The 144,179-nt window shown below is 36.0% G+C and overlaps 6 protein-coding genes across 8 annotated transcripts in view; 3 read left to right on the top strand and 3 right to left on the bottom strand.

The window, feature by feature from the left end:
• The first annotated feature begins 21,288 nt into the window (after positions 1–21,288).
• LOC145616891 (transcription factor BHLH42-like) lies at positions 21,289–33,765 on the top strand. Its single transcript, XM_081671607.1, has 9 exons — positions 21,289–21,401; positions 21,665–21,925; positions 27,106–27,202; positions 29,793–29,807; positions 30,304–30,360; positions 30,717–31,047; positions 31,207–31,497; positions 32,304–33,118; positions 33,679–33,765. Exons 1-9 carry the CDS (start codon positions 21,289–21,291, stop codon positions 33,763–33,765), a joined length of 2,067 nt encoding a protein of 688 aa, XP_081527733.1.
• Positions 33,766–33,854: 89 nt separating this feature from the next.
• On the bottom strand, positions 33,855–45,341 carry LOC145618556 (uncharacterized). Of its 2 annotated transcripts, none has more exons than XM_081673330.1 (7): positions 45,158–45,341; positions 35,760–35,817; positions 35,382–35,687; positions 35,259–35,307; positions 35,088–35,182; positions 34,785–34,909; positions 33,855–34,193 (listed from the first exon to the last, which is right to left on the bottom strand). In XM_081673330.1, exons 1-7 carry the CDS (start codon positions 45,307–45,309, stop codon positions 34,163–34,165), a joined length of 816 nt encoding a protein of 271 aa, XP_081529456.1. In that variant the 5' UTR covers positions 45,310–45,341; the 3' UTR covers positions 33,855–34,162. The 2 variants fall into 2 exon arrangements, with proteins under 2 accessions (XP_081529456.1, XP_081529455.1); XM_081673329.1 differs by having other exon boundaries at positions 33,860–34,182.
• Positions 45,342–53,728: 8,387 nt separating this feature from the next.
• On the top strand, positions 53,729–61,471 carry LOC145618081 (uncharacterized). Its single transcript, XM_081672864.1, has 3 exons — positions 53,729–53,905; positions 54,329–54,554; positions 60,863–61,471. Exons 1-3 carry the CDS (start codon positions 53,859–53,861, stop codon positions 61,154–61,156), a joined length of 567 nt encoding a protein of 188 aa, XP_081528990.1. The 5' UTR covers positions 53,729–53,858; the 3' UTR covers positions 61,157–61,471.
• Positions 61,472–63,773: 2,302 nt separating this feature from the next.
• LOC145616892 (uncharacterized) lies at positions 63,774–66,761 on the bottom strand. Its single transcript, XM_081671608.1, has 4 exons — positions 66,369–66,761; positions 66,042–66,273; positions 65,566–65,952; positions 63,774–63,829 (listed from the first exon to the last, which is right to left on the bottom strand). The coding sequence occupies exons 1-4, from the start codon at positions 66,759–66,761 to the stop codon at positions 63,774–63,776; spliced, it is 1,068 nt and encodes a 355-aa protein (XP_081527734.1).
• Positions 66,762–69,196: 2,435 nt separating this feature from the next.
• LOC145616893 (uncharacterized) lies at positions 69,197–69,694 on the bottom strand. The gene is made up of 2 exons (XM_081671609.1): positions 69,395–69,694; positions 69,197–69,298 (listed from the first exon to the last, which is right to left on the bottom strand). The coding sequence occupies exons 1-2, from the start codon at positions 69,692–69,694 to the stop codon at positions 69,197–69,199; spliced, it is 402 nt and encodes a 133-aa protein (XP_081527735.1).
• A 53,690-nt stretch (positions 69,695–123,384) lies between these two features.
• The window catches only part of LOC145618608 (putative transmembrane GTPase FZO-like, chloroplastic), a 21,579-nt gene continuing 784 nt past the window's right edge, over positions 123,385–144,179 (top strand). The window contains exons 1-10 of one of the 2 annotated variants that reach the window (XM_081673383.1): positions 123,385–124,004; positions 125,109–125,674; positions 125,787–125,855; positions 128,980–129,177; positions 131,387–131,521; positions 137,453–137,539; positions 137,964–138,395; positions 138,774–138,938; positions 141,525–141,755; positions 141,937–142,052. In XM_081673383.1, the coding sequence (XP_081529509.1) occupies positions 123,485–124,004; positions 125,109–125,674; positions 125,787–125,855; positions 128,980–129,177; positions 131,387–131,521; positions 137,453–137,539; positions 137,964–138,395; positions 138,774–138,938; positions 141,525–141,755; positions 141,937–142,052 (2,519 nt within the window). In that variant the 5' untranslated portion in view covers positions 123,385–123,484. The remainder of the gene's footprint in view (positions 124,005–125,108; positions 125,675–125,786; positions 125,856–128,979; positions 129,178–131,386; positions 131,522–137,452; positions 137,540–137,963; positions 138,396–138,773; positions 138,939–141,524; positions 141,756–141,936; positions 142,053–144,179) is intronic. The other variant, XM_081673384.1, reaches the window with a different exon arrangement.

The following is a 144,179-nucleotide window of genomic DNA, read 5'->3' on the forward strand; positions in this document are numbered from 1 at the left end:
AGAGGTTAAAGCTTATTAATCCTCCCGACGATATACACACATATGTTCCAAATTGCATAGTCCGGCGAAAGAAACGATTTTTGAAAATAGGTCGCCGTGAGTGGAGCAAGGTGTTTGCTGCCGGTGATTTTACCATAAACTGGATTGTTCCTTGGTGGAAGATTGAGGCGATGGTTGGTTGTAGTAACCAAGCATATTGTCGTCTCCCGAGCTTGTTGAGATTAACTTTTTATTTTCCTTGTAGAGTTATGAGACAATATGGTCTCGCACAAACCATTCCTACCGAAGATCTCCGTCGTCCTTATGAATTTCCTGTGTCACAAGAGATCGAGCGTTTTGACAGATATTGGAGTGGTAGGCCCTTATGGGAAGTGATTACCCACAAGGAGCCACCTTGTTTGTCAAATAAAGTGAAACAATGGCTTGATGGAAGATTCCAAAAATCTCAAGTCAAAATTGAGAAGACCAATGTGAAGGATCGTCTAGGTGACAAAAAGGTCCCTGCTAAAGAACGTCTAGGGGAAAGGATGGAATTCAAAACTCCTATTATGCCAGGAAAGAAAAGTTCTAAGAAAAATCAAGGAAAAAGAAAAGTTGACTCTACAAAGAAGGAAGCTTGGGTAGAAAAGAAACATGGAATTCTAGCGGAGGGAGAAACCATCTATACTAAGATAGAGTGTAGATCTTCTAATGGTTGTCTCCTAGCAAAGGTTATGGATCAAGAGGAAGAAAATGAAGACACAAATTGGAAGAGAATCAAGAAAGAGAAAAAAGACTAGAGCATTGCTTTTCCTTTGATTTATTAGACAAAGTTATTTTGTTTTAGTTAATTTTTCAGCTTTTATTTTATCAATAATGTACTTTCTTTATTAATTAATAAAATTCCAACTTTTATCTTAATTAACTTTCAATCAAAGCAATGAAAACAATTACAAAATTTATTTTTCGGAGAATTAATTCGAGTACGGAAGTCGAATAAATTTCCAGAATATGTGAAACTGGTCTAGACACTCGCAGAAAGTTGGCGCTGCTATCTGATTTACTGTCGCTGACGATTTGGCTCTGTCGCCTGGCGACAGAGGCTATCGTCTGGCGCCAGTTTTGAAATTTTGCAGACATGCGTTTTTTACTTCGGGGATACAGAATTTGAAGAGATTAAAGTGGCCGCACCCTGTCTGGGTTGCCTACGTATCCGTTAGGAATCAGGCCAAACGTAGCTCTAGCCGAACCTCGCACAAGTGTATGTATACCTCAAAAAGGTCTTTTTAGGGGTTGTAATGTGGTTAGGCTAAAGGTTAAAGAAAGAAAGGGATAAAGGCTCAAGACCCTGAATAAGCCCCCAAGGTGTGCAACCATGCTTTTGAATCTTTTTTATTTTTATGCTTGAGGTTTCTCATTTTTGAGCTCTCTCTTTTTTTTTTGCTCTCTATTTATTTTGCTTTTTTTTATAAGTGTGGGCAATCTCGATCATGCGGTCTATCACTCACCTGGCATTCATGTTTCTCAGGCACGGTACCGAGCACTCGATAAGAGACGCAATCTGAGACATGTTCTTATCAAAGATATTTTTATATCCAAGACATTGGAACACTTGCCCTTTTGTACACTTTTATTCATTTTTGCTTATTTTTATTTTACTCTTTTGAAATCACTCAAGCTTTCATATTTGGAACTTGCATAAGTTACACACCATCCCATCCCAAGGTTAGTAGATGTGGGTTGAAAAAAGAAAGGTCTATCGTTAGACGAGGCTCAAAGTGGTTTATCAAGAAAAGGATTATATATTTAAAGGGTGAAAGATATGATATGGCTACAAGGGGTGCCTTAAATCATTGGTATACCTTGTGCTTAATTCGGCGAATTTTTTTTTTTTTTTTTTTTTTTTTTTTTTTTTTTTTTTTTTTTTTTTTACAGTCGGCGTTGTTTGGTTGTTGGTGCGTTGTTGGAGTCTAATTTTCAAGTGTTTCCATTGCTTTAATTATTTCTTTATCATTTTCCTCGTTAGTTAAGCAATGCTCGTCATCTTTAGATAAAGAATAACAAGAAGAATACGGGGAAAAAGACATATTATTAAATTCAGAAATCATTACATCAAATAAAGAAATGTCCGTCGGGACTTGATTGCTAACTATCCTAGGAGTAGAAATGGAAGATGAGGGTGCTACAACTAAAGACTTAGAAGACTCGATAGGGGAAGACTCTAACTCAGACTCTGACTCAGACGATTCTTCGAACATTGGTCCTTGTCCTGTAGTCATTGAAATCTTCTTTCCATTTGTGGTGGTTACCTTCACCGTCTTGCGCCATCCACGCTCTTGATCTTTTATTGGAGTATAAATTCGGAGGGGTCAAAACTTTCACTTTGGAGAGCCGCTTGGATAAGGTCCATAGGGTTATCAATGTCTTTAAGGTAAACATCCTCATCGTCACTGTCCCATACTCCATTAATCGTGGCGTCTCGTGGAAGTTGAACTAATTTCTTCTCATCAATCAAACGTTGAACCAAGTCCTTAAACTTGAAGCATTGCTCTATTGTATGTCCCCCTGATTGATGATATGAACAATAATATTTGTCTATTCTTTTCAGTGATTCAAATGGTCTTGGTTCGAGAGGTTGAACTTTTCCATTCTCGAAGAGCATTTTGAACATGTTTGTGTATGACGTCCCAATTGGAGTATATTTTCTATTATTCTTTTTGGGAGTGTCAATTAAAAAGGGTTTCTTTTGTTTAGGTGGGGGTCTACTTTTAAGTAACTCATTTTTCTCTTTTATAGCCTCAAAGGTTTGTGAGATCAACTTTTTCAATTCTGTCAATATTAATGTCAACGCCACTACTTCTTGCTTGGTTGCAGGTTCCTGGCCATGGAATTCGAGAGCGTCTTCGAAGATTTCTTCTTCAATGGTCTCGATAGGCTCTATGAGTCTAGATGGATCCTCTTGGTTTTCTTCGTCAGAAATGGCCAAAGAATCTGATAGCGGTGCGGTATTGATACTTGGTTTCTTACTTGCAGGAGGCAATGGGAGCTTGTTACTATCGATCAAGTCTTGAATGGCTTCCTTTAGTCTCCAACAATTTTCTGTAGGATGACCCCTACCTTGGTGATATTTGCAATGTGCATTTGGGTTCCAGCTAGCCGTTCTCCTTTCGACAGGTGGGTCCCCAAATGGTCCAATAGGAGTTATAAGACCTTTTGCATGTAAGCGATCAAATGCGGTGTCATAACTCATACCAATAGGAGTATAATTCTTCCTAAATGGTTTCTTTTGTCCCTGATTATTATTCATTGCCAAAACTTCATTTAGAGGAAAAGTGCTAACATTATTTGAGTGGGTAGATTTGGATGAAGAAGGATTGTCGTTCTTCTTATTTTTCCAGCCACTACTTGAGTTGTTATTAGCAACTTTTTGTTTAGCAAGGTCATCTTCAATACTAATTCCAATATCATATACAGCTTTGAAAGTGTTTAAGTTGCTTTGGTACTTAAGGTGCTTAGAGTATTTTTCTTGGAGGTTCTTAATGAACATCCTAACGGATTCTTTTTCACTAGGCACTTCAATCATTTTTGCAGTAGTTTCCCTCCATTTATTAAAGAAGGAGGTGGAACCTTCATTTTCTTTTTGTTTTAGCATTTCTAATTCTCTATGATCGGTTTCAACTTGTATATTGCATTTATACCTTTCAATGAAAGCGCTCACAATGGATTCTCAACTAGAGGTCTTTTCTTTATCAAGTGAAAAGTACCACTGTTGACATACAGCTTCTAAGGATAATGAAAATACAGAATGAAATGCTTTTCTATCTATCCCTTTAATACTCATTACAGTTTCAAAAGCTCTTAAATGAAAATAAGGATTGTCCATAGCCTTGAACTTAGGGATGTCATTGGGATTGAACTTTTGTGGGAGAAGGTCCTTATCCACCGAGACCCCTTGGGAGCTAATCTCTTGAAATCTAAAGTCGTTGGACAATTTACCCAAGCTTTCCTGGATTAGGTCCATTTGTTTTTGTTTTTCAGGATTACTTATTTGCAGCGATAGGTTTTGCAACATTTCAGCCAAGTTGGCTACCTGTCCCTTGACTTCATTAAGTTCTTCTTGACTAGCCATTGCCTTCTTAGCTTTCCTTTTCTTACCGATTGTTTGTCAAAAAGTAAGACTTGAACAAAAGTGTTGTCCTTGATTAAACGCCCTTCCTTTCTTGACCACGCGCTGTAATTTAAACCATATTTGTTTTAATACTTGACTCTAATTGACTTGACTTTATGTTCAAAAGAGTGAAAAAATGGGGTATATATGTTAAGGGAATTTAAAAAAATGGAGGATTAATATCCGACTTACCCCCCCTAAAAAAAATGACGGAAAACACGCATTCAAAGACTCTCTAGACATGGTCATAATGTGACAAACATGTTATGTGTGTGCTTTATGTGTACGTGAGTGACATGCTTTGACTACTAGTGTATGACCATGGGACTTTAAGTGCCTAAACTCAATTTAAGACTTAAACATGGTTTGAACCATTAATAAATCGATTGATCTGATTAGTAGACTGTTAATTAGACTCGTCGTGATGACTCGAGCAAGAAAACTGGACTGTCGCTAAAACGACAGAACTGTCGCCACTGTTTAGAGCCTGTCACCAGACGACAAAATTGTCGCCAGGCGACAGACACTAAACTGCAGCGCCACAGTCCAAATTCCTGCGCCATTGCTGGAACATTAATCTGGACTGTTTCCAGTAATTTTACTCTAAATGGACATACCTAAAGTGTATTAAGTCGAATTGATTAATTTATTAACCTTTAATTAATTCAAAATTAATTAATTAATTAGACAAAGTCCTTTTAGTCATTAGTCAATTTATTTAGTCTTTAACACAAGTCAAACAAACGGTTAACACATATATAATGAATACAAGCAAGGGTGCACAAGTAGTTCACATAGTCACAAGATGAGTTTGCAACCTAACCATGGCTCTAGTTCTCTAAAGTTCGAGGATATGGGTTAAGTCAAAAAGGTCCATGGTTAAGAATCCATATGCATTGCACACAAGCCTACCGGGAGGGTTGGAGCGAATGGACAGGATTCCGCGAGTTCGTGATGAAATCGAACTCGACGCCATGGTTTGGTGGATTCACAAACATTACACGTACCCAAATCTGAACTTTGCACATGATAGTGGAATATTCCATTGGGCAGGTGAAGCAGGAACCCCCAGAGGGTTATTTCCATATGTAGAACACATATGGGTTCAGAAAAGTGAGAAAATGACTCAATCAATAAGCAAAATTGAGCCAACAACACTAGAAATGGTCAAAGCAAGAAGGCAGACCCCTGGCTCGGTATTGGAAGAACTTGGCGCCAGACTACAGGGACTGTCGCCGCAAAAAAGCTTCTGTCGCCAAGCGACAGAAACTTTTTACGGGCGACAAGCCCTGTTTTCTAGACGCTAGTTCCTACATGCCTTGGCAAGTTTCTGTGTTCTTCGAATTTTCCAGATTTCGCATCATCTTTTCGATTCTAGTCATGAAAGATATTTCTCAAATTTCCTACGTGTAAAATTCCTATGGATTGACTCATGGGGTGCTCCCATGAGGACCTTTTAATGCATATGACAATAATGTTAATCAAATCACGCACATGAAATACTTAGAATTTTTCAAGTCTCATCCGCTCATTCTAAATAATTGCCAAAATTAAATAAATTTCAGGAATATAAATAGAAATCCTCCCCAGTGGAGTCGCCAAAAACTGTAGGGAATATTTCAAGCATTATGATAACCCCAAACTTGAACCCCACTGTGATCATACACTAAAGTACGGTGGCGTTCCAAAGGGAAAGATAAAGAGCAAAAAGAGTCGCCAACAAGTTTTAGGAACTTGTAAACCCAAAAGACAATCCAAAGGACCATCAACTACTCCATAAGGTTTTGAACCAAACAGGGTCCGGGGATGAAGGTACGAATCCAATCTACAAAAGAAAGGACCCGCCCTATAAAATAGGCCTCTACTTTGTTCTACTCGTATTCATGTGCGCTTTTCGAATAACATACAAACATTATATTAAACCTACCCTGTTTATCTATGTTGGTTGAATATTAATGCACAAACAAAACTATTATTGGCGTTCTCTTGAGTTAAAATCACATTAGCCTAAACCAAATTATTAATTATCTTATTAAGCGTGATTTCAAGTACAAATTCCCTTTAACATGCATAAAAGGTGTGATCAAGCAATAACAATATAATAAATCAAGCAACATAAGCATAAAGAATAATATATAACAACGACGATAATAACATGATGTAATAAAGCTTAAATATAATAGCAAGATCCTAGGCATGATACTAACAAGATTAATAACAAATCCTAGCATGTCACTAAGCAATAAAGATCAAAGCTTTAAACCTAACATGGTACTAACATGATAACATGATATTAGAATAAATAAGAGGCAACCTAAACATGATACTAGAAAGTATAAAATAACAATAAACAAATCTAAACATGCTTTCTACATTGAAAGAGAGTAATAAGATTACATACTTTGAAGCCTCGTACCTCTTTCTAATAACAAAATACACAAGTTAGTAACTTCAATGAAAATAATAAAGAACAATTAAAGAATTAAATTGAAATCAAATTAAATAAAGTTTTGACTAGATTTGGACCAAACCCTCAGAAATTATCAACCTTTCACGTCTAGGGCGAAGGCAACTTCGAACTTGGCTAAGAGACTCTAAGTCTTGTGAATGCGGAATATTGTGTGTAAAAAGGTAGTTTAGAAAGAGAGAGAGAGAAAAAAAAGAATTAAGCTATATTGAATGTGAATTGATGATTGTGAATGATCTTTCAAAACAGGGATTCGGACGCTATTTATAATGAAAATAATCCGGAAAAAATCATAGAATTTGATAAGGAATAAAATTCCACGCTGTCGCCAGGAATCGACTCTGTCGCGACGCGACAGGGTCTGTCGCGCGGCGACAGACTTGTCGTTTGGCGACAACCTGTATTAGCGCGTTTTTCTTCACGCGGAATCCGATCTTTAATCAACTTGATCTACATAATCCGTACAGAAGATAAAATATATATTTTTAAGATAACAAAACGATATTTTATTCCAAATAAAAATCTATTAAAGATAATTAATTATTAAATCTAATAATATTAGAATTAAAAGGAACCTTCTAGAAACTTCTAGAAAACTATAATTAATCCTAATAATTTTAGGAATAATAATTAACATTGGGCCCTCCTCTAGATCATTGGGCCGTATTTAAAATAATTAACCAGGCCCAGCTTAGTATTTTGGCCATAACTTCCTCAATATTCATCGGAATTGGTCTTATAATATATCGTTGGAAAGGTCTTTTCGAGCCCCATCCATCTACACTATTATTGGACCTTAATTATGGACCAAACTAAACTGGTTCGGCTACTTTCAAATAAACAAAGTCATTTTCAAAAACAAAGAGAAAAGAATTTAATTAAAACTAAACCGCAACACTCGACTTTCAAACCACTTTCACCTAATTCGATAATAACACAACGTGAAAGGCATTCATCACTGGGTTTGGTTTTGGGGAGACACAATTTGGTGTCTATAAGGGGCAACCCCTTAATTAATATCCAAGAATATAAGATAAGGTATTTGACTTGTTGGTTAAGAACAACATAAAGAAATTACCTGAAAACATGCTGAGAATTTGGTCTTGATCTTCCATTAATACCTCTTTAATCATTCCATAGCTTCCTTCTCTTGTCACCAAAGTGCTTGTTTTAGGTAAAATTACCCCGCCATGTGGCCCAATGAAATCAGGACACATGTCCACCCAGTATTGGTCCAAATTGGGCCACTAGCAAGATGACACGTGGAATCCACTGTCAGGAGAAGGAATGGCAGCCTTAGTAGGCCCAATTTCCCAAAAAGTCGCCAAAACGGGGGCAACCCACCGAATCTAGGTCATATGACCTATGTAAGGGCACAATTCCCAATGACCCTATATAAGGAGATATTCCCCATTTTGGGGCAAATTCATTTATTACCTCACACCTACTGTTTAGGGTAAAAATACCCTAGACATGTGGACCAATGAGAGAGACCCACGTGTCTAGCATTGGCAGGTTATCATAGGCCACTCACTAGTTGACACGTGGCAACCTCAGATATCAATCAGAATTGCGGCCTTCAAAGGCCCAATTTCCGAGAAATTTGCGCTTTACGGCGCAGCCCACCAAACCTAGGTTAGAGTGACCTGGGGAGGGGCACATTTCCCAAAGACCCTATAATTAGGGAGATATTCCCCCATTTTGGGGACACATTCAATCATTTATTACACCCATTTTCTCCCTCATAAGAGAACACTTGATCTCGGAATCCGAGAAGATTCCCACCTAAATTTCTGCACCTTTTTCCCTTATTCAAGTTCTAACTAGATCTTTGGAGGCGGAGCTCCAACCACCTGGGGTCTTCGTTGTTTTTGCAGGTACAATTCGAGCCGGACCAGACTTTCTGTTGTAACTCTCCTAAGGGACAAAAACACCCAAAACATTTGGCACCGTCTGTGGGGAGAGTACCTCAAAGATGGTTCAAAATGCTGTACTACTTCCTGATCCCAACAATCAGCAACTGGCTCCTCAGCCGGGTAACTCAAGTATTCCTCTGCCGAAGGTCTTTACTGACCATGAGGATGATGATGACCAAGTGCAAACGCAAGTGGCCGAGGATGACTCATTCAATTCTAGATACATTCGTTCCAGAGAATAGCTGGAACGACATGCAAGCTAGGCGGGTCCAAGCATGCCCCTAGGGAGGCCAGAAGTGGAAACCCAGACAAATAGAGGATCAGCTCCAATCACCCGGGACGAACTCATGAAATTCATGAACTCTTCAAGGGTCAAATCAAGGATATGATCAACAAAAATAAGGCTGGCTCTAGCAAGGGTCAGTCAGCTTAAAAGACTCCTCAAGCTGAAAGGAAGAAGCCAGTCAAGGAAAGGCTGCCAACTCCACATTCCAAGGAGAAGGCAGCCACAACACTTGACTGGACAAAGATCCTTCTACCGAAGGGTCCACAGAGGCACACCAGGTAGGATCTGCCAAGTGCCAGCATAAAATCAGCCTCCAACGCTCGGCACATCATTGAGCGAAGGAGAAATCAGCAGCTGTCTGAGTTAGCCTCCGCCTCAATGAATATCTTTGCGAAGCCGAATCCCATGAAGCTAAGTTGGTGTCGATGTTTCTCGGCTACATTGATCAGCTGTCTCTTGAGAAGCCGAATCCCATGAAGAGTTCCATTCAATCAAGGAACAAAAATAAATTCTGCCAATACCATGAGGAAGTTGGTCATGACACCAACGACTACTTCGCCTTCAATAGGCGTTGGACCATCTGGCTGACAAGGGGATGCTGAAGTCATTTATTTCCAATTCCAAAAAGACTAATAAGAAGAATCCAGGGCAATCGTCTAAGACTCCCCAGCCTACTAGTAGCTCGAAAACTGACAAGGATCCGGTCTACACCATAGCAAGCGGGTTCTCATGTGGTGGCCCTACCATCCGGGGCACCAAGAGCCATCTTCGAAAGATGGACAAAGATGATGATGAGTAGGCGTCTTTTAGCTCCACCTTCCAAGACGTTCTGATCACTAAGAAAGACAGGGGTAGCGTCCGACGTCCGCATGATGACCCGGTCGTTATTGAATGTAAGGTCGCCAATCAGCAGGTTGGGCAAATCCTTATTGACACCGGCAGCTCGTCGGACATCATCAGCCTCAAATGCTTGCAGAAGCTGAAGTATAAGCTCAACAGCATGCATCTGGTAACCTATCCCCTAGTTGGCTTTGGAGGGGGGGATGTTGTACCCAGTCGGTCGGATTGATCTTCCCATCCCGGTGAGAGAAAAAGGAGAAGGACGACACCTGGTCGTCAAGTTCTTGGTAGTTGAGGAGCTGACCGCCTATAAAATCATTTTAGGACTTCCAACTCTCAACGAGGCCAAGGCAGTAATCATTCCTTCCCTCATGCTGATCAAGTATGAGAAGGATGACGGCTCTGTTAGCTCCTTGAATGAGGATTAGAAGACAGCACGGGAATGTTATCTCTCAGCTGTCAAGTCCACTATGGCCTCAGACGGCCAAGGACAGGAGCCAATACACCTTGATAATGTTAAGGACGTCAATCTAGCCCCCACCAGCAGCCAGAAAGAAAAGAAAAGATGATCAGCTGGTGGAGGTGAAAAAAGAGAAAAAATAGCAATCACCGACCGGTGAACGGTGAGATGAGCTCCGTCCCCAGCCAGCTGATGAACATATTGATATACCTCTGGATGACAGCAGTCTCGAGTGTACTGTTATGGTGGGGACGGCTGCTTATGCTAAGTTGGGTGCAGACTTGCACCTTCTGCTGAAAGAATTCAAAGACATTTTTGCCTTTGAAGTGGAAGAGATGCCAGGCGTCAGCCCGGATCTCGCTGTCCATAAACTCGTCGTGGATCCAAAAACGAAGCCCATCCGGCAAAAGAAAAGAAATTACGGCGAGGAAAGAAGTCAAGCGGCAACTGTCAAAGTCAAAAAGCTGCTAGACTAGGTGGCGAATGTTATGCTTGTAAAGAAGCCGAATGGTACCTGGCGTATGTGTGTTGATTACACAGACCTCAACAAGGCATGTCCGAAAGACAGTTATCCGCTTCCAAGGTCAACAGTCTGGTCGATTCTACTGCCGATCATGTAACTTCTGAGCTTAATGGACGCCTATTCTGGCTTCCATCAGATACCCCTGTGGAAAAAAGATCAAGAGAAGACGGCCTTCGTCACTGATCAGGGGCTATTCTGTTATATGGTGATGCCTTTTGGCTTGAAAAATGCGCCTGCTACTTTCCAACGGATGATTAATAAAGTCTTCATTAATCAAATTGGGAGGAATGTAGAAGCGTAAATTGATGATAGGATAGTCAAATCCAAGCAGCAAACGGATCTCCTTGCTGCTCTCCGAGAAACCTTCACCACACTCAGGCGGCATAAGGTCATGTTGAATCCTAAGAAATGCATCTTTGGTGTTGAGTCTGGGAAGTTTCTCGGAATCCTGATTGATCAAAGGGGGATAGAGGCTAACCCCGAGAAGATAAAGGCGGTGATTGACATGAAGTCACCCTACACTGTCAAGGAAGTTCAGAGACTAACCGGTTTCCTGACGGCATAAGGAATATTCCTTAGCCGCTCAGGTGACAAATGCCTTTACTTATTCCAAGTAATCAGGAAGAAGACTAGATTTGATTGGGGGGATGATGTTGAGGCGGCCTTTCAGAAATTAAAGAACACTTGCACTCTTTGCCAAGGCTTGTTAGCTCTCTCTGCCTAAAGAGACTTTGTACATGTATCTAGTCGTCTCAGACCATGCCCTCAGTGCTGTTCTCCTCGCTGAGAGAGACGGAATCCAGCTCTCGGCCTATTTCATTAGCCATGTATTTAGAAATGCCGAACTCCAGTACCCAATTGTTGAAAAATTTTGGCCTTGCTCTATATATGGCATTCAAGAAGCCGAAGCTTTATTTCTTGGCACATCAGGTGGTAATTTACACCGATCAGCCCCTCAAGCAGCCAATGTCCACCTTGGAGTCATCCGACATAATGTTGAAATGGGCTATTGAAATGCAAAGCCTTGAAATCACTTACGAACCAAGAAAGGCAGTGAATGGTTAGGCGTTAGCCGACTTCATTGTTGAAATGAATCGTCCGGTTCCTCCGGATAATCTTGATCAGGTTTGGAAAGTGTATGTAGACGGGAGCTCTACATAGAACGAATGTGGTGCAGGAATTATCTATTAGTCTCCTGAGGGGGACAAATTTGAATATGCACTACGGTTCAAGTTTCAGGCTCAAATAATGAGGCAGAATATGAAGACCTGCTAGCCTGTATCCGCATGTGTAAGGCGGCAAGGGCAACAAAAATTGACGCCTATTCTGATTCGCAATTGGTTGTTAGCTAGTACTAGGGTCAGTATGAAGCTACCCATCCGGCAATGATGTAATATCTTCAGGCGGTCAAAGAAGAGGCTGGGACACTTGAAGAGTTCCATCTAAGTCAAGTGCCCATATCCGGCAACAGTCAGGCGGATGCCTTGTCCAAATTGGCATCTGACGGTAATCCATCCCGTTTGCTAAATGGGGCATGGACATCTTAGGTCCTTACACACCTGCTCCAAGTGGAAAGCGCTATATTCTTGTAGCTGTGGACTACTTCACCAAGTAAGTGGAGGCAGAGGCGGTAAAAAGCATCAAGACAAAGGATGTCATCTCTTTCATATGGAAGAACATCATCACCCGGTTTGGGGTACCTATGTCTATGATTTTTGACAATGGCTTTCAGTTTGAGACGCCTCAGCTCAAGACTTGGTTGGGAGATCAAGGGATCTCAAACTGTTTTGCATTTGTCGGTCGACCCCAAGCAAACCGCCAAGTTGAAGCCTTTAACAAACTCATCTCAGAAGGCATCAAAAAGAAAATTGAAAGAGCCGGTGGTTTATAAGGAGAAGAATTAATTCATGTCCTATGGGCCATCCGAACAACTGCAAAAGGGGAAACCGGTGAAACCACATTTATCATGGTATACGGTGCTGAAGCCGTCTTGCCCATCAAGCATTATCACCCGACTCTCCGAGTCATGCTTTACTATAAAGAGCCAAATTGGGAGGCCATGCGGCTGGCATTGGACTCACTCTCGGAACGCAGGGGAAATTCTGCCTTGCATCATGAGATATACCGTCTGAGAATGACGAGAGCCTACAACAAGAAAGTACACGAGCGCCCTTTAAAAGTTGGCGACTTTGTATTACGAAAAATGGAGGCAACCGGTAGGGCCAATGAGCTTGGAAACCTAACTCCTAATTGGAAAGGCCCCTACCGGATCTATGATGAAGTTAGGGATGGCACCTACCGCCTGGAAATTCCAGACGGCAGATGCCTGCGTAGAACTTGGATTGTACATAACTTAAAAAAAAACTGCTTCTGAGAATTGTAAAATTTTTGTAAATAAGAAGTCTATCAATGAAAAGTTACTTTTTGTTTTTAATTCTATTACATTTTTTGTTGTCTGTTTTTATGCCGTCTGGGCAATGCACAGACAGACCATTCACATTTGTTAAAAAGCTAAGTTTGAAACTTAGCAGCAAATAAGCTAAGCACAAAAGGGCTTAGTGGCTACACAACCGGTCTTGACTAAGACATGAGGCCTATAGCCGGATGGTTGCTTATTTTATAAAAACCGCCTGTTCTAGTATGAAACTTGGCGTCCAGCGACACCTCTCCGGGTGCAATCGTCACAGAGAGCACTTTATTGTTTGCTCTATGTACGTATGTAGACGGAAAATATTGAACGATCTAATTGGTCAACTCATAGCCGTCTGACCAGAATAATCTAGGGAACGACCATGTATGCGAGAAACTGGATGTCCTAGAACATCAACCGGCTATCGACCGAAGTTCCTACTTAAATTATTTATTCCAAAATTCCACAGGTTTCCCTAATGGGGCAAATGAGCTTTGTGTAATGGCTATGCAACCACCCCAGACGATTAATTACCGCCTGGGTAAGAGGCTGGAACACCTGTTTCAATGGCCGACTGTGCACTTGGTTTGGGGCAATCACCATTGTGATTGATTGGCTTACAAACATTTCATACTCCTCAAAGTATCAAATGTTTCCAAGCCAATCAATCAATCTAAGATGAAACCAACCACACAGCCGTCCAGGGGTAAGAACAGCCGGTTTACTATTTGCCGTATGCTTTTCATAAGTTAGGCAAAATATCAAGTACATATACGCAAAATTCAAATGCAATATGTGCAAAAAACTAAGTAAGTCGAAATATTTCATTAACTAAAATCGGCACAAAGGCCGAATAATATTGTTAACCAGATACACATCCGGTGAAATGAAAGAAAAGAAAAATTGTTACCCGACTCCATAGTCAGTAAGGTACAAAGATACACAACACACAGGCCGGAAAAGAAAACAAATGGCATATTGCCACAAAGAAACGAGTGGCCGACTCAAGGCTGTTGAGGTGGCTGCTCCGGCTGGTCCTGACCGGCGGAGAGGGATCCTGATTGATTCTCAACCGTCTGGGGCTGGATGTCTTGATTCTCTTGGCGTTCCGCCTGCTCCCCTTCTTTATCCGAGACTTTATATCCCAGCTCAGCAAACTAGACCTTGCATCGAGGGGGAGCTACCTCTCCTAGTACTTGGGCATCATACACCGCAGTGGCGTAATCATACCTAAGTTTGTAGACTTTGAAGTCTACGTCTGGGTAGAGGAGACCCCAAGCTATCTTCAAGCGGGCCTCATTGTCCCGCTCATTCTCCTCGACCAGCCGGACCTGCTCCTTGGAAATCTCACCCCGATGCTGGTTTTCAGATTGACCAGATCTATCCCCAACCAGAGGACGTCTGCCTAGAGCTTTGTGTTCTCCTGATCAGCTCCCTTTAATGCCTTGAGATCAGATCGAGCATTTTTTCAGTTGCAGCTCAAGGTCATTGGCAGCATCGTTAGCAGCCGTCAGATCCGGATCAGCTCCCCTGTTTCAACTCTACTACTTTAATCTTTATTTCGGACATATAGTTAGCATATTCAGCAGAGTTGAGATTTTGAGTGGCCCTCTTTTTGGCATCATTTAGCTCTTCTTGCTTCTGCCTGAAGGGGCCCCATAACCCGTCCACTCTCAGCATTACCTAAAAGGGGGGTCAGCCGGAAAGTTTAGTACTTAACAAAATGAAAGAAGAAAACATCAAAGTATTAAGTTGAGATCAACTTACCTCCGCCAGCTAGCCCATTATCTGGTCAAAATCCACCACCTGCAGATCAAGCACGGAATTCTTCTCTGATCGGGTAAGGGTCCTCACCATCCTTTTGGCGAACGCCGGCAGGTCAGGTGGCCCGGAGGTAACATCTGCACCATAAGAAGTACTTGATGAGAGGGTTGCAGCATAGTTGGCATTCATTCGTTGTCGGCTGCTTTCTGAACCTCCAGAAGGGTCGACCATAGTCTTGACTCGCATGAAGTCAAGCGGCCAAGGAAGTTCAATACTGATCTTACCTTGAGTCTGGGGCTGCGGAGTTTCCCCCTCCTCAGAGGCATCCGTCGCTTTCTTCGCAGAGCGCTCCGAGCTTTCACTTAGAGCCCTCAGAACTGAAGGTGATTTGCCCCCAGTCGTAGGACGATCCGGGTTGGTAGAAGAAGTTGACTGGGAAGGGTTCTTTCTTAGGGTCTTAGCAGCCGGAGTTTTGTTCAACTCATCACCCGGCCTTTTGATAAGCTTGGAGATGGAACGAGGAATGGTTTTACAGGCACCTTGCAAAGGAAAAAGCAAAAAGTTACAGCCGGCAAACACTTGGGAAAATCAGAAAATAAAGAAAACTAGTCAGGCGGTCTTACCCCGCCCTTCTTGGCATCTTTAGCCTCGACGGCTACCTTCTTGGCTAGCAGTTGCTCTTTGCGCAGTTGCACAGCAGACTTAGCCGGTGTCTTCTCCGGATCCACCATGTTCAACGCTCGGCTATAAGGGACAAAAAAAAAGTTAGTCAAAACAATTGAAAGAACTGAAGTATATAAAAAGAGACAGCAAATTTGCCGGATGTATAGCAGGTCTACCCTTTGGGAACATGGTGCTTAACCTGCAGGCGGACAGGAACGCCTCGTCCTTAAAAAAGGCCGCATGGGGGATCCAGTTCTTTGGCACAATTATCTGAGTCGCATCCCCCAAGGGCTCAGTTGTGGTCTCGAAAAATCCCGGCTTCATTATTTGCTCCTGGGCTCTAGAAGAGATTCGAGGAAGGGCATATTTCCTGCCCAGGAGAGCCGGCTCCTAATTGTACCGGTGCAGAGTCCGGTTGTGTCTTAGCGAGGGGGAGGAGATCAAGTAAAACTTTTCCTTCCACCCAGTCCATTTGGACACCTTGTCCAAAGTCATCAGGTATTGGGGCAGGGTGGTAAGAGTATGCCATGCCCCATGGCCGCTTGGGGCCTTGCTCATGTAATGCATATGAGCAAAGGCTGTAAAGCTAGGCTCTATGTTCTGAAACTCGCAGGCGGCGATATTGCTCAGAATATTAACCCATAAGTTTGGGGTAAGCTGCTAGACGCCCAGGTCATACCCCTTAAGAATTTTTCTAATCCCCCTATGAAGAGGGAAGCGGAGGCCGACTTCTATTACCGCCTCGTAGCAGACGAAGTAGTTTTCTGCATTCACAATGTTGTCCCCCTAAGCCATCATTGCATCCCCAGGCGGAACTACAATGTCCCACCCCTCTCCAAAGGGGTGTTTTTCCTTAAAAGCTACATAGCCGCTCCTCGGCAAGGCTATGTCACCCGGAAGCATCCTTGTCTTTGTGGGGTCTGGAAAACTCGATGTTTTAGCCGGCTGCTGGTAGTTAGCCGCAAAATTGTCTTGATTAGAGCCAGGCGCCTCTTATCTTTATCTCTCGGCGGCCTCTCCACCGCTTGACTCATCTACCAACTTCAGAGAAGAGACGACATCCTCTCCGTCTGCCTCCCTTACACTTGTGCTACTCGGGGAAGAGGGGGTACCATCCGAGTAACCGTCTTGCTCATCCGGACCCTCATAGTCCTCATCTCGAATAACCTCGTCTGCGGGCACTTCCCTAGCGCGCCTCCGTTTGGGCTTAACAGCCGTCTGTTTTACTCTTGTCATTGTGTCCTGCACAGACACGGAGAGGGAGAAATTTAGAGATGAGCAAAGCAATTCCGACTGTCCTAAAAAGGCACCCCCGGTTTTAGATTCAGCCGTACCAGAACCGGCTGAATGTCCTAGGCAGTCCGTGTGTGTGGATGGAGAGTCCATTTTTATTTTCAAAGAATATGTATACAAACAGACAAAAGAATGTATACAGACAGAAATAAAGAGAAAAGCTGAAACAGGGTACAGGTTGTTACCTTACTTAAGTTCTGAAAACTGCTACAGACGGTGACCGAGTGTTGTCAAGGACGCACACCGAAATCTTGAAGTTCTGATGCAGGCGGGATCAGAGTATCTCTCTAAGAATCTCTCTTTCTCTCTCTAAAAATTCCAAGCTGTGAAAATAGTGAGAGAAGGGAGGGGGGGTAAAACTCTATTTATAGAGCGGTGAAACGGGAGCCTCCCCGTCACACCTCAGAATTTACTAGTCATTTTAACTATTCACCTCTCACGAGGAACACGTGTCACAGGCGCCACGTCACCCCTGTGAGGGGCAAATGTTTAGGGTAAAAATACCCTAGACATGTGGACCAATGAGAGAGGCCCATGTGTCTAGCCTTGGCAAGTTATCATAGGTCACTCACCAGTTGACACGTGGCAACCTCAGATATCAATCAGAATTGCGGCCTTTAAAGGCCCGATCCCCGAGAAATTCGCGTTTTACGGCGCAGCCCACCAAACCTAGGTCAGAGTGACCTAGGGAGGGGCACATTTCCCGAAGACTCTATAAATACGAAGATATTCCCCCATTATGAGGACACATTCAATCATTTATTACACCCATTTTCTCAGTCATCAGAGAACACCTGATCTCGGAATCCGAGAAGATCCACACCTAAATTTCCACACCTTTTTCTCTTATTCAAGTTCTAACTTGATCTTCGGAGGCGGAGCTCCAACCACCTGGGGTCTTCGTTGTTTAAGCAGGTACAACTCGAGTCGGACCAGACTTTGTGTTGTAACTCTCTCGAGAGACAAAAACACCCAAAACACCTACTTTTTCTCACATCATAGAATTCACCTAATCTCGGAATCCGAGAAGATCTCACTTTTACCTTTTTCCGCACTTTTTACTCACTCCAACACTAAATAACTTGATCATCGGAGGCGGAGCTCCTACCAACCGGAGTCTCCATTATTTTGCAAGTACAGACCGCACCGGACTAATCTTCGAGCTATAACTCTCCCGAGGGACTAAAAATACCCAAAAACAGTGCTGATTTCGAAATAATTCCAACTAGATAAAGGCCATGTTTCTTCTAATATATGGGCCTTGTAACTGGGCTATAGATTACGTCGGTTGGTCTCTTATGATCTATACAATTATGGCGCTGGATATTCTAAGTTTCTAACACTAGTTAATCGGGGTTCCCTTAATTAAGTCAAACTTCGGTCAAACTTTCTTTAAAAAGCTCAAAGTCAACTAGAGTAAAAAAATAATAATTTGAGTGTAACAAGTAGATAGCCCGTAGCAATTACGTAAGTTTTCTTTTATACTCTATACTATTCCGAAAATGTACATTATTTTTAAGCGAATTATAAAATATTAATATTAATATTAATTTAACAATATTTTAAGTTTATAATTTGAAATATAATGACAAAACTAGAACTTCTTCCGGTTTTTTCTTGAATTGCGTGCAACACTTCTCATTTTACAACCGATAGCGAACTATATCAAGCCCAAATATGTTTATAATAGCCAATTTAATAAATTAAATTTAGAAGTATTTGATATTACAAAAGTATAAATTAAGACAAATCTAAAAACAAAATATTTCCTTCATTCATTTTGTATGTGCAATATTTCAGTAGTATACAATATTCACATACTCCTTTTTAATCACAGTTCACAAAGCGTGGTTCGTGCAAGCGGATACACGATTTGCATGGTGCATCCGCTCCAAAACTACAAAAAGGCGGAATGTACACACAGGTATATTCTAATGTACATAGGCATATAAAGGAACATAGTGTTCAATATATATATATATATATATATATATATATATATATATATATATATATATATATATATATATATATATATATATATATATATATATATAAGAACATTGTTCATTTATAATGTACGCGAGATTTTTGTGCAACAGTTATGTATATTTTTGTTTTGAAATAAATTTTTTATATAAGGAAATAGATAAATTGTACTATAAATGTTTTTTTTTTACCATACATTAATTAATTACACATCATTTCAGTTTTTTTTTACCAAAAGTTCACTTTCTCTCTCCAAACAAAATTTCAAACTCATTTAAATTCCTCAAACCTCAAGCAAAATTTCAAGAAATTCGAAATTTTGAGTCCAAAAATGTTCAAGATAACAGATAAAAATGAAAGGTAATTCGACATTATACTTGTTTATTTTCAGTTTGAGTGTTTTTTTTTTTTTTTTTTTTTTTGTAAATTTGGTTGAAAATTGTGATTTTTGATTTTATTGGGAATTAATTTGCGATTTATGTGGTTTTGTTGTTGCAATGAGAAATAAAATGAAGTTCTTGAAGATTGACCAATTAACACATTTTGGAAGAAGAAAGCAAGCAAATAGACAAATTCAGAATAAGTTTTAGGATCCAAATAATACAATGTATATTAAAAATACAATAAAATGTTCTTTTACATATACTTTTATGATCCAAATAATACATTCTACATTAAACCTGTAAGCAACATTATAGCATATATGTTCATTACAGTATAATACGATGTATCTATTCAAAAAAATATATATATAATACGATGTACATTATTATTTTTGACGGGTACGATGTACGTTAAAATTAATATATACAATAAAATGTTCTTTTTCATATACTTACATGATCAATTATACCAAATGTACATTTACTATATGAATAATGTTCTTTATTAATATTATCCTGTTCTTTATTTACATTACAGATGTTCTTTTGATTTACAAAAAAATATAAAATTGTATGTTCTTTATTAAATAGCTATATGTACTTTACAAAACATTTATATGTTCATTACTAACAACTTAATAATGTTCAAATCCGCCTTCTTTTTTTAAAAAAAAAAAAAACATATGCACGATGCTCCATGCATCCGCCTGTACGGAAAAAAATTCACACATTTTATGGTTATAGTTAAAGTAAAACATAGTCATATGAGATTTTGTTAGATTCATATATACTTTATTATTATTATTTTTTTGTGCATAACTTATGATTTAAATGGTTGAATTTAATTGAATAGATAAACGTAAAAACATATATGTTGCCAAAAAAAATTGGATATACACTATACACTAACCATCAAATCTAGTCATTTCTTATTTAAAAATAAATTTTTTTTTTTTTTTTTTTGAATTGCAAAAATATTTCATTAATTAAAAGTCATACGACATCTACAATAAAGATTTGACGTTAACAAATACATAAGATATTAAATCAAATAAAATTTTCCTTCACAAAAACTACGATCGCCGAGTAGATCTTGCACTGTGGAACATCTCTCGCTTATATCGCTGAAATACAACCTTGTTGGAGAGACAATCTAACAATTCTTTGTAGCCGTGAGGATGTTTTCCTTTTGATTCATCTGTTTGTATTCGAAAACTTGATAACTTTTTCACCAGCGAAATAATTTCACGACAATCCATTAGATATAATATCATGGATTCAAAACTAAGAAATTTCTCCCCTGAAAAGAGGAGATAAACCTTGTCTCTCGAAGGAGGGCGAAAAACCCTTGTTTTCGAGGGAGATTGGAAACCCTTACTTTTGAGGGAGAAAAATTCCTCTCAAAAAGAGGAAGCATTATTATAAACCTAAAAAAACTTTAAAGAAACAAGGATTGAGGCTTTCCACTTGTTAAAACCGATGGAAGCTACTTCAAAATTCAACAATGGAGACTAGGGTTTTGGAGAGAGGAAGGAGGAGAGAGGATGTAATTCTCGAGTTTTAAATCTCAAGGTATTTTAATTATGATTGGTTGGGACTATTTAAAGCGGAGGAGGTATAAAGGTCGGATTATTAAAATAATAATCGAAATGTGGGATTATTTTAGGCGGATGAGCTAAAGGTCGGATTACTTTGGGCAATTATTCCATATTTAAAAATGAACTTAGGAATGTAATAAATCATACTTATTAGTTACGCGTTTGCCCTATTAAAAATAACCAATTACTTTTTCTGTTGAACTAAATTTCAGGTATATCTGCCAGTCAACTCATAAGTCACTTCTCAAATTTCATCTCTTTCTTCTTCACAACACAAGAATGTATTACTACTCAACGTAACTCAAACCCTAACCACCTGCTTCTACTTTCTTCTTTTCTCTTCTCCATCTTAAACTCAAAACTTTTACGCGAAAATTGATTATTGTTCGTAAGTCATTCATCCCTTCGATCTCTCGGTTTCTTCTCCGTCCATCATCCAATTAATTCGTATGTACATCTTTGTCCATAAAACAGAAAGAATCATATAAATTAGAAGATCGAAACACGATTTTCGAAACAACAAACGGAAAACGAAGAAGATCAGATAAAATGAGTGTGCTAGAATCAAGTAATAATAAGCAGCTTCAGCATATGTTACAATCAGCTGTGCAAGCAGTTCAATGGACTTACAGCCTCTTCTGGCAATATTGTCCTCAGCAAGGGTAAAAATTCATTTAACCATTTTTTAATGAAAAAAATAGAGTAGTTGTATTTAATTAATTGGAAAATATCATCAACTACAAAACTTAGTTATTGTTATTTACCAATCTTACACAAAATTTGTTAAGATGGCAAAACCTACCTAGAAATTTATTTTTGTTAAAAATAATTAGGTCGTTTTAAATAATTTTCTGGATCCGTCCCTGTACATATAATTACGTGGCTTTATTTATTTTTCTGGTTCCGCCCCTGTACATATGAATAGGATATTAGTGTGGCTAGATGGGTATTACAATGGAGCTATAAAGACAAGAAAGATAATGCAACCAATGGATGATTCAAGAACTGCGGAGGAAGCATGTCTACAGAGAAGCCAACAGCTTAAAGAGCTCTACGAGTCGTTATCAGCCGGAGAGTCGAATCAACCAGCAAGACGGCCGTGTGCAGCGTTGTCGCCGGAGGACTTGACGGAGTCTGAGTGGTTTTATCTCATGTGTGTCTCTTTCTCATTCCCTCCTGGTGTAGGGTACGTTTACTAAACCATCTCAGCTCTTTATTTTAATTTCTTACCATTTTCATTTGCTTTTATCTGTGTTTTTTGTTAAGTCATACTCCCCTTTGGCCTTCAAAAATGTTTCATTTAATATGATTATTTACGTTCTCTTAAGCCGTAAATATTCCTTTTCAAAAAAAAAAAAAAAAAAAAAAAAAAAAACGCTGTAAATATTCTTATTTGATAAGCATAAGATTATAAATTATAAACAATAATTAAAAATAAATATTAAATAAGGTAACATATAAACATAATACTACATCCATTTCTGAAAATCTAATTCAACTCATTAATTTCCATATAGCCTTAATGAAATAGATTTGTGAAGCCAAGCTTGTTAGATTCGTTTAATATAAATTTTTAAAATTTTAACTTTCTAATAACTTTCACTCATACAAAATTGAACATATTCATAGTTAAATTAAAGTTGTGGATTACCATTCAAAAACAAATTAAATGGTTACATTTAAACGAATACAATAATATCTCTCGTGATTATCTTAAATGTATATGTTAATGAGAATGTATTACACGTAGGGTGTAAGTATTGACTTTAACTCAAGAAAATACAACATGATTTGGCTATCTTTTGTGGTGGAAAGAGTATAAATGTATAATTAAGAGAAATGAATTAGTATGTGCTCCACTACATATATCCTCTACATAAAAGTAAAGTACTCTAGATTGATTCCAGTTATTTAATAACTATATGCTTTAGACTTAATACATTAACAATAATATTTCGTTGAATTAGTTAATTATATCCCTTTTTAGAAGTTGGGTGTAAATAACAAAGTGAAATAATGGATGTTCCAGCTGCAAAGGCTTTAAATGCCTTCTTCCATCTCAATCTAAAAAAGGAAAAAAGAAATAAAGATTCTCTAGCATTACTGTTTTACCACTTTGTCAAGTGGTAAATAAAGTTGTCAAGTGGTAAATAAAGTTACATGTCAATTACTATTTACTATTTTAATATGTTGAAAATGATTTCTTCTACAATTAAATTTTGACTCTATACCCCTAATAATATGTGGACTGATAGATGATTATAAGATGATGAAAATACTACATCCTATTTAAGACATTAGAGGCACTTTTGTGAAATCATATTAAGCCTTTATTTGCATGAATTATTAATATTTTTGTGGGAGTTGTTAGTACTTGTGATGAAATTAAAATAATATAAACCCTAAAAAAATTAACTAGGTAATTGTGGTAGTGTAATGAATACTTTTGCTAGGCAATTTACAATGTATATTCAAATATGGGTCGATAAGTAACTAATATAAGAGGTTTTAAACATGTCATTTGTATTAACTGCAACGACAATCAAATTGTATATAGTTTTTGGCTGAATTAATTACTTTTAGTTTCAATCAATAGCAAAGTAATTAATTGACCCCTAAAATTTGTTTAATTAGGAATAATAATGACTCATGAGGATTTGTCAATCTCTCAACCTACGAGACCAAAAGATTAAGTCTCAATAATCTACTCCCAATTTCCCCACACGTCGATTAATAAAACAACCATATGGTACAAAACTTGTCCGAATATATATATAAATGATTGATTTTGTTTTTACATTAGGTCACGTATTTCATTAGGATATCTAGCAAAAATTCAAGGTTACTCTTACAAGACACTAGAATAACAACTAAAAGGTGCACACATTTCAATCTTTTTCCTATAATTGTAAAAGACTACTATACCCACATGCCACAATTACCCCCTCTTTCTTTGTGTCTCTCTCAAGGAAATAGTTGTAATGCATGAAATTCAAGGTGGAAATAAAGATTAACTAAACACATAGAAGAAATTAAAGGGAGTAATAACTATATGACTATTTATAGAAAGACTGTTTAAAAGCTACTATTTATGGAAAATAGGGTGAGTTAATAGTAGAGTAAATTCAAGTAATTGCAACAATATAGCTGCAACAATTTAGGGTTATATTTGGTGACCACTACAATATTGTAGGAAACCAAAACTATGAACACTTATTCAATTACTTTCCATGTTAAGCAGCTGATTTGGATGGATCAGCACGCTTGAATTCAGCTGCTTTTTAAGCTAACCACTAAATTACGTTTTACTATTAATTGCTTCTTTGTCTTCTTTTTGTTTCTTTGAACATTTAGACCATAAACAAGGTAAGTTTGTAGCATATTTTACTTACTTTGTTCCTTTAATTCGGTAAGGCAAACGAACTAGGTTGATATTTGTTTTTGTTTCTTAATTAGTGTCACATTTTTATCTCAGTATAAATTTTTTAATGTGGAACATTGATCAATAATAAGTGTAACTATCAATATGTATAAATTATAAAAAGCTGATGCTCAGAAATTATAACTAAAGACAATTCTAACAAGTACCTATACTATTGTTAATAATTTTTATAAAAAATCAACAACGTTAGTTATTATAGTGGTTTATGTAAATAATTGTAAACGTAAAATCAAGCTACTTATAAAGAAATGATGGGAATTATTTTTATTTTTTATTTTATTTTTTTTTAAGTTGGTTAAACTTCATCTCAGCATGTGAATACCCACCTTTTTGTTTCTTTTTCATATATTTTAATTACATATAATAAACGTTTCTCAAAAAAATACATATAATAAACTTACACAAAATATTAACTTGGTTGTATTTCGGATTCTTTTCATCTCAAAATGTTATTTACACTTTCCTTTTTTATTCATCAAACCCCACAATTTTTTAAATATCGTATGCTTTTGTAAACTTATTATTAAATGGGATAATGTTATTCTAAAAGCATTTAAGTAATCCTTATACATTATAAAAGTCATCATTATTTTAACATAACTATCGCCCTTAAAAACACTCATAATGCACGGAGTATTAGATTTTTCATATTCGCCTTTATAACATGTATTCAGTAAAAAAAATAAATATATAAATAAATAATTACACATTTAAATACATTCAAACTCATTAGAGCATCTCCAGTGGTAAGCTACAAAGGCTTGTAGCTTGCTTTGCCATGTCAACTTTTAGAGCTACAACTTTTTTAAGCTACAAAGTATTCCAATGGTAGTTGTAACTTGATTTGCCACATCAATATTATTTTTAATTTAAAAATTGTAAAAATAAAAATAATAAATAAATCTATATGTCACTTGATAATGATGAAAATAATATCTTAATATTTATTTTTTTTGTAGAAAAAAGATAAAAAATGATATTTTAAATTTAATATAAATGTTTAATATTTCTAAGCAGTGTAGCTTAACTCAGCAGTAATGCTCATAAGAGCAGGTATTTCAATAGTGCTCCAATGGTTAAGTAACACTTTTATTATTTTTCATATTTGCAAGCAAGTCATTAAAAAACACCATTGGAGATGCTCTTATAAATTAATATTTACATTCAAATGAATTAATGTTACTCTCATATTGTCCATCTTTCAATAAAATTAACAAAAGTCCACCTTAAACAAAAATACAAGACTTATTGATCAAATCCATGTAATTGGCTTTACACTTTTATTTTTGGAATGACATAAATTTATCACTACTAAAAAGTTTGATCCTCAATGTGAGTACATTGCATGACTTTCTCATCATATCAATTCTTTCCTACTTCCACACTCCACCAGTTCACAATGGATGAGTCTTCTGATCTGTTCATTATTTTACTTAATACAAAAATCTAAATTTATTTTTTTAAAAAAAAAGAAACTAAATATTGTATGGTAGTCATCTTTAAATTGAATACCATTATACTAATTTTTTATCAGCTATTTTTTATTTAATTTTTATGTCAAATTAATTACAAATGTTTTTTCTTACTTTTAAAATTTATAATTTTTATTTCTATTACATTTTTATAGTTAATTTATGAATTATTTATTAATTTTAGTTATAATAAAAACTGAATTTTGTAAATTAATTATAAAAATTATAAAAATAATTCAAAAATTATTTCAAAATTAATAGATGAATTTCAAAAATTAGATAGGTGATTTACAATTTATTTTGACATTAAAAATGAATCAAAATCAGCTAATAAAGAATTCGTATAATGATAGTAATTTTAAGGATGACTACCATAGAATCATCAAAAACACGTTATTTTCACTTAAACTCATGTTAGTCCCATCAATGTTTATTCAGAGTACTAAATACAACTATATTACTTTAAATCCAACTATCTATAGAGGGATACCCAGTCAATTCCCCAGATAAACAAATTTATTTGGGGGTATCATTGTCTTTTCAAGTAACAGTGGAGGGGTATATGCGTCTTTTCATATACTAGTTGAAGGGTACATGTGTAATTTCCTAACCAGACAGTAAAAGCAAAAAGCAAACAGTAATTGAACAGCTCACCAAAAGTACTGAATAAATGACCCTACTTTTTCAATATATTTACAAAAATGCCATCAGATTAACAAAAATTCGTTTATCTGGCAGATTAACTTGTATTTTCCCCTATCTATAATTGGGACATATTTTCACAATAAGATTCAATTAAGTTGTAGGTTAATTTTAATAAAAAAAATAACTACACAAATCACATTGAATTAAAAATAAATTAATAAATTAATAAAAATAATAAAATAAGGAGATTGTTAAATAGTGTCCTTATTTTACCAAGTAACGTCCGCATTTAAATGTGAATGGACAAACATACCCTCGCGTGTATTCCATGTTTTTCTTCATTGGCCTCTAACTCAATCTAATAACAATCACTCCTCCAATAACAAACCACCACCATCGGGCACATCGCCAGAATAAAAATCGTTTTTTTTTTGGAGGTGGAAAACGTCTAACTTTTTCAAAACTCTAGAGGAGAAACACCTAGAATTTTCAAAAGTCCCTAGGAGATTCGAAAATTTCTAAACCATTATATGATATGTACGTGTATATAGAGGGAGCCACAGTTTACCATGTTGATAAACAAAATTCTTTATCAAGTGACAAAATTGTAAATAAATCAGCAAAAAGTCCAATTTGCATGACATTTTCGTCATTATATCAGTGTTGACAATACATTTTATAAACAAAATCTATTTATCAAGGTGATAATATAAACTTGTATTTTCTTGTATTTTAATTGGTAAAATTAACATTGAATAGGTATGTTAAAGGTGGTATGTCACGAATATTTATGTTAATGTTAATTAGGTTACCAGGAAAGGCGTATGCAAAAGGTCAACATATGTGGCTAACAGGAGCAAATGAGGTTGATAGCAAAGTATTTTCTAGAGCAATTCTTGCCAAGGTAATCATACTTCTTACCTAAAATCATTGTTTTATACATCTAACAAAATGAAATTTAATTTAAATTGAAGATATTGTATTTTCAAATGCTAAATGCCTATTTTCTTAATTATAATCAGATGTCTCCGAAGAGACTTTTCTTAATTATAATAATAATGATTTAATTTACAGAAATTAAATTATTGTTATGCACATATATATACTACCTCTGTTAACTTTTAGTTGCAACTTTGGAATATTTTATGTCTCAAAAATAATACCCCAAAGTTGCAACTAAAAATTAACGGATGGAGTATTTTTTTTTTTTAACTCATCTCGATCTACACATGCAAGGAGGGTTAAGTTATATTATTCCATGCACATAGACAATAATTGAGATTTTTTAGAGCAAATATGATAAAATTGATTAATATCTTAACTAATTTAATTTAGAAAGAAAGATAATTGGATTTCTAGCCTTTAGAAGTGTAATTGTGATGACTTGAGACAAAGACAATGAACGACTTAGGCCTTGTTCACTTCACCTGTGAAAAAAAATTTAGTAAAATAAGTTTAGTTTAGTAAAAATAAGTTCAATTTAGTAAACATAATTTCAGTTCAGTAAATAAGTTCAAATCTGTAAAAATCAATATTTTCAAAGAAGAATTATAATAGGGTATCAACATAAATAATTTCATTTCCGTAAAATTAATTTAAGTTCAGTAAAAATAATTTCAGTTTAGTAAAAATAATTTCAGTTCAACAACATTAATTTCAATTTAGTAAAAATAATTTCATTTCCACAAAAATAAGGTGACGTGAACAAGACCTTAGCTACTCTATGGCTAGCTTAATATACCGGCTTGGGTTTTGGATGAGAAAAATTTTACATTAAATTATTGCACCTAGTTGTTCGCTAGACGATGCTTTGAAGATGTTTCCATGCTAAGGGCAAATATTATGCAGAGGAGATTCGATCTCATGTATTGAATACCTCATTCAAAACTTTAACCAATTAAACTCACAATATTTTGTGAATGATACTTTATCGTTAACTATTAATTTAACACCCAAAATTTAAATTTCACTAATTGCTGACGAATTGAAATCCATCTTATTTGGTAAAGTATAAGTACCAAGCTAATTACAAATTCACTTCTTTATTACTATAAAGTTAAAACATAAGCTTTGTTGGTAGTCTTGGTACCAAACTAATTACCAATACATTTTGGTATAAATCAATTAAATAAAACTTTTTATAAAAGGCAAATAATGACAAAATGGTCTTATGTTAAGTTTATCAACACTTCAACAGATAAAAATTTACCAAAGCATAAGACCTAACAATCTAATCTAATACATATAAATAAAGTAAGCATTTTTCGGGAGCATTCGGCGTGCCACATAAGAAAAGGTATTATTTTGATCAATGAAAATTTAGATTAATAATCTATTTTAGAATTAAAAAATCCACTCGCCACCTAAGCAAAAGTGACGAATAAGATTTAAAAATTTTGAAAACAACGAATAGTGAATAATTAAAATTTGAATTATTTAAAAACCTAATAATTATCTTCTTTTACATGTATGGATGCAAATCTTTGATTGCAAATATCTTTAATTTCTTCCTAGCAAAAATTACAAAAATAAGATATTGATAATGTACCCATCGAAAAGAATAAAACTAAATCTCGTATGACTATATTTGTGGTTATATATAGAGAGAAATTTAGAAAATTTCCCCTATTTTTTTGGTGTTTAGAAGATTGGACTAATATATTGAAACAAAACGAGTTTATAAAAAAAAATGGATGTAAAGGACTTGTTGTAATCAATAAAAAAAAGGTTTGTCATTTATTTATGAATTAAAAATTTAAATTGTCACCTATGCAAAAATTAATAGGGTTTGGGATTTTAAATTCAAGCGCCACGTAAAATAATTAAAACAACGAAAGATAACTTTAGTGTTAAAATGGAAAAAAAAAATATCTAATGATATTAAAAATTTTATACAAATATCCAATTAATGAATGATCTTCATAAAATAAAATAATTTACTAAAACCGTGCATCACACGGGCTTACATCTAGTGCAAAATATAACAAATAAAATCAGGTATTCAAAAGAGAAAGTTTCAATATCTAATGGTTTGAGTCTTCAACAATTCTAATAATGTCTTACTTAAGTTTTGTTAATATCATTAGACTTCTTTGTTGATATTAAGATGATAGCATCTAGATACATCTTAAGATTCTTAACTATAGCGACTATTATTAAAATAATTGATGACTCGGGTTAATAGAGGCGAAGAATTCAATAATTTAATAGTAGACTTCCTCCGTTCTTTTTTACTTGACTCACTTTGACTTTTACCTTATTCACCACTCCTCCTTTGACCGTCTTTTGTGAATAATATGTAAGAAAAAACATATCCATATAAGATTTTTTTGAATTTGTCTTAATAAGTACTATCATAATATATAACTTTTATAATTTTCTTATGGAGAATTAAAGTTATTAATTATTAGTATTACCCTCTTAGTGGTGAAAACACAAACGTTCTAATCTCCATATTTTCCTTTTTTTTCATGATCTGATTGGAACTCTTCCAGAGTGCTCGAATACAGGTACATTGTTCCATTTCCAACTTAATCAATTCAAGAAAATGCTATAAATATTACTTGTCTACTTTAATCTATAATACTACGTATTTCCTTTGTCCCATACTTCCATATTAGTATCGCAATAATTAAATCTTGGCATTACTTACATACTATCATTTAACTATTGACTGTGAATTTGTGATTTTTACTTGAATAAATATATAATGTGAATACTTGTAGGTAAAAATAATTGGTTTGTAAAAAAAAAAGAAAAAAAAAAAGTTTTTGACATTAAACATAATCAACTTTTAATGTTTTACTTACTAGTTATATATTTAATATATTAATAGTAAAGTAATACATTGAAAATTTGAAATGCATAAAACTTTTATTACTGTAAAAATAAAAGAATGGAAATGAATGTATTGATTCTGGATTTTTTAATACCAACAAAAACTTTTTTTTGAAACAAAAATGGAGCAGTTAACCAAAGTTTATTCTTTGACAACATGACTTGCAGACTGTAGTGTGCATACCTGTAATGGATGGTGTGGTGGAGTTAGGATACACCGAAAGAGTAAGTCAACATTTCTCCCTTATAACTTGCTACTTATAGCCTATGTAGGTATGAATGCCAGATTCCATAGTTAATATATTCTCATTCATATATGTTACAAACAAACTTACTATAGAGTACTTTCTCATTTCTATAATGATGCAACAACCGTGCAAATTAAGTTGTCACATTAATTAATTAAGATCACTAATATATATGCAAATTACTTTCCTACGGAGAGAGTAAACCATTATAACCTTTTTATCCTCCTAAATTGTTGTACTTTGTACTAAGTGTTTATTTATTTGGTTTTCCTCTACTTGACTTCAACAATGTACTTTGCTTTCATACAAACACTGATTTTTTTTCGGAAGCAGGTTCAAGAAGACCCATCTTTTATTCAACAAGTCAAATATTTTTTCGACGACCACTACCACCACCACCAACTCCATAATGAACTACCATTACAACCAAAACCTGCACTCTCGGAGCACTCTACCTCCAATCCAACTGCATCCTCCAGCCATTCCCACTTCCAATCTCCTGTTGCCCTTGCCACATACACCACTGTCGACCCACTACCTATACCTAGTGATGGAGCCAACAACAATGATGAGAATGATGAGACAGAGGGCGAAGCTGACTCAGATCCTGAGGCCCAGACAATCCTAGGCTTGCCAGTAAAGTTAGAACTACGATACCAAAAAGGTAGTCCATTGTCCTCTTGAGCCATATTTACATGGCCTTTGTGCTCCTGATAGAGAGTACAAAGAAGTCATAATATTGGGACTTTGGGAGATAATATTTCATGTATGACCTTAATTCCTTATGTAAGAACTATTAATACTCAGCAATATTTGTTTCCAGGTATTACTGTCGTTCCTGACTCATCTGATGAGCCAAGTGAATTAATGCAGATAGAAATTCCTGAGGACATACAACTCAGCTCCCCTGATGTCATATCCAATAACCTTGACTCGAACTTTTCCCTAGTGGCTGCTGGTCCAACACCTCCAACAGGACCAACACCAAGTCACCAGCATTACCCCGTTGACTCATTCATAACAACGAAGTCAACTCGAAGATGGCCTGTTACGCAACAGCAACAACTACAGGATCCAATGATTATTAGCAACAACTTCCAGACACCATCTCTAGGTAACATTAGTTTCTTACCTAAGGCTTGTCTTTACAATTCTAAACTGTTACACTATCACTTCAAAGCCAAAAAAAAGAGAATTTTCACTTCCTCAAAACCTTCATGAGGAATCAACTCTCACAATTATGATTTATGAATCATTGCACTATTGTTCCCACATGTTAATTTAACCTAGGTAGTATAACATCCTGAACAACTTGCTAAGTTGCTAGACCTTCAATTGTGACTGCCCGCCATAAGGGTAAACCTCCATAGTCCATACAATATCACAACCTATTCACAGGTCTATCATGAGAAAAAGAAAGAACAAATTCATAAACATCAACCAATGATGAACACTAAACCTAAAAAAGAAAAAGAAAATAAAATGTTAAACTAAAATTGAATGCTATTCTACTGATAAACCTCAAACTAAAAGTGTATAGGACATTAAACAAAAGTCAAAACAAACTACTAAAAACCACTCATCTTAATTCTTAACTAAAGTATTATGAATATGATCTTTAGATTTTCATAGTATATTGTACAAGCTTATTTTTGTTCTGCACTTGTTGGTGTTCTAAGACTATTGCTGTATGTGTAAGTGTGTAACAGTTCAGAGTTGCAGCTGGTATATTGTTAACATGTGTCCTGGCAACATATTTTTTTAGCGTTTATTGTGGTGCTTGATAGCTTAATGTTACGGATATTCCCAACCCTTCTACTTCTCAGCTATTATACTAACTTTAGCCTAAATTCTTGACCCACGCTTAATCATAGTAATGCATGCAGCCAAGGCTTATTTTTAGACTGTCAAATTTTCCAGGCATCGCTCCAATGGAAAACCTCTCCCAAGAAGACGCATACTACTCCCAAACCGTCTCTATCATCCTTCAACTCCAATCTAGCCGATGGGCAGAACCCTCACCTACCACCTCCGTTGCAACCTCCTCTTACCTCTCCTACTCTTCAAACTCTGCCTTCTCAAGCTGGACACCAGGGTCCAACCACCACCACTCACCAGTGGAAGGCACCTCGCAATGCCTTCTTAAAAATATCCTATTCACAGTTCCTCTCCTTCATTCCAAGTACCGAGAAGAGAACGTTAGCTCCCCCAAGTCAGACTTGCACTACATGGCCCTTGGTCGCGGGAAGAGCACTAGTGGACCTCCTCATGATGAGCTCTCGGCCAGTCATGTATTAGCTGAGCGTAGGAGAAGGGAGAAGTTGAACGAGAGGTTTGTCATTTTGAGGTCATTGGTGCCATTTGTGACAAAAATGGATAAGGCTTCTATTTTAGGAGACACCATTGAGTATGTGAAGCAGCTACGCAAAAAGGTACAGGAACTTGAGGGACGTACAAAGTCTGGAGAGGAGAGAGATAAGAGGAAATTCCAGGTGATAGAAGAAAGCAGCAGTGGAAGTGAAATGAGGGGAAAGAAGACTGCAGCACAGTCACAACAAAGTAACATGCTAGAGGTGTCGATAATTGAGAGTGATGCTTTGGTGGAGTTGCAGTGCCCATATAAGGAGGGGTTGTTGCTGGATGTCATGATCAAACTGAGAGACATGCGCCTAGAAGTTACTACAGTGTTGTCCTCCCTTAACAATGGCCTTCTTGCAGCAGAGTTAAGAGCCAAGGTATTATTTCTCAATCCCTAGTTATAACCACTTCACCAGACATTCTTAATTGAAGAAAGAATGCCCACATTATCTATCACATGCATTACTTTCCTCATTTCTCAACCCAGCATTTCTATTTTTGTAGAAGTTAAAATTCTGTTCATTTTCATTTCTTCAAACAATACACATCCTACAAGGCACAACATTTCATCCCCATAAAATTAGTGAACTCCTATATACTGTGTTTTACTCTCTATTAAACAGGCCTTTTGTAATTTATACTGAGGTTCCACAAAGATAGATCCCGGGTTCAAATCTTCACTCCCCCTAATTACCTAAATGCCTCAAAATCTTCCCTCCCTCTAAAATTATTCTGGTGTGGACCAAAAATTTTCAGTATGCAGCTGACTAGTCGTGCCCAATATTTTAGCATCAGTGTTGCTGTGTATATACTAGTGCACAAGCATTTCTTCGTGCTCAATCAAAATATCAGGTGTCCACAACCATTTTGCACTCAAGTAGAATCAAAGTTTGCAATATTCACATTTAAATTAAAATTATTGTAATTTTATGAGCAGGTCAAAGAAAATGCCAATGGAAAGAAACCCAGTATAATTGAAGTGAAGAGGGCTGTGAATCAAAAAATACCTCAAAGTGACTCATAAGTTTTGATGTGCATCGGAACAATGCATGTGCACTCAGCTCTCTCCATGTATCTTATCTTTATCCACATAGTAGATTATTCAATAATTTAAAGTGTAACATACAGGAAGTAATGTAGAGAATAGAACTGCCTAGCCTAATAGCCTCACATGTTGCAGCCAATAAATACGGGAAGGGACCATATGGTCAACCCTGTCATTGCTTTTATTCAAGTAGAACACAGAACATTGGAGATGTAACCATGATAAATTCAAACATTAGAAAAAGAACTATAACAACTACTGCTAAATATTACAGTAAAAAGGCATACAAATGGAAAGTCCTTACTATATACTCGTTTTAAAGTTGCCATCGACCTTTAATCTTCAGGTGAAGGATTCCCTAAAACAATGCCCTTGATTACATGCCGGCACTGAAACCTGCAAAATGACTATAATAAAGACATAGTTTTCATATACACTATACAGAAAACCCTACATATAAATAAAGGTTCTGCTTGAATTAAACTATTAGTATGATGAACAAGGAAAAGCAAGTAGCCATGACATTTTTGGCCATAAAGCATTTCAGCAAACAGAAGTAAGCATGAAATTATCTGCTGTTAACAAATTATCAGTGTTTTTAATAAAAAACTTGTGCAATAATATCAAAGACAAACCATTTACGGGCATTACGGCCAACTTCAATAAAATAAATAAATAAATAAAAGCTGCTATAAAAATGAAGGTTCTACATTTGATCTCAACTATCAACACTTGTGAAGGAGACTCCCCAAGTCCCCAAAAATGGGGAATCTAGCGCACCAACTGTAAGTCATTCTACCATTCCGATACAGATAAAAGAAACTGCATGTTGTATAGCTCTCAGTGCAAACACATCTATGTAATGACTAATGAGCAAATAAAAGCCAATACTCTCATTTGAGTTCAAAGTCAGAAATATTTGAAAAAAAAAAATGAAACATAAAGCTATATTTCCAAACTACTGTAAGAAGTCAAGAGAAAAAGTTTAGAGCATATACCATGTTAAATCACTGCATATATAATTTTTCTCTTTGAAGTCAGTGATTGAGCCTGGGGCAAAAGAAGATGGTAATGATTCATGATGAGAGGTCTTGCATCTAAGCTGTAGCCTGAATGGTAAAATCTGAAGAAATAAAGCACGTTATATAATTTGCAGAAGTCAAGATGATAGTGCTACGATTTAAATTAAGCGCTCAAAAATACAACAGATTAATATATATATATATATTGGACCATATTATTTGACTGATATAGCCAGGTTACAGAATTTGCTGGATGGCGTTTCAATAAAGGGGCACAACCTTCTTTGAGAATTGGAAGTCACGCTTTGGTAGAAAATGCAGAGGCATATTGAAGGAGGTTGGAGCCTTCACCAGGAGAAACAACTTAGTAGGACCTAAAAACATTAAAGTAGAAGTAATGTTAGAACCATGTACACACTCAAGCAGATTGTTTTAAATCAGACAATGTACCTGTATAAGAGACGGATCCGACACCTTTAGAGATAAGTGCCCTTATGACCTGTCCAAAAGGAGTTAAGCTCGCTTAGTAGTCTCAAAGTTCAATGCAATTAATATGGCATAGGCTAAACAAACCTTTTTCGAAAGCATCTCTATTGTTCGATTTCTGGCCTTGTCTTCAGAAGCTACGGGATCTGTTCTTCTGTGAGGGAATACAATCTGATAAACATGTTGTGGTCGACGTGGGCTTGCTCCAAAAACAAAGAGTAAATCTTCAACACTGGGAAACTCACGGATCAAGAACCAAAGAGCAGTCTGGAGACCAGATATTTTACTCATCAATTTCTCAGTTCTTCTAATCTCTAATTTGACATCTCTTTTCCTCCCAATGGCTTTTCTTCTAGATGAAGCATTGAGCTCACTTTGTGTAAGAAGTATCTCCTAAAATAAAAGATCTTCAGATGATATCATTCAAGCTGATAAATAAATTCCACTGCATCCCATAAAACATACCGACTCCTGGTATTCAGTTCGTAGAGCATCAAATTGAAGAGTCATATCCTGCAACATGCTGCAAAAGGAAATCCAGATTATGGAAAGCATCATCATAAAATGAGGAGAAGTAGTTAGCTTCAGTCATCTAGAAGATATGTTGCACTATATGACAGAAACTATGAAATTTCCATTAAAATCAACCAAAATCCTCATTGCAATTCATAACATCTCATGGAAAACATAACATTAAGGCTATATTTGGATGGAAAGAAAGTCATCATCCTAAAGTAGGGGGGAAAATAAATTTCTGTGCTCCATTTTTCTTCACTCCATTTTCATTTTTACTTTCGCCTCCAACTTTTTTAGCAAGATTTTTGCCAAGGATAATGAAGTTTAAATTTGATGTCTATTGACTACTATTTTACTGAACCTTGCTAAACAAACTCTAAATATTATTTTAAAAATTTAACAATTAAAGCCTATTATACTACTAATGGCAGAATAAATCCATTAACTCCTAATCACTTGGACTAAAACAGTAAGGTCGGACATGAAGTTTAATCACATCTAATAGAGCATCTTAGGTGTCTTCAACTTTTGCAACTCAATTTATTTACGCCATTCCTTCCAATTACTTGTAAAGTACTCGATTCTACTAAACAAAAAAAAATACGTCCACTCAAATACCAAGATTAATTGTTCCTAACAACTACCTCTAAATTCCATTAGAAAAGTGTATGTGATTTTTTTTCTTTTTAAACAGAAAAGTGTATGTGTTTATTCATGCTAGTTTATTGATTCTATTTCATTGGATGTTTGCAATGTTGGGCCCGGGTCCGTGGGTCGCACGCACACTCCACTTCACTTTACTGTCTGCTTTAGGCTTAGCCCGCACCGATTTGTTTTTGTGCACCTTCCCAAAAGGCCTCATACTATTGGAGTGTGCTTCCACTTATAAGGAGTTCTTCAATTCCTTAATCTTTCCATGTGGGACTGGGGATGAACACCCCAACAAACCTCCCCTTAGACCAAGGACCACATAACTCATGGCCTCCCCACTGCCGCTATCACCACGGGACACGCCGCCAGAGCCACAACATCAGGTAGACTTTCGACGCAAGGCACCACAATCACGAGGTCACACACTTGAGGGAGTTGTCCCACACATAAAGCTTGTGTTTTCCCAGCCGAACCATGGGCTTTGATACCACTTGTTGGGCCCGGGTCACCCACATTGACAGGTCGCGCACACACTCCAGTCCACTTTAGCATGATATTGTCAGCTTTAAGCTTAGTCCGCACGATTTTTTTTTATTATTTATCTATTTTAACCAGGTTCATAATACTCATAGCAAACATAAAAATTATAAAATAATAATAATAATTTAAAAAAAAAAAAAAAAAAAAAAAAAAAAAAAAAAAAACCTTATATTTTAATAGCTTTGCTTATTATTATTTTTTTTTTTTTTTTAAAGAAGGTTTGTCTTCAAACTCTAAGAGGAGAGTTTGCACACCTTGAGATGCGTGATAAAGAATCCATCTCAGATTATTTTGGAAGAGTTTTATACGTTGTGAATCAAATGAAGAGGCTTGGTGAGTCAATGGCAGATTCTCGTGCAATTGAAAAAATACTACGTTCTCTTGATTCGGATTTCAACCATGTAGTGGTTGCTATCGAAGAGGCCAATAAGGACTTGGATTCCATGACGATTTATGAATTAAATGGGTCTCTTAGAGCCTATGAACAAAGAATAGTTATAAAAGGTAAAAAGGAAGATGAGCAACAAGTGTTGCAAGCTAAAATTTCTTTTAATAATAAAGGAGATACATGTGATAAAAAAATATTTCAATCACGTAGTAGAGGCGGTTCACGAGGACGTGGACGTGGCCAAGGAAGAGGGAGAGAAGATCAAAACACCAATTATTTGTAGAGGTGAAACTTCTACCAGAGGTCAAGGCCGAGAAAGAGGTAGAGGAACGAAACAATAACAAAGCAATTATTCAATGTTACAATTGTGATAATTATGGTCGTTTTGCATGGTAATGTTATTAAAAAAAGGTGTAGTAAGAAATAAATCTTATTGAAGATAAAGAAGATGTAAAAGATCCAACCATGTTATTAGCTCTCAAAATAGAAGACAAGAGAGATGAAAATTGCACATGGTATCTTGACAATGGAGCGAGTAATCATATGACAGGAGACAAAAACAAATTTGTTGATCTGGATACAACCGTGACAGGGAATGTTACTATTGGCGATGGCCCAAAAGTAAAGATTGAAGGGAAAGGTACAATTATGATTGAATTAAAGGATTCTAGTCTATTATTTTCCTAACTTAAGAATTTATATCTTAAGTGTGGGTCTGGAGATCAATGGATGTAAAATAATAATGGAGGGACAAAAGTTGTGGCTACGTGATAGATACTCTAAGCTTATAGCCATAGTCTCTATGACAAAGAACAAAATGTTCTTGATAAACTTACAAACAATTGGACCCATATGTTTGAAGACGTGTGTTGAAGATCCATCTTGGAAGTGGCATATGAGATTTGGTCACCTTAATTTTGAAGGACTAAAGGATTTTGGTCGCAAGAAAATGGTACAAGGATTACCCTATAATGATCATCGGAATCAACTTTGTGAAGCATGTATGCTGGGCAAACATTCAAGGAAGCCTTTTCCAAATCAAACTAATTCAAGAGCTCAAAAGCCACTTGAGTTAGTGCATTCAGATTTATGTGGACCTATCAAACCCCCATCACTCGGTAACAGTTCATGCTTTATGCTTTTCATTGATGATTATAGCTAGAAGACATCGGCTTATTTCTTAAAAAATAAATCTGAAGCTTTTGAATCTTTCAAGAAGTTCAAAGCATTAGTAGAGAAAGAAATTGATTATGAAATAAAAGCGTTAAGGACTGATAGAGGTGGTGAAGTCACATTTAATGAATTCAACAAATATTGTGAAGACCAAGAAATTCGCGGACCGCTTAAGGAAGAATAGAACCATCCTCAAAATAAGATGCCAAAAGAATTTTGGGCAAAAGTAGTTGCATGTGCAGTTTATTTGTCAAATCGTTCACCAACAAAGAGTATTTGGTTCAGTTGCTTATGCACAAGTTCCTAAGCAACTAAGGTCTAAACTTGATGATCGAAGTGAAAATTTACTTTTTATAGGATATGACGAAAAATCTAAGGGTTACAAATTGTGGAATCCAAGTGCCAACAAGACAATGATTAGTAGAGATGTAGAATTTGAAGAAGAAGCAACATGGGATTATAGTATAGAAGAAGAAGAATCTTACAACTTTCTTCCTTATTTTGATGAAGAAAATTCAATACGTCATGCTCTGGAGGTCTACTCCACCACCATCTCCTCATATGTCATCACCTTCATTACATTCAAGTGGAGATTCATTTGGTTCAAATAAAACACCAACAAAATATGGAAGCCTTTCTAATCTTTATGAAGTTACGGAAAGGATAGAAGATAATGCTTCGTTATTTTGCTTATTCACTAATCCGGAACCAATGAGTTTCAATGAAGCAAAAGATCAAAGGGAATGGATTAAAGCAATTAATGGAGAGATGCATGCCATTGAGAAAAACAACACTTGGGAATTAACAACACTTCCAAAAGGAAAGAAGTCAATAGAGGAGTCAAATGGGTTTTTAAAATCAAGAAGAATGTCAAAGGTGTTGTAGAAAGGTACAAAGCAAGGCTTGTTGCTAAAGACTACAGGCAAAAACAAGGAATTGATTATGAGGAGGTATTTGCCCCAGTTGCTCGACTAGAGACAGGCACAATTTCAATGGAAAATTCATCAAATGGATGTAAAATTTGCTTTTCTAAACGGATTTCTAAGAAAGAGGTCTACAGCACGATTGATGACACCGTTGGCGATTTCTAGTCGAGCAAGATTTGTACAAAGCAAGGCTTGATGACTGTATACAGGCAAGATTTACGAACCTCAATTCAATTTGTTTTCTAAACGGATTTCTAGAGGAAGAAGTCAATTGATGATTGATAACAAGTAAGCTCTTGCTTTGGCGAAAAATCTTCTCTTTCATGACCGAAGCAAACATATTGACACAAGATTCCATTTTATACGGCAGTGCATTGAACAGAATGAAATTGAATTAAGGTTCGTAAAGTCTTTAGATCAAATTGCAGATATCTTTACGAAGCCGTTGAAGTTTGAAGATTTTAATAGGATGCAGAAGCTAACTGGTATTGTGAGAAAGTCAAGTTTAAGGGGGAGTGTTAAAAATAGATAAATAAACTTGACATCAATATCATGAAAATGAGAAAACAAGCAATGTTAATAAAATGTGAGAATAAGACAAGTATTAGGAGTAACATTTATTTATTAGCATACAACAATACTACCTCCGTTTCTTTTTAGTTGACACGTATTCCTTTTTAGGAAGTTTCTTTTTAGTTGACACGTTTCCTTTTTGGGTAAATTTTTTACCTTGCATTTACAAGTTACCCCACTTGCTTTTTCATTCTCTATCACTTTCTCTCCTCTCCTTAATATATGTGCCTAAATCAAACGTGTCAACTAAATAGAAACGGAGGAAGTATTATGTAAACGCATTCAGTTTGTACTAAGAAGAAAGAAGTTGAAAAGTAAGACACACAATTTATAAGAGATATAAGAGTTATTATTTAGTGCATTTGTTTTTCCTCTTTATATTACTGTCTGAAATATATTTTTGTCCACCATGCTTCCAACACCATCTTTACTCTACTTCTCTTTCAAACGAATTTTGAGAGTGTTCCATGCTTGTTTGGAGTTGGTTGCATTAGCAACTATCTCAAACATATCATCATCCAATCCTTGATGGATGACCGTAAGTGCATTTTGCTCCTTTTTCCTCTCGGTTTCCAAAGCATGTTTCTAAAGCTTTTTTATATGCCTCATTTAATTTTGAGTCATCTTCTGGTTATATAAAACCATCTAAAAAATCTCCCAAAGTCCTTGTGCGCTAAGAATAGTTTTCATTCGTAGAGACCACTTATCACAATTTTTTTTTGTGAGTTTTGGGTATTGAAAAGCTACAACATTATTTTTTGTTGCCATGTCTTATATATAGCGTGGCTCTGGTACCACTTTGTTGGAAGCGTGGTGGACACACAAATATATTTCAGACAGTAATATAAAGAAGATAAACAAATGCACTAAATAATAACTCTTATATCTCTTATAAATTGTGTGTCTTACTTTTCAACTTCTTTCTTCTTAGTACAAAATGAATTACATATTGCGTTTACATAATATTGGTGTATGCTAATAAATGAATGTTAATAGCTTTGCTTGTTTTTCTCATTTCAATGAATATATTGATGTTAAGTTTATTTATCTTTTTTTAACATATATTTTAATAGCTTTACTTGCTCTAATAGGTTTATATTATTTTCTTAATTTATATTTTTAGAAAAATGTGGTAAAATATGATTATTATTGACCACGAAAATAGTTTTTTCTTATTTCAACAAAATAGGATGGAAGGAAGGGAGATTTTTAAGGAGATGGAGAAAATTTAGGATGGAAGATAATGAATGTAAAGAGCAAAAAGAAAAGTGCATTGTTCATTCCTTTTGTAGCCATTCTATATTTAGTGCCTTAGGAGTTATAAATGGCTTCAGATGCATGTATTATAATTCAATCATTTTATTCACGTCAAAAAGTTTATTAACATTAAGAAAGTTTATTTTCTTATATTTATTATTTCCTTCTAGTGGTTATTTGTCTATCCCAAAATACTATCTTTGTGAGATATCGGTTTCATATTATCTAGTAGAAGCCACATTTCTGCTGCGAGAGCTCTAACAATTGGTATCAGAGCCGACGTCAAAATCTTAAATGGTAAAATTTTTTATTTTTGAAATTAATTATAATGACATCTACTAGTGGAACAGTTAAAGTTGGGAAATCGAAAAATTCAATGGCAAAAACGATATTTTCCTATTAGAGGATGCAAATGAAAAATATGCTTGTATCACAAAAGTTGCATAAGGCATTGGCGCCAGGGAATATGAAGGAAGGATTGGGAAGATTTAGATCTTGAAGCACGGGCGACCATAAACTCATTCTTTGAGAGGGACGTTGCATTCTTGGTAAATAAGAACCAACAACCATTGATGTGTGGACAAAGTTAGAGACTAACATGACAAAAACTCTAACAAATATGATCTACTTAAATCCAAATTGTATACATGCAAGATGAAAGAAGGCACCTCTATCCGAGAGTATATTAATAAGTTTTATAGGATTAAATCATAATATTGATGTGAAAGTAGATGAAGAAGACTAAGCACTCATGTTATTGCGGAAAGGCCAAGCACTCATGTCATTACTGAAACCCTATGAAAATCTGGTTCAAACATTGATGCTTAAACATGGATGTGACTAGAACATCGCTTTTAGCGGATGACCTTCGAAAGGTTGCTACAAGCGGAATGATGTCTAATAATGGAAGAGAACATAACGAACAAGCTCAAGGACTGTTTGCAAACAAAGGAAGGACTAATGAAAGAGGGAGAGGCAAGGGAGGAAAGTTTAGATCAAAATCTAGACCTCTTACGGAAAGGGCATGTTTCAAATGTGGTGAACTTGGTCATCTTAAAGCTAATTACCCGTATAAGAGGGTAATATTCAAGAAGAACAAGCACGACAACTCATGAGGAAAACAACATGAAAAACAAGAAGCTAATTTTGTCTCAAATGACGAGAATGATTATTGTTACTCAGTTTTAGAACAATGCAATGAGATATCCGGTAAATAGATGCTTGATTCAGTTCCATCACACCATATGTGCCCAAGCTGGAAGTGGTTTATAACTTACCAGAGTTGGATGATGGTACTGTTTTGATGGGAAACAATCATGCTTGTAAGACTGTTGAGTTAGGTACTATCATGCATGATGGAACAATAATAACCTTGAAGGGTGTAAGACATATCCCAAATTTGTGGCAGAATCTTATTGAGTTCAGTCACAATCCAATTGAGTTCAGTCAAAATTGATTTTGAGGATGAAGTTCGAGCATTAATACTTTTGTCTTCATTACTAAGTAGTTGGAATGCTACAATCACAGTTATGAGTAGCTCCTCATGAAGCAATAAGTTGAAATTTGACGATGTTCGTGACCTTGTTCTTAGTGAAGAGATCCGACGGAGAGAGTCGGGTGAATCATCAACCTCTTCAGTTTTACTTACAGAGTCAAGAGGAAGAAATTCAACCAAAAGAAACGAACGTGGAAGATCAAGCTATCGAGGTAAATCCAAAGATATGAGATCAAAATCAAGGACTTCCAATAATTCCTAGAACTCGAAGTCTATTGGGTGTTGGAATTGTAGACAGGGCATTATAAAAATCAATGCAGGAGTGCACCGAAAAACCAATAAGTAAAGGCAGAGGCAAATGTTACTTCTACCGTAGAAGGAGATGACGCATTGATATGCTCTTTCGAGAGCAAGGAAGAATCTTGGGTGTTAGATTCTCGAGCATCATTCCACGCTACTTCAAAGAAAGAATTATTGGAGAAGTAAGTCCCTGGAAACCTTGGAAAAGTATACCTTGGAGATGACCAACCTTGTGACATTGTTGGTAAATGGGTCAGTTTGGGAGCTAAAAAATGTTAGGCACATTCCCGACCTAAGAAAAGACTTGATTTCAGTTAGGCAGTTGGTCACTGAAGGCTACACTAAAAATTTTCCAAGATGATAATTGAAAGATTTCAAAGGGAGAAATGACAATTGCTCATGGTAAAAAGAGTGGTACTCTTTACATGACATCAGGGGCGTGTTGTTCGATTTCAGTTGCGGTAGGAAATGAAAATTCCAAATTGTGGCACCAAAGACTTGGCCACATGAGTGAGAAAGGGATGAAGCTAATGCATTCTAAAGGGAAATTCCCTGGTCTTGAATCAGTTGATATGGATATGTGTAAAGAATGCATACTTGGAAAGCAGAAGAGGGTAAGCTTTCAAACTAGTGGTAGAACCCCAAAGAAGGAAAAGTTAGAGCTTGTTCACTTCGATGTTTGGGGACCAACAACTACTTCATCTATCGGTGGAAAACACTACTTTGTCACTTTCAATGATGATCACTCCCGAAAGTATGGGTTTACTCAGTGTTCGAAAAAGCACACCTAGGCTCTGAGGCACAAGGCAATAGGGGGTAAGTGATTTTTTTGGCCTAGGCGAGGCGTTTTCAATAAGGCACACTAGAGGCGCCCGAGGCACGAGTAACATACGAGAAAATTTTCTTGCATGGAGTAAGGTGTGAAGACAAATTATAATTAGTCCTCAAGTGGGAGATTGTTAAGCCCACCACAATTTAAAAAAGGAAAATAAATTCTCCCTCTGTCCCAAATTACTTGCAAGTGGTTTGACTTTTTGCACTATTCACACATCTCCCTTTGACCATCTTTTTTAATTATTATATGAAAGTCAATGTAATCATGTAAGATGTTGGGTCTATTTTAATGTATAGTTTCTTAATATAAACTTTTTATAACTTATATAAATATATAATAAAAGATATCAACGTCAAACATGTGCATCGGCAAGCGAGTATAAGCCTTAGAATGTCTTAGCAATACGTGAATGATTTCCTAAGAAATGTGGAGGAGAAAATAGCTTTCTAAATTTAAGAAGTCATATTTAGAAATATAGGATCTATGTAAACTTAAGTTATCATTTGTTATATTCATCCCAAAAACAATAGAAAACATAAAGTAGAGAGAGAAGCTTTAAGAGAATTTTTAGAGAAAATTCTCGGGTGTAATTGGGGTGCATATGGTTGTGAGTTATAAGTGTTGTGAACACTTGTGTATTATTTATCTTTTTCAAAAAAAAGTTTTGTAGCATAATTAGAGATACAAATATTTTGTTTATTTATTCGTATTATTCATATATTATTATTATTCCCACTAATCTGATCCTAAAGGATTTCCCATTTCATTAGTGATAAATAAGTAATACTAGCAAATCTGCTTAGAAAATTTTGAAAATTGAATGAATTTTAAGAAGCATATAAACTGTGCTTTATATTGCAACTAGCAATAATCTTCTTCATCACATTTACCAATGATTTTTGCAATAAAAGGATAATCGCAACAAGACAAACAGTAAAAGATCAACAATACCAATACAAAGAGCTGATTTTATCTCAATTTTATAAATTCAACATGAACAATGTAAAATTTAATCCCTAATTAATTACTTTTTGAAATTATCCACAAAATCGACTAAATTGATTGACAAAAGTTCAAATTTTCCGAAATTAAGTAGATAATTGATGCTAATTTTAACAAAATACACACTAAAGAGCTTGAAATTGGAATTTTGAAATGATCAATTGGCATAATGAAAAATATACGAGAAATTGAAGAGAAAGAGCATACGAGGGGATTTGCTGGTGCATATAGAGCAAGAAGCCTAAGACATCATAAACGACATGGAAGATGAGAGCGCCATTAATGGAGGTGGAAGGGACCTCGATTTCTGTGCCCTCCGCCATTGTTGTTGCCTCTGGTTTTCTCTCTCTTCGGCTCATTATTCCGAGAAGGAGAACTCGCTTCTAATCCTCAGAACACTAGATAGTTAAAGGAGTTTTTAAAAGATGATGAGCGGGAAGATAAAAGGAGGAAGAATTTGGGTATTTCGAATCGGGTTTGGATTGAGTCATTTTCATGTAAGCCTCGTTTTGGGTTGATTTTGGGTTTAGGTCGGATTAACTTAAGTTAAATTGTTCTAGCTATATTGTTGATTATGTTATGGAGTATCTTTTCTCAACCTCTTTTAAGAGCACCAGCAGCAATAATATAAGTGATACACATTGACTAAACACACATACTGAGACATGACTTTGACGTCCATTAAAATATCTAATTACATGTTACTAAATTAATCAACTCAAAACCATAATGTGAAAAAAGTCAAACTGTAACACATTTTGACAAAAAAAAAAAAAAAAGGTCAAACTGTAACACTTATGAAACAAGAAGGGAGTAGACTATTTTGGGCCTTTTTTCTTTAATTTAATTTAGAGCTTGTTTGGCATTATTTTTTGTTTTCAAACTGCAACACTTATTAAAACAAGGAGAGAGTAGACTATTTTGGGCTTTTTTTCTTTAATTTAATTTAGAGCTTGTGTGGCATTATTTTTCGTTTTCAGTAATCTGTATTTTTGAAAACAAAAAACCTTAAATAAAAAATAAGAAAAAAGAGTTTCCACTTCATTCTTTATTGTCCATTTTTAAAAATATCATGACTTTTAACAAGTTTAACTAATTTTTGATTCATTATATGACATAAATCATATTATTTTCAAAAACAAAAAAAAAAACCAAAAAATAGAAAACCACAGCGATGACAAACGAACCCTAAATTTTTTATTTGTTTTAATTTGTTGTTTTTGCTCTGTTCTCTCCATTTGTAAGAGTCTTTCCCAATGGTTTTTCAAAATTTTGTGGGATTTTGATTCTAATTTATGGATAAGAATTTATTCAGGATTTTAATAATAATTGGGAAGATGATTTGGATTCATATGTTTTTTTTTTTTTTTGACAATAGCAGAAAGAAAGGACAACTAAGAAACCGGAAAACTAAAAAACATCAAAAATAGCAGAAGTAGAGAAATCATCTAAAGTAACCCGACATTGGTTAGCTATACGGTGTGAGAGATGAACTAGTGTTCTGTCAACCTTTAAAACGATACAATGTTGAAAGGTACTTCCGAGATTGACAATCTCCTTCTAGGTCCAGAAAAAGGTGAATACCCGATGGTCCCTTGTTCCTAAGAGACGTGACAAGTAGTGTTGAATCAGTTAAGATTTTAATTGACCTATAACCATTCTCACGGGCCCAACGTAAAGCATAAAGGCAAGCCCAAAATTCAGTTTGCAGTGCTGAGGCCACAATCCCAAAAAGCCACCAGCCTCCCGTTCTCCATGGTCGCGTTGTCATCAACTCTACGATCACACCATCAACACAAGTTGTGAAGGACTGATGTGAAGACAACGAAAATTACTGCTTACGTCAAGCTTGAAGCAGTGGAGTGTGTGAGTTATGCCAATTGACAAATATGTAAATTAGTTATGATTTTGATTGTAAAAGGTATGTTATTTTCTACAAATCTGTGGTTTACAAATTTATATTATTATTGTAGATGTCATATGACAATTCATTAATGATACTGCCTCTGTTTTGCAATTATTGCAACACTTTCTTTTACGTCCGTTCCATAATAATCACAACACTTCGTTATTGGAAAATGATCCATTATTATTAATTTTTTTTCTCCTCCATGTCCCTATCCTGTAAGGTTGTAATCTTTCTAAAACTTTGTGCATAACTTAGTGTTGTGATTACGAGAGAAGTATTACGTTTCTTCCCGTCAAATTTTACAAAAAAAAAAAAAAAAAAAAAATACTTATCGAATTCAAATTAAATTTCTAAAAAAATATAAAATTTGTCTAAATAAATGAGTGTAGCAGATTGGCAATTACCATGAAATGGTGAAATTACAAACTATTCCATTTCCTATTTCTCAATACAAGATGCTATTTTCCTGTCTCTCTTTTCATTTCAATATTCATAATTTCATTTTGTTAGGATCCAAAGTCTAACATGGAAGAAAAAAGGAAGAGATGACTTCGTTACAAGTAGAAGCACACTTTATTAGTTGGAGGGTTTTTTGGGCAAGAGCCTAAAAACATATCCATGCAGACTAGGTCTAAAGCAGACAATATTATACTTATAATGTGTGAACATCCCAACAAGGTGGATGACCTGGGCCCAACACTTTCTACCTCTTCCATGGCTTCTATTTTTTTTTTTTTATATGAAATTAATTCAGCTACTTTGTATTGCTTACCCATCTTGTTTTGGAGAGTATAAACACGTGGTTTATTCAAAAAAAAAAAAAAGCACTAACTTGGGTTTTTTTTTTTTTTTTTTTTTTTTTGGTGTTTAAAGAGCTACAAGGGTAGATGATGAGAATCAATCCTAAGATCTTCTAAAATCGGGAGGGGAACTCTAAGCCTCTAACTACTTTAGCTATCCCTAACTCTCACATGCTATTTTGTTAAGTCTTAAAAATTATAATATTGGTGGATAAAATATGAAATCTTCATGGCTACTTTTGCTTTGAAATTTAGCTTTAGAATTACACATTAATAAGTAGGCCCGGGCATTACTAAATCGCGACCGAACCTATGGTTCAATCTCGACACTGTTGGGCTCAGGTTTGGCTCGAAGCTTGTCGAAATTGAATAATCGAGCTATGGTCTTCCCTTCCTCGCCCTCAAATAGATAAAACACCACCAACTAACAAACTCAAATTCTTGTACGTTTTATATGACATCTTAAAGTACCAAATTTGATTGTCATGTTTCAATTTTTTATTTTGGAAAACTTAAAATTTTCATATTTTTTAATTATTTCGTTTTTAAAAAAACCCTATAGTAGGTTAAAACCCGGCCCGTAACTTTTTCATAAAATTACATGCATAATTACAAATCCTTACAATTATTCAATTTTTTAAAATGTTATGATCAAACAAATGTTTAAAATAGGCCAGCATGTCATTATCATTTTCAATTTCAATCATCAGTACGGTAGTCTTGACAAATTTAAATCATTTTCTAAATTGGTCATCCTTTTCTTCTATGAGCTTATACAATCTATACATCGAAGTTCGTCACATTTGGGATTCTTTCAGGTATTTATCTAGGATTTCAAACACTTTTTTTTTTCTTCACTCTAATTTGAATTTTACACTAATTATAGATTTTACGCTACAATAATATGTGTTTTATACATAAAGTTATACATAGTCATGTGTGTACTTGTTATAATTGTTTGTTCCATAATTTTAAATACTCAAAGTATTGGGTACGGCAAGCCGCACCCAACATTTCGTCAGTCGAAGGAGATGACGGTGACGATAAAGATGATGATGATGATGATGACAACATTGATGGATCTCCTTCTCTCCTTGTAGGCGACGATGACGATGACAATGACGACATTAATGGCGAAGGAGAGAAGTGAGGTCATTCATGGTGGAAGAGAGAGTTTCATTTTCGATTTTTTTCGAAAAATGACCAAAAATTGAATTGGGGCTTTCTTATGTGATGTATAATTGTTGAAATTGATGTTCCATATGATTGTATATTGAATTGTGAGCATTTTGATGACATATGCATGTATTTTGGTTGAGAAATGAGCTAGTTATGTTATACTCATGACCTTAGAACGAGCACTTCAATGGAGGTTTCACCATTGTTATGCATATTATCAAACAAATGATACATATCATCAAACAAGTTATACATATCCTCTATCAAATAATTTATATCCTCTACTGGTTGTATGATGTCCTCTATTGGCTATATGATATCATCTAGCAAATAGAGGATATCATCCAACCAACAGAGTATATCTAGGCAGTAGAAATTAAGCCTGTACAAAACTATCCGAGAATCCGAAAATCCGATCTGCAACCGATCCGAATTTTAGGATATCCGATCCGATTTTTCATTTCGGATCGGATATCCGATCCGAAAAATCGGATATCGGATACAATTTCGGATATTGATTTTTAAATTTTCGGATATCCGATATCCGGAAAAAAATCGGTTTTCGGATATCGGATATCGGATATTCGATAATTTAAAGGGTAAGTATTGAAATTAGATATTTTTTTTAAAAAAAACTGAATATTTCTAAAACAATATTAATTAGACAAACACCCTCACTTTCAATCTCTCACTAAAGTAAAACCCTAAATTCCTCCCTTCTCTCTCTACGTTCACTGGAGGCCGCCACCCCACCTTAGCACCTTTCATAGCCACCGAGAGTTGCGCCCAGCCACCGATATCTCTTCTCCTTCCGAGATTTGCGCCGATATCTCTTCTCCATCTACTCGCCTTTGCTTGACAAATCTCCGCCCTCTCTATTATGTATTTCGAGTTTATTGTTTTGATGTTTTTGGTGGTTTGATTGTTTTACATCTTAATATTTGTTGTGAATTTCATTATGTTATCTGAATTTCGTTCTTTTTGTTGGGAATTTCGATTTTTTGTTAGATTTTCGATCTACTAGTATTTGTATGGAATTTTCGATTTGTTATCTGATTTTTTTCTATCTCTTTGTGTTAAATTTTTTTTATCAAATTATTGTTTTTATTTTTCCACTAGTTTAATTGTCAGCTCAGATTTGCTAGTTTGATAGTTTCCCTTCCTGATCATGATTTTAATTGCTTATTTTCTGAATATCATGCTTATTTTTTGTTTCTTATTTTCTGGAATTAGTTATTGCTTTGTGAAATGTTAGATTCTACTTTCTAGGGATAGGATGGGTGGTAAGCTGCTGATTTTGCGGATGTTTGAGTTTAAGTTTTCTGTTGGAGAATTCAAATTCTTATTTTGTAATTGTATGTGAATAATTGCAGGTCAATGGTGAAATTGTTGATATGACGAGTTAGAGTGTCACTCCTTTAAATGAGGAAGGTGCACATATTCCAGAAGCTTACCACCCATTCTGAACCAGAAGCTCCTAATCTAAATAAATGACCAAACGAAGAAGTTGCTAATTTAATTTGCAAAAAAAAAAAAAAAATACTACAATGCTCAAATATATTGTACAAGACTACGGGGCTAAACGATAATAAATCGATAAAATTAATGAGATAGTTTATAAGATAGACATAAGCAATTTTGAGTTTTCAATACTTTCGGATAATGGATATCCGAAATATCCGATCCGAATGATTTCGGATATCGGATATTGGATATCCGAAATTTTCGGATCGGATTCGGATATCAAATTTAGACATCCGATGGATCGGATATCCGATCCGTGAACAGGCCTAGTAGAAATACCATCTAGCCAATAAAGGATATCATATAGGTAAAATGGATATAATCCAGTTTGTAGATGATATAATCTAACCAATAGAGGGTATCATACAGGTAGTAGAAATATCATTCAGTCAATAAAGGATATAATCCAGTTAGTAGAGGATATTATCCAGCCAATAGAGGATATCATCCCGGTAGTAGAAATATCATCCATCCAATAAAGGATATCATATTCAATTCAATTAAGTAGCTAATAAAGGATATCATCCAGTTAGTGGAATATATCATCCAGCCAATAGATGATATCATCCAGCTAATAGGAGATATCATCCCGCCAATTGAGAATATCAAATTTTCGCATTTTGCCAATCCGGACTGACGACTGACACAATACCTTCTCTTTTAAATATCAACATTTGTGAAATTTATACCTCTTGATAGTTAAACATATTACATATATTACGGAGTAATCCTTTGTTCCATAATAATAATTGACAGTGTGAAACACTTTGACTTTTTTCACTCTTCATATATTAACTTTGACTCTATTTCTTGAGCATTATATGAAAATCAATTATTATAATGTTAAATTATTTTAAAATAAATAAGGAAATATTGTGAGAATAGACCTTTTATGCATAATTCCCCTTTCAAACTTCCATAAACTTCACCAATTGAAATTCAAGTCAAAACTAAGGGTGTCCGTTCAGTTTTCGGTTTGGATTTAATCCAATTCCGATCCAATCCGAATGTAATTTGGTTTTCAATTTTCCGATACGATCCGGATTTCTCTCCTGATCCAATCCAATCCAAATTAAATTTGGTTATTTGGATCCGATTCGAAAATCCGAATTATAATTGTAATACCCGTATATTTTATGATTTTACAAATTATAAAATTAGAGTTATTTGTTTCCTTTTATTTGCCCATATTCTTCCAAACACTTATTTTCCTAATACTGTTAATTTATTTCACGAAGTTTGGTTGTGCGATCTACAAGGTAATCACACTTTATCAATTTGGAGATGTTTGATTGTATTATTTATTAGGTGTAATTACACGGATTTATTTTGGAATTATTTGTATAATTATTGCTTTATACTATTGTATCTTTATACTATTGTATGATTTGATATTTATATGCTTGAGTTTATAGCTATGATTGATGTATATAATTTTTATGATATGATATGATCTGATTTAATTGTCTTGTTATTATTGTTGTATTGATTGATTGTTCTATTTTTTCTAGGGTTTTAATGTTGTTGTTATAGGGAGTATTGTTTTATCGAGGTTTTAGGGTTGTTAATGCAGAGTATTATTTTTGGGTTGAGATTTAATTATATTTAGGTTATTAGTGTTTTTTTTTTAATGTTAAGATATTATGAATCGAATTGTCATGTATTTGGGAACTCGTGCCATTATTGTGATATTATGTATTAATTTGTGAATGGTTATTTGATCAATGTATGCATGAGATCAATAGGTTAAGAGTAATTATTTTGTTATTGGTTTGAGGCTCTGCGTTATAGACCTTAGTCCTTGGCATGTTGATAATGAGATAATGATCATGAGTTAAGAATAAGGTACAATCTTTATTATTTATTTTTCTATGGTCCCCTACAGTGGGAATTGGCCCGTATGTGGTCTGGTTTAAGGTGTTTTTCTGGTTATTGAGAGTATTCAAGTTTTTATACTTGTTGGTTTGTTATTCATATTACTCATGTGCAAGACTAGGTATAGAACAAAGAGCATGGCACACTATTGGTTATGAGTTGAGTAAAGTTCGTATTGATATTCGAGGTTGAGTTGACAAAGGTTATTTTTCAGAGTACAATGTGTAATGTAGTTTCGAACTACATTGTTTAATTGAGCTAGTATTATCTATTATTTTATTATACTCTGTATTTTGATATGTGGTGATTACTCAGCTTTTTGCTGACGTGTGTGTGTTATTTTGTTGTGCTACTTGTGTTTGCAGCCATGTCTTTTTCTTATGGTGGCCTTGCGACGATCTATTTTGGAATTTGTCCTTAATGGTGAGCAGTCAAGATTGTAACAGGTTGATCAAGTGATCGTAGACTAAAGGAGCTCAGGTGTTTCGATTAGTTTGTTATAACAAGTTTGTAAAGTTGTATAAATAGCTCACCTAGATGTATTGGGTTATAAATATTGGGATTTTGTAAGCCTTAACACTTGACATGTTGTTGAGTGTGGCCGTAATACCTCCGATTTAAGTTTATGCTTCCGCAATTGTATTTAAGGGTTGTTTATTTTCCTTTAATTCTTGTTTATTATTAGCTACTAAATCGGGGGCGTTACAATAATACATTATTTTTTAGCGCCTAATACAATTATAAAAATAAAGCTTTAATATAAATAAAAGTCTTCAAAATCATGATTAAAATAAATAGTTCAACGTCAAGTCATTTATTAATTAATACAAAGTCTCCCTAATTTATTTTATGTAGTATTAAGTATTTGAGCTTGACTTCATAAAACAAAGAAATTCATAACTATACAAGCTTAATTTTACAATTCGGTTTTTGGTTTGGATTGGATCCAATTAGGGTCAATTCGAAAATCCGAATTTTCAAAAAATCTCAATCCGATCCGATCCGATTTAAATTCGAATGGGATCCAAATTGATAATTTGGTTTGGATTGGATTTCGGTTTTTATCCGAATTTTAGACACCCCCTAGTCAAAACCCTAATTTATATAATCCAGAAATTGCAAACGAATAAGACAAATCGTATGAAATAACTTAACACATCAGTATACTTTTCCTTGCATATATTTAATTCACCAAAATGGGTCAAAGTAGAGGTGATGAATGGTTTAAAACTCAAAGAAAGTCAAGTAAAAAAAAAAGGAACGGAGGAAGTATATGATGAAGTTGTATGTTAACAAATGCGCTGGTATGAAGCATTAAACCAAGGAAGTATTTAATCATGTGGAATGACATTCCTACCCTCGGTATTGGGCAAGTCATCGGACTCACCACCACCAGGTTAGTGGTCTATCACTCCTCCTAAACTCACCACGTTTTGCAAATATAAGCTATATATTCTGACACCATAAGTTGAAGCTGTGACGTGTTACTCAGAAAACTCATTCTGCTATTTTCAATTTTTTTTTCGCCTTCATTTTTACATTGCTCCTCTCTCTCTCTCTCCTCCATTGAAGCATTTTCCGAGTTCTCCATTGAAGCAGCTTCTAAGTTCTCTTTCTTCCAATGAAACGGCTTCTGAGCTTTCCCCCCTCCAATGCAGCAGCTTCTAAGTTAAGATTATTTTTTAATTTCTTTAATCACAGAATATTAATTTCTCAATACAATTGTGTTAATTTAATTGTTAAAATTAGGGTTTTTCTAATGTGGATTATTGAATTATTGGTTATAATTACTGAAGTTATGAATGATTGTAATGAGTGATTTTGTTGCAAGATTATTGCTATGTGGAATTGACTTTGATATTCTCGAGCGAAAATAATTTTATGTGATTTGTGGAGTTTAATTTGTTGATTAAGGGAAATGTGGATTATTGAACTATGGGTTATATAATTGCTGAAGTTTTGAAGTATCAAAAGTTTCTAACGAGCAATTCTGTTGCTAAATTTGATAATTGGGTCATAGAATTTATTCATTTATGTATTTTTTTGTGATTTTTCGAGTCGAATTTAATAATTGAGACAAATGTGTTGTAGGTTTTTGTTAGGACGGAACTATAAAAATGGACCTTTTCTCCCTGGGCCAAGGGCGGCCACTCCTCTTGCCCTGGCTCAGGGACGGGCCTGGTATAGTGTAGACGATGACAATTCTAAGAGAAATGATGAAGTGTTGGAAGATAGAGATCCAAGCTACGAATCAATGCTCAATAAAATGGTTGGAAAAATCAGTTCTAAGCCTGGTGGAAAGCTTGAAATGGGCGAGGTTAGGCTTTGATACATTATTCTTTTATCTTTCTACATGTTTAGTTGCTTATATGCTGGACTTGTGATCTTTGTGTTCTATAGTTGTTATTTACAAAGGTAATGATTAAAGGAATTATCTGTGAACTATCCTTGTTGAACGATTGAATTGTTATTTCCTTGAACTTTTATAAATATGGTCAGGAGGGTTATATAGGCATTGCCATGCCCATCTGGATGATATAGTGGAATTAGTGGATTTACTCAATAAATGAAACTTGTTTGATAGCCCAAAGGTATTTGATCTTTGAGGGTAAAACTGTAAAATTGTAGAGCATGGATGCATGTTGTGAATTTCGTATTGATTGTCTTGTCAGGCCATTTCATTTTTTTCAATCAAGCTGTCAGTTTGATTAATTATAGTGAATAAAATGGGGATGAAATTGTGCTTATTTAGATTTGGTGTCCCATATTGACGATTTATGGTTTGAAACAGCCAAATATGGAGACCCATCAATTAGGTAAATTGTATGTAACTAAAGCAAGCTTTGAGCCTAACCAAGAAGAATAATCTGTACAGCCATTATCTCCATTAATAAGCACGTAGGATGACAAAGGGCAGTGGCTAGTTTGGTTAACAAGGTTGTAATCAGAAGTACGAGAACATAAACTGTCATGGTCTTGGTCATCATAGGTATCTAGAAGCAGTGATCCATGTATGTGAGATCTTTGTTTATTAATGAATCACATTTGTCTTTAGTTATAAGGATTTAAGAGTAGATATTAAAAGAGATGAATTTTGGAGATCAAAATTACTCTGCGTGGAATTCTTGGACCCATGGCATATTAAAGCTTTTTCTGAAGAATATAGGACTCATGCATTCATTTTCTAATCTCCATCTGATTGGTGCATGCCTAGCTGGGCATAAAAGCGCTCTTTTAGTATTTTTTGTGTTTGTACATCTCAAGCTGTAAATTGAGTCCTTTATGCGAGCTGATCTTGAGTTAATAACCAAGAAAGGCTATGATTAAGTCAGATTAACCCATTTATTACTCTGGAAGCACTAGGTAGTAGTTACAGAATTTTACATCCCTATTTCCTGTTAAGTGTTTCTCCTGCCTTAGCAAACTCAATGAGGGAGATCTATTGAGTTAAGAGTTTGAGTCTTACAAATCCTAGTGACTTAGTGAGAAGTCTTTTTGATTGTTGGAGAGTTCAGCTATTCTGGCTTGGAAAGTTTATAGGCTTCTAATATAGGAAAGTCCTTCATAAAAAAGCCCAATTAAAGTCATCTTTTGTTTTTGTTTTGATAATAAAATCACATTCTTTTCACCTTATTGTCCATGAACAGTGATTGCTATTGTTAATACCTTTCATTTGTCACGTATTATTTTTTCAAAATTGACCTTGCATGTGGGAGTACAAAAAGGCCAAAAACAGAGTAAGAAAAAACAAAAAAAATTCATACACCAAAGAGGAGATAAGAACTTGGAAGAGGCTTTGTGCAGGTCTAATTATTTTAATGTGGGTATGGGCCTATGGGGCATTCATATTGTTTCACATTTATTTAAACTATTGGATAGGACTTTCTTGGTGATTTTGTATGCAAAATGTTATATGTGAGTTTTAGATTGAATTGTAAAATTAGATGTGATTGTAGATAGTGGGTTCTTTTTGATCAAAGGGAAAGAAGAATGAGGAGATACTACAATTACATGGTACATAGGGAAAATAATGTGGTTCCATACCTAACATAAAATAGGGAAATTCCCAATGGTATACCTATACTTTTGTGAATTTCCAATAGTATACCTTAATTTTTATGTTTCTTGATGGTAATCTTGAACAAATGTTGACTTCCCAAATATAACATTATTGTTCAAGAACAGTTAATTTTTTACCCCAACACCCACTCTTCTCTCTCTCTCACTCCTCACCAGTCACCACCACTCCTCTTCTTGTTCCCCACTACTCCTCACCTCTCCTTCTGCCACCTCCACAAACCCCTTCCATCGTAGCCACCTCAGCACCCCCACGGCCCCACCCCCTTTTCCAAAGTGGGTTTTTAGGTTTGATGGTGCTTTTCGAGGGTTGTAGGGTGGTTCATTGGGTGGAGTTTGTGAATGGGACGAGGATTTTGGGTGGTTTTTAGTGCCTTGTGAGCCGGGTTTAATGGTTTTGAGGGTGGTTCCATTAGTGGGTAGTTCTAGGGTTTATGGGGTGGTTGGACGGTGGTTTAATGGGTTGTTTGATTTCCCGTGGTGGTTAGGAGGGGAGTGAGAAAGGGATGCATTTTCTAGGAGAGAAATTGGGATGGTTGAGTTGGCTAGGTGGTGGTTGACTAGGGTGGATTTGCCAATTTGGGGTGGTGGGATTTTTTTTATTTTTTATTCTTTTGTATAATTTGTAGGAATATTCTGTTATTTAATGGAATATTCCACCCATAATATAACAATTGGGAAGTTAACAATTATCAAGATTACCATTAAGAAACAAAAAAAGTTAAGGTGTACCATTGGGAATTCCCAAAAGTTAAGGTATACCATTGGGAATTTCCCAATAGAATTTAGTCTATACTGGACAAAGAAAGAAAGAAAGGTGGGTAATCTTATTGTAGGAAAAAGGGAGTGATACTCTACTAGTTAATCAAAGTGTTTATTTGAACATAGAGCTAAAGTAAATTACTTCCTCTAATCTTTTTTAGTTGGCACATTTCTTTAATCATGTTTGCCGAAGCACAAGTTAAACGGTTAGTATCTCTAACTATTCCTTTAGTAAAAAATGTGAAAAGTTAATGTTATAAAATGATATGTTGAGATGTTTTAACAAGATCTCACATGAATATGTTTTATCATAACTATAAATCACAAAAGTTAGTCAAACGTAAATTGTTAAACATCAAATATGTCATTTAAAAAAAAAATGGAGGAAGTATTTATTTAAATAGTCATAATATGGTAAGTGTGGTCATATTATGTCAGAAGTAGTGAAGTACAGCTCTTAAAATAATGTAAAATCAAGGTTAAAATCCAACAGTGTGAATGTATGAATTTGTTTTGTAAAGTGTTAGATCCATCCCATTACTTGTTTTGCAATACAGCCTGACCTGTGTGATTGCATCCCATTATTAATCGTCTGTGCATCATTGCTTTTCCATTATTTATCTTCTGTGCATCATTGCTTTAATCATGCGTGCTATTGTACTAAAGCCTAACAAATTATTAAAAATGAGGTAATGTTTCTTAGTCTTTCAAAGGAAACCCTCCTTTTAAGAAGAGGACTGTATCAGGATGAATGAAAGCATGAAGTCTAAAGGATAAAGAGAAGGAATGAATATTGTTACATACATTTGCATCTACATCCCATATACAAAAGATATTTTAAGCAAGGGGAGTGTTTTGAGGAAGTTATAGTTAAGAAGAAACATTGAGGATGTTTTCCTAGGGGTTTTCCAGTTTTGTGAAGGGGCCAATAAGAGGTATCAAAATTAACATTATACAACCATGTCAGGTATCATTAAAACTACGACTAATAAGCCACTTACATGTTGATAAACATTATAATAGACTGGATTTCTAGCTTAACATTTCTGTTTAAGAAGGAGAACAAATAAAAATGGAAGCTTGAAGTGTGATTGATAATGGCAAAAGAGGTCACAAAAATGATAAGTTAATAGCTTTAGGCTATTACTCTCCTTGATAACTGTAGGTTATTACTCTTGTAGTAACTTGAGGTTACCATTCTCTCTCATTTTCTAAATACGAATCTCATGCCTTCTACTGCTATACTACTCCTCCTTATATAATCAAGCAAGCTACACTAGACAGCAGAGAAACCTAATATTATTTAACTTTGTCACTATTCCACAGAGTATCAAAACAGCAGGCTTTTGTTACTCCTCCCCTAAGTGTTTCATTGATGAGTTTTGTCCAATAGTGCCTTGCTGTCCTATGCTTCCTGTTATACTTAGGTGGCAGCCCATTGAGTCTATCACAAACTTGGTGATCAAAAAATCGGGCCGGGCCTTAACATGATACGTCGTGCCCAAACCCATTAAAAAGCGGCGGCCTTGTCGGGCCAAAGCAGACTTTTCGGGCTTTTCTGGCCGGGTTTGGGCTTTTTAACTAAAAATGTGTTTTTAGGCTTGCCCAAACCCGCCCCATTTTCAGGCCGGATTGGGCTAGGCTAGCGGGCCGGGCCGATGTTGATCACCTCTACTGGCGCTAATTAAAGCAAGTTCAACTTCAATTTTCCCTTTATAGTCTCACTATAGTTGGTTCCGTAAGTAAGTGTATATAAAATGCCATAAGCTAGACTAATAGCATTAGTTATATTCGAGATTTGGGGACTTGCTAAATGAGTTATTTTGTGTAGAATTACTTTTCAAGATTGCTCAGGAGTGGCTACTATTTTAGTAAAATCAGAATAATAGATATATGGAGAATTCCTTTTAAAACAAATGATAATTCATAATACTTGTTGATTATGCCTTTAGGGGCTTTTGGTTGGACAAATTGGATTGGGGTGGAATGGATTTTTGAAGTTAAAATCCATTCCATTCTTTGGTACAGCATTTTTTCCATGGAACCTCATAGTAGGGAGATTTTAACTCCACTCCGCGTCACTACATAAAATTTACATTCCTTTTTTTTTTAATATAGATACAAACCCAAACCCCCACAAAGTGGAGAGAGAAGTTGCAAAAGAACGACTACCACCTATATACGGTGGGCTAGCAACCCATCACAGGTTAAAGATTCCTTCTTCTCCAGCGTAGTAGTCAGCTAGAGATTAATTGCCTAGTAAAAGTTTGGCATTCGCAAAGATGTGTTTGTAAATGAGGTTATGGATTGAATATTCTGTAGGTTTCATAGTTTTAGTTGAACAACTATGGTATACAAATTTGACATTGTAAAAGTAATTTTGCTTTTGTTAAATGTTCTTCTGGAATTGTTTTTGGTTTAGGTTTGATAATGTTTTGTTTAGTTTGTTTTGGCTTTTATTTTTTATTCTTATTCTTCTTTTTTTGTTTCATTTTTGAGCTTCCATTTTGTAGACTAAAAAAACGTGAAAAGTATATAATAAAGAATGAATAAAATTGGGGTTACATTTTTTTGCTAAAAATCAATCAATAAATAAATAGGATGGCATTAAATTTCACATTGTTATGGGGTTTCAAATCCATACCCTGCTGGTAGCCTGGTATGGATTTCCATTCTGTTTTTTAGTTTGTTTAACCAAATGACCCCTTGGTTTAACATTTTTTTTTTCCTAGAATCATTGTCAAATTTATTTCAGCCTTTTATACATTTAACGTTTCCCTACGCTTAAAAGTTGTCACATTGGTTATACAAGCTTGATAATAGAAGAAAAGAGTAATGTAATCTATACTTCCACCTGTTTAAAATATCATTCTTTTTAAAAAAGAAATCTAATTTCTCCCTTTACGCTTTTAATACCCAATTACCCTTTCTAACATTTTGTAACTTTATTTAAGTTTTGTTTGTAATTCACATGGTTTTTTTTTGGTCCCATCACACTCTTTCCTGCTTTCTTAATACTTGTGCATCCTTGAGGAATTACGCAATTCGCTATAACAGTCAAGTGCTTTTATGGTATGCTGCGAATGACATGCTCTCCACATTGCCCGACTTAGCATAGTGATAATGGCTCTTAAGTGTACTAATTTAGTTCCAATACGTAAGGCTAACATGGTAGAATTTCGTAATACGTTGTTTACATTTGGTTTACAGTGACTCTAGCCTGTAGTGTATCAAGTATTTGACTGAAGCAAAAGTAGCTAACTGTGCCAGCAACAAGCTAGAATAGATAGAAGTTGCAATGTGTGAATTTTCTGCATACCTTTTTTCATTTTAGTGTGTAGATGTTTTGGGCACATGACTAGGTTGGAGGAAAAATGGAAATGGCAAAAAAAGTTATACATACCTTCTCAGAGTTGTTTTTCGTGAATTGCAAAACTAGTTCTGGACTTTGGGTGATTGATGACAAAATTATATGTGAATTACTGAATATTGTAGAACACCCAAGTGAACTGGACAAAATTCTTTATTTTCTCTTGATAATGTTTTTTGTTGGCTTTTCTTTCTTCTTTGTGCTTGTTTGGGAGGGAGAGGGTTTACTTTGCTTGCGTTAGCCTTGTAAGTTTTAGAGTGATTGGGATGGTCCTGATGACTTAAGACTACCAGAGGGCGGTCTCTCTTTAAAGTGACCTTAGTGAATCTTGATCAACCCACTTGGTGTTGCTTCCTTAAAGAACTGCTTTTAGTTAATGTTACTTTTTGTAAAGCTTGTCTGCTCATATGATGCAGGCTAATGTGGTACAGAAGCCTAAAAGGCCCTTGCCAAAAGTAAGAAATACTACTCCTGAGACCGGACGTTATGAGGAAAGGCCTGTTGCTGCAGGGACATTAAATGTAGCTCAGTTTCGCCACATAATGCGTCTTTATCAAGGCAAAGCTGATGAGCATGATGGGCCTCTTGGTCTAAAAGAGGTTGCTGAGAGATTTAAGGTGGATGCTGTACAGCTTGAAAAGATATTCCAGTATGTATCCCTGCCACCTGAGGATGATACTAACAGGAAAAAACATGAGCTTGGAGACTGATTTCCCTTTCCTAGCGGTAATAGTAGTTCAGAATGACTGATTGCTTTTTGATACAATCAGTTCAAAAGTGTATTTGCGAAATATATATCTATATGAATGATGAATCAGAATAGAGATGAAAAGTTGAGTTAATAACATTATAACACTACAAGGTACTGAAATTCGGTGATAGTAGCAATTAAGGTATTGAAGTTTTATTTGTTGCAAACAAGGTATTTGGCTGGTGACCGGAGGTAATATTTCCGGCCATTACATGTTGTAACCGGTTTTATGTAATTTTCTAGAAAAAAATTTTATTTATTATTTTTATTTTGATTCTTTTTTTTTTTTGAATTAATTTTTATTTTGATTCTCTTTTCCCCTTATTCCCTTAAAACTTTCACTTTCCTAAGTCTTAATCACTTGTTGGGTAATTGTAATTAGATCTCTCTTTTAACCTAGTCTCCATAGTAAGACATAGGGACTGCCAAATCGATGGTAAGCTTCAAATTCTTCTTCACATTAATGTTTTTAGTCAATAAAGATCACCAACACTATGGTGATTATATTCAGTCACTTCTTGTAGGGTTTAGTCGGTTCCCTAATGGTGGGATTTTTAGTATTGTTTGTTTGTTTTTCGTGTATCTAAGGATACAAATTTGGAAGATTCGTCTTAAATTTGTGGAATTGCGGGCTGTTGGTATAGAGATATAGATTTAAAAGATTCGTCTTGTAAATTTGCCGGTCTTGATGACCTTGAAGCTCCGTAAAAAATGATGCAAAAATATCTAAAATTATCAGGAGTAGTTCAGAAGCGATGTCATTAGTTTAGGAGTGTTAAGTTGTATTGAGAATTAAGATTTTTTAGGGATGATTGTAAATGTCAAATAACTATAATTATTTAATGAAATACACCCCACCTTATTCCATTTTTTTCTTTTTCCTTTTTTTTTTTTTTTTTTTTTTTTTTTGTTTTAAAAAAACAAAACCCTTCCACTTTCCATCTTTCTATGGTGGCCTGGTGGGCTAGCCCTTCCCAACATTATAGCCATAGTCTCACAATTCAACACAATGAAAATTTTTGCCTACACCCCAATATAGGTAGCACTGCCTGCACCCCTTCTTCATCATAATGACATTATCTTGTAATTTTGAGTTAAGACAACAATTAGATACTCAATTCTTAATTTTTTCACCTTTTAGATACTCAATTCTTTTTTTTCACCCTTCCTTTAGGTACTCAAACAAATTTTCAGGCCAACTAACTCACCCCTAACTCACCTTTAACCACACATAATTAAAAACTAATTAAATTTAAAAAACATTAATTAATTTAACTATTTCTCCCAGATGGTTGTGACTCTGCAACCTCCTCAATGAAGAAACCCTTCTTTGAAACGTCCTAGTTTCCATCTCCTGGATCTTTCAACTGGTGGCGCAAAGCTTCTGCAACGAAGAGCAAGTCAAACTCGTCTGAAAAAGTTAAGAAAACCCCATTTGTAATAAGAAAAATTAGTGATGAAGATTAAAGGAAATGTGTATGATGGAAAGAAACCTAGATGTAATCTGCTTTCTAATGAGAAATCAAAGAATGCCCACTTTCCAAAAATGGAAACTAAAACTAGAAATTTAAAGGTGAAGGAAAATGTTGATGATTATGATCTTAACCCAAATGTGATGACAAATCGAAGAAATCGCCATTGTTAGGGAAGGAAGATGAAGGAGAGAGAACGAGGGTTTTAGCAACTCTTAGTATGTTTAGAGAAAAATGCAAGGAAATTTCAAAATCAAAAGATGCAATTTCGAAAAAAAAAACATGATTGATTTTAAGGCTAATGAAGAGTTATGAAAAGAAGGGAAAATTCGAATTTGTTCTAGCGAAATTATGAGTTCTGTACCTAGTGTTAAGGTAGGAGATCGATTCGAGTATCGAGTTGAACTCAATATATTGGACTTCATGGTAGAGTTCAACATGGAATTTGTTCTAGCAAAATTCTGGATTCCGTACCCGGTCTTTTTCCCCAAATTTGGCCACAAACAATCAAGCTCGTGTTCATCACCAACCTCCGTGACAAATTTTCCAGAAAAAGAAAGAACAAAGGAATGTGAAAAGGGGAATAAGAGTAAGCAACCAGCGGTTTTTGGGTGGGACCCACATGACTTAACCCAAGGTACTCAATTTTTAACCAAGAGTACTCAATTGTTTGGGTTAATTTTTTTTTGGCCGAAAAATGAGTCAGAGTACCCAAACGGTGAAAAAAAAGAATTGAGTACCTAAAAGGTGAAAAAATGAAGAATTGAGTACCTAATTGTTGTCTTAACTCTATAATTTTTCAATTTTGAATCATATACAAAATGTTCATTCTGGTATATATAAATGTTCATTTTTGTAAATGTAAATGTTCAGTTTTGTATCATTAAATGTTCAATATTGTTAATTGGGCGATGCTATATATTTATTGTTTCTTAAGCAAAACTTTTATTATCTTTTCAAATTTATATATATACACGAGCTCAATTTATTAATTAAAAGTAAAATATTATTTTTAAAAAAAAAAATCAAAAGTGAAAATCTTAAACTTCAAAAATGTATATATCATATACTTAGGCCCCGTTCTTTAGAGCTTCTCTGCTCAAATTAAATCTGCTCTGCTCTGCTCTCCTCAAAAGGAATCTGCTCTGCACTGCTCTGCTCTATATTCAAATAATAATTAATAATAACAACAATAATAATTAATATTTAATAATAATAATTAATATTGTGTTGATGATAATTTTATTATTTTAAATAATTATAATAATTATTAATATAAAAAATAATTATAATAATTATTAATATTAATAATAATTAATATTTATTAATCATTATAATAATTAATAATAATAATTATCAATAATAATATTTAATAATTCAAAATATTAAGAATTAATATTTAATAATATTATTAATTAATAATTTCTAATAATTATAACAATTCTTTCAAAAAAATTAAATAATAAATAATAAAAATAATAATAACAATTAATAACAATTTCTTTTATAAACATTTGATATTAGAATCACAATGTGTAGAAACATTTGATGTGGATATTGATTGTAAGTTCATTGACTTGAATTATTTTTCAAATCTTTCCATACATTTTAAGAATTAAAAAAACGAGGTTGTTTTCAAGTAATATTTTGTATATTATCATTATTTTTAGGGTTAAAAATATATGATTAAGACATATTTGTAAGTAAAATCATTATTACTCATTAAATCATTTTATTTTAAATTTTTTGTGAAATAAATATAAGTAAACCATTGTCTTTTATCTTTCTACTATTAACATATGTTAAATATGATACACATATATTTATATTTTCACTCACCTAAATCGTATATGTACTTAATAATAATAATAATAATAATAATAATAATAATAATAATTGTAATTGTAATAATAATAATAATAATAATTGTAATAATAATAATAATAATAATTGTAATAATAATAAGAATAACAATAATAATAATAACAACAACAACAACAACAACAACAACAACAACAACAACAACAACAACAACAACAACAACAACAACAACAACAACAACATTAGTAATAATAATAATAACAATAATAATAATAATTATAATAATAATAATAACAGCAACAACAACAACATTAGTAGTAGTAGTAGTAGTAGTAGTAATAATAATAATAATAATAATAATAATAATAATAATAATAATAATAATAATAATAACAATGACTTTTGTTTTTGAGAAATAATAATAATAATAATAATAATAATAATAATAATAATAATAATAATAACAATAATAATAGTATTAATAATAATGTGGAAATCTATTCGGCTCTGCTCTGCTCTCCAGAAATCTGCTCAGCTATGCTCTGCTAAAATTTAATCTACTCAGCTATGCTCTGCTAAAATTTAATCTGCTCTGCTCTGCTCTGCCCAGAAGCTCAAAAGAACAGGGCCTTAGGGTGTGTTCTATTCACCTGATTTTTACTTATCAGAACTTATCTGAACTTATCAGTCCTTATCTAAACTTATCTGAACTTATTACACCTTATTAACACTTATTTGACCTTATTAAACCTTATTAACACTTATAAGAATTTATTAGACATTATTTGTCATTCTTGAAACATATTGTGTAACATATTGGTAATATGAGTATATATATAACAATATATTAAAATAAAAGCAATAAAATATGAAAATATTAGCATTTTCTTAATTTCAAATATTAAAAAAAATAAACACTGAAACAAGCAAAAGTGTATGTTGCAATGACACCAAATAAAATTTTAATCTTCTAATGCTTCATCATCATCATTCTCATCATCTTCTTCTTCTGTATCATCCTCAACAACACCTCTATCCGACTTCCATATATCTTTTGTTATTTTATCCCGAATACGGTTCATAGCTTTTTTCCTTTGGATATCATACAAATTATAATCTGCTATAGTCTCCATTTCTTCAACCTCTTGAAATATTGGTATCTCTAATTCGTATAGACGGATAAAATTGTGAAGAGTAAATGTTGCAACAATGATAGACAATTGAAATGCTTCATCCATCGGTGGCATCATCTTTAAGATTTTCCATTTTTTCTTTAATACGCCGAAATATCTTTCAATTGTTGAACATAAAGAGGAATGTCGATGATTATAATGCTCTAAGTTTCCAATAGGTGGATCCCTTTCTTCAAAATCTGGCAAATGATACCTCAAGTCTTTGCCCATATGCGGGCTTAGATATCCAAGAGTATTTGGATATGCTGAGTCAACTAAAATGTATTTTCCTATTCAATCATAAGAAAATATTAGAATACACTAAAAATAAGGTAGCATATTTATCTAAGTAACAACAATTTTAAACTTTAAATAGTACCTGAAGGTGGATGGGGGAAATTCTTGGTTACATCACCTAAACAATGTGTCCAAACTGTCGTGTCATGTGCACTTCCTTCGAAGCCCACATTTAGAAAAGTAAATAACATGTTAAACGAACACGCAGCCATGATATTCCATGTTTTGTTTCCTTTACGTCCTCTATATGGGTTACCACCAACATCATCAACAACTGCTTCTATATGGGTACCATCTAAAGCTCCGACACAATCCTAAGAATGATTTTTTTTTTTATTAATATTAGAACGAAAAAATGTAGCATGTTAGGATAAACATTTTTACTAACTAAATACATTAGAATTGTTACCTTGAAAAATGGCCAATATAATGAATTGTTTTTAATTTCTGGTGGTGATTCATTGAAACTCTGATATGGTCGAATAATATCACAAGATAATGCAACCAAAGCTTTCAACACTGCTCTGAAGTAGATAGAAATGGTTGATATCGAATGTTGAAGTCTCTCCACAGCATCACGATATGCATCAACTTTAGCCATCATGAATAGACATATGTCGACTTGCTCTTCCACGTGTATAAATCGACCATCAGATAATATTTCTTTCCCTCTTAATACATCAACAAGCTTTATGAAGATATCTTTATCAACCCTTAGTTGCTCTTTGCACAAATTAGGATGTCCAGTCAATAACCTATGTATCCACTCACTTCCAGGTTCACCCCCTACATGTAGAAGCATTCGTTCTTTCTAAGTAAGTAATCTCTTCAACTCGTGCAAGGCAATATACATCATACAATTTGGGTGCAATTTTTCGTCCATTCTACAAATCAAAATAAAAGTTAATTTCTCAAAAAAAAAAAAAACGTAATTAATAATTTGTGACTCTTCTTACTTGTCATTGAAACATAATAAATAAAGTTTCACATATCACAATAAAAACACATTAGTTACCAAAATTTAACTTATTCCATATTGGAAAAAAATGAAACTTACATACCCAAACTTTAAAATAACAAGTGCTAAGCATCTTAGACAACTTATGATAGTTAATAATCAGCATCCAAGTTATCATTGATAGGTTATCGTACACCTGTCAAAAATAAATTCCTAACAAAACCAACTAACAATTTAGTAGGGTAAGTAGGGTCGAATCCACAGGGAGATGGTATTTAATCTAACCTCTAAGAAATTTGAGAAACTAAACTATGTCACGGAATCGGTATAAAAAGATAGTCTAAATTAAAGTAAGAATAAAGCAATTGATAAAAAGACCTAGGGTTATGGTTCATCATGCTTATAGTTCTAAATCTATCAAATATCAATAACAATTCAGTCAATCAATTATCTAGAGCAATTGCTAAGCCTACGGTCGGGTCTTAAAGCTTTCAATTCAACATATGTAGTTCGGTCGCTAACATAATAAGAATTGCTAGTTGTAGGTAAGCCTTTAAAAGTAAGATCTTTCGAATTGAACTCTTATTAACAATAATTTATCAAACAATTGATCAGGTTGCAAGATTAACAATAAAACACTATCAATTAGAGATATCAATAATCAAATCATAAATAATATCAATCAAGAATTATAATATAAACATGGATTCCCAAACCCTATAAATTAAACTACTCAAACATGAAATAAATAATAAAAACAAGAAATAATAAAGAAAACATAAATAAAGTAAAGAAAATATAATTACCTCAATAAATTAATGTATCAAATTCAAGGACAAATCCATGGAGGAATCCATGGAGTTGTCCATGAAAACCTAGGGCTAGAGAGAAATCTAAAAAGAATGTAAATTCTAAAAAATAAAGCATAAGGGAAAAATAATATCCCTTGAGTGTTTATCAAATCCTAAATTCTAATCTAAAAATAATTAAAGAAAAGAAATAAGAAAATATAATTTGTAGTATTTTTGGATGATAGAAAGTGACGTGGCATGAATAAGTTCGAGGGACGAGTGAAAATGTGCAGCGGCAAGGCCTCGTGAGCTGCTTGGATGCTCGGCAGAACCTGCGGCCGCAGGGTGGTGGCCGCGCCCTAGTAGTAGCAGCAGCGAGCATCGGGTGGCCGCAGGGTATGGTCGCAGGCTACACGCTTGGATTGAAACGGCCGTAACTTCTGTTCTAGAAGGCTTCTTGGGGCGTGTGACTTATCATTGGAAAGATCTTCAAGTTAGTTTCCAACGCAACTTGAATTACTTCAATGCAATATGTAGAAATCAAGTTATGATCAAAAGAGTGAGCAAATAAAGGTCATTTTTGATACTTTGCAAACCTTCGTTTTTCTCCGTTTCTAACTCAAATTCATTTCCGTAAAGTGCATAACGACCCTTGTGGATGTTATTTTCATTCTTCACGCATATTAATCTCATACTAAGCTTCCAAAAACACATTCACTTCATTGAGTGACCTCGATTCATGGACGTTTCATCCTTTTTTTGTCTGATTCTTCCATAGCTACTCCGAAAGCGTCCAAATAGTTATATAAACTACCTGTAACATTAAGAAAATACAAATGGAGCGTAATAGATTACAATACAAACAACTTCTGCATTTGAGACCTAAAATGCGACAAAAGACTCAAAAAGCAACTATAAAACTAGCATAAACGTGCCTTTAAACTCTATATATGTATGACTCGTCAATCATCGAAGCCAGGCCTATAACAATCATCTGGGAATGAGATTTTGTCTTCAAATACAAGATTCTAAACTCATTATCCGGAAGAGACAAAAACAAATCACTTTCATCTGGATCACGTAAGAACTCCAACACTTGAAGAATGAAGGACTTTCCGTAATTGCTAACTGCCGGCATTCCATCCAAAATTGAAATCCTTTTTTCATATTTTGATGGAGATGGTCTAGGTTGTATCTTAGAGGAGCCAATTTGCATATTTATTCTTAAATAATCCATGCAAGTTTTAATGCCATCCTTCACACTCTTTCTAGAGGTAGCACCGCAATCTAACTCTTACGTTTGTTAGAAGATATGCTCTTAGGAGGGGACCTGCTTTCGTAAGCCGACCTTTCAATATCTTCCATATCATCATCTTTGGTTCTAAGTTCTTCATCAGAATCCCCAGCTCTTTCCTTAAAATCATCTTGAACAAGAATCATGGGTTGTTTGTGTTTGGTTTGTATGGTCGGTCCTCCAACGGCGGGAGACTAAGATTTGTTAATTGTTGCATACGTCCCAACAAATTTATCATTCAACTTATCCTCAAACATCAAGGGTTTCTTTAGAAAGCTTGAAGAGTTCTTATGCTTCTATAAGGCAATACAATAAAAAAAAATTATTGATATTACTCCAAGTAATAATAACAAAAATATAAGTACAAAAAGAAAAATTCATAACCTAAATACCTTTATAAATGCCTTCCACTTCTCATCTTTTGGATCAATCACAGGGCAACCCGTTTCCTCATTCCAACAAATTCCTATCCAACTTTTAAGTTCGCTCCAAGCTTTAAATTTTCCTCTAACGTCACTATAATAGTTCTCCAACTGTTTCTTTTCGAACTCTTTCCCTGTTTGTGCATTCAAACGTAATACAATTGTGTACCAATTATACTTGCCACCTCTTGACCTTTTGTTTTCTTTTATTAAATCCAAAAATATCTCAATATCCTCATTGTTCCATGATGTCCTTTCGTTAGAAGCCATTGTAGTTTTGCTAATAAATAAAATTTTTAAAGCATTATTAACTATATGAAGTCAATAAGATACTAATATGGGTGATGTTGGGACTTACAGATATAGGTGCTAAGATAAAAATGCAAAAAACAACAAACACTCTAAAGCAATAGTTTAAAAACCAAGGTACACGTACTACTCAATTCTGAAATTCGTATAAGTTAGCAAATCATGTCCTTGTATATGAAATAAAATATTGTCAACATAATGTAAGATAGTATAACATATTTCAAACTCAGTAGCTAATATAGACTTACGTATGTAGCTTGGTTGTCGATCAAGTACACTTTTTATTGAAACTACCTTGGCAAAACCTGAAAAATATAGTATGAAAATAGTGTATTAGTATCAAAATAATGAAGTTATCTACAATACTCATAAACAAGCTCTCGTACCTTCTAGGTGTTTTGTGAAGATACACCTAATTAGTTGTTGAATAAGAAAAAGTATGTGCGTATATATATGTATATACATGTATATATATATATATACATGTATATATATATACATGTATATATATTAGTAATGGTAACTAAACGCATGCATGAAGAAACTAAAACCACTACTCCCTCTGTCCCAGTTTACTTGCAACATTTTGACTGGACACGCTTGTCGATGCATATCTTTGACCATCTATATCTTTTATTATATATTTGTAAAAGGTATAAAAAGTTTATATTAAGAAACTATACATTAAAATAGAGTCAACAATATCTTACATGATTACATTGACTTTTATATAATAGCTAAAAAAGATGGTCAAAGTGAGATGTGTGAATAGTGCAAAAAGTCAAAACGTTGCGAGTAATTTGGGACGGAGGGAGTATTTTATAGCTTAGAAATAGTGTGCACTTGACTTTTAACAACATGCAATTAATCACTATTCTACAGCTTAGGAATAGTAAAATGTTAACGGTTAACAACGGTAAACACCCATTTGTGTCTCCCCAAAACCAAACCCAGTGATGAATACCTTTTGCGTCGAATCACAATCGAATGAAGTGAAAGTGTGAAAAGACTAGTGTTGCGGTTAATATTTATTAAAATCTTTCCTTCTGTTTTCGAAAACCAACTCTATTTTATGAAAATAGCCAATCTAGTTTAGTTTAGTCCATGATAAGGGTCTAATGATAGTGTAGTTGGATGGGGCTCGAAAAGAACTTTCCAACGATATATTACAAGCCCAATTCCGACGAATAATAAGGAAGTTATGGCCAAAATACTGAACTGGGCCCGGTTTGATCTTTACATACGGCCCAATGATCTAGGGGAGGGCCTATTATTATTCCTAAAGCTAGTAGGATTGATTATAGTCTTCTAGAATCATCTAGAAAGTTTTTTTTTCATATCCTAGTGGATTTAGGGGATTGATAATTATGTATACGAGTTTTATTTGGAATAAAATAACGTTTTATATGAAAATACGATTTTAGCCTTCGTACGGACTTTACGACTCGATTTTATTTACAAAGGGACTCCGTGCTCAAAGTGCGTTGAAAAACCACTTTTTCGCAAAACGACAGACTTTGTCGCCTGACAACAAGGTTGGTTTCTGGCGACAGAGTGGAGTTTTATTCCTCTTCAAATTCTGACTGTTTTAAATTGATTTCTAGACTATTTTCCTATAAATAGGGTCCTCGGATCCCCGTTTTCAGTCATCTACAATCTACAATTCACAATTATCAACTCTCATCTCTCTCTCTTTCTAGCTAGCTTTTACTAAACACAATACCGCATTCATAAGATCTAGAAACAACTAGCCAAGTTCGAAGTTTCCTTCGCCCTAGACGTGAAAGGTTTATACTTTTCTCAGGGTTTGGTCCCGAATCTAGTCTAAAATTTTTAACTCTTTCTTTCAATTATTTAATTTAATTGTTTATTTTTTATTATTTCATTGAAGTTTACTAACGCATGTATTTTGTTATTAGAAAGAGGTACGAGGCTTCAAAGTAAGTAATTAGCTTACTCCCTTTTTATTTTAATGTAGAAAGCATGCTTATATTGTTTAATTCTTAGTATCATGTTAGGATGTTTTTATTGCTTTCTAGTATCATGTTAGGATGTTTTTTTTATTGCTTTCTAGTATCATGTTTAGGGTGCCTTTTACTCTTTTCTAATATCATGTTAGTACCATGTTAGAGTTAAAGCTTTGATCTTTGATGTTTAGTGACGTGCTAGGATTTGTTATTAATCTTGTTAGTATCATGACTAGGATCTTGCTATTATTGTTATGCTTTGTTGTTAACATGATTTTAATTTTTATGGTTATTATTATGTTGCTTGATATATTTTATTGTTATTGCTTGATCACGCCTTTAATGGATGTTTAAAGGGAATTTGTACTTGAAATCATGCTTAATAAGATAATTAATAATTTGATATAGGCTAATATGATTTTAATTCAAGTGATCGCTAAAAATAGTTCTATTTGTGCATTAATATTCAACCAACATAGATTAAACAGGTTTAGGGTTAACCTAATGTTTGCATGTTAGTCAAAAAGCGCACATGAATACGAGTAGAATAAAGTGGAGGCCTATTTTTTTAGGGCGGGTTCTTTCTTTTGTAGATTGGATTCGTACCCTGATCCCCGAACCCCATTTGGTTCTGGATCTTTTGGAGTTGACGATCTTATGGATCGTTTAGGGGTGTTACCTTCACCTTGTGAACGGTTTACAAGTTCCTAAAACTTGTTAGCGACTCTTTTGCTCTCTTTTCTTTCCTTTTGGACGCCACCATACTTAAGTGTATGATCACAGTGGGGTTCAAGCTTGGGGTTGATGCTTGAAATTTATTTTGGCAATGATTTAGAATGAGCAGATGAGACTCGAAAAGTTCTAAGTTTTCATGTGCGTAATTATGATTTACATTATTGTCATATGCATAAAAAAGGTCTTCATTGGATAGACCATCCGAAATGAGTAAAAAACATTGGATTTTTACACGTAGAAAATTTTTAGAAATATCTTTCACAACTAGAATCGAAATAATACTGCGAAAACTGGAAAATTCTAAGAACACAGAAAGCTGCTGAGGCATGTAGAAACTAGCATAAGAAAACAGGGCTTTTCGCCTGTAAAGTGCTTCTGTCGTCTGGCGACAAAGGCGCTTTTGCGGCGACAGTCTCTGTAGTCTGGTGCCAAGTTCTTCCAATACCGAGCCTGAAGTCTGCCTTCTTATTTTAATCAGTTCTAGCACTGTTGGCTCGATTCTACTTCCTGATTGAGTTTTTCTCTGTTTTCTGAAACCCATATGTGTTCTACATATGGACATAACCCTCTGGGGGTTCACGCTCCATCTACCCAATGGAACGCTCCTGGCAACGACGGGTACATCCGAATTTGTGAATCCACCAAACCGTGGAAGCAAGTTTTTAACTTGCGGGGTCCCGTCCATACGCGCCAACCCTTCCAAAGGTAAGACTTCCGCGCGATGCATCTGGACTCATAACCATGGACCCTCTTTGACTAACCCATATCCTTGAACTTTAGAGAACTAGAGCCATGGTTAGGTTGCAAACTCATAGCATCATGTTGTGACTATTTGACTACTTGTGCATTCTTTGTTTGTGCATAGCCTATATGTGCTACCCGTTTGTTTGACTTGTGTTTAAGTCTAAATAAACCAATTAATGACTAAAAGGACTTTGTCTAATTAATGAATTTGACTAATTAATGACTAATAATATAATCAAAACTGACTTAGTACGACTTTAGGCATGTCCCTTTAGAGTAAAAATACTGGAAATAGTCCCAGATTAATGCTCCAGCAATGGCGCAGGAGTTTGGGCTGTGGCGCCAAAATCCGTTGCTTGTCGCCTGGCGACAAACTTGTCGTATGGCGACAAACTTCAGGTTGCGGCGACAGTCCTGTTGCTTTGGCGAGAGTCCAGATCTTTGCTCGAGTCATCACGACGAGTCTAATTAACCAGTTTGCTAATCAGTTTAACCAATTTGTTAATGGCTTTAGCCATATTTAGTCCTTAATTGAGTCTAAGAACTTAGTCCCATGGTCATACACAAGAGTCAAAGCATGTCACTTGCACTCACTAATAAAGCACACACTTAACATGTATGTCACACTTTGACCATGTCTAGAGGGTCTTATATGTGCGTGTTTTTCGTAATTTTTTTAGGGGGTAAGTCGGATATTAATTCTCTAATTAAACCACTTGTTTGAACCTATTCCCAAAAATATGCACCAATTAAACCACTTGTATGCACCCATTCCCAAAAATATGCACCCTATTTTTGCTTTTTTTTTTGCTTTAAAACCCATAAAGTCAAAGTCAATTTGAGTCAAGTCATTAAAACGAAAAAATGGTTTCATTTATAGCACGTGGTCAAGAAAGGAAGGGCGTCTAATCAAGGACAACACTTTCATCCAAGTTCTACTTTTTGACAAGCCAATCGGTCGAAAAAGGAAAGCTAAGAAGATAATGGCAACTCAGGAAGAACTCAACGAGCTTAGGAATCAATGACCCTATGAAGCAACAACAAATGGATCTCATGCAAGATAGCTTGAGAAAGATATCCAATGACTATAGATTCCAGGGCATTAGTCCTCTCCAACCCCAGAACTTAGGTTCCCACAATATGCCAGCACGGTCATGGATGAGGCCGAGCTGGTACTTCGCCATGACCATCCTTCCCAATCTGGGGCGGACGCTGCTGGTTCGTCCGTCCCCACTTCTTCTCAACCTCTGCTCCAACAGGGCAGAGCGGACAGACCTAGGACGGGAATCTCAATCAGAGAACCGTCCGCTCTGCCTATTCGCAACGCCCCTCCTTCGGGGGATGAGGCGGCCGCTGCCAGAGATAAGGGCAAGCATCCTTTAGTTGAGGAGGACGTCCCTTCTTCCATAGGCGTACTCAGCTCAAGAGGTCGAAGCTCGGCCGAGGCAGCAGACCTAGATAGGGTGCTATCTTCAGAATTTGGGAGTGCTCCTTCTCACCAAATGGAAGAAGAAGAAGTTGAGAAAGAGGCCGAAGGTGAGAAGGCCGAAGGCGAGGCGGCGGCCAAAGAGAACGTCGCCAACATTGACAACTTTAGAGACCCGTACGCCTGTACGGTGGGTGAGACGACCCTAATGTTCTTGGGTCACAAGTTTGAGAAATACAAGGAATCCCTCCATTTAGGGGAGGGGTTTGAGATTCAAGTCCCCAGGAAGGCCATTGCTGTGGCCACCTGGGAAGAAGAGAAGCCGCGCAAAAGGGCCTTTTGCGTGTATAGGGCCGCTCTGGATGTGGGCCTCCGCTTTCCCCTTCATCCTTTCGTCCGGACGCTACTGGACGAGTATGACACTGGCCTTTTCCAACTGACGCCAAACAGTTGGTTAAACATTTTTGGGTATTTGGTGACGTGTATCTGCAAAGGCTTCAAGCCGGACTTTGCTGTTTTCTGTGAGATGCACTCACTAACACGGCTTGAGAAGGACACGGACGGTTGGCTCATCTTGAGTTCAACCAGGGATTACATGGTGGTGGTTGACCGTGTCAGCAAATGGAGGGACTGGAAGCACCGTTTCTACCGCGTCAAAACCAAGGACGCGGAGTTCAACTTGTGTATGAACAGGTGCCGTCCTGAACCTATCCAGCTCGGACGCGGGGATCATAAACCTGACAAGCCGCCCATCCATCCCAGCCAAGAATACCAACTAGAGTATTTCAAGGTCAATAGGGTCAAGCGGGGTAACAAGACTAAACTTGTTCCTCGCCACTGGGTTCCTTTATCCAGTTGGCTTAGGGATACTACTTTCATGTCTGCGTACGGCTTGTACCAGAACTTACCCCAAGGTGGACGCTTAGATATAAACTTTTGTACTCACATAAATTTTTACTTAGAAATTTTTTCTAACACTTTCTTCTTCCTTTTGCAGCGGAGGCGTACGCGATGCTTGACCCTGAACAAAAGGGTGAGGTGGAGATGTCCGAGGTGGACATTGCTCGTTACAAGGCTCGCCGTAAGATGTACGAGCAAGCCAAGGAGGTAAACACTTGTTTGATTTTCTGAGCCTTTATTTTCCAGTTGTTCGCCTTGATGTATTGAGAGGAGCATTCTTCCTGAGTTTGCGCGGACGCTCTTCGTCCGTTCAGGCATGTTGGAAGGGAGCTCCTTCCCAACTTTACACGGACACTGACAAATTCTTATTTTGTGCCTTTTTCTAACAAGTTTACTTGTATTTTTGACAGGCCTCTCCCACTCCAAGGGCAAGAAGGAAGCAGTCGGCTTCTTCCACTCCCGATGCGAACGCATCGAAGAGAAGGAAGACGGTCGCTACCAAGCCTGCTTCCAAATCCGCGGTCAAGACAAAGTCGCAGACTGCTACAACGCAGTCTAAAGGAGAACAGCCCCGGCTGACACAAAGCGGGGCCTCCAAGTCCGTGGATCCTGTTGCTGATCAGGTCCACGATGCGTCCGTCCCTTTGGACGATGGGGGTAAGTCGTCCCCGATAAAAACGACCGGCCCCATTTCGACTCCGCATGTCGAGATAGTTCAAAGATCTAACTGGTTAAATGCCAGTCAGTCGGCCAGTGACGCTGCTGGCCGCTCAGGAAACGAGGGGAACGCACCACTGCCGCTCCCTCCTGTCAATCTCTCTCCTCCAAGCTTCTCCACTGGTTAGTTTCTCTTCTTTATTTTTGTACGTCTTGATTTACTTGTACTTGAACATTTTAACTGACCTTTTTCCATGGTCGTCCGCAGATATCTCAGAGGAGATGCAAATAAGGCTGCCCGGCCAGTCACTTACTGGCGCGGACAGGAAAGCAATGCGCGAGGCCATGGTCTGCGCAGTTCCCCAAGCGCAGCGAGACAATCTGCGGGGAATCAATGAGGGGTTCCTCGGCCCCATGCTCAACTGTAGTGCTGAGGTACGTCTCCCTTTCATCACATTTTTCTTTTCAACACTTAGCATATTTTTTCTTTTTGTTTGACTAACTCTCCTTCTTCTGTCCGCAGCTCTTCCTCCACTTGAACGCCTTTCTTGATTGGAAGGACAAGGAAAACAAGCGGCTGAAGCAAGCTTGGCCCGAAATTAGGAAGGCCGTGGACACCGTGACTGGGACGGCCGCCGTCCAGAGGGTCCACTTTGAGACCCAAATCACCGCGCTGTCCGACAAGGCGGCGCGACAAACTGAAGATCTGGTCAAACTGGGCAAGGCTCTCGAACAAGAGACCTTGGCCAGGGAGGCCATGAGGGTAGAAAGGGACGAGGCCGTCCTGGAGAAGGGTGGAGGCTGGGCTTTGAGGCTTCTGAGAGCCTAAAGAGTGAGTTGGCTCTAGCCCAAGTCAACCTCATGACGGCTCTGGACGAGGCGGAGGCGTTGAAGGCCGAGGTGGAAACCTTGAAGAAGTCCCTCTCGGACTATGCTGAGCAGCTTAAAGCTCCTCGGCCGCCCAGCGCTGAAGACATCGTCCGTATAGAGCAAAATGCTGAGGACCGGCTTAAGGCATACTTCTTCGATGGCTTTGAACTAATGGTGGACGATGGTGAGGCGGCTTACTATGAGGAGCGCTTTACCAAGCGCCTGAACTACGTCTGTCTCAGGGAAGAGGCGAAGAAGGTCGGCCAACCTCCTCCGGAGCTGATTGTCACTTCCCCCGAGTCCGGAGAGGACGAGAGGGAAGAAGAGGGTGACGAGGAGGAAGAGGCGGACGATGGTGCTGAAAAGCCTTCTGGTGAAGCGTCCGTCTCTGACTCGGCCAAGGGTGAGAAGAACGTGGAGGAGCCTGCCAAAGACGATACGGCTAAATAGAGCTCAGGTCCTCCACCAGCCGTCTGCTCAGCTTCCATGCTTTCCTTTCCTCAGCTTTCCTTAGCTTTTATTGTACTTTTCTTTTTTTTGTTTTTGATTTAAAGCCGCCTGGTTGAGCGGTATTGTAAACATTTCGGCCGCCTTTTGAGCGGCCTTATCAATGAAAACTTTGTCCGCCTTTTGAGCGGTTCTTTATTTCTGTTCCATACTTAGCAATTTTTCGCAATTTTATGCTTTTTGAATGCTTTTTCGTACGTCTCAATATTACGCTTTTTCGTACGAACCTAGGGGTATGCCCCTTTATTCAGTGTTCGCCTAGTACATACTCTCAGAGGTTTGATTAACTTGGTAGTTTTTATGCCTTAAAGGGTTTGACAACTAGCAAGTTAATCAAATCATAGTAATAATTGCCCTTGGACTAGGAGATTCACATATAATACCTGCACCACACCCGGTCGCTGTTGCACTACCATCCACAAACACTTTCCAAACCTGGTCCCCGGCCGGCTGAAGATCAGGCCGTGTCATTTCAGCCAAGAAATCCGCAAAAGCTTGCCCCTTGATTGCCTTTCTTGGCTCGAACGTAATGTCAAAGCCCCTGAGCTCCAAAGCCCATTTGAGCATGCGGCCACTTGCTTCTAAAGTTGAGAACGACTTCTTCAAGGATTGGTCTGTATAGACCACAATTGAATGTGCTAAGAAATACGGCCGCAGCTTCTTTGATGCCATGTACAAGGCCAGGCCAAATTTTTCAATTGGAGGGTACTTAAGCTTAGAATTATGAAGTACATGACTGATAAAATAGACTGGGACCTGGTGGCCGTCCCTCTCAGCAAGGAGGACGACACTTAGAGAATGTTCGGAGATGGCAAGATAGATGAATAACTTCTCATTCCTGAGCGGACTGACGAGGCGAGGCAATGTATGCAAGTGACTTTTCAACTGTACGAATGCTTCCGCAGCCTCCTCTGTCCACTCAAAAATAGCTTTCTTTTTAATGGTTTGGAAAAAATAACGGCACTTATCCTCTGACCTTGACAAAAATCTTTCAAGGGCTGCTAAACAGCCGGTAAGTCTTTGCTCCTCCTTAATTGTTCTTGGTGACTTCATGTCAAGGACGGCTTGAATTTTTTCAGGGTTGGCCTCAATTCCACGTTGATCAATCAAAAATCCGAGAAATTTACTGGACTCAACACCAAAGACACACTTCTTTGGATTTAACATCATCTTATGCCGCCTCAGCTCGGTGAATGTTTCTCGTAAATCCTTCAGATGGTCGGCCGACTCTTTTTCACTTGACAATCATGTCATCAATGTACGCCTCCATATTCCGGCCGAGCTGATCTCTAAAGACCGTGTTAACAAGCCTCTGAAAGGTAGCAGGGGCATTCTTGAGGCCGAATGGCATAACTTTGTAACAATACAACCCTTGTTCGGTCACAAACACTGTCTTTTCTTGGTCTTCTTCCCACAAGGGGATTTGATGGAATCCGGAGTATGCGTCCATAAAACTCATTAGGGCGTGCCCGGCCGTAGAATCAACCAAACGGTTAATCTTGGGCAAGGGGAAGCTATCCTTAGGGCACGCCTTGTTCAGATCCGTGTAGTCCATGCACATTCTCCAAGTTCCATTCGGCTTTTTCACAAGAACTACATTAGCCACCCAATCTGGGTAGAAGCATTGCCGAATGAAACCGGCGTCCAGCAGCTTTTTCACTTCAGCCGCGGCCGCCTGATTCCTCTCTTCTCCATGATTTCTCTTCTTCTGGCGGACAGGCTTTATCAAAGGATTCACGGCCAGCTTGTGTATGACCAGGTCAGGACTTATCCCTGGCATTTCACCAACTTCAATTGCAAACACATCTTTGAATTCCCTTAACAGCTGAACTAACTCATCCCCAAGCGTTCCCAAGGCTATAACGCCAACACTAACCGTCCGTTCTGGGTGGTTGGGGTCAAGCACTATATCCTGGTGGCTGCCGGGCGGCTGGGGCCTCAGCTCATCTGGCCGGCCGACAGTCATTAATTGTTAGGCTTCTTCTAATTTGGCCGCCTTACGCTTCTGGCCGACCTGGTATACTGGGAGTGAGGTTCCTTCTTCTTTTGGCTCGGACAGTCTTGGGCCGCGTGCTGTGGGCTTCACGGCCAACTGATTACATTCCTTAGCCATTTTCTGACTTCCTTGAATTGTTCCAATCTTACCGTCCGACCGTTCAAACTTCAACAGCATTAAGTGGGGCACAATGACCGCCTTGGCTGCATTCAGAGTAGGGCGGCCAAGAATGACGTTGTACCCTGTTAGTTCTTTGACAACTAGGAAGCGGACGACCATATCTCTTCCTTCTCCCTTCTGCCCGAAGCGGATGGGAAGATCTATCCGTCCGACTGGATGAATGACATTCCCCCCAAATCCTACCAAAGGGTGGGTAATGTCCTGGAGAGCATCTTCTGGGAAGCTTAAATTCCTTAGGGCGGTCAGGCTGATGATGTCGGCCGAACTGCCCGTATCAATCAATATTTGTCCCACCTTCAAATTTGTTATCTTCATGACAAAGACCATGGGATCATTATGCAAGGCCCTGACCTCCCCACGGTCAGCCTCACTGATGATCACTTCAGGAAAAGGCTCGGCCTTAACGGCATCCGTTTGCATCACATTTGACAAATTTCGAGCGTCCTGCTTGATTCCTTTCATGGTAGGGCCGCCTGAAGCAAAGCCTCCTGATATTACAACAACAAAACCTGAGTCAGTGCTGTTCCCATCATCTTCTTTGTCATTTTTCTTATCATTCTGTTGCTTTTTCTCGGACGTGTTGTCTGTCCGTTTGTAGGTGAACTTGTACTTCATCACATAAGGATTTAACAGACCCTTGTCGGCCAACTTATCCAACAGCCTCTTCAGATTGATGTTATCGTTCGTGTCATGACCCACATCTTTGTGGTAATGACAATACTTGTTTTTGTTTCTGTACTGGGCCGAGCCTCTCAAAGGCTGAGGCTTCTCAAACTCAAACTTGCCTTTTATCTCCATTAAAATGGAGTAGCCGTCCTTGTTGAACTCATACTGAGGCTCGTACATCTTGCTTTTCTTTGACTTGGGTTGCTTGTCATCAGCTACCCAGATTTATTGTCTTTTGTTTCCTTCTTTCTTTCGGCCGACCGAGTCTTGCTGAGAAGATTGCTTCTTCGCAGCCCCCTTGGTCGGCTGTTCTGATTTGGTGAGCGAACAGAAATCCGCGGCCTCAATGTAGGCTTCGGCTTCCCGCAATACGCCTGCGTACGACCGAATCTTTTTTCTTACCAAATCAAACTTGAAACAATTATGCCTTAATCCCCAGAGAAATTTTGAGTATGCCATTTCGTCCGGGAGATTATGAATTTGGGCTTTTTCTTGGTTAAATCTTTGGACGTACGAACGTAGTCTTTCATTCTTTCCTTGGACAATTGTTGCCAAATTAAGGCTTGTCTTTCTTGGTGGGATGTTGTAAGAGAAATTACCCACAAACAACAAACTAAGGGTGGTAAAGCAATTATGCACCCGGCCGGAAGGCTATTAAACCAATCCTGAGCCACTCCCTTAAGGGTGGCCGGGAAGCATCTGCACCAAGTAGCGTCATCTACACTTTGCAAGTACATCAAGTTCCTGTACGAGGTAATATGTTCCTCTGGGTTGCACGTACCATCATAGGCACCCACTAGTACACTCTTTACTTTTGCTGGTTGAGGGGATGTTAGTATTGTAAGAGATTATAGGTACTAATTGCGGAAATAACATGAATCATATTCACATAGCACAAAACCAAGGATCTCATGCATAACACATAAAGAAGTAAGAATTATAACTTTGAAGCGTGATTCCACTAGTGATCAAGCAAGAACAAAAAGGAGAAAAAGAACCCCACGTGTGATTCCTCTACTTAGTCCACGAGTAAGGATTAAACCTCCACTAATGCTAGTTAGTTGTGATCGAACGCTTCAATCAACCTTAACGGAGATTAGAGTCACGAGCACACCACAACACCACCCATGCACCACCACACGCACCACCAAGGGAGGAGGAACGCACGGACAAGGGGAGAAGAGAGAGAGGGTCGAAACTGAGAGAGAGAGAGAATTAGGGTTTGGGATTTCTTGGTTGCTTGTCTGACAATTCACACTGTGTAAATTGTTATATCATACAACCCTAGGTATGGTTTATATTTATAGATCATATCTAGAAATAAAACCATTTCCCAAATCCTAATTAAACTCTACTTACAATCCAAGCCCAAACATAAGGTGTGTCATATACTCATGAGGCCCAATAATGGGCCTCCAACTTGTTTAACCCAATACTCTAGTGTATGACCTTGTAAGATCCATCCTATAAGGCTTTGGACCATTTGACAAGCCCAAAGACCAATTGTCATATCTAGCAATAGACATTGGCAACCTTATAGTATGAACTTATTATCTCCATAACTGCGATCCTTTGATATATCTAGTAATTGCACTTATCGAAGACATAATTCCTTCAATCTCCCACTTGTCTGAGACAAGTGCACAATATTCAAATTCCTTAAGTCAATGTGTGTCGATTTGATAATATGATTGCATCTCATGTCATGATCATATTAGTCTACAAATCTTTTCTTGAAATCTGAGTTAGAATTACAAAACAAATGGTTACTATGTAACATATTTGAGCACGGCCATGCATTTTCTGAATTCTCCCTCTTCAAGGGGCCAAGACACATTCCTAGTCAATAGGTAGACTCAATCCAGTCTTGTGGCAACAAAAGCTCCCACTCAATTCTGAAGTGACCAGGAAAAATCCTTTATAATCTCCAGTTACGGCAAGACGTTTGAATGTACCACAGTCAAAACAATCGTTAAATAGAATCAGTGTTCCACTCATGTCAAAGGAATCCACTAATATATCCGGAAGTTCTATACTTGAACTTCAAAGTAGGTCTATAGTTCGATCATGCATCATTCATGCATATCCATGTGATTGACCGAGCATCATCACTATGCTCCCATAGCCCATGAAACTGCACTATCCAATCAATCTTACATGCTAGTTCTAATTTGTGAAATCATTTATGTCCAGTTTAATGATTTCGAACAAGGAACTTAAATAATGTATGAATTTTGTTCACCTGTGGGGTTTCATTCAAAAGGTCATCAACCTAGTGAGCCCATCAATTCATAATTATTTTGGACATTTTATTTAATATTAAAACCACAATTAAATAAGAGAAATAATAGAATTTCTAATTAAACATAATTCTGCAAATGAATGTATTACATATGTAATTTATTTTTCTCAAAACAAAAAACAACTTCTAATTACATCATTCGCCTCAATCCAGCTTCATTAGCATGTTTCTCGTGCTTTGGAGTTGGAAGGGGTTTAGTAAGTGGATCAGCGATATTCTCATCCGTATGAATTTTGCACATCTTGACATCTCCTCTGTCAACGATCTGTCGAATGAGGTAATACTTCCTCTCTACATGTTAGGATTTGAAATGTGACCTAGCTTCCTTTGATTGAGCAATAGCACCATTATTGTCACAAAACAACTCAATTCCCTTTTGAGCACTTGGTACAATGTCCAGCTCAATTAGGAACTTCTTTATCCAAACTGCTTCTTTAGCTGCTTCAACAGCAGCCATATACTCTGATTCTGTCGTAGAGTCTACGACAGTGCTTTGCTTCGAACTTTTCCAGCTTACTGCTCCTCCATTCAGACAGAAAATGTACCCAGATTGAGATCTATAGTCATCTCTGTCTGTTTGGAAACTCGCATCCGTATAACCCGTGACAACCAATTCCTTTTCGCCACCATACACTAGAAACATCTCTTTAGTCCTTCTCAAGTACTTAAGGATGTTCTTGGCAGCTGTCCAGTGTGCTTCTCCTGGATTTTCCTGAAACCTGCTACACATGCTTAGAGCATATGCAACATCTGGCCTTGTACATATCATGGCATACATGATTGATCCTATTGCCGAAGCATAAGGTTTATCACTTACGCGTCTCATCTCCTCTGCCGTTTTAGGGCACTGAGATTTACTGAGAGTAATGCCATGAGACATGGGGAGAAATCCTCTCTTAGAGTCTTTCATGGAAAACCTATCAAGAACCTTATCAATATAAGTATCTTGACTTAATCCAATCATCCTTCGAGACCTGTCTCGATGGATTTTGATCCCCAATATGTGTTCGATCGGCCTCTCCTAAGTCTTTCATGGAAAAGCAACTTTTCAACCATTCCTTGACTGATTCAAGCATTGGTATGTCATTTCCCATGAGTAGTATGCCATCCACATACAAGACTAGGAAGACTACGCTGCTCCCACTAGACTTCTTGTATACACAAGGCTCTTCTTCACTTTTGAGAAAACCAAACCTTTTGATTGCTTCATCAAAACGAAGATTCCAACTCCTGGATGCCTGCTTTAGTCCATAAATGGATTTCTCAAGCTTACATACCTTTCTAGGATTTTCTGGATCTTCAAAACCCTCAGGTTGTGTCATGTACACTTCCTCCATCAAGAACCCATTCAAGAAGGCGGTTTTGACATCCATCTGCCAAATTTCGTAATCGAAAAATGCGGCAATCGCTAGAAGAATCCGAATGGACTTAAGCATTGCTACTGGGGAAAAGGTTTCATCATAGTCAATACCATGAATCTGTCTGTACCCTTTTGCAACCAGTCTTGCTTTATGGATGTAGGCATTTCCATCCTTGTCTGTTTTAATCTTGTAGACCCATTTGCAACCAATGGGTTTTACCCTATTAGGCAAGTCTACTAGGGTCCACACTTTATTTTCAAACATCGATTCCATTTCGGATTTCATGGCCTCAAGCCATTTATCTGAGTTGGGGCTCACCAAAGCTTGCTTGTAGGTTGTGGGTTCCTCATTTTCCAATAGGAAGATTTCAGAATCCTCAGTTAACAGAACTTCAACAAACTGTTTGTTTCTGATTCTAGCAGACCTACGTGGGGTAGGAGCAACAGTAGAAATTTTCTCTCCAACTCCTTGAAGATTTTCGCAAGAATTAGATTCAAGTGGGACGATAGGAGTCTCACTAGTGGAATTAGCTTGCTCCGACGCATGATTAATCGTCTCATGCGCCCTCGCCTCTAACGTGGTGTTATCCACATCCATTTGTTGCTCGTCTCAAATTTCTTCGAGAACCACTTTACTCCCACTTGGCTTTCTAGAGAGGAATTCTTTTTCTAGAAAGACACCATCGCGAGCAACAAACACTTTGTTATCTTCGCGATTGTAAAAGTAATACCCTTTTGTTTCTTTAGGATAACCCACAAAGAAACACTTGTCTGATTTAGGGTGTCGTTTATCGCCTTGTAAACGTTTTACATAGGCTTCACATCCCCAAATCTTGAGAAAAGACAACTTTGGAGCTCTTCCATTCCACATCTCATATGGAGTCTTTTCAACTGCTTTGAATGGACTTCTGGTTAGTATTCTGGCAGCTGCTTCTAATGCATATCCCCAAAATGATATGTGAAGATCAGTAAAGCTCATCATGGACCGAACCATATCTAGTAGAGTCCTATTTCTCCTTTATGACACACCATTTAACTGAGGTGTCCCTGGAGGGGTTAATTGTGAAAGTATTCCACAATTTATCAGATGTTCATCAAATTCTTGGGTTAAATATTCGCCACCACGATCAGATCGTAATGCCTTAATTGTTTTCCCAAGCTGGTTTTGTACTTCATTCTGGAATTTTTGAACTTTTCAAAGGCTTCCGACTTGTTCTTCATTAAGTAAATGTAACCAAATCTACTTAAATCATCAGTGAAAGTAATGAAGTAACTAAACCCACCCCTAGCTTTTGAACTCATTGGTCCACACACATCTGTATGTATGAGTCCCAAAAGGTCACTAGCTCTTTCACCTATACCCGTAAAGGGTGACTTAGTCATTTTTCCAAGGAACACTACTACAAATCCCGTCCTTTTGAGACGCTTTTTTGCATTATTTTCGACATTGAAAAGCGTCGCTATTTTTTTCTCGACGCTGTTTAAAAGCGTCGAGAAAAAGTGAGTCGAGAAATTCGCGACGCTTTTTCGTGTCACAAATCTCGACACCATTTTCTGTCCCAATATTTCGCGACGCCTTTATATGTCTTTAACATCGACGCTTACTATGTCTAGTAAAATGTACTGAACGTCAAAAATATCGATGTTCAAGCGCCACCACAAAATTTTTGGACGCTTTTTCCCATCCATATTGTCGACGGTGTTTTTAGTCATAAAAACAATTGAGACGCTTTTTGTTGTCCACACAAAAATAATGGCGGGAAATTTTGAAACTGATTAAAGCAAAATTTCTTGACAAGAAAAAGCGTCTAGACATTTTTTTACTGTTATTTTTATATTAGTTTAAATAATTTTTTTTTTCAAATATAATACATGTTTATATATATATAAATAAAAATATATATAAATAAAACATGCATAAAAGCAACGATAAAACATATATAAAATTAAAGTTGCTATCAAAATTAACAAAGAGTTGACAATTTGAAATCCAATCCCTACTACATACTTCCACCGATGGATGTTCAAAAAAAAAACTATTGATGTCCAAAATATCATCATTATTGTTACATATATCAACTGCATGCCAATTAAATTAAAAAGTTAGATTAAAACCTACATAAGTTACCTACTATCTAAGTAACTATAAACAAATGAAGGTGCATAGTAGGCTAATTTCCAGCTTCAGTAAGTTTTCTTTGTTATTCTGTTGCATCCATAACCTTCAAAAAAAATAAAAAAAGTACATAATATTTAATTGCTAGAAGAAATAAAGGGGTAATTGTTTATCATGAACCAACCACATCATTCTCACGCCTGCAAATACAATTACACCTACATAGACAATTACCAACAAATATAAACACTATAGTAGTGTAGACACCTAAAAATGTCTCCCCAAAACCAAACCTGATGATAAATAACCTTTCACCGCCACTATTGGTCGGGTTTAGTATTAATCCCGAGAGTGCTTAAAAAATCGTATTTTATTAAATTCATATTTTTGAAAGGTCTATGGATTAGTCTTGATGTTTGGTAAAAGCATAGTTTTAATTTTAGCCCAAGCTTGTTAATTAATTTTAAGCCAAATCTTTTTATTTTATTATTTTATTATTTATTTTTGGCCCAAACATTTTATTTATTTTTATTTTATTATTTTCTTATTTTAGCCCGAATAATAAAAGTCAGAAAAAAGCCTGAAATTATCAATGAATTTAAAAAGCCGAAAGAAATTAGGGTTAAAAATGAATTTAGACGGAAAAATGGACTGGAAGTGACCGTGTCACGGTACAGTCTGACCGTGACACGGGAACCCTTCCCGTCTGACGGTGGGACTTCCTGTGACACGGGAGGTCTGTCGTGACACGGGATGTTCCGTGTCCTTTCCGCGTAAACCCTTAACGCGTTTTTCATTCTGTTTTCTGAAAATTTCCCGCGTCACTCCAAAACTGTACTGCGTCACGGGAAAGTGTACCGTCTGACGGTACAGTCTGACCGTGTCACGGTACAGTCTGGCCGTGTCACGGGATACTTTTTTAGGGTTTTTATCATTTTAGGGTTCCGTGTGCCCCCTCAGCACATTTTCCCTATAAATACCCCCTCATTTCTGATGTACGGGGCAACCAGAATTCGATTATTATTATTTTCTCTCTTCTATGCTATTAACCTAATCACTAGCCTACCCTTTTCACTTCAAAATTCCTTCTTCAAGCACTCAAAGGAGTCCATATTTTACTCGAGGTTCTGTCCTTAAGCCAAGGCGTGAAAGGTAGAATCATTTGAGGGTTTGGCCCCAAAATCAACCTTATCGTATTCAATTTAATTTAGTTATTGCTTTATTATTTCCTTGAAGTTACTAACTCGTTTATTATTTTGTAGTTGCAAACAAACAGATTCAAAGTAAGGATCATGCTCTTTTTATTATTATTATTTTTCTAACGATTTTTATGTTGTTGGAATTATGATTAAATTGGTTTTTATATTAATATTGATTCTATTATTTATTTTGATCACCATATTGCATGTTTAAAGGGAATATGTAATTGAAAATCACGCCTAATAAGATAATTTGGACAACCGGCTTAGGATCCTTTTAATCTTATTATAAATTGAAGTGATCACCAAATTTTTAGAATTATGTGTGCATTAATATTAAACCAATTTAGTTAAATAATAGTTTGGAGCGAATTGAATTATTGTTTGTATGCTTTTGAGATCGCAGGAATGCTTTTCAATATAAGAATCGAGTAGAGGCCAATACGGGCGAATGTGACTCCATGACTCACTTCGTACCATCATCCCCGATCCTCCTTTCGTGGTTCCGAACCATATGGAGTTAGTAATCTCATGGATTATGAATGGGGTGTAACCTTCACGGGTCAATCGTTGTTGCCTTCGTTGTACCTTATTCGTGGTTGCCTTTTATGATCCGTGAACGGTTTACAAGTTCCACAAAAACTTGTTGGCGGCTCCCTACTTTCCTTGTCCCTAATCGTGTCCCTAATCGTATATGTCAATTCCCACTTCCTATGAGTGCCAAGCATATTCACAACATGCTTTTACGTAGGCGCACATCGAGCGACGCCTACAAGTAGCCTCATAGCACAATATACAAAACCCGTACACAACCCACACTCTCACACATATGTTAGATCCTTAACTAGTCCAAGCAGCAGTGCAACATGATCTTCCATTATATATTATATTTCTTTAATCACGCCATCACCTGTATGCTACTAAAAAAAAGTTCTTGAATTTTATTAAAATAGATAATTACCTGGTCGTTTGTCACTCCCAAGACTGATTTGGCACAGGTTAGAATTTCTATTGAACTCTTTCCATCATGAACTCCACCAACAATGTGAGAAAACTGTCCGATAAGGGTTTTAAGAAGAATATTATTCTCTTGTACTTGGTCTTTTAGCTTTTCATTTTCCTTCTCAAGTACTTCATTTTTTTTGTGCAAAACAGACATTTCTTCTTTCACATTATTATCCATTACCACAGTCCTTTGATAAATTTTTCTAGGCCCTTCCTTCTTTAGCAAAGCATGCACCCCGTAAATGTTGCTCTTTCGAACCCCAAGTCCGTAACCTGTAGGACGATCAGGGATCACTCCACCATGCGTGGTCAGCTCAAAGGCTTCATCTTCAAGTTCTTGTTGGGACTTAGAAGGGTTTGTCAATCTCAACTCTTCAACTTTAGCTTTCGCATCATCCTACAAAAGACGCCAAATAATAATATAATATAAGAATATCATTTCCACATAAAAAAAAACAAGCTTTAAAACACATTTAAAATTTTTACCACAAAATCTTCAGTCACTGTGCCTGGTAGAAAACTTCCATCCTTGCCTGTATGTGCTTTTATCTAGAGAGCTAATAAGCTCATCTTTTCTCCATGCTCATCTTCCGATATATTAGTAATGTAAGAAGTATATATAAATGAAAATTTGAACAAGATAAGTTGCATAATCAATTATTAAAAAAATGTGATTGTAACGTATAGTATGATGGTTGTTTATACGAATGGTTCATACATGGTCAGCTTGTTTGTTCGCGAAACTGTTAGACCCGCATCTATGTAATTGATTTAGGGAGGCCCGTGCTGCATTACCACATGATGATAGTGTCTGCACTCGTATTCAAAGTCATAAATAAAAAGAATTAGTCGTACTAAATTAGATTAAAACTTATTCGATGTATTCCACAACAATAGACATGTAATAGTTAATCAAATAACAAGACAGAGAATTGAAAACTTGCACTATTTTGTTTTGTTATATAACTAATTAAAAGTATGACGTCTAATATCGCATATTTATCATCTGACAGATTTTAATGAAAATGGTCAGCATTTGATACATGACAGAAAATAATTAGCATTCTTCAATACAATTAAGGACATACATGTATGCTAAACAACCAGAGTTAATACTATATGAGTGCTATGTTACTATCAGAGTTGCAATCTGAGAAGATAGGAGAGAATTTTTTACTATGTAATTTGCATTAAGACCAAAATTAACTATAGGTAGAAAGCAAGATGTCTGAAATGTACTTACTTTTCCTTTCTCTGAATCCCAATACTTAAGTAGCTTTATCCAATTTTCACTACTAATCCCATGTGGCGGCGTCGCGCTACACATCTCTTCTAAAGTTTTCTCTGTTGGTTTGTAGTGATCCTTCTTAAGTTTAAACTTATATTGCCTACAACTTTTATTAACAAGCATGAGGGCTGCTTTGTCATATAACTCACCTTTAAGAATCACAAAGCGATCCTTATACATGAAAAACAAGTAATTTAAGTAAGAGTATTTATAGGTTAGTAAAAATAAATAAATTCTTGAATAAAAAAGTAGTTTCTTATGACAAGTAATAGAAAAAAGGTGATACATACTCTCATCTCAAGAATTATCTTCTTTTTAAAATGCCCATCAACATCATGCCAATCCTCTTCTCCAAGTGGACAATACGTCTCTATCTTCGCAATGTTACCAAGAAAATGGATCAAAATATGTCCACCTTTTCGAATGGGCTGGTACAGGTCATTAAATTCAACATAGAATCTGACACCATTATTACTCCAAACATCAATAGGCTGAATAGAACCACTCAAGTATACAATGTTACCATTAGCATCTGCACAAAAGCAAGAGACTTAAAAATTAAATAAAACTGTAAATTTAATTGAATGAAACATCAAAACTATCAACCAAAATTGAGGTCAATAATATATTCATTAATACGTCAAAACTATCAACAAAAAAAAGAAAAAAGAATTAAGAATATGGAAAAAAAACATCAAAAAGAAAACATACCCATGGTTAAAACCTCTTCTTTGTCATCAAAATCATCTACATTCATAGGTCAATCAGGGTGTGACTTTGTTCGTAGAGACTTCACTAGTTTTGAGCTTTTTTTAGTTTCCTCACGATTCTTTTCCTCTGTTTGAATATTCTGAGAATCTTGTGATTTTGTTTCATTATGAACATCTTCTTTTCTTCTTTTCTCATTTGAATTGAGTATGTTTAAGGAGGGCTGATCAAAATTTGCAGAGGATGTAGAAGGATATTTGAGTGACTTTGATGTAATAGAAGGTGGGATGTTAGGTAAGCTTATGGATGAAATTGTAGGTGGGTTTTCTTTATCATAACCTGATGGTTTTTCAGCCACCTTTTGAGAAGTTAAAGCTGGAGCCTTAAGATTGCCAGGTGCCTTAGGTAAGGTTGATGATGTTGGTACCTTAAGTGAAGGTGCTTTAGTTGAGTTGTTAGTTGATGCTGGTGCTTTTTGTGAACTTGATGATGATCCAGTTGGTGGGTTTTTCCATATAGCTCCAGCTTTGTTATCTTTCATAGGCTTTTGTGCATTTGTTGATGTGTTGAAAGTTGGTGGAGAAAACGGTCCCCATTTAACAGTCGTCGTTGGGACTTGGGACGTTGTTCGTTCATTAGCTTGTTTTTTGGTTGGTTGTGATGCATCTCCACTCATATATGCACGGGGGGCAATAGATGCAACCCTTTCTCTTTTCACCCGATAAGTCATCACCTACATGACCACATTATAATAGTCAGTAAATGCATATTAAGTGGACCTCTTATGTGTTAGTAATAAATAAAAAAAGGTTGTCGATAGCAAGATCAAAGGCACATCAAGCGCGTATGGCAGCATTAATTTACAAGCTATAGATAAGAATTTGGCTTATGTAGAGACCATTAAATCCCTTATAAAAAAACATTCACAAATAAAAATGAATAGATTTTTAGAGCACAAATTCAAAAGCAAATATCAAACTCATATGATCAATTGTATGATGTAGACTAAAGAATCAAATACAATGTTATTCTAAAGTCTCTTCATCATCAGGTATATCAAACAAGTCCCTAGGCTTAGTCTTAATGACATGAAGCCATCCTTTTTTAATCTCATCTTCAATGTAAAAAACTTGCTTGGCTTGAGATGAGAAAATAAATGGATCATCATGTAAACTTCGACCAGTGTGCATCAACTTTGAAAAATTGACACACACACACCACCATTTGGGTATGTTTTGACACCTCTATGTACATCAACCCATTCACAACGAAACATTATAGCCTTGAAAGAACCATAATAGTCAAATTCCAAAATTTCTTTGAGCTTTCCGTAATACTCTTGGCCTTCAGCTTCTACCATGATTCCAGAATTTTGAGTCTTTCGAAATTTCTCACGATCCATAGTATCAAATTTGAAACCATTGATCACCATACTTTTCATCCATTTTACCCTATTACTTAAACCACCAGCTAAGGACTTTCTCAATTTTCCTTCTATTGTACTATCATCTAGATTCTGGACCTATAATTTTTTTTAAAAAAAAAAGTTACACATTTATTGGTTATAAAAATAAATAAGACAATTTTTCATCGTTTTAAAGCATAAAACCTAGCTTTGCAACCAATCAGCGAACTCATTGATTATCCACTGGCTTTCAATACTCTCATTTGACTGCCTTCTTCTGACTTGATTCTCTTGTTGCCATTTTTGTTCTATGAACTCACTTTTCAAAGTGAAAAATTGTGTTATTATGTCGTTAAAAGTGATTATACTCTAAAATTACTTATAATACTACTTACTCAAGTACTGGTTTCATCTCATCTGAATGAAGCAAAACATAACGATGCGCTTGCTTTAAACATTTGACATCAAGACGAACATTATCTTTCTTCCCAAGTACACGACCGCCAAAATTGAATAAATAAGTATAAATGTTTTGAACACCATCCTCATTCCTTTTCGGTCTGCTAAATATCGTCTCAACATTTTCTAAATATCTTGAGTAAAAAGTAATTGTCTCCCATAACAGGTACCCTTCTGCTATAGATCCTTCAGGTTGTGCTTTATTGCTTACATGAGATTTCAAAAAGGCTAAATACCTTAAAACAAAGATTATATATGTTAATGTATATAAAAAAAAAAAATTAATATGTGTTAATTATTCTTATATAAGGGTGAGTATTGAGATATTTAGATATTAACCTTTCAATGGGATACATCCATCTATAATGAACTGGTCCGCCGAGTTTTACCTCGTCCACCAGATGAATGAGCAAATAAACCATGATGGTGAAAAATATCGGTAGAAACTCTATCTCCATTCTACAAAGAGTTAACACAAGCTTTTTTTTTAATGGAATCTAGTTCTTCAATATCAATAGTGGGTGAACATATCTTCTTGAAAAAGTATGACAACTCCTCAAGCAAGTCAATAACATTTGTGGCATTTGATGCTCTTAAAGCAATTGGAAGAATATCTTGCATAAGGATATGGTTGTCATGACTTTTCAAATTAATAAGTTTTCGCTGCTTCAAATTGACACATCTTTGTAAATTAGACCCATATCCATCAGGAACTTTAAGTTTTTTTAACACTCTTAGAAATCGTTCCTTCTCTTCATTAGACATGGTGTATGCAGCTGGAGGCATATATTTTTGAGCCCGATTAGGATGAGGTTGAAGCCAAAGATGAGGTTTTATTTTTTTCGTCTCAAGAGCCTTTCTAGCTTCTGGATCATCTCTGCTTTTATCCATATCTAATAGGGTTCCTAATAGATTGTCACACACATTCTTCTCAATGTGCATTACATCTAAACTATGTCTAAGAAGATTATGTTCCCAATATTCCAATTCAAAAAGTGTACTTTGCTTCCGCCATATAACACCATCAACATCAGCTTGATAATCATCATCAATATCTGTTGTACCTTTGTTTTTCCTTTTCTTAGAAGCTTTTTTCGAGGTTCCATAAACATACTTAACCTTTTCTTGTTGCTTCAAAACATCGGTCCCACTTAAAGGAATTGGAGCAAGACCGTACTCTTCTTTCCCATCAAATAATTGAGCTTCGCGTCGATAAGGATGATCAATTGGCAACCATTTTCGATGTCCAGGAAAGACAATTTTACCACCAAATCTATAAGAATAAGTAGAATCGGCACAAGAAGGGCAAGCTTTATAACCTTTGGTACTCCATCCCGACAACATAGCATATGCTGGGAAGTCATTTATTGTGGAGTGTAAGGCCGCTCGCATGTTAAAGGATTCTCCACTGTAAGCATCAAAAGCATTTACACCTTTCCATAACAATTTCAACTCATGGATTAATGGTTGCAAGTACACATCAATATCAATACCAGGACCATATTTACCCGGAATAATCAAGGACAAAATGAAAGATGATGACTTCATGCAGATCCATGGTGGAAGATTATAAGGAATTAAAACCACCGGCCATGTACTATAATTAGTATTCATTAGACGATATGGATTAAAACCATCACTAGTTAATCCCAATCTAACACTACGAGGGTCGGCGGAAAATTCCTTATATTTTTCATCAAACCTTTTCCACGCAACACCATTTGCAGGGTGCCTTAGGATCTTGTCATCCAGACGGTTAAAATGCCATCTCATGTCTTCTGCTGTTTTAGAAGACATGTAAAGCCTCTTTAGTCTAGGTATGAGAGGAAAATATCGCATAACTTTAGCTAGCTCACCTTTCTTAACTGATTCATTCCCTTCCTCAATTGTGTCACCCTCCTTCCCTTTCATAGTTTTCCACCTTGATGTATGACAAATATGACACTTAATTTCATCGACAAATTCCCCCTAATATAACATGCAATCATTTGGACATGCATGGATTTTTTCATATCCCAAACCCAAGTCTTTGATTATCTTCATCCCTTCATAGTAAGATGATGGAAACTCTTTGATATGAGGGAATGCATCATTTATAAGTTCAATCAATTTATTAAATGACTCGGCAGACCAATGAAACATACACTTAAGGTGAAACAGATGTAAGAGAAATGATAACTTTGAGAAAGTAGTACAACCTCATATAAACTCTCATTAGAAGCTTCCATGAGACGTTTATACTTTTCCACTTCTTCATTAGTGTTAGTTGAAGGAATTTCTTCCTCTACCTCACAATGAAAATCAAACTCTTCATGCATGTCATATGAACCTTCCTCGTCAAAATTCATTTCATATGATGATGGGGCTTGGAATTCATTAGTGGATTGTGGACTGTGAACCCCGAAAGCCGCTCTTAGTAGCCCATCCATATCATCTTGATCTACTTCCTTACCATGATCACTAGGGGTCTTTAAGGTATTGCTCCATTCTCCCTCACAATGGAAAATCCAGTTTCTATAATTCTTATAAAAACCGTAAAATAAAATGTGGCCTCCTACTTTTTCTAAAAGATTCCATTTATTTAACTTGCACTTGTTACATGGGCATTTAGTTTTTCCATCTTTAAGAGTCTCCTTAGCAATCTTTAAGAATTTCATGCAACCCTCATAATAGGCAGATTTGCCTTTTGGAAAATCAATCCAACTAGTATCCATATCTACAATGAAATATATAATAAAATTTAATATTTAATAATTATTAATGAGTATCAATAATGCCATTAACAATTTGGTATCAAATAATATAAATGTTATAATTAAGAAGAGTGGAACAACATATTCCGTCACTTTGTTGATTTTTAGCCCGATTAGTAACTACTTTACCAAAGTTTCCCCTTTTATAGCTTTTATATTATATGATGGTATCAATGAGGTTGAGAGAAAAGGAAAATAATGATCAACATAATAATACATGGCAGCATTCACAAAAAAATAGATACAGACATGTGATAATGTAATATAATCAATAAGCACATAGATAAGACATAATGAATTATTACTACCTCACTACAAATCTACAAATTAATTACTTACATTTTTCATATATGATCAATAACATAAATTATGTAAAACTATTTTGGGAAGGCTATGTAGAGCTGGGCATGGGCCGGGTCAGCACGCGGGCGGCCCGGGCACGGCACGGCCCGCTGAGTGGCCCGGCCCGGCACGACGGCACGCCCCTCGTGCCTCGTGCGGGCTGCGTTAAAAAAAAACAAAAAATGGCCCGGCCCGGCACGAGCCCGTGAAATGGCCCGACGGCACGGCCCGAGGCACGGCCCGCAGCACGGCCCGTGGGTAACGGCTAGTTGGCAGCAGCTCTATTTCCCTCCAACGGCTATAAACGGCTATAAACGGCTATAAACGGCTCTATTTTCACCTATAAATACCATCCTCAACTTCCAATTCTTTCCACAACTCATCTTCTCATCTCATTCTTTTACTCTCTTATTCTCATATATTATAATTTATAAATTATAATCTCTTAATATTTCTTAATCTCTTATTCTCTTATACTAAATTACTAATTAAGTAATAATTAAGAAAAAAAATTGGGTTTCGGTTTAGTGGAAAGCTTTGAAGCACGGTTGTAAGATCTTTCTTATCTTTATCTTGTTATTATTAATATTATTTTAATTGTTGTTTACTTGTTAATTTGTTATTAATATTGTTATTAATTTGTTAGTATTACTAGTTATACTTATACTTGTTAATTGTTATAATTTGTTACTTTGTTAGTATTATAAACTTATAATTGTTAATTTGTTATAATTGTTAATATTGTTGTTAATTATTATTTATTAGTTAATAATCTTAATTAATCATGACATCAAACCCGAACCAATCCTCCTCTAAAAAAGCCAAATCTAAACGATCATTGGAAGGCTCTTCTATGCCCCTCCCTACAATGCAAATCCCTACTATGCAAATCCCTACAATGGCCAATCCCACCCACCCCGGGTTTTCTACCGGTTTTCCCACCGGATTAGATCAACAAGGGGCATTCCAACCATGGCAAAGGACCCAATCTCCACCTTATTATGCCTCCGCACATGATATGCCTTTTGAATTTAACTATCAAACAACTCAAGCAAGCAACACACAACCTGCCGGCTCTAGTGACCCATCCGTCCAAAATACTATTCCCCCATCTGATAACCCATTCATTGAATGGTACACCGAAGAAGAAATGACCCTTTTGAAAAACCGAAAGAGTAAATGTTGGCAATATTTCTTGTTAAGTAAAGATGGTGAAAAAGCCAAGTGTAAAACTTGTGGTAATGTTTATTCGGCTCCAGCCAAAGGCGGTACGGGGCACCTAAACCGACACAGTGAAAAATGTGGTGCCCCTAGTACTGACCCAACTCAACCAAAAATTTCTCAATTCCATCCTTATGGCTTCACTTACAATTATGAGAGGGATAGGGATGAACTTGGGAGAATGATAGTCCAAGCCGAACAACCTTTTCTTTTTGCTGAAAGTGATCCGTTTAACAATTACATTAAACGAGCACTACAACCCCAACACAAAAAAATCTCCCGAAAAACCGTTAAAACAGCTGCCATGAAAACTTACTTAGAATACAAAATGAAATTAATTGAAGAACTTAAAACTCTTACTTCAAGAGTTTCTATAACTTCTGATGCATGGGATGGTGGTTATGGTTTACATTATTTGTGTGTTACTTGTCATTGGGTTGATAGTGAATGGTTATTGCAAAAACGTATTATTTATTTCAAAATGCTTGAATACCCCCATACGGCCTTTAATATTTCTAATTGTATTATGAGTGCTCTTGATGAATATTGTCTTAGGGACAAAATCATGTCCATGACGTTTGATAATGCAACATCCATGACAGCTAGTGCTAATCTAATTAAACCAAACTTGCATAATGTCATAATGGATGGAGATGCATTACATATTAGATGCATTTGTCATGTTTTAAACTTGTGTGTTAAGGATGGACAAGAAGCAATTGGTCCATACTATTCCAAAATTCGAAATGCTGTTTTGTCTATTATGTCTTCTAGCAGTAGGTATCAGGAATGGAGGCGATATCTTAAGCAAAATAAGATAAAGCCTATTAGAATAAAAACGGATTGTCCAACTAGGTGGAACTCCACCTATGACATGTTGAGTCAGGCAATTTCGTATAGAGTTCCATTTTCATTGTTTTACAATAATAAGTATCCACAATTCATGATAGCAGACTCCGATTGGGATAATTGTGAAAAATATATGCAATTTTTACAATTATTATATAGTATGACTCACTGTTTTTCTTCTGTTTATGTTCCTTGCATTCATTCTTTCCTTCAAAATGCATGTTTATTTGCTCAACTTCTTTCTCAACATCGATCACAACAAGATTACAATGATTATGTTCCACAAATGGAGGCTAAATGGCGTAAATATTACACTAAGCTTCTTATGGTTTATATGTTTGCTTCTATTTTAGATCCTAGATCAAAGTATGATGGCACATTTATGCTAATTGATATTTACTATGAATGCATGCAACTCGGTGATGGTGCCGAAGAATATAAAAATCATGTGAAAGATAAATTTTTTGAGTTATATAGAGTTTATGAATCTAAATATGGAACCGTCACTCATTTTGCCCCTTCTCAAACATCCAAAAGCGTAAGTAAAACGGGCAAAAGTTTGGCGGCCCAAGCTGCTAACATGTTATCTAAGTTTTCAGGTAGTGGATCATCATCAAGGCGAACACAAAGCGATGTTTCGGAGTTGCAAATGTACTTAAACTACGACTTCATGAAAGTCTTGGACGAAGATTCGAGGTTGGGGATGGACATCCTAGATTGGTGGAAATCCCAAAGCACAAAGCATCCAATTTTGGCGGCAATGGCACGTGATATTTTCAGCATCCAAGCCTCCTCCGTTGCCTCCGAACGAGCTTTTAGTGCTTCGGGAAGGGTTCTAGATGATAGAAGAACAAGTTTGTTGCCCGAAACACTAGAAATGTGTGTTTGCTTGAAGGATTGGATGGATGCCCAAGAACGCATCCAAGATCGTACTTTTACGGCCAACGACAACATCGATGGTTCCGATCGTTCTGGTTCAACTAGCTCCTCCGCATTAGCTAGTGAACATGAAGCCGAAGATGAAGATGAAGAAGATAATGAAGACCTTGATTGAAGATTACCAACAACTCGAGAATTAATATTAATTAGCGAAAATTCTAGTATTTCCTATGTACTCTATTAATTAGTGAAAATGTTAGTATTTCCTATGTTGGCTATGTACTCTATTAACATTAGCCGTATAATAAAATAACAAAATAAGTTATTCATCAATTATTGTTAGTTGTACACTTGTACTTCATATTATCTTTTACTTAATAAATTTTTATGAATGAATTTTTTCAACTTTTAATTTTATGGAATATGTTATATTGTTATTTAATTTTTGTCTAATACTTATATAGTTATATGAATAATATGATATATAGTAAATTATGAATGAACAATAAATATTAATATAATTTAAACAATATTTAATATAACTTAACTCCATAAAAAATTTAATAATTATTAAATTCAAATATTAAATTGTATAATTATTCAATTCAATTTTTTCTTTCATAAAAAAAATTCAAGTTTTTTTAAAGTTTTTTTTAATTGTTTTTTTTAAAAAAGAAAAAGAAAAAAGGGTAAGTCGTGGGCCGGCACGGTGGCCGGCACGACGGGCGGCCCGGCCCGGCACGGGGGGCCGTGCCGTGCCGTGGACAGGGGAAGCTTGAAGGCCGGCACGGCACGGCACGGGCCGCCTCCACCGTGGGCCGGCACGGCCCGGCACGACACTGTTCATGGCCCGCCTAGGCACGACCCACGGTAGGCCCGGCACGGCCCATGCCCACCACTAAGGCTATGTACCAGACATATGACACAAAATTTTAATATGCAATTATCTGACATATTAAATAATTTGAGAATTTGGGTAGTTACCTCGGCCAACTCACTAAGTGCAGCAACTATCACAATCTTGAACTATTTTTAGACAGGCTCCTCCTCTGTCACCTATTAAGCACAAAAACACAACTTCAAATTTAAAGATATGTCCTAAATATTAGCCTATTGGCTTAAGATTTATGTATATATTTTTATATAAGTCAAGCTTGTACAATTTTTAGTAATCTACTTGTTCACATATGGCCAACATTCTCAACATAAACATGTTTGATTAGAAACTTAAATGTTAACAAGCTAAGAAGACCAAGAGTATATGTTTCTCAAGAGTCTAGACAACATGTTTAAAAAAAAGAATACTAACATTCTTCAGAGTCGTTTTTTGTGCTATAAAATTTGAATGTTAAGAATATATGTCCTTTTATTCATAATATGATGCTTTGTTTTTAATATATTATATCATACTTTACCATATAGGATTTCCATTAGGAGCAATCAACAAGAATAAAAAATTGTAGATTATATTATAACCTGATGTCTTTTTTTTTTAACTTTTTTTGGCTTCAGATTAGAAAATCAATTATAGTTGTTAGGATCATTATTAGGTATACATATACAACAGGGGCTTAATTTCATTTTCTTATTTTAAAAGTTAAACAAAGACAATGTACATTTTAGGATTTAAAAATAGAAAACTAGAAGACTAATTTGTTTTGCAAACTCATTATAACAGTTCATATTCAACTACCCATTCATGAGCTACAAACTTAGCTCCGAAACTGAAACATCTTTTGGGAGAATTGTATGATGATCAGGTTACAATTAAAGAGTATCAATTATAATTAAACCTTGTCATATGATAAACAGAGTGGTAATTTATCTCACCATAAAAAGTTTTAACTCACAAACCCCAAAATAAAATCAAAATCTCACAAAATTAATACAATAAACTCAACAATTCAATAAACATAATCAAGTAAAACAAATACCAATCAAAAATAAAAAGTATCATAAAAGAAGTATCTAATTAATTAGACCCTAACCTGTGATTAGGGATGGCAACGGGTCGGATCTGGACCGGATCCGACTGGATCCAGATCCAGATCCGTTTTTGCACCCTGGATCCATATCCGATCCGGATCCGTCGGGTATGAAGGAGGAGGATCCATATCCATATCCATTGGATCCTACGGATCCGGGTACAAAACGGGTCCAAAACGGATCTTGCAAATGTACCTTTTTTTTAACAAAAAAAAACTAGATTTCAATGAAAACATCAGTTTAACTAATTTTCATCAACATTTAGAATCAATTTTAGTAGTAACTTTTTAAAGATAAAATCATTAACACGACATAACCAACACAATATAATTAATCACAATTTACAATTAACTAAATGACAAACGAAAATTAATAAAACTAAATAGAAAGTAGAACTTTAGTAACTTAAACAAGCAAACTTTTTTTGGTGAGAAAGTGGGCTAAGCCCAGAATAAAACAAGTAAAAAAAGCAGCAAAAGAAATGAAATAAAAACAGAAGAAAAACAAAGCAGAAAAAACAAAACACTCCTAAAACAAGCAAACTTGAGAATAAATTAACAGCGAGCAACAAACATATAATCCACTCATTTGGATTATATAATATAACTAAGTAAGAATTAATACAAACAAATGTCCATACATAAAGTAAAGATTCTAAATTATAAAGATTAAGTAATTAAACTACTGGAGTGCTAGAATCACGGCCGCCGGAGAGGGTGGAGCCGCTGAAATTAGTTGCGGTACGGTGGTCTATGAAGCCGTTAGAGTTACTAGCGGTGGAGCTGTTGGACTGCTGGAGTTTAGAGCGTTTTTGCTGGCGAGCTGCCGTTTGGGAAAGACAGAGAGTGAGGAAAGAGAGTTAGAGAGGTGTGGGAGATTAGATTATTAGGGTTTGGGGGTTTGGTAGAGTTAGAGTCAGAGTAAGATTTTAGTATCATTTGGGGTGTGGGCTGGGCTTGTAGAGTTGTAGTTTAATTATTACAAGTATTTTTTTTTTAAAAAAAAGGGTAAACGGATCTGGATACGGGTATTTGGGTTAGACCCGTATCCAGATCCGTTTTTTTAGTACAGGATCCGTATCCGACCCGGATCCGTCGGGTCCAATTTTACAAGATCCATATCCGTGAAAACGGATATGGATCCACGGATCCGGGTCGGATACGGATCCATTGCCATCCCTACCTGTGATATATATTCTTGACTTCTCTGCGTCCACCGTTTCGAAATCCCATTATCAAAATGAATTCCCAGAACATGCAATGAATAAACAAAGAAAATTTTGGTAAGATATCAGCTTAAGCAACTTAATTTGAGTGATATATCAACCAAAAACAACGAAATCGATGCCTATTATAAAGAGATTACGGAAAATTGATGACAAGAGCAAGGGGATTACCGAAAATTAAAGATAATACTGAAGAGAGGAACAAAAATTCAACAATTTCAAGCGGTTTAGTAGATTAGATGAGAGCGTATAAGCATAGAAAAAGTTAGGGTTTAGTTCGTTGTGTGAGGAGTGCTGATGAGAACTAAAGGATTTTTTTTTTAATTCTTAAATTTAGCATTTTGGTATACTATAGGAATTAGAATTGTGGGCGGTTTCTTTTTTTTTAATTTTTTTATACAGCCCGCTTACTTTTTCCCTATAATTTTGAAGTCCCGGGATAGATTTTAGTCACGTGCAGTAAGGCATGGTAATTTGAGACGCTTTTCTATGTCAAGACCAAATTGTGACATAGAAAAGCGTCGAAAATACACGGAAACTAAATTTTATGCTAACGCTTGTTACCTGGCGTCGAGCAAACATCGTCTAGAAACTAAGGGATTTGTAGTAGTTGCAAGCATGACTCACAGTTTTCAAATGATTCATAATCAAAAGAAGAAAGGATTCCATCCTTATGTAATTTCTGGATGCGCTTTTGGTTAATATGTCTAAGCCTACAATGCCATAGGTAAGTTGGGTTTGAATAATCTGTTTTCTGCTTTTTATGATCTATGTTGTAGACATGAGTTGCATATTCTAAAACATACAAGCCATTGATTAACTTAGCATTAGCATATAACATACTTTCTTTCGAAATAAAACAACGCTTGTCTCTTATTTCAAATGAAAATCCTACAGTATCTAAAACTGGAACTGAAATAATGTTTTTAGTAATGCTGGGTACGAAATAACAGTTATTAAGTACTAAAATAAGTCCAGAAGGAAGTCTCAAATGATAACTTCCAATAGCAAGTGCAGCAACTTTTGCTCCATTTCCTACTCGAAGTGTTACTTCCCCTGGATCTAGCTTCCTACTTCCTTTCAAGCCCTGCACGTCATTAACGATATGAGCACCACAACCGGTATCGAATACCCAAGTGGAAGATGAAGTAAGATTAATCTCTACAACAAAAACATCAAGTAACTCCTTACCTTCAGTTTTCACTAGTGTGTAATGGGGACACCCTGGTGTATGGACTTGCCATCCACCACAAAAGAAGCACTGGCAATCTCTCCTTATCAGGTACTCTTCTGCATGGTTAAGTAAGATGTTGATCAAATTTGCTGATGATCCTTCATCATTATGAGAAAGTCTTACTATGTCAAAACCATCATGGAGCAAGAACAAGATAATGTCACGCGCGGAGTCATCATCGATCGGTTTCCCAAGGATATCCATTTGATTGATTAAATCAATCAATTCATTGACATGGTTCCTCACTGACTGACCAGGTAAGAGTTTCTTTGCCATTATCTTACCATGAATCTTGTAAGTCTCATACCTTAAACTGTCAGCCCAGGAATAGTAAATCCGAGGGATCGAGTTAACGACCTCTCTTACATTAGGATCGTTGACACCTCCACCACCCAATGCCCCCATGCCACCTCTACAGATAGCACGAAGACATTGATATAAGTTGGTCACCTCATACCGTCTGAACCTATTATACCAACAGTTTGGAATAGATTCCAGTATTAGGTACTTGACCCTTTGTGCATCCGAAACTAATTTCGCATGCCTTTCAGGATCCTGACCAAGAGCACACTTGTTCCCAATGGGTACATACAGACGAGCTTCAAGCTTGTGGCTTGTGAGAACATTTCTCAATTCGTCCTCCCATTGCCTGTAATTTCTGAGATTTAGCCTTAAATTGAGTTTCATTGGTAAATCTGTGTTGTCATATAAGTTATTCATCTACAAACAAAAACAAAACGAGGCAAAATTCAATAATTATGTTTAACAAATTTAAAGTACCATAAGCAATTTCAGAATTTATTGGTAACTTTAAAGCATTTATTCAATTTTAAATGATCCCTATTGAATAAAATGATTCCAAGACCTTTTATTTGTGCAATAATTGACCGGACTTTGGCCCTGCCATCAACCATTACATTTTCAAGGTGAGTAAACTCTTTACTGATTACAACTCTTGTAATTTTTGGTTGAATAATTAATCATCACATGTTTAATTATTACCCTTAGCTTCAAGGTTCTAAACTTTATCTTTAGGTAACCTTGTTGAGTATAACCAATTAAAAGTGTAGAATTTGTCCTACCCCCACTCCCCAATGAAAATTATGACTCCCAGCTTTGGCATGACCCATCATAAATGTCAAAGGTTTCATCGGGTTTTCAATTGGAAAAGCTGCCTCAATATTACTGGGATCTAGATTTATTATGTTATGATTATTTAGTGAACTCTAGCGCATCATCAAGCAACATAAATAAACCTAAACATGCATAATCTACTAATGCAATAAAACATGACATAGTATGGCCCCTTAATCCTAAGAAAACTAATAAAGCAAAATGCTCCCACTTGAACCTTCATGGATCTCATCCATCTTGCTCCATTGGGCCTTCACTTCATTGGCTTTTGGATCAACTGCAACCTGTAATTTTATTCTATTCTATCTACTACTTAAATAAAATAAAATAAATTACAAAAATACTTAACGGTACGCAGACCGTATTTAGATTACAAAAATACATCACGATGCGCAGATCGTATTTAGAATCTATGGGCCATACTAGTCTATATATAGCAATAAACAATATCATATATTATAAAGTGCCATATAATAAATCACTCATCATGCTTTCCTAAACTACAACATCGAATGTTCACAATAAAGGAAACATGGCTCTAAATATCTCATATTTTAATTAATTACTGTAATTAGATAATATCATATATTATTCATGACCAACCATAAAATATCATATATTTTAATTTAGGTATGAGATCGAATCAAATCTTATTTGAATTATGGAAGATGAATCATATTTATTTTCCATGATTATCCTAATTAATTTAGGAAATTCTATCCTAATTACTAACCAATCACATATTTTAAATCAATTATTATCCATAAATAATTATGGGATAATCACATTATTTAATCAATCATTATCCAAATAGAATCTTTTGCTCCATAATTATCCAAACTTAACAAAAATAACAACTTTAATTTTGTTAATTATCTTTTCAAAAATTAAAACTTATCTTTTAAAATTTGAAAATCTGATTTTATCCAAAATAAAATAAAATAATAAAAAAAAAAAAAATTCAAAAAAAAGTCACCAGCCACCGTGGTGTGGCCAACCGAAGCCAGCCACGGTGGCCGCTGCTCATGCAGCGGCGCAGGGCAGCAACAGCACCATGTACCTCCAGCGCGGCACTGCTGTTGCTGTTGTTCCGATCCTGCTGCTGCCCCTCCCCGCCCCTACCTCCGGACCACCACCAGCGGCACCGCCGTGGCAGCGCCACCCAGCCGCGGTGGCTGCTGCTGTAATTATTTTTTTTTGAATTTTAATTAAATAAAACAAAACAGATTAAATTAAACTTTATGTGGTCCAATTAATTCCAAAACTAAATCATATTCAATTTTGAAATTAGGGTTCTTGATGAAATTAATCCCCAATTTAATTTAACACTTAAATTAAATAATTTGATCATGAAAATTCATAATTTTAACATGTAATCAAATAGATTAAATTCTTTAAACATATTACCATCGAAATAAATCAAAATTAAACACAAAATTTCACAAATTAGGGCTTAAAATTTCGAAATTTTCGAAATTAGGGCTTATGGGGTTCGAATTTTTCGAGTATTATAGGGCAAAAATCGGATCAATTCAAGGCTAATATAGAGCAAATTAAACACCTTTAATTATTTTATATTGTTAAATCGCATTTAAAATAACAATTGACCCATAATTAAATTATTCTCCCTCCGAATTGAATTAAAATTGTGGATTATCAAAGAATTATTACTCAATATATGTAAATGCAAGAGGCTAACTGATACCACTGTAGGAGATTATAGGTACTGATTGCGGAAATAACATGAATCATATTCACATAGCACCAAACCAAGGATCTCATGCATAACACATAAAGAAGTAAGAATTATACCTTTGAAGCGTGATTCCACTAGTGATCGAGCAAGAACAAAAAGGAGACAAAGAACCCCACGTGTGATTCCTCTACTTAGTCCACGAGCACGGATTAAACCTCCACTAATGCTAGTTAGTTGTGATCGAATGCTTCAATCAACCTTCAACGGAGATTAGAGTCACGAGCACACCACAACACCACCCACGCACCACCACACGCACCACCAAGGGAGGAGGAACGCACGGACAAGGGGAGGAGAGAGAGAGGGCCGAAACTGAGAGAGAGAATTAGGGTTTGGGATTTCTTGGTTGCTTGTCTGACAATTCACATTGTGTAAATTGTTATATCATACAACCCTAGGCATGGTTTATATTTATAGATCATATCTAGAAATGAAACCATGTCCAAATCCTAATTAAACTCTACTTACAATCCAAGCCCAAACATAAGGTGTGTCATATACTCATGAGGCCCAATAATGGGCCTCCAACTTGTTTAACCCAATACTCTAGTGTGTGACCTTGTAGGATCCATCCTATAAGGCTTTGGACCATTTGACAAGCCCAAAGACCAATTGTCATATCTAGCAATAGACATTGGCAACCTTATAGTATGAACTTATTATCTCCATAACTGTGATCCTTTGATATATCTAGTAATTGCACTTATCGAAGACATAATTCCTTCAAGTATGTCTTGCGAAAACGGAGGCGGCTTATCTCCTAAATTCAACAAGTGCATCTGTCAGTCAATGGGCTGAGGCTGCGCGGACGGTCCAGCCAGGTAGGGGGCCTGGCCGAATGTCTGGCCATACGGCCCATACTGCCCGAAGATCTGGGGAGTTGGTTGTATCAACCCATTGAGAACTTGAGGGGGCTGATATTGTAATACCCCGTATTTTTATTGTATTTTATAAATTATTTACTTGTTTATAAAATATATTTTGGGTAAAACTATTTTAATTATCAGATTTAAATTAAGTAATAAAGTTTAATCTTTGGGTCAATACCTAGCTTACTCCAATATAGCCAATTTCATAACAAGCCCATCTATCCTATTTTCATAATTGGGCTAATAATTCTTTCATCACATTACTATTTCATGGGGCCCAAAACTTACCCTAACCTACTCTACTCTATAAATACTCTTTCAATCCCCAAAATTTCCAACACAAAAAGTCAATTGGTCAAGGTAATTATTTCTCCTCTTATTTCTCTTTTCTTATTCTTTTTCCTTTTTCCTTTCTCTTCTTTCTTTTCTTATTTTTTTTCTTTCTTTTGTTTGTTCTTTCACGTGGGATTTCATGAACTCCAAGTTGCTACTACTCCCAACAACACCGGCTGCCACTGATGCCGTCAACCCCACCGCCGGTCTGCCACCGGCTTGCTGCCGCCCAGCTGGCCGGCCACCACCCACGGTGGTTCTCCCCTTCTCTCTCTCCTCTTTTATTTTGTTTTAATAATTATTCCTATAATATATACTTTGGGGTTTTGATTTTAATTGTTTAAACATGATTAGTATGTTCTACAATTGTGTTTTAATGATTAAAGATTGTAAATTTTAGAGTATAAAGTGTTTTAATTTCAGATTTTATAAAGCATTGAAAGTTAGGGTTTTTATTATTAAAGTATTGATTTTAGGGCTCTAACTTGCAATTAATTTGGGGGTTTTATATACCCATTGATTGGAAGTGTTAATCAAGCTTAAAGATTGAATCTTTATGGAGTTTTGATGAGTTTTTAATTAAACTATAATGCTGGAATTTTGCCCAAAGTACTACTTTTATGATTTTTATGAAAAGGGTTTAATTACCCATTAAAGAAGAGTTTAATTAGGGGTTTTAAAATAATTTTCAGATTATTTTAAGTAGTCTAAAGTGAGTTTAAGTTGCTGGAAACTGTGTATACAAGGGTAATTAATTTAGTATTATTGTCCCTTTATGTAGGAGACTTGATTCGGGAATTGTTATAGTGTTTTCGGCCACTTTAAGGGTTTATTGAGGTACGTTCGCGTACTTAGCATAATTATGTTGATGTAGTAGCATGTTAAATGTGTTTGATTGATTATAAGTAATATCATGCTAGGTTTGGAATGAAAATTATGATTTGGATGTTATTGGTGATTGAATTATGAAGCATGATTTATTTGTGATAGATAGTTGAATGGAAAATAATAGCTTGGAATATTATTTATGAACCACATATTTATTTATGGCATGATAGAGAGCATGTTTAATTAAACTAACTGTTTAATTTGGTTTGGAATATTGAAAAGGAATTTTATTATGGTTCATATAATTTTTATTGATGCTTTAAGCATGAGGAAGGAGCTATATAAGTGTCTATGTACACGAGGAATAAATTGTATGTTGGTGCCTTTGTGCACTTAAGGTGTTTTTAACACCGAGGGATAGGATTTTCGGCGCTTTATGCGTTTAAGGTGTCTTTGACACTGAGGTAGAATTAAAAAGGGTTCAACATTAAAAAATATGTGGTCACTAATTATTCAAGAATTAAATTGGTATGTTTGGTTGATTGAATAATTATTGTTGATTGATTTATTATGCTTTGAGAGTCATCACCAAGTCCAATAACTTGTAAATAACGTAAAGTGAAAGAGATTACGCACCAAAACTCTTGGAACGTATATACCTTGAGTATGAACAATGGGGGGAGTTATGGAGTTTTATATTTAACCATAACTTCTAATGGAGTACAGGACGCTGTACATTCCTTTTTATTTATTATTATGCGCAGGAATTTCGCCACCTTTGAGTGGTTTTGTCGCTGGCACGGTTAGCTCCCGTGTCAGTTAACCTCAATTTATTTGGGGGAGGTATAGTTGGAAACCCGTTCGATGCGTAATCAACTCTAATGAATTATTTAGTGTCTAGTTAAAGTGTCTTGTTGATTGTTGTGTGTGCTTGTAAACAGGTGCATTGAGGTAAGTGTGTATTGATAGGTGAAAGCATGTTAGTGTGTTTAATTACGCTTATGTACTCAGCTTTGCTGATTGTGTGGGTTTGTGTGTTTGGCCATGTCTTTATCTTGGCCCTATGATGACCCATTTTTAATGGAGAGTAGTGGGGACAAGTGGAGATAATCTTTTCAGGTGTTGAAGCATATTCATGACGGGGCATGAGTGAAGAGCGAATCATGCTAGTTTCTATTAGTTGAGATGTGGTTTATTGCTTTCAAATATTATATTATGTTATGCTTATGAGACTAACGCAAAGGTTTTCGTATTTTGATTGGTTTTGAGAAGGGCCTACAATGGTTCCAAGTTGTAGGTTGATTTTATTTGACTTCGTTTGACTTTGGTTTTAACTTTACTTTCGTTTGGTTGACTTTTAAGTTGACTCATTTTGAATGGTTTTGATTTAAGTCTTCCGCTGTGTGGCTTTGATAATTGCCTTAGCCGTTCTCACGGTGGCGGTAATGTCTTAGATATTCCTAAATCGTATTTTAAAGAGTAAAATAGGTATTTATAAAGGAAAGGAATTTCTAGGGTGTTACAGATATTGTGATGGCTGAACTGGAATGGGAGTAATAGTGTGAGCGGCTTGGCTTTTGCTGGAGACGGCCGCGTTGGTATATTGAGAGAAAGATTGATTGAAGACTTCATCCGGCATGGTTGGGGTAGAGGCCGTGTCAGAATATGCGGCCCTCTCCCTTTGTTTGTGCCGTGTAATCCCTTGCGTCCTTGAAACGCAGTGACGGCTCAGTCTCCACACTTTTTGGTTGTCTGCCCCTCCCCCCAGCCGACTGTGTTTTCGCCAACAAACTAGAGAGATTGGTCCGTGGGACTCGGGGAGACCTTCCATGCGGACGGCGGAATGGAGTATTACCAGCATCAGTTGCATTGGTCTTGTTGTGTGTTTTCTTGGAGGCACCTCCTCCCCCCTTTTGCTGTTTAGAGGCCAACTCTTGGCGAAGCTTAGTCAGCTCGGCCATTAGAGTAGCTGGGGTAACAGGAGGTTGCTCGGCCTCTTGAAATGAGGCGGTCAAAGGATTGCTAGAATGTATGGTAGTGTGTAAGTCTTCTACATATCCGTCCTCGCCTGGACAAGGACCAATATTAGGTGTCTGATCATCTATTGCCATAACGGACGAGTATCCCCACAGACGGCGCCAAATGTTTCGGGGTATTTTGTGAACTCCTCGGATACTGGTCACGCTCTTCTTGCAACAAGACGCGGACACCTGCAAAACAACGAATATTCCTTTACCGGAATATTTGCCTCCGACGATCAAGTTAGAGATCGGTAATCGGAAAAGCTAGAGAGAGAAAGTAGAGAGAAGTTGGAGCTCTTTTTGTGCTCTTTTTAATGTTATGTCACAATCTACCTCTCCCATCATAAATGATTGGGGTATTTATAAGGGTTGGAACATGTGCCCCTCTAGGGTTTGTACCCTAGAATTCCGTGACGTGATTGGCTGCGCAATCAAAGGCCGCCACGTGTCGTAGGGGGGCGCCTTTTTGCGGCTTTCAAGGGTTTTACTCGGGATTTGGGCCTGATGTAATAAAGGCCTTTTCTCTTTCTGATGTTTCATTATGCGTTTAGGACAGCTGACACGTGTCACCCTATCAGGAGGACACGTGTCGCCCGCTCATAGGGACATGTGTCGCCTTCTTATTGGGCCACGTGTCGCTATGAGATTAGGCCACGTATTTGGGGTAATTTTACCCTAAACAGTTGTAACGATATTTCTCCCTTGGTACTTATGGATAATTTGTCCAACAATGAATGTAATTGTTCCAACTTTCCCTCAAAAAAAAAATCCACTTTTTGAATTAATCATTCTTTTAGATTTTAATTTTAAAATATTTTTTAAATTGAAAAAAAAAATTCACCAATTGTAGGCCCCTACTTTTGGCCTCATCATGTCCCGACAAGAAGTACGATGATGTTATAAAAACCCGTTCTTCATGCTAGATCAAAGTTAAAGTATTTGTAGACAACAAAAATGCATTATAAAGTTAAAACCCATATTTGAGACCAAGTTATCTTAGAGCCTTGTCCGATTAATAATTAGGACTAAAACGTGCTCATACATGTATAAACTTGATTAATAATGGACCCAAATGCGTCAAATGCAATGATTGGATTCAATGGATCTTACATTGTTGAAAACCAAACTAAACAGATAAACCAACCATTAAATTTCCATTCAAGGCCTATTCAAACGGATAGCCCCTTCAAAGAGCTTTCCAACGGTATATTATAAGCCCAATTCCAAGCTAATACGAAGAAGTATCATAAAAAACTAGGCCCTAAATCCGACACCCTTGCACTCCAACAACCATATCTTTTCATCCATAACAGATTTTAACCTATTTTTAACGGCATTGGTAATTAGACATTCAAATCTTTCCAATGATGTCTCATATGCCTTAATCCGACTTCGCAATAAAAAGTTATGGATGTTTTGAAAAAAGCGTTTGCGCGCCTGCCGAGCGCAAGTCAAAGAGTTGTGCTGGGCAATCCAGCTCGACTCCAATAGTTGCGCGCGCCACCTGAAGTCGCGGCTCAAAAACAATAAACCTAGATTCCTACGCCTATAAATAGGGGTGTTCGTTTATCCCTACGCCTACAAACCCTAGCATTCTTGAATCCCTAATCTCTTAATTTCTCTTACTATCATACTACTTTTCTTCTTTCTTCCTAAATACTCTTCAACCCTAATACATTCCATTGAAGTCCTTAGAGGTACAAAGAAGGTAGAAGGTCCATAAACATATGAAACGGAGATCTAGCATAAAAGAAGAATGGTTAGTTTCTTGAACACTTAGATAAACCACTTCTCTTTTATTGTTTAAATAATTTTAACTAATTAATTAGTGTTGTCTGATCACTTTAAACAAACTTTTAATTAATTAATTTCACATAGTATCTTGTGTTAATTAAAGACTACAATTGGAATAATTAATTGTTGTTTTATCACTTAAGTTAAGGAGAATCTTGTTTATTTTTGTTCTTTTCATGAATTTAATTAAAAAGAATATATCACGACTTTTGTTGCAATGTAATTTTTAAGTGATTAACGTGTGTAAATAAAATCAACTAAATTGGTTTTTAGGAACCACGTTTCATATATTGTTTGGTGATGAAATTGTGACAAAGGAAGAGCTAGTAGAGGCCGCACTAGTGATTCCCCCTTAAAGGGAACGTTATTTTAGTACCCTCGCTCTCGAACTCATTTCTAGTATAAGTAGACCAATTTGGGCATAGGGTAACATATGATTCATGTTAAATATCCCTTGAACCCTACTTGGGAGAAAGACATGAAAAGTTTTATGGGTTTTACAAAACTAATTGGCAACTCCTTACTAATTTCTTACAAAAAAGCATAATGATAGGATCAACTCTAATTCAAAGGTCTCCGAAACAGTCAGGAATTCAAATCCTAAGACACCCTAAAAAGTGTAAAGTCCTAGGCTTTTAAAGTGCCATGGGCATAGAGGAGAATGATCCCCTACGATAGCCACACCCTCCTCACACCAACACTTATCACTTTTTGTCAACACTCATCACTTTTTATTGATTTATTTATTTATCATCTTTATTTTTATGCTTAATATTTTGACATATGCTTAATATTTTGACATATATTTTATTTCATGAAGAACATGGATATTACTCAAGTTCAGTTAGCTATGAATAAAGCTGTCTATTCTGGTCAAAGGGTCAGGTTTGAGTCGGGTTTGTGTGGGTCGGGTCATCTCGGGTCGGGTCAATACGGGTTAATGTCAGGATCTATGTGGGTCGGGTTCGGCTTGGGTCATGCTTGAGTCGGGTCATACATCTTTTCGGGTTCGGGTCAGGTTTAGGTCGGGTCAATAAAAGGTCGGGTTACATTCGGGTCGAGTGAAAAACAAGTCGGGTTAAATTCGGGTTTTTACAGGTTTAAATGAGTTAGGGTCGTGTTCGGGTTCGAGTCGAGTTCGATTCAAATCAATTATTTTCGGGTTATAATCAGGTCGGGTCATTATCGGGTTTGAGTCAGGTTCGGTTCAAGTCAATAATTTACGGGTCATAATCAAGTCGGGTCATTTTCAAGTTGGGTCATTATCGGGTTTGAGTCGGTATCTATTCAAGTCAATAATTTACGGGTTATAATTCAGTCGGGTCATTCTCGGGTTCGGTTCAAGTCAAAAACTTGCGGGTTATAATCGGGTCATTTCCAAGTCGGGTCATTCTTGGGTTCAAGTCGGGTTTAGTTAATAATTTGCGGGTTACAATCAAGTTGGGTCATTTAAACTTGTCTGGTCATTCTCGAGTTCAAATTGGCAAGTCAATAATTTGTGGGTTATAATCATGTCGGGTCATTTCCAAGTCGGTTTCGGGTGTGGTTCAAGTCAAAAACTTTTGAGTTATAATTAGATCGGTCCTTTTCAAGTCTTCTTATTCTCGGGTTATAATAATCAAGTCGGGTCATGTTCGAATTCGGGTATCAAATATTGGATTAATATGGGTTTAAGTTTGATATCAGGTCGGGTCATATTGGGTCTAGTTACATTTTTTTTAATTTATTTAAAACTCCAAATTAAATTACGTAATTTAAAACATTTTCTAAAAAAAAATATTAAATAGACAAGTGAATAATAAAATTTGAATTCCCTTAAAAATAATAATAATATTAATAAACAAAGATAAGTCAAGTAAGATGAGAAACACCTGCTATTGTCTAGGTCCCGTGTATTTTTTATTTTTTTATTAAATTTTTTTTTTTGCTGCTGTCCAGTTCAGTTTTTCTTTGACGAGGATTATGTAAGAGATAAGTCAAGTAAGATGAGAAAGGCCAATTTTGTTTTATAATTGGAATTCATGTTAATAAATTGAAAAAAAGCCTGGACCTCAATAGTCAATACGGAGTACTCTTTTTATCCTATAAATTCCTAAATCCTAAAATTTGGGTAAGTAATAGGTCGAGTTTAAATTCTGGTCGATTCAATAACAAGTCGGGTTGAATTTGGGTCGGGTCAATAACAAGTCGGGTTGATTTCAGGTTAGGTTTGTAACAGGTCGGGTTTAAATTCGAGTCGGGTTAGGAACGGGTCGGGTTGAACTCGGGTCGGGTTGAATTTGGGTTTTGACGGGTTAAATCGGGTTTGGGTCATTCTCGGGTTCGAGTTGGGTTCGGTTCAGGTCAATAATTTACGGGTCACATTCGGGTCGGGTCCTCTCTAGGTCGGTTCATGGTCGGGTTCGGGTCTCAAATACTCGGGTCAACTCGGGTCTAGGGTTGGTTTCAGATCGGGTTAGGTCGGGTTCGGGTTACCATTTTTTTGGGCTCAGACGGGTTAGGGTTAGGGTCGGGTCACCATAATTCTTCACTTTTGACAGCTCTAGCTATGAATAGTGAAGAATCATGTCTTGCCGACAGTGCAACTACTCATACAATACATAGAAATAAAAAAATATTTCTCTAATTTGATGATGAAAAGGATTAATGTGAGTACCAGATCGGGTAGTACAAATATCATTGAGGGCTCCGGAAGAGCCACTATAAAATTGCCTTGGGGAACTGAAACTAAAATAATTGATGCTTTATACTCCCCATTGTCTCAAAGAAATTTATTAAGTTTTAAGGATATTTGCAACAATGGTTATCATATTGAGACAATTAATGAAGAAAATAACGAATTCCTTCAAATCACGAATATAACTCAAGGCACAAAACATGTTTTGGAGAAACTCCCTACACTCTCCAGTGGTTTGTACTACACAAAAATCAATGCTATTGAAGCTCATGCTATAGTAAACCAGAAGTTTACTAAAAATTTTGTTGTTTGGCATGACCGATTAGGCCATCCCGGTTCAATGATGATGCGAAAAATAATTACGAATTCATGTGGACATTCTTTGAAGAGCCAGCAGATTCTTCATAATAATTTTTCATGTGCTGCTTGCTCAGAAGGCAAGTTGATAATTCGTCCACCACCAACTAAAATTAATTTTGAATCAATTAGTTTTCTGGAACGAATACAAGGAGATATTTGTGGGCCCATACATCCCCCATGTGGACCATTTAGATATTTATGGTTTTAATTGATGCATCAACTAGATGGTCACATGTGTCCTTGTTATCAACTCGTAACCTGGCGTTTGTGAGATTACTTGATATGAAATAACCAAGGAACAAAACTCAAGAAAAAGGGAGGAGAAATCAAGTAACAACAAGTTCAATCAACAAGTAAGGATAAACCTATCTCAAAATCACAAAGATAAATGAAATAGGGGTCTTAATCAAAGCCAACACCAAGTAAAGCTAGGATTAAGGTGTAACCACAAATATTACAGGGTAGAAATCACAAAGAAACCAAGATAATCACAAAGATTATGGTAGAGAGAGAAAGTCTCTTTGATTATAAAATCAAGCAAAGTTCAACATTAATTAATTGCAAAACGTCTTAAAAACAACTTAAATAGTGTGCATAAACTGACAGAAAACTGGAAAAGGTTCGGCCGAACTTAGGGTAAGTTTGGTGAACTTGTGGGTAGGTTCGGTCAAACTTTTGGAGTTTGACCACTCCTACAAAGATGCAAAAATTAGGTCTGAAACTGCCTGGAAGGTTCAAGCGAACCAGCTTTGGTTCGGTCGAACTCCCCTGCTCCTGGACAGCTCAACTTCAAACGTTCATAACTTCTTCGTTTCTTGCTCAAATTTGGCATGTGACCAGTCGTTGGAAAGCTCTTGAACTCTACTTTCACCTCCAACTTGAATAACCTAAAAATTTCTTGTAACAAAGGAGATATGGCTGAATGAAGTAGTTGCATCATATATTGATAAGCTTCTTATCTTCAAGTGTGATGATGGTTAGCCCCGAAAGGTGACCTCCAAGGAGCTTGGCCCGACTTTGTGTCACGACACGTGTCACGTCTTCCACTTCTTCTAGTAAGTTCCATGCACCCGCGTCAAACCCCTCCTCTTCAAAAGGAATTGCTCTCAATTCCAGATCATCATCACCAATATCATCTTCAAAGAGAAAAGGAGCAAGATCACCAACATTAAAGATAGCATGAACATCAAAGTCTCCCGGCAGTTTGAGCTTATAAGCATTAGGTCCAACTCTCTCCACAATTTCAAAGGGGCCTTCGGATCTTGGCATGAGCTTATTCTTTCTCTTAGCCGAGAATCTTTCCTTCCAAAGATGGAGCCACACAAGATCACCTACATTGCATTCCCTTGGCTTCTTGAATTTGTTTTCCCTTGCCTTGTAACTCTCATTTGCCTTCTCAATTCTCTTCTCGACATCTTCATGAAGCTTTTTCATCGTTTCAACTCTATCTTTTGCCTCAAAGCTCAACTCCTCTTGAGGGATACTAGGCAACAAGTCAAGTGGTAGGCGGGGATTGAAACCATACACAACTTCAAATGGTGTTTTCCCGGTAGCTATGCAATGAGAGCGGTTGTAAGCAAATTCAACTTGAGGTAGCTTAAGATCCCAATCTTTCATGTGTTTGCTTATGATAGCTCGGAGAACGGTGGACATGGTACGATTAGTCACCTCGATTTGGCCATCGGTTTGAGGGTGACTAGAGGTACTAAACAAGAGCTTGGTTCCCACTAACTTCCACAAAGTCTTCCAAAAGTAGCTCAAGAACTTAGGATCACGGTCTGATAAAATACTTTTTGGAATGCCATGAAGCTTCACCACTTCTCTAAAGAACAAGGTAGCCACATGAGAAGCGTCATCGGTCTTGTGGCAAGGAATGAAGTGAGCCATTATGCTAAAACGATCAACCACAACAAACACGGAATCATTTTGCCTTTGAGTGCGAGGGAGAGCAACCACAAAATCCATACTAAGATCATCCCAAGGGTGGCTAGGGACCGGAAGAGAAGAGTAGAGTCCTTCACGGAATTGACTCTTAGCCTTGTGAAAAGCCCCACAACGAGCTATCACATCTTGCACATCACCAAACATCTTGGGCCAATAAAAATGCTCTTGAAGAATGTCATATGTTTTTGCAACCCCAAAGTTTCCGGCTAGTCCTCCTTGATGAGCTTCTTTTACAAGCAACCGTCGATGAGAGCATTTTGGAACACAAAGCTTGTTTCCCTTGAAAAGGAAACCCTCTTACACCATGAAAGAGCCATCGACCCCTTCCTCACACTTCTTCATCAACTCACCAAAATCCTCATCATCGTGATACAACTCTTTAAGCAACTCAAACCCTACAAACTTCGCATCAAGAATAGTGATCATACAATGCCTCCTAGAAAGAGCATCGGTAACAACATTGCTATTCCCTTCCTTGTACTTAGAAGAGAAAGTGAATGATTGGAGGAATTCAACTCATTTGGCATGCCTTCCATTGACTTTATGAGAACCATTGATGTACTTGAGAGATTCATGATCGGAGTGTAGCACAAATGGTCTAGGCCTCAAGTAATGTGACCAATGATCAAGAGCCCTCACAATAGCATAGAACTCCTTGTCATAGGTACTATACCTCATTCTTGCTCCACCAAGATTCTCACTAAAATAGGCAACCGGCCTCCCTCCTTGCACAAGAACTGCTCCAACTCCTACCCCACTAGCATCACATTCAACTTCAAAGGGTTGATCAAAATTCGAAAGACCTAAGATTGGAGCCTCACACAACTTCTTCTTGAGGGTCTCAAAAGCCCTTTGAACCGATGGTGTCCACTCAAAAGTACCCTTCTTCATGCATTCGGTCACCGGGGCCAAAATAGTGCTAAAATTCTTCACAAACCTTTGATAGAAGGAAGCTAAACCATGGAAACTCCTAACTTGAGTGAGAGTAGTAGGAGCAGGCCAAGATTGAATGGCCTCCACTTTACTAGGGTCCATTGAGATCCCTACATTCGAAATCACATAACCAAGAAAAACAATACTATCCACCATAAAAGTACACTTTTCCAACTTGGCAAAAAGCCACCTACTTCTCAATGTTTCAAATACTTGTCTCAAATGTTTAACATGATCAAGTTCACATTTGCTATAAACAAGTATGTCATCAAAATAAACAACAACAAATTTACCAATGAAAGGGCGAAGTACCTAATTGATGAGCCTCATGAAAGTGGTAGGAGCATTAGAGAGCCCAAATGGCATAACTAGCCACTCATACAAGCCTAGCTTTGTCTTGAAAGCGGTCTTCCACTCATCTCCTTCACGCATACGAATTTGATGGTACCCCATCCTCAAGTCAATCTTCCAAAACACCTTGGAACCATGTAACTCATCAAGCATATCATCAAGTTGGGGAATAAGGAAGCGATACTTGATGGTGATGTTATTTGATGGCCCTACTATCCACACACATCCTCTATGTACCATCCTTTTTCGGAACCAAAAGATTCGAAACCGAACAAGGGCTAAGGGATTCCATCACAAATCCTCTTTCAATCAACTCACCAACTTGTCTTTGAAGCTCTCTTGCTTCATTGGGGGTACCGGGGTACACCTATAAGCCGGTCTATTAGGGAGTTGTGATATGGGAATAAGATCGATTTGATGTTCAATTTCCCTAATAGGTGGCAAACCGGGTGGGAGATCATCGGGAAAAACGTCATGGTACTCAACCAATACTTCCTTGACAAGGGGGTGGATTGGGTTCTCTCGATCACTCTCTTGTGTTTCCCTAAGAAGACAAATAAAGACAAGGTGTCCTTGATTTATCTTCTTTCCCATCTCATTTTCCCCAATGAGAAGGTTCTCTTTGATTGTGTTTTCCGTACCCAAGGGTTCTTTATGTTTGATGGTGGGGGACAATGGGTTGAGTACAATCTTCTTCTTATCCATCATGAATGAATAAGTGTTCTTTCTTCCATCATGCATTACATCTCTATCAAATTGCCAAGGTCTACCAAGCAATACATGACAAGCATCCATAGGTAATACATCACAAAGCACCTCATCCTTATATAGCTTGCCAATTGAGAAAGAAAGAAGAGTTTGTTTCGTTACCTTCACCTCATTGTGATTGTTAAGCCATTGAAGCTTGTAGGGAGTAGGATGATCGGTAGTTTCAAGATTGAGCTTGCTCACCAAAGTTGTTGAAGCCACATTAGTGCAAGAGCCACTATCAATAATAAGGTTGCAAATTTGATCCTTGATGGTGCAACGAGTTTGGAAGATGTTTTCCCTTTGATCTTCGGCCAAAGGGGTAGAAATGGAGTGAAGTGCCCTCCTCACAACAAGGATTTGACCCTCATCGGCTTCAACTAGAATCTCATCCTCTTCATCGTATATAGGGTCTCCAAAATCCCTCTTCTCATCTTCGTACTCATCATAATCCATTTCACGAATCATCATAGCTCTACTATTTGGACACTCATTAGCAAAATGTCCATAACCCCTATACTTGTAGCAAGTCTTCCTATTGCTCATCTTGTTGTGATCATCTTTGCTAAAAGAGTGCATGGGAGCCTTGCCTTTGTCATCCTTGGCAATGGGCTTGCTTGTCTCACCTTTTGGAGCAAAAGAACTCTTGAAAGTAGGCTTAGTATACCCACTAGCACTACTCACCTTGTCATACTTCTCAAACTTCAAAGCTTTTTGCACCACTTGATCAAAACTTCCATGGGCATGCACATCAACCTTTTGCCCAAGCTTTCTTTCAAGACCACCAATATACCTAGCAATCTTATGCTCCGGTGCTTCCTCAATTCCACTCATGATAGAAAGTTTCTCAAACTCCCTAGTATACTTCTCTACCGACATGGTTCCTTGCTTAAGAGAGTTCAATTTAAGATAAGCATCTTGCAAATAATCTTTAGGCACAAAGGCCTTGTTCATATGTTTCTTCAATTTCTCCTAAGAAGTGATTTTTGATTTTCCATCTTTCTTCCTATGATTCTGTAAGTTCTCATACCACAAAGAAGCATATTTTTTGAGTTAAGGGATGGCCAATTTGAAACTTTTTTCATCATTATAAACCTTATATTTAAACACATTCTCCATACTCCTAACCCAATCAAGAAATTCATTAGGATCAAGATTACCTTCAAAGTCCGGAAATTCCAACTTAATGTCTCGGTCACGGTTGTCCACATGGTGTCGTTGGCAGTGTTCCCTTCTCCGGTGAGGAGAGTGAGAGTCATCTTCTTCACTAGGGCTCCTCCTCCTTCTAGGACTTCTTCTATTCTCCAAGACCTTAAGAAGTCTATCAAACTTCCTTTCTAGAGCATCCAATCTAGAGTTTTCATTGTAACCTTCATCATCTTCATAATAGTATCTCATTCATGAATCTAGATAGAAAGCTTGTATTTTTGAGGGAAATTTCAAATTTTTGTGGGAAAAGATGAGATCTTTTGAGAGGGGGAAAGAGAAAATAAAAAAGGTAGGATCTTTCTAGGCTAATAACCTAGGCTCTTGATACCAAATGATATGAAATAACCAAGGAAACTCAAGAAAAAGGGAGGAGAAATCGAGTAACAACAATTTCAATCAACAAATAAGGATAAATCTATCTCAAAATCACAAAGAAAAATGAAATAGGGGTCTTAATTAAAGCCAACACCAAGTAAAGCTAGGATTAAGGTGTAACCACAAAGATTAAAAGGTAGCAATCACAGAGAAAGCAAGATAATCACAAAGATTATGGTAGAGAGAGAAAGTCTCTTTGATTACAAAATCAAGCAAAGTTCAAGATTAATTAATTGCAAAACGTCTTAAAAACAACTTAATAAATAGTGCGCATAAACTGACAGAAAAACGGGAAAAGGTTTGGCCGAACTTAGGGTAAGTTCGGTCGAACTTGTGGGTAGGTTCGGTTGAACTTTTGGAGTTTGTCCACTCCTACAAAGATGCAAAAATCAGGTCTGAAACTGCGTGGAAGGTTCGGGCGAACCAGCTTTGGTTCGATCGAACTCCCCTGCTCTTGGACAGCTCAACTTCAAACGTTCATAACTTCTTCGTTTCTTGCTCAAAATTAGCATGTGACCAGTCGTTGGAAAGCTCTTGAACTCTAATTTCACCTCCAACTTGAATCACCTAAAAATTCCTTGTAAAGAAGGAGATACGGCTGAATGAAGTAGTTGCATCATATATTGATAAGCTTCTTGTCTTCAAGTGTGATGATGGTTAGTCTCGAAAGGTGACCTCCAAGGAGCTTGGACCGACTTTGTGTCACGACACGTGGCACATCTTCCACTAAGTTCCATGCACCCGCGTCATTACTTACCCAATTGATTAAGTTACGGGCACATTTCGAAATACTCCCATTAAGACTATTCGGCTTGATAATGCTAGTGAATTTACATCTCAAGCTTTCAATGATTATTGCAGCTCCACTAGGATAAATGTTTAACATCCTGTAGCACATGATCATACACAAAAAGGTTTGGCAGAGTCATTAATTAAACGTATTTAGTTAATTGCTAGACCATTGCTTATGAAATCCAATCTCCCAATTTCTGCTTAGGGACATGCTATATTACATGCAGTAGTACTAATTCACATTAGGCCAACAAGTTATCACAAGTTCTCCCCATTACAATTGGTTTATGGTCAGGAACCAAATATTGCCCATCTAAGAATTTTTGGATGTGCACTGATCCCATAGCTCCACCACAACGCTCTAAGATGGGTTGGGAATATATGTTGGGTTTGAATCCTCGTCAATAATTAAATATCTTGAGCCTACAACAGGGGATTTATTTACGACTCGTTTTGCAGATTGTCATTCACGAGTCACTTTTCCCAACATTAGGGGGAGAAAAGAGAGAGCTAGAAAAGGAAATTAAATAGAATGAATGATCATTATCCTATCTTGATCCTCGAACTAAACAATGGGAACTGGAAGTTCAAAAGATAATTCATTTACAAAGTTTGGCGAATCGATTGCCAGACTCGTTTGCTGACCCAAAAAGAGTGACCAAGTCACATATTCCAGCTATAAATGCTCCATTTAAAATAGATGTCCCGGAAGGACAAAATAAATTTGCTAATGAGTCGTCTAAACGTCAGAAACGTGGAAGACCAATAGGTTCCAAAGATAAGAATCCTCGGAAAAGAAAAGGAGCATTGATTGATGATGGTCAAAGTGAAGAAACAATTTCCGAAGGATCCCCAGAAGAGAATTTAGACATGATACAGGAAGAAATTCAGGTACTTGATAATGAAGAAATGTCAACAAATTATATCATGTCTGGAATTACGTGGAATCGAAATCAAATCGACGTCGACGATATTTTTGCATGCAATGTAGCATTAGATGTTATGGATAATAATGAGGATCATGAACCAAAATACATTGAAGAATGTAGACAAAGAAATAATTGGCCAAAATGGAAAGAAGCAATTGAAGCAGAATTAAGATATCTTGGAAAAAGAGATGTACTCGGACCTTTAGTCCGTACACCTGAAGGTGTAAAGCTAGTGGATATAAATGGGTCTTTGTGCGAAAGAGAAATGAAAAGGGTGAAGTTGTAAGATATAAGGCATGATTAGTTGCACAAGGATTCTCACAAAGACCTGGTATTGATTATGAGGAGACATATTCTCCTGTGGTGGATGCAACTACTTTTAGATTTCTGATTATGCTGGCAATAAGAGAAGGACTTAACTTACGTTTGATGGATGTAGTCACATCTTATTTATATGGCCCATTGGATAATGACATTTACATGAAGCTCCCAGAAGGATTCAAGCTGCCAGAAGTAGAAAAATCTAGTTATCAAGAACATTGTATTAAATTGAACAAATCTCTTTACGGATTGAAACAATCTGGACGTATGTGGTATAACCGTCTAAGTGAGTATTTCTTAAAAGAAGGTTAAAAGAATGATCCTATCAGCCCATGTATTTTTATAAAGAAATTTGGATCGGGATTTGTTATAATTGCAGCGTATGTTGATGATTTGAATATCATTGGAACTCCCGAAGAGATTTTAGTGACTGTCAATTATTTAAAGAAAGAGTTCGAAATGAAAGATCTTGGAAAGACAAAATTCTACTTGGGGTTACAAATTGAGCACCTAGAGAATGGAATCCTTGTGCATCAATCAACATACATAGAAAATGTTCTTCAAAGATTTTCTAGGGATACAACACATCCATTGAGTAGCCCTATGGTTGTAAGATCACTTGAAGTAGAGAAAGATCCATTCCGACCTCGGGAAAATGATGAAGAAATTCTTGGTCCTAAAGTACCATTCTGACTTGCTATTATGGTTTATGGATACGATAAAACATATTCATGTGGATCTTGTTTGAATCGTTTCAATGTATATTTTATTAATATCCACTTTTTATAATTTTACATTGTTGATAATTAGAGATATTAATCGTTAAAAACATGCGTTGACAATTGTGATAATAGAAAGGTGTAAACTAAAACAACAGAGGGAGTATATTACTTAAATTTTCCAACTTAAAAAAATCTTTAAGAAAATTAAAATAAAACCAAAAAAAATAAATAAATAAAGCAAACAAACTGGTTCAAAGAAAAATAAGAAGGCAAAAGCTAATGAGTGCCCTAGGGGCGTTAGATAAGAGTATTAAAAGTGAAAATATAAAGGTAAAACTAACATTAATTACGCCGAATGACACGTGATTTTGTCATGCATTCCTAACTTAATACTCTTTCAACCAATAAAATTATTCCTTAACTAATGCCCCGAGGCGCTCGTTAGCAAGATCCAAATAAAAATAGATGAATTCCTTTCAAGTTAATAACTTAGTTACTTTGGTAATTAAATTTTAGGAAAATACTTTTGTCAAAATAGTCGTTTTGGTAAAAGATCCCACGTATTTTAGATAAGCTTTCCAAATTGAATTCTCCTTCCTCACCTCCTTACAAAACCATGAAACCAAATCCATCTTCTCAATAACAGTAGCATAGCACCACCTTCAATATCTCCATCAATGTCATCTTTTACTTCTCTCTGTTCATCCCATTTCTTCTCCACTAGTTTCCTCTCTTTCAAACAATCAAGTATTTCCACAAACACCCATTTCCTTCATAGATTCAGGCACCCGAATCCACCCCACCAACTCACTCAATTTCACTCTTTCAACATAAAATCACTCCAAAACAATGCAGCTCAATCATCAGATGCTTTCGTCCCCGAAAAACCGACGCCTAGGACACTTTTCCCTGGTGGGTATAAGCGGCCTGAGATCAAAATCCCCAACATTGTGCTCCAATTGAATGCTTCTGAGGTTCTGAATGATGGGTCAGTTGTTGATTTTGTAGATATGGCCGTTTCGAAGTGGGTTGGAATTGTGGTTGTTAATGGAGACGAAGGCGGTAGTGGTGGAAAGCTTTATGAGGCTGCCTGTTTGTTGAAGTCTGTGATTAGAGACCGAGCTTATTTGTTGGTTGCTGAGCGTGTTGATATTGCTGTTGCTGTTAATGCTAGTGGAGTTTTGTTATCTGATCAAGGTTATATTTTGCACTTTTTTTTTATAGTTATTTTTATTTTTTATTTTTTACAAATTTGTGTAATTAAGTAAGGTTTGTTTTAATTTGTGGTATGCTGTTAGTTTCTTTGCATAATTTGTGGTATAATTGATATTTGTTTTCTTGAATTTGTGGTTTGTTGTTAGTTTCATTGCCTAATTTGTGGTATAGTTGATATGGGTTTTGTTGAATTTGTGGTTTGTTGTTAGTTTCATTGACTAATTTGTGGTATACTTGATATGAGTTTCAATGAACTTGTGGTGTGCTGTTAGTTTCAATTGCCTAATTTGTGGTATAATTGATATTGGTTTTATTGAATTTGTGGTTTGTTGTTAGTTTCATTGCCTAATTTGTGGTATATTGATTTTGTGGTTTGTTGTTAGTTTCATTGACTAATTTGTGGTATAATTGATATGAGTTTCAATGAACTTGTGGTGTGCTGTTAGTTTCAATTGCCTAATTTGTGGTATAATTGATATCGGTTTTGTTGAATTTTGGTGTGCTGTTAGTTTTTGTGGTATGTTGGGTGTGCTGTATATACCTGATTTCACTTATCTGAACTTATAAAACCTTATTAGAACTTATTTCAGTTATTAATTGAACTTGGGTATCCCTTACCACTTATCATAACATATTTTTCCCGAACTTATTTATCCGTATATGATGAACATATCTTGAAATAATTGGAAATAAGGTGAACAAAACATGACCTTTGTTTGTGTTCATAATTTGATTTATTGATGGTTTGCATTTGGGATGATATATTGGTTGAGTTAGGGTCTGTTTGTGCAATAAACCTTTATTCTAGATGGCGCAGTTGAGGGTTTAAGTTTCGGTTCTTTGCTTTTGGTATCTAGTTTTTAAAGACAACAGAGTATTTTTTTTTTTTTTTTTTAATAAAAATTTCCATTTCTTGATTCTAGTAGGTTTAGTATGAGTGAGGGTCAATAATTTTGATCAAACTTTCAATAATATTACAGACATACCAATTTTTGCCTCTTGAATATTAAACATTGGAGGCTCAAAGTGATAACAAGGAAGCAAATGTCTCATTAATGGGCTGATAGCTCTTGTATATATCTACAGGTCTACCCCCAATTGTAGCAAGGAATACATTGATGAGTTCAAAATCAGACTCAGTAGTCCTTCCAGTTGTGGGAAAGATTGTGCAAACTGTGAAAGCTGCACTTAACGCTTCTAGTGCTGAGGGCGCTGATTTTCTTATTTATAGTATTCTTGCCGAAGAACCTGCTGAAAATTTCATGGATTCTATTAATAATAATGTTAAGATTCCGGTGTTTGTTGAAGTGGAATTGATAACAAATGGTGGGTCATTTGATGAAGTATCAAAGGTGCTCATGTCCAGTGCAAGTGGAGTTGTTACTTCATTGCAGGAATTGAAGTCTAGTGGTGATAGTCTTAGCAAAATTTTATATGACCCATCAGCTATGAATAGACTTGCTACAGACATAAGACACCAGGATGAAGATTTAAGCTTCAATAAGCATGTGTTGAACACTACTAATGGCTTTTCTGTTGATATGGGGATAGCTAGCTTTGTCAATCTGGAGGACAGAGAAATGCAGTTCATAAAGAAGGAGAGACGGTTATTAATGGAAGCAGTTGACACTATTGAGAAGGCTGCACCACTGGTGATCATTTATTGTTAACATTGGGTAGCTAAGTTATTTAAAGTGTCCTAACACTTGAGCTTTTGTTTCTCGTTGCACGTGACTCTTGATTGAGGATTTATTATTGATGCAGATGGAGGAAATTTCACTTCTCAATGATGCTATCTCACAACTTGATGAGCCATTTTTGCTGGTCATAGTGGTAATTGAGTGCTGAACTTCAACAAAATTCTGGTTCAAGGATAATATGGGTATTAGCTCTGATTTTTATGAAAATTTTCTGTCATGTTGGTATAATTTTACAAAATGTAATTGTGATCAGGTAGTTATGGTGATAATATTATATTGTGCATGAAAATCAGGGAATCATCAGCCTCTAATCAATTATAGAACTTCATCTTAAAATTTTCCTATTCATGTGTGTCTTATTGGCTAACTTATCCTTCTCCTTCTGAGGTTAATGACTTTGGTTTTATTAGGTGTTCTCTGAAAGTTATAGGTCTTGTGTTAGGTAACTCTGTGGACTGAGGTATAGAAGACTCAAAATAGCCTTTGTTGTTTAAATATTCCTGGCCTAACTTATTCATGTGTCTTCTTGGCTAACTTATTCTTAAACTTTGATTGTAATAGAGAATATCTCTTTTCCGGCAGGACTTTTAGTGACAAAAAACCATCTTTCAATCTTGGAACCCTTTGATCTCTGATGCATTTCTCTCTCTATATTCTCATTCTCAGTTTTAAGTGACTAATTATTTTTTCATTGAAGTTTTTCCTTTCTTTACTCCAGGCCTTCCTTCTCCTCCTCCCCTCATCTGTTTTGCATCATTATTCATCTTGAGGGCATCAAATATGGAAGGGGCTGCACCAGGCAGAAATTTTATCCAAATATCTCTGATTATGATCCCCAATAAAAAAAACCTCGAATTGTGAACTTAACACCCAGCTTAAACTTAATTGCTGATATATTAGGAGGAGCAGGAGCCATAGATTGGGTTTGGATCCAGATATGGGTCTTTTCCTGTAATTTCGCAAATTGAAAAGGATAGAAATAGTTTTATTTCCTATATATCTTGCTGTCTCTTCTTACATGTACAACTTCGTGTTTTCTTTTATAAATTTTCTTGGCTATTTCTTTTTTTTTGTCGCTACCCAGTACCCACTATCAATCTATCTGTATTTGTTGCTTTTCTACTGTATAATTGTTTGGGTTTGGGTGATATTGCATTGTAATCAATGATAACCACATAAATCATGAATGTTTATGAATTTCATTTTAAAATATTGCATACAATGAGAATCATTTTATGACTTCAAGACTTTTTTAGTTGTTTCTTCTCAACACTTTATAACTAGTAACTCAACTCCTAAAGCTTAAATGTGCCAGGTCTTTGTGCAATTAGGAAGATCAAGGCTTATCATTTTTATTAGGAGAGAGTGAGGGATAGCTCAAGTGGTAAGAGCTTCCCTCCCGGTTCTAGATGATCCTGGGATCGATTCTTACCCTCGCCCTTGTGGCTCTCTAAACACCAAAAAAAAAAAAAAAAAATCATTTTTATTAGGAGACTTTTATGCTACAAGAGAGAATGACATTGAAGGGAGAAAGAGACAGATAGGGCAGTGATAGAGAGATGGCCAAAGATGATTGTGGTGGCTGACTTGATCATTGGCTGATTGGTTATGATGGTAAAAGACAATGGATGTGGTGGCGGTGGATTTGATAAACCGCAAAAAGGGAGTGAAGGGAGCAAATGAAGGGTTTTGTGGATAAGGGAGGAAATAATTCTAGAGTTGAGAGAGATAATTAAAAGAGTGTAGATCATTGATCCTTTGTCTCAACAAGGTCATTATATGGGGAATTTTCTGTTTAGAGTCTTAGAGAATTTATTTGATCTTCTGAACATGAGGGTTATTATTAAGTTTTCTTTATACCTTTCAATAATTATTTTGGCATGAATATGAAGTGCATGGATTTACATGAGGATGAAGCTTTAATTCGTAAGGGATGGAGGAGAAAGATTTATGTTGATGACTACGCGGAATAATCAAATTTGGTTCATGTTAGCCGACCTCACTTTTGGGATTAAGGCTTTGATTGATTAGCCTTAGAGTTATCTTCTTATTCGGTTTAATGTTAGTCGAATACCTTGTATATTGATCGTTGTATGCTGTTATTAGCTGGACGTTTAATGATAAAATTATAGTTTAACTACCATTCACTTATATTATTCATCCATCTTTTTTTTTTTTGTTTTTTTTTATTTTTTATTTATTTATTTTTTTTTTTTTGAGTGAATATTATTCATCTATCTAAGGGTGCATTCTATTCAAATCATTTTTTTTATCTTAAATTGTCAAAAGTTATTAAACCTTATAAGAACATATTTTAGTTGCAATTATGCTAGTCTCAATTTTTGTAATGGTAGTCAAATCTCACATCTCCCCCGTCCCATAATGTTTTTCAAAATGATATTCTCATTTCCTTTTGTGATGTCCCTATTTAATCGTTTTGTCCTCTCCTTTTCAGTAAATTTTGCCCAGATTGAATATAGAATTCATAAAAGTACCTTTTTTTGAAAAAAAATAAAATTAAAACATAAGTTGAATACAACAAAAGTATTTAATGTTTGATCTTTTCCCAATGTTGAATTGTGCAATTTTCAATAAAAGTACACATGCAATGTACAATATTAATTGCAAATCATTTTTGTCCAAATTTCTTATTTCAAGGAAAATTTCACAATGGGAAAAACATTATGGGACAGAGGGAGCAATAAAGATATCCCATATTTGCAGCGTTCAAGCTTTAAACTCTAATGCTAAAGACCTACTTTTCCAGCATGCTTTGCCATGAAAAAATCAGCCAATTGTGCAAGGAATGTTGTGTAAATGTGATTATTGATCTGGGAAATAATTGTAAATGACTGAAGGACAGTTTTATTACCATTGATATTGAATAGCTAGTTTTTAGCACGAGAAAAACTGAAAGAAATTTCTGACAGGTTCATTTTTTAAATGTGGGAGAATTTTTTTTATTTTTTTTCTTAGTTTCTGTTAGCTTAAATTTTTTTAGTTACTTTGCAAAATACCTTTGAATCTTGACACTGAACTTCTGAGTTCTGACTCTGGGAGTGTTCATTTTTGGATCAGAGTCATTCCTGCTCTTTGATTGTGAACAGTGCAACAGTGAACTGTTTAGTCAAACTATGTTCATTTAAGAATTTGATGTTTGGATTTCTCTATGAGTGTACCCTACAACATAATGTGTTATCTTTGTTGAAGAAATTTATTACTCGGTTAATCTGTTACTGTCTTTATGATTGTAACAGGGTGAATTTAACTCCGGAAAATCATCAGTCATCAATGCACTCCTTGGAGGAAAATTCGTGATGGAGGGGGTAGTTCCCACCACCAATGAGATTACTTTCTTGCGTTATGCTGATTTGGATGCTAAGGAGGAGCAACGTTGTGTAAGGCTTCCTGATGGTCAAAATATTTGCTACCTACCTGCCAAAATTCTAAAGAAGGTTGGTTTTCTTGGTTGTTTACTTTTTTTAAATTAAAGCTGGTGCTGTTGCTCATAGGCTTATGCATCCATATTTTCTATAGTTTTATTGTTTGTTTATCAGATGCCTACGACTTTATTGCAAGATCCCTATTTTATGTAGATTTAGAGCATATGTGGTGCTGTTGAACCTAATCTCTGTCATCTTCAGTCATTTGTCATCATGTTGTGTCATTAGATGAATTATAAGACTGTCGTATTTATGGTTTACACCTTGAAGCCTTTCTATCTGCTATACCTCATTACTTTTTAAAAACATGAAAACACCCTTCAAGAAATTAGATGACTGTTAAAACAGGCAAGAGAAAAGATTAAGCAAAATCCACAAACAAGAGGCGTCAAGAGCACACACATTTTATGTGGTTCAATTCATTAGCTATGTCCTTAAAGGCAGGTGAGATGAAGTGCTTTTAGTGATCTTGAAGAATATAGATTATGGAAGTAGGCGAGGTTAAGAATTAGGGGAATATATAATAATAAATCCTTAAACTAAAACAGATTAGGCCCGTATAATAAGCTGTGAAAGAACACCATAGCCCATTATAACAGATAGCGTAGGTTTTGGGGACTTCACTAGAACCCTAGAACCCCGACTTGCAGACAGTGCTGGGTCACCCGAAATGATAGATTTTTTTATTTTTACACCCGAAATGATAGATTTTTTTTATTTTTACACCCGAAATGATAGATTGATTCAAGGCATATTTTAAAAATGACAAAAATATGTTAATCAGGAGCATGTTGCTTTATTTTATCTTGTAATATTGAGCTCTACTGCCTCCTGAGTCTTGAATAATATGTACAATAGCTGCTAGCATTTTATTAAGCAAAGAGCTTGGATGTAGTGTCGCATCTTATTTTTCAGCATGTACCCGTGCAATCCCTTTTTTATTAATTTTGTAACATGTAATTTTTTTGAAATATCTGCCTTCTGTGGGCAATGGTGGACCCCATGCATAAACTGTTGTAGGGTTGCTATGTGTCTTTTTCTGTAGTGTTTGGCTGCAGTCTACCCCTGGTTAATCTGTAGCAGCTTTATGTATGTGTTTCTCAAATGTTTGAAATATGACTTGGTATGTAATTGAAAGAATTTGGGAATAATTGAGAATAGAAAGTTACTTAGAGTATGTAAGATAAGATAGCAGGGAGAGTAATATAGCTGTCTATGACTTGTAAATGGTCTAATTTCACTTCATGTCTTATTAGTTTTATATAGATGTATTTTAATGCTTATTTTCTCTTTTTCAACTGCTAATTAAAAAACCAAGTAAATTTATGTTACACCTCTTAGTTCCTATTAAGTTTCAGTATTTTTCTACCTCAATTATCTCAGATTAGTTTCCACACTTTATTTATCATGTTTCCCAGATTAATTCCTTTGTCCTGAGTTGTTACTTATTCAGTTTTTAATTATGGCATAGTTGATGAGAAATAAAATTGATGGAACCAAATATAATGAATGTGAGAGTAAAGTGGTGGTCCCTTATTGCCATGGTCAATTGTAGTGTGGGGAGAACTCAAAGGGAGAACCCAAAATGGAAAGTGGGGCCAACTGTAAGGGACAGAGTGATTGAAGGAGTAGTTTTTACACTTCTTTTTTTGGAAAGATCCCACTATTATTTTAACTCGTCCCTCTTTCCATTACCAAAAAGTTATGTTTTGACACAGCCACAGTCTCTCACATTAACTTGAATATAGCCCATTATAGCCCATTATATCCCATCACATATACCTTTTCAATATAATATTACCCTACTGGATTCTTTTATTTGTCAAGACAAGTGTCAAAACTAATTTGGCAAGGAGGGAGTTTTTCCTAAATTGGTTTCATTTCTCAGCAGTTGCAATGTTGCATCTATAGCACTAAAAATGATTATCTGGTTTGTAGTTTGGACTCCTTTTGAGAAGCATTGACTTTTTTAATTTAGATTGTAGTTGCATATAGGCATGTAGAATAATAGATACATGATCTCTGCCAAGAATGATGCAACTTTTATTCAATGTCTTCACTGTGATCCTTCGACAAGTTTTTAATAGTTACAGTTGTATATATGTAAAGAAAATATTCCATCGACATTCCTTAATGCAGAATGTTTACACTATTTTTATTATGAGGCAATATTTTTGAGCCGTTTGCTTAATTAAATGAATTTCCTTTTGTTCTGTTAAAGCAGATGGTTATTGTTGATACACCTGGAACTAATGTCATTCTGCAAAGACAGCAGCGCCTTACTGAAGAATTTGTTCCTAGAGCTGATTTACTCCTTTTTGTTCTGTCTGCTGACCGTCCATTAAGTGAGAGTGAGGTATGGTTTGCTTCCTGTGCTCTTTTGTCATGCTCATTGTTAAAAATGAGGATCAGGCGGCACAACTCATTATCTTCTCCAATACAAGACGATTGTCCTTATGATGTTGGTTTATACTAAGGGAGCGTTGACTGTTCTATCCAACTTTTTTTGATGCGTCTGATCTGATCTTTTTTACCAAAATTTTTTTTGTACCAAGTCAAATTAAGTTATAATTTATACATTTTTTATAGACTACACATTTTATGTTTACTATGATAATTTGTATCAATCGACGCTTTGTTTAGACTTGACATTAGTGAACTATGGTTAACAATATAAAGTAAGATGGACCAAAAAGGAAAGTGGGCAATTAAATAGATGGAATGCTATAAATCTGATCTCTTTTTTTTTTTTTTTTGGTAAATCAGTAGATTTTATTATCAAAAAGGAAACAATGTGTTTCCTTAGTACAAACTACATAGGCCAACAAGGCCAAAAAAAAAGCAACTATACATCAACTATGCTTATATGGACATGTTACCTATCCACTCTCTATTATTTACATTCTTATTATGCTTATAGACATGTAGACCCTTATTTATCATCAAAGAGTATCTAGGAGTCCTAACACAGAGCATGATTATCTCCTTTACAGCACAAAATGAGGTCATCTGCAAAAGTGTGTTAAGCCCATAGGCTTACATCTTGGGTGAAATTTGAAACCCTTAACTTCACTCACCACCTTAAGGATCCTTGAAAGGTACTCAATATGAAGCCCAAAAAGCAAAGGTGGGAGGGGATCACCTTGCCTCAAGCCTCTTTTTGCTTCAAAGAACCCGTGTAGACCCCCCATTTATAATCAAAGAGTAACTAAGAGTTCTAACACAAAGCATGATTATCTCAATGAAACTGCTGGGGAAATTCAGAGCTGATAGCATCTCCTCAATAAAGTCCCATTCTATAGTGTCATATGCCTTCTTCAAATCCAGCTTGATTCTACATCCTGCAGCAGATTTTGAGCAGTCATATTGTCTCACCAAGTCCTGACACACCATGATGTTATGCACAATATACCTACTGTGGACAAAAGCACCCTGGTTTTCAGCTATCACTTGGGGTAGAACCTTCCTTAACCTCTCACAAATGACTTTTGAGATACACTTATAGATCACATTACAACATGAGATCGGTCTGAAATCAGCAACACTTCCAGGACACTTAGTCTAAGGAACTAAGGTTATGGAGGTAGTGTTAATTTCTTATAGAAGTTTCTTGGTTCTGAAGAAGTCAAGTACAACACTTTCAATCTCATCCCCAATTATGCTCCGTGAGTCTTTATAAAAACCACTTCCAAACCCATCCTGGAGCCTTGTTGATATCAATGTCAAACATGGTTCTTTCAACCTCACTAGCTGAATAAGGAGCTTCAAGAGCATTCCTCATATCCTCAGTCAGGATAGGACCTTTGCCAACCACTGCCTCATTATCTTTTTCTCTGTAATCTTCTCTGGAGCCCAGCAAAGATTTGTAAAAATCCAAAAAAGCATCTGGAATTTTTTGAGGATTATCAATCCATTCTCCATCCATGTTTCTAATAGAGTAAACTCTATTGTGCATTTGCATTTGTCTTTTCCTGAGAGCTCTGTGAAACATAGCTGTATTTTGATCTCCTTCTCTATCCAAACATCTTTTGTTTATCGTCTCAAAAAAGACAAATAAAAGTTGTTAGCTGTATTAAATGCTTCTGTAGCCAAAATTTCAGAGTGAATAGCATTCAAATCACTAGGATTTGCATGCAAAGTGGTCTGAGCATTATTCAGTTCAATAGTAGCTTCCTGGAATCTCTGTATCACATCATTGCATTGGGTCTTGCTGAAACCAATTAAAGCTTTCTTCAGGATACATCAAGGATCCATGAACCTCCATACTCCAAGCCTGTCCAACTAGGTCCTCGCAAATGACTTCACATATTGAAATACCTGAAAGGCTTCTTATTTATGCCAGCATCTTAATAAACTGTGATTATCCCAGGACAATGATCAAAGTTGCCTTCATTTGCAAAGTAATAGTGCTCAAACTTATTATTCCAATCATCATATACTAATCCTCTATCTAGTTTTGTGAAGACTCTAGCTGTTCCGTCCTGTTTGTTATTCCAAGTATAGTAATTGCCACTATACTTTATGTCCTGTAACTTTCTCAACACAGTTCCTAAAATCCTGCATTTCATTCCGTCTCACAGCTTCACCAACTTTCTCTTCAGCTTCTAGAATACAGTTGAAATCTCCTGCAACTATCCATGGAGTGTCTATCCAAGTGTGCAAACCTTGAATATCTTTCCACAGAGGCTCTCTCTCTTTGGCAGTATTGAAACCATAAACCACAGTGCAAACAAATCTCTCAGATCTGTTCTTTGGCTGAATCATACAGTGCATTAGCTGGCTAGTGCTCAGGATAATATCCACATCAAAAGCACTTGGATTCCATCCTATAGAAATTCTTCCCCAGGATGAGTGTTATTATTACAGGAAACACACCATCCATCAAAGACATTTAGGTATAAACCCTCCATATTAAGCCCAACTAACCCACAATTATAGAGTTGCAAAACTCTTTTTATGTCTTTTTGTTTACTGAGTTTGTTGGCTCCTCTTACATTCCATATCAAGAGTCTATCCATACTGGTCAGAGGGCTCTGCAGTATGAGCAAGCTCTCTATCTTGATCCTCCACCTCTCCCTTACTGTCAGCTGCTTCATCATCATCTTTTTCTTCTGCTAACACCTCAAAGATATTATGAACCTTGACCTCAGGAATGGCCTTAGGAACCCATTTTACCATTTTCCTACTCTTCATGAACCCATCTGCATCTTCCTGAATAACCTCTGCATCTTGTTCTGTCTTATCTTTGTCAACAGGCTTCAATGCTTTTGTGACTTGTTGCTGTTCTGGTTTTCCAGGCTTCTTGGTCAACTTCTTCTTCTTTTGCCTTCTACAATTCTGAGCAGTATGCCCCAAACTCTTGCAAGAGGTACAGACAACAGGCCTCCAATCATACTTCAGAGATACTGCCATCTTTTGACCCTTTTCATTCACAAAAGTTAACTGATCCGGCAGATCCTGATCAATTCCCACCCCTACTAAAACCTTAGCAAATTGAAGTTTATCCCTGTTAACAGTTGCTGGGTCTAACTTCACAAAGTTTTCTAGCTTCCCAACAATCTTCTTGATTGATTTTGTAAAAAATTACTAAGAGTGTGATTTTTAATTTCAAGAAAAATTAATTTTAATTTGTTTTTTAGGGGTCAAATAGCCATTAAAATATGGAGATGCTTGATAAGATTTAGTAGTAAACTAAAATAAATTGTTTTAATTGTAGCAAGTGTTGTGCGACATCGTATTTATGTGAGGATCTTTTTGTATAAGATTGCAGATGTGAGCATCTAAAGAGTGCAATTGAAATTTGTGATTGTTATGAAAGAATGCATATAAATGAAGGTTGGAAAGTGGTTAGATTTTCCTCGTTTGATTCCTTGTAAAGTAAATCTTAAAACTCATGAGCTGAACTTGTTGATTGTACCTCAACTTGATATTTGTAAAAGGTTAAGGCTCAAGACATGTTCTCTTAATTTTCTTCAATGTTATAACAGTAAAGTGCAACGCGATAGGAGATAATTAGTTGTTGCCAGCTATTCCAAATTTCCAATGACCAACTTAAGTAAAGTGATAAGCAAGGGTCATTTCCAAAGGAGTCATGCGAATAATACAGCGTAAAGCATTTGACTCGCTAGATCAAAAAGGATGAGTTGATTAGTTAATCACTACTATAGAGATGAAATTTTTAGGGATTAACAATAGGGAAAAACTTTAAGGATAGGTTCAACACACAACATGCACAAGTTTAACCAGCGGAAATCAGGGAAGAGAATTAAATGTTGATAGCCTTCTTCAGTTCGAACCATAAATAGATTACAAGATTGATTAATTGGAACGAGAACAAAGTGACACACAAGCAAGAGTTCCTCTTTTACTTCGCATTAAGGTATCATTAATATAATAAAATTTATAGCCACTATTGCTAATGGCACTATATTAATTTTACATGTTCTGCCTATTCGAACGCGTTTAAATCCAACTAATCAATCAATTCAAGAGACTAACAGTTAGCTTAACTCAAGATTCCTAACACATGAACTAATGAGGCTTCCATCAATGTAATTGAACTAAATGGGAAGTTTGGAACTCAAGAATAATAATAACCATTTAATTATTCTTCCATATCCCCCAAGTAGTCACAAACATGCATGGTTGGGTCTCTACCTAATCCCTAACTAAGAGACTACTCACAACCCATGTTTATAAACTCTTTCATAGCACTAATTAAGAAGTCTTTGGAAATTGGCATAGCTATGCTAGAGTTGGGATTCAACTAGTCACTATGGTAAATAACACCATGTTCGATAGGTACTAAACAAAGAGAAATCATTGGCCAAATGGACTAAATAATTATTTATAGAATAGTCTATCACTAATTTAACATACTTGTTTCAAGTAATCAATACTGAATAGCTAGATTAAGATTGAACACTCTTCAACTTCTCTCTTAATAAATTACTCTCTTTTAAAGGCTGAGCTTTCCCAAAAATATAAGCTGTCCTAATTTATTGATGTACTTCGTATGAAACAATTTGTGCTCCCCCTTAAATTACAACTTGAAAGTGGATTAAAATAACTTGGATAGTAGATATAAGTTTTGAGTCCTCCTTCAGAAAATTTGTGAATGCAAGATTACTGAGCACCAACTCCTTGGTCACTCAGAGGCCACGAGGCTTGAAACTATTTGCAGTCTGCTCTATTGTAGCCGGAGCGTTTGCACTGCTCCTTTTTGAGTCCTCGATGTTTATTGCCCTTTCTTGTTCCTTGATTTCTTTTCCTACAACACAAAGCATGTGAGAGTATCAAACTATTGAAAAAACAAAGGAAAAGTGCAATTAGAGTGCATAAAAGGGTAAGATAGGGTTAACTAACTAATAGATGAATAAGTATGAAAAGGAATAAATATAGGAAAGAAAGGGTAAAGTAGGCCTAGAAAGGGGAAAAACATGCTAGAATGCTACCAGTATTGTTGCATAAATGCCGCTCATCAGAGTTTGCAGGTCCTGGCATATAATACTTTCTCCAGTTTGTTAATAAAATCAAAGAAAACTGCAGAATATAATACTGTTGTTACTACTCTTCTGAAGATAAAAAGAGAGTATGAAAAAGAAAATCGGTGCGCCTAGTTAAGTGAAATATTTTATCTCATCTGCCAAATAAGATTATAATTAGTTGTTCTTTATGGAACTACGATAATAGAACTTGAGTAGTTATTGTAGAAATTAGTGAAATATTACTAAAATTTTGGATATTTAAGTAACACATGGACCTTGCAATGGGAATGTTTCCTAGGTCATCCATTAATTAGTAGGTATGCAAATGATTGGTAAATACACAATCTTTTGGGTGTTGGGAGGTATAGAAAAAGTATTTCCTATGTGTGTTTTTCAATGGTCTGATGATTTCTTTCTAGCTTAAGGTTTTAGGAAATCCTGAGCTGATCTTATTCTAGATAACCAATCTGTACTCATATATTCTTGCCAAAATGCCTAGGATATGTTTTACATTATTTGCGTTGCTTTGGCAACAATTTTTATTACATTCTATTTAAAGGTTAGAAATAAGCTTTTTGTTGCATGTTGATTGTGATGGTCTTGTGTTTTCTGAACTAATAGAGTATTGATAAAACTTAGTATGGGTTATTGTAGAAGAAATAAATGGTGCAAATGATAGATACCCTATGGTAGCAAGTCTTGTGTAGTTATTATCCTTTTTAACACATTGGGATAACTTGATGCTTTTGAATATTCTTTCAAACTGGTGTTGATTTCGGGCCTCATTTTATGTTTTTCAGGTTGCATTCCTTCGCTATACTCAGCAGTGGAAGAAAAAAGTACTATTCTTGTTGAATAAAGCTGATCTGTACAGAAATGGCAATGAGGTATAATTGTAACTTACATTGAGCATTGATAGTATCACAAACCTAATTGGTTATTATTTATAAGCAAATAATAGGTCAGGAGACAAGATACGAAAAAAAAAGTGCTCCCTTTTCTTTTTAAATATTTTTTCTTGAAGATGGAAAAACTAGTAGATGTATGAGGCAGCAGAGTTCATGACCTAAATTTGATGCAGCTAAATTTTGAAATTTGGATCTCATTGTTGCCTCAGATCCTCTACAGGTATGCAATGAGTGTAGCGATGTAGAGGATCCAGATATTTAATTGATAATTGTGTATATTTGGGAATTGGGGCTGTGAATTGCAGTCTTAGCTAGCTACTGCGCATGATATGCCTTTTGTTTTTATCTGTTAGTCCTTTATTTCCTGATGTGTAACATAACCCTTTCTACTAATTTGATGCAGCTTGATGAAGCCATTACATTTGTAAGAGACAATGTGCGAAATTTGCTGAATGTAGAAAATGTGACACTATTTCCTGTATCTGCACGCTCTGCTCTCGAAGCAAAACTTGCAACTAATGATGGAACAGCTCAACAAAATCTAATGTCTGAATCCTACCCGAGCTCTCAGACTTTTGATAAATTTGAGAAATTTCTATATGACTTCATGGATGGTTCAACAACTGCTGGTCTTGAGAGGATGACAATTAAGCTTCAAACACCTCTTGCAATTGCTGAGCGACTATTGTCTTCCTGTCAAACACTGGTGACACAGGACTGCAGATATGCCCAGAAGGACTTAATATCAATGAAGGAGTTAGTTCGCAGTGTTGAGGAGTATGGAAGGAAAATGGAAAACGAGAGCAATTCGTGGAGGCGGCAAATTATCTCACTGGTACACGGCATAAACAATTCCAAATTTCAGGCTTAGCTAATCTTGTTTCATCATTGCTTTGTTCATTAGTCTATTGATTTGACCTTTTGAATCAACTGGCATAAAATGAAAAATTGAAAAGTGTGTCAGATTTGTCCATTCTTGCTGCCATGATCCTCTAGTCATGGCTCCCACAAGAATATTGGAAAGTTGTATATATATATTTTTTTCTCCACTCTTGCACTAAATGAGCCTTTGGTAGATGAAATATTACCTAGAAAGTGTGGTAAAAGTACACTTGGTCTGAGTCTATATTTGTTGTATGAACTTGCTTGGTTATCTGAAAAAAAAAATCTATGAGATGATTACTGATGCCTGGGTGTAATTGTATAACTGTAGGTTGGCAGTGCAAAAGAGCGTATGTTAAAACTTGTGGAATCTACCCTGCAGCTATCCAATTTGGATATTGCTTTTTCAATGTTTTTGGGAGGAGACAAATCTGCATCAGCTGCCACACAGAGTATTCAAAATGACATTGTCAGCCCTGCACTTGCTGATGCTCAAGTAAGTTAGATTCTTAGTAACTATACACCTGTATCTTACCCTTCAAACAGTGCTGCTGCTTTTAGCCTTTTATGCAGAGTTGCAATGGGGTGAAGTTAATGTGTCTTGCTACCATATTGGGTCATTGCAAAGGGAAACTTTACTCGGAACCTTGGTGGAGGGCATTTAGTTTTGATTATTTGATTTGGGGGAGGGTGTGTTTGGTTAATAAAAGAAGGTTGTTTGGCATGAGAATCTTTTGCTATAGTCAATTAGGATGTAGATTTTGATTGGTTTAATTTTTCCTTGCCAACTTAGCTTCCTTGTGAGGATCTTGCTGGGTCTTTTGACTGGATTTCTTATAACCAGCTTGCATAGATAAGTATGGTGTATAGGAGAAAATATTTTGCTACCTCCACTATTTAATTTGGTGAGGGGCAGGAAGGGAGGGGGGGAAGACATATTTTCTCTTCCGACCCAGAGGGAAGGAAGGAAACCATTTCTGTTTTTTAGAGTTCACTGTTGTTCACGAGTGTCAGGTGCTTCTGTTTGGCTCAATTATTACAAGGTGAATGGTAGTAGATCCATTTTATTTTATTTTTGTGGTGTGCACGACAATAAGACGGCTTTTCAACTTAATGGGACATGTTAGTTAGACGAATTTGAAGAATTGCATGGTTTGTTGAACCTGCTCTGACAATGGATATGATGTTATAATGTAGATCATCTTTTGACATTTTAATCTTCACTGTGAACCCGATTCTTCAAGAACCTTCATTTAAAAGCTAAACCAATTATTTCTTCAAGAAGAGTAAAATTGCATGGTTTGTTGAACCTACTCCGTATTTGCTGACAATGGATATTATGTGATAATGTAGATCATCTTTTGACATCTTAATCTTCACTGTGAACCTGGTTCTTCAAGCTAAGAACCTTCATTTTAAGGCTAAACTAATTATTTCTTCAAGAAGAGTAGAGCAGCACCCCCTCCCCCCCCCCCCCCCCCCCCCCTTCCCCTTCCCCTCTTCGTCTTCTTCTTCTTCGTTTTGTTTGTTTTTTGTTGTTTGCATTACGGTAACATATTTGTTAAGTGGACTTTTAACTTAGTGGGACACTGGGTTAAAATTTATAAAGGAAAAATTGCCAAAAATAATACAACCTTTGGCTCATTCTTTTTTGATAATACATTCTTTTTTAATAATACAATCTGTTGATTATTTTGTAATAATATAACCTTTAGGGGGAGTTCATTTTAAACAAGACAAAATTGAATTTTCGGTTGGTTTTGAGGTGGGAGAAGGGATGGGATGATCCCCCGTTCCTCATCCCTACCACCAAAAACTCATCCCTTCCCCTATCCTAACCTTAAAATCTACCGAAAATTTGATTTTATCTTGTTTAAAATGAACACTCCCTAAAGGTTGTATTATTACAAAATTATCCAAAGGTTGTATTATTAAAAAAGTACTAGCCACAAATTATAAAAAATATAAAAGATATTTAGAAAAGTATTTCATTTGGGTATATATGGAATATGTTTGTCAAACTGGAAAGAAAATATTCTACGGTATAAATAGTTTACTTAAAGTTTTTGCAGGAAAAAAAAAAAAAAAAAAAAAGAAGCGAATAGTGCGGGAAATTTTATTACAAGGTAATGACAAATGTCATAGAAGAATTTGCTTTTAGTATAGGTTAATAGATAGATGTTAGTGAGATGTGATTAGTGAACTGCATTTGATTTCTAAGCTGGCTTCATTTTTGCTGACAAAGAACACAGGGAATCCATCATACTGGATTGTTTAGATGTAAATCATTCTTCTATTCACAATTTACCTGGCTATTGTAGCTAAGAACCTTCATTTAGAAGGCCAACGTCACTGCATAGGTTTATCAAGCTAAATAATTTGCATGGAGCAAGGAAACTGAGCAACGTAGCTGATACTCTTGTCCAAGAGGCTAGAATGAGACTATTTTACTCACCTTGTATTAACTACTTAACCAATCAATGTGTCTATATGTGAAGATATGTGAATTATTTAGCTGATCTTAAACTGCTCAGCATATAAATATGCTTCTTGTAATTAATCTATTTTCCTCTTTTGGTACAAAACATAAAATGCTGAATGGAAGAATACACTTAAACATCAATCAATGCTTTTCTGAAGATGTATTGCAAGAATATAACTGTACTTTTGATGATCAAGTGGTTGCCTACTTATTTTAATCTCCTTGTTATAAATTGATGTGAAAAAAAAAAAAATGCTGATCTCTTCACGCATCCCTGTAAATATTTTAGCTTATTCTATTCAAATGGGTTGGTTGTATGATAGATTTATCTTGTGGATAACGTGGGCAAGAAATTAGGCTAGATTTTAATACTTTTTGAGGGATGGTATTGAGAAACTTTGAAATTTGTGAGTTTTAATATGGCGGTGTTCAAAAAGATTTTCCTAATTTTGGCCAACTTTGTTGTTTAAATGTTTGGCCTCTCAGAGCAGGTGTCTCTGGCCGTTTTTGTTTTGTTGTCTGGCATTAATCTATTTTCTTTTAATTTATAATCATAACGGAAGTCTTCATTTTCTTTATTTGATTTGATTTCAAATACAGAGAATTCTTAGGGAATATACCTCCTGGTTAAGAGAAAACAATATGCGTGAAGGTATGCAGTATAAGGAGACATTTGAGAAAAGATGGTCTGTACTTCTTGACTCACACCATGAAGGGGATTTTACCAGTAATCTTCTGCTGAGAGAAGTTGATACCCAGAGCTTAAAATCAGTAGAACAGTTTAGTGGTACTGCAGCTTCAAAACTGTTTGACCAAGAAGTTCGTCAAGTGGTGAGTGCTGTGTTCTGCAAATCTTCTTTCATCTAATTTGATTTGACATTTGGAAATAATGAGCCTATGTTGCTCTTTACCTCAAATATTGCCCGCAACCACAGCATAGTATTACTTTCACATTTTTATTGTATGTACAGGTTGAACCATTTCTAACTGCCCCTTTCTTCTCTTTCTGCAGTTCTTCGGAGCTTTTGGAGGTCTAGGAGCTGCTGGTTTATCTGCTTCACTACTCACATCAGTCTTGCCAACTACATTAGAAGACCTTCTAGCACTTGGACTTTGTTCTGCTGGCGGGTGATATATCTTTTTCCATCTCCTTGTTGAATTGTCTGATTCCACAATATCTGCTGTGCACATAGAATCTGTTCTTTTTATGATGAGAGTTATGGCCTGTTACCTGATGGAGCATCATTAATGGTCTATATAGTTTATCAATAGTCTTTATCAGAAATTTGTTTGAACATGTTAATTGGTATTTTAAGGGTAGTTTTTACTCTCGAGTCCCTTGACAAAAAATATGTTTACAATTCTTTGAAGTGATGTTTCAATAATTAAATATGTAGGCTTACTAACATAAATTCAAACGTAAATCTTATACTAATGATAGTCTATGTTACTCGGACTCTTCATTTCACCTCACGTACCCGTGTCGGACCCTCGACACTTGGACATGGGTATGACACCCGGGCACTTCACTTTTAGTTCAAAATCATGGAATTTTTTCAGAAAATAGCTGAGTCGGACACTTGGACACATATCTGTGTCGGGCATGGGTACCCGAGTCCAAGTAACATAGATGATAGTATTATCCAATATCCCATATCACTAATACTTCTACAGTTCTACCTCAAGATGTAATCTAACACATGATTCAATCTAAACCAAGCAACAACCTACGATGTGACAAGTTCATATGATTTCTTTCAAATTTTGTGTCTAGCAAAAGATTTATTGGGATGTAGAATTTCTTTTTTTATAATTTATTTTATAAATTGATGAAAATGGTAAGAGTTGACATATTATAAATATTCTTATCTTTAATTCTTTACTAAACAATTACATGACAAATGGAACTTCAAATCTTCAATATCAAACTGTTTCCCTTGTTAATAATATACTCCCTCTGTTTTAGGGTAAAAGGCATGTAACTTTTCATTAAAAAGTCATTACTCAAACGTGTTCTAATTTTTTGTAATTTTTTAATGAGCAAGTTCTCCAATTTATCCTAATGCATTTAAATTTTATGTAGTTTTATATGCAAAGATAGTAGTGAATCCCTGTCTTTTTCGAGATTTTACGAATCCTCATGTATTTTTTCTGGGCAAATTGCATTGTATTAACATCTAAGCTGTTCTGACTTTTCATTTCACCTTGAGTACCCACATCGGGTACTTAAAACTTGGACATGGGTATGACACTTAGGGTGTGTTGGTTGGTTGGAGAAAATGGAATGGTATGGAATCAAATGAGAGGGAATGGGTGGTGACATCGCTTGTATGGATTGTTTGATGTTACAATGGAATGGAAACAAATGAGGGAGGAAGAAGATTAAGGAGGGTAAATGATGTGGTACCTCTGTGTTTAAGAGGGTTATAGGAGATTGTGGAGGGTAAGTAATCAATTACTGTCAAGCAAGAAGAATTGTACCATACCGCTCAAACAACATAACCTATAATGGAAATTTTTTTGTGATGTCATTTCCAGCTCCTTAAATTTTCATTCCAAACATCCAGGACAGTTCATTTTGGACCAAATAAGCAAAATTAAAGATGGGCTGTTTGACACGTGAAAATGGGTGTGTCCGAGATTTAGATGACACATACCTGCGCAGCTGCGCCTGACACTTCTGGTAGAGTTAACTTTAGACAAAATATCCTACCTTTCAGTCTGACACTTCTATTAGAGTTAACTTAGATGACATGAACAAATGCCTTCGCCAATAAGCATTTTACTTTCTCTTAACTGAGTAATTAGGTTAACCTAATGTTGGGCTGAATAGTAGTCTGCAAGGGAAATTGAAGGTTAACCTAGTTGATTACCTCCTATAGGCTTGATCACCTTAGCAGAAGGTTAACCTAATGCTAAGGTGATGTGTGCTTAATTCACCTGTTTTTTCAGTATCTTTACCAATATTACAAGTTTGAACTTTGATTTGCTTACTGAACAGCTAGAATTGTCTTGCTTTCGTTAGAAACAAAAGATCAGCAAGCCTTATGAATTCAAAATTGACTACAATCTAGCATGGCTTTCACATGTTTTGAGTTTTTTCTTTTAATTATCATGGATCTTAGATGATTGCAAAATAGGTGCTATTTAATTCATCTGCTCAATCGAGAAAGCATATGGTCATACTATGTACTGCGAGCAGCTATTCCATTAGGGGATTCAAAATTAAGCACTATGTTAATTGTCTCAAATCCT

The sequence above is a fragment of the Chenopodium album genome, chromosome 26 (assembly GCF_948465745.1).
Source record: "Chenopodium album chromosome 26, dcCheAlbu1.1, whole genome shotgun sequence".
NCBI classification, from domain to species: Eukaryota; Viridiplantae; Streptophyta; class Magnoliopsida; order Caryophyllales; family Amaranthaceae; genus Chenopodium; species Chenopodium album.

Coding starts and splice junctions, on each gene's coding strand:
- LOC145616891 (XM_081671607.1), top strand. CDS start 21,289: ATGAGTGTGCTAGAATCAAGTAATAATAAGCAGCTTCAGCATATGTTA. Junction 30,361..30,716: donor AGTTAGGATACACCGAAAGA/GTAAGTCAACAT, acceptor TTTCGGAAGCAG/GTTCAAGAAGACCCATCTTT. Junction 31,048..31,206: donor AGAACTACGATACCAAAAAG/GTAGTCCATTGT, acceptor ATTTGTTTCCAG/GTATTACTGTCGTTCCTGAC.
- LOC145618556 (XM_081673329.1), bottom strand. CDS start 45,309: ATGAGCCGAAGAGAGAGAAAACCAGAGGCAACAACAATGGCGGAGGGC. Junction 35,183..35,258: donor CGGATCCGTCTCTTATACAG/GTACATTGTCTG, acceptor TAATGTTTTTAG/GTCCTACTAAGTTGTTTCTC. Junction 34,910..35,087: donor ACTTCCAATTCTCAAAGAAG/GTTGTGCCCCTT, acceptor TTATTTCTTCAG/ATTTTACCATTCAGGCTACA.
- LOC145616892 (XM_081671608.1), bottom strand. CDS start 66,761: ATGCTTCTACATGTAGGGGGTGAACCTGGAAGTGAGTGGATACATAGG. Junction 66,274..66,368: donor TATATTGGCCATTTTTCAAG/GTAACAATTCTA, acceptor AATCATTCTTAG/GATTGTGTCGGAGCTTTAGA. Junction 63,830..65,565: donor AAGGAAAAAAGCTATGAACC/GTATTCGGGATA, acceptor ATTTGAATATAG/AGCAGAGCAGTGCAGAGCAG.
- LOC145618081 (XM_081672864.1), top strand. CDS start 53,859: ATGAAACGGCTTCTGAGCTTTCCCCCCTCCAATGCAGCAGCTTCTAA. Junction 53,906..54,328: donor TCCAATGCAGCAGCTTCTAA/GTTAAGATTATT, acceptor AATGTGTTGTAG/GTTTTTGTTAGGACGGAACT. Junction 54,555..60,862: donor GAAAGCTTGAAATGGGCGAG/GTTAGGCTTTGA, acceptor CATATGATGCAG/GCTAATGTGGTACAGAAGCC.
- LOC145616893 (XM_081671609.1), bottom strand. CDS start 69,694: ATGGCTTCTAACGAAAGGACATCATGGAACAATGAGGATATTGAGATA. Junction 69,299..69,394: donor AGTGGAAGGCATTTATAAAG/GTATTTAGGTTA, acceptor ATTGCCTTATAG/AAGCATAAGAACTCTTCAAG.